The 105,636-nt window shown below is 49.3% G+C and overlaps 5 protein-coding genes across 7 annotated transcripts; 3 read left to right on the top strand and 2 right to left on the bottom strand.

The window, feature by feature from the left end:
* Positions 1–2,052: 2,052 nt before the first annotated feature.
* Slc44a2 (solute carrier family 44 member 2) lies at positions 2,053–37,207 on the bottom strand. 2 transcript variants are annotated; one of them, XM_032909619.1, is made up of 23 exons: positions 37,088–37,207; positions 19,099–19,147; positions 14,139–14,212; positions 13,960–14,044; positions 13,726–13,810; positions 13,485–13,595; positions 13,335–13,395; positions 13,127–13,250; positions 12,949–13,032; positions 12,748–12,860; positions 10,924–11,055; positions 10,511–10,610; positions 10,338–10,430; positions 9,844–9,928; positions 8,853–9,112; positions 8,675–8,769; positions 7,753–7,856; positions 7,591–7,664; positions 7,341–7,411; positions 7,120–7,208; positions 4,617–4,701; positions 3,997–4,168; positions 2,053–3,399 (listed from the first exon to the last, which is right to left on the bottom strand). In XM_032909619.1, the coding sequence occupies exons 1-22, from the start codon at positions 37,116–37,118 to the stop codon at positions 4,044–4,046; spliced, it is 2,130 nt and encodes a 709-aa protein (XP_032765510.1). In that variant the 5' UTR covers positions 37,119–37,207; the 3' UTR covers positions 2,053–3,399; positions 3,997–4,043. The 2 variants fall into 2 exon arrangements, with proteins under 2 accessions (XP_032765510.1, XP_032765511.1); XM_032909620.1 differs by lacking the exon at positions 3,997–4,168.
* Positions 37,208–51,288: 14,081 nt separating this feature from the next.
* Ap1m2 (adaptor related protein complex 1 subunit mu 2) lies at positions 51,289–68,469 on the top strand. Of its 2 annotated transcripts, none has more exons than XM_032910074.1 (12): positions 51,289–51,354; positions 53,854–54,010; positions 54,217–54,284; positions 57,925–58,055; positions 58,147–58,294; positions 58,380–58,506; positions 60,857–60,999; positions 61,093–61,164; positions 64,526–64,684; positions 65,878–66,003; positions 67,455–67,530; positions 68,047–68,469. In XM_032910074.1, exons 1-12 carry the CDS (start codon positions 51,313–51,315, stop codon positions 68,067–68,069), a joined length of 1,272 nt encoding a protein of 423 aa, XP_032765965.1. In that variant the 5' UTR covers positions 51,289–51,312; the 3' UTR covers positions 68,070–68,469. The 2 variants fall into 2 exon arrangements, with proteins under 2 accessions (XP_032765965.1, XP_032765964.1); XM_032910073.1 differs by having other exon boundaries at positions 51,290–51,354; positions 60,851–60,999.
* Positions 68,470–72,167: 3,698 nt separating this feature from the next.
* On the top strand, positions 72,168–74,852 carry Cdkn2d (cyclin dependent kinase inhibitor 2D). Its single transcript, XM_032910075.1, has 3 exons — positions 72,168–72,203; positions 72,465–72,621; positions 73,979–74,852. Exons 2-3 carry the CDS (start codon positions 72,481–72,483, stop codon positions 74,336–74,338), a joined length of 501 nt encoding a protein of 166 aa, XP_032765966.1. The 5' UTR covers positions 72,168–72,203; positions 72,465–72,480; the 3' UTR covers positions 74,339–74,852.
* Positions 74,853–75,320: 468 nt separating this feature from the next.
* Kri1 (KRI1 homolog) lies at positions 75,321–89,401 on the top strand. The gene is made up of 19 exons (XM_032909462.1): positions 75,321–75,444; positions 75,536–75,609; positions 76,580–76,685; positions 77,837–77,951; positions 80,798–80,852; positions 80,927–80,976; positions 81,091–81,187; positions 81,264–81,341; positions 81,850–81,971; positions 82,206–82,332; positions 82,436–82,531; positions 83,177–83,347; positions 86,216–86,291; positions 86,378–86,466; positions 86,668–86,794; positions 86,880–87,010; positions 87,350–87,414; positions 87,483–87,581; positions 88,598–89,401. Exons 1-19 carry the CDS (start codon positions 75,351–75,353, stop codon positions 88,923–88,925), a joined length of 2,100 nt encoding a protein of 699 aa, XP_032765353.1. The 5' UTR covers positions 75,321–75,350; the 3' UTR covers positions 88,926–89,401.
* Atg4d (autophagy related 4D cysteine peptidase) lies at positions 89,091–98,372 on the bottom strand. The gene is made up of 10 exons (XM_032909461.1): positions 97,940–98,372; positions 96,858–96,941; positions 96,600–96,773; positions 95,128–95,404; positions 94,987–95,051; positions 92,721–92,851; positions 90,261–90,339; positions 90,098–90,174; positions 89,900–90,019; positions 89,091–89,608 (listed from the first exon to the last, which is right to left on the bottom strand). The coding sequence occupies exons 1-10, from the start codon at positions 98,172–98,174 to the stop codon at positions 89,426–89,428; spliced, it is 1,425 nt and encodes a 474-aa protein (XP_032765352.1). The 5' UTR covers positions 98,175–98,372; the 3' UTR covers positions 89,091–89,425.
* Positions 98,373–105,636: the final 7,264 nt, after the last annotated feature.

Below are 105,636 nucleotides of genomic sequence, written 5' to 3'. Positions count from 1 at the left end.
ACTTCTTACTAAAAAGGAGAGGGACAAAGACAGATGGGGTTATGGGGAGTTTGATAGATTTGAGATTTTTTTCCAGGAACAATAGTTGGCAAGATGCAGTAACAAAAGTAGGCAACAGGTGGCAGCAGTAAGCCTTCAGTCTGACAACCAGACTGACCCAAAGAGCCACTCAGAAGCAAAGGGAGCTTAGCCGCTGAAGGCATTTGCCACAAACCTGAGAACCCGAGTTCCATTCCTGGGACAGACAGACAGACAGACAGACAGACAGACAGACACACACACACACACACACACACACTAAATATAAGTGGCTAGAAAGAGAGTTTATTGGTTAAGAGCACTGGCTGACTGGCTGTTCTTCCTGGGACAGACAGACAGACAGACAGACAGACAGACACACACACACACACACACACACACACTAAATTTAAGTGGCTAGAAAGAGAGTTTATTGGTTAAGAGCACTGGCTGACTGGCTGTTCTTCCAAAGGACCTTGGTTTAATTCCGAGCACCTACATGGTGACTCACAATCATCTATAAGTCCAGTGCCAGGAGTCTTCTGCCTCTGCAAGCAACAAGTATGTACTTGGTATACAAACATTATCACTCTATAGATTAGGCTGGCCTTGAACTCACAGAGATCTGCCTGCCTCTGCCTCTGGAGTGCTGGGATAAAAGGCCTTTGCCACCATATCCATCTTAGACTTTTTTTTTAATTAAAAATATTTTAGGGGTTGGGGATTTGGCTCAGTGGTAGAGCACCTGCCTAGCATGTGCAAGGCCCTGGGTTCGGTCCCCAGCTCCGGAAAAAAAAGAAAAAAAAAATACTTATTATTGAGCCAAGCAGTGGTGGTGCACTCCATTAATCCTAGAATTCAGGAGGTAGAGGTAGGCTAATCTCTGAGTTCAAGGTCAGCCTGGTCTACAGTGATATTTCCAGGACACCCAGGGCTACACACAGAAACCTGTCTTGAAAAAAAAACTAAAATAAAAGTATTTGTGTTTGTGTCTGTGTTTGCATGTGGGTATCCAAGAAGACCAGTATGTCAGGTCCCCTGGAGCTGAAGTTATAGGAGGTTGTATTTGGCTGACGAAGAAGCTGGGAACCAATCTTGTCCTCTGTAAGAGCAGAATACACACAAAACCCTTGAGCCTTCTCTCCAGCCCCTGTACTATTTCTTCTTCTTCTTCATCATCATCTGCTATTTTGAATGTGTAGGTGCCATTCAGGTGCTGGGCATAGAACCAGGTCCTCTGGAAGCAGCAGCCAGTCCTCTTAATAGCTGAACCATCTCACTTCAGTTTGCAGCTTTAAAAACGAGCAAAGGGGTTGGGGATTTAGCTCAGTGGTAGAGCACTTGCCTAGTAAGCGCAAGGCCCTGGGTTCAGTTCTCAGCTCCGAAAAAAAAAATAAAAATAGGCAAAAACAACAACAGAAAAAGAAACAACTTTTTGTGTGTGTTAGGGTGTGTGGAGCTCACAATTGTCTATAATTCCAGAGGACCCTAAGCCCCCCTTCTGGTCTCTGAGACCAAGGAGGCACAGGCATAGGGCACAGATATACATGCAGACAAAATGCCCAAAAACATAAAAACAATTTAAACAGTAAATGTATCCTGATCTTGCGAAGGAACCAGTCGATTTCCAGCCTTGACAAGGGGCCTCATGACCTCTAGTCCAACCCCAGGGGCTCCAATGCCTGCTCCTGTCTCTATGGAAAACTGCATCCACATGGCATACACTCACCCAGAAACAGAGGCTACAAGATAGACTAAAGGAATGTGCACTTCCCTCCACTGTGACGCTCGGTGCAGGTGCAGGGTCTGCCCGTGTCCAGGGCAGATACTGAGGGGAGGAGAGGAGAAGCAAGCGGCTGTTCCTGGACCCTAGGAATGAGTGGAAGCTTTTTTTCACTAGGGTCCTACAGGAGCCAACAGAAGCTGCAGGGCACGCTTTGGCAGTAAGCTCCAGGCTGCTTTCTATGCCTCCTTCCCTCTGAGATACCCTCCCTCCCACAGCATCCCACATCCCTATTAACCACACCAGGTCAGTATCTGTACAAGAGGCACTTTATTAACTGGCTGGAATGCAATTACATAAGCACAGGGCGGGGCATACAAGAGAAGGGTGGGGCGCGATGGCACACAGGCAGGCATAGGAAAGCCTGGGCCTCCAGGCTGGGAGCCTCTGGTTTCCAACATCCTGGTATCCCACGGATAGCCAAAGTGGGGTGAGGGGAGGGTCTTAGCATATGATAGGTAAAGTGAGGAACCAGTCTACTGGCCCCCAAGATTAAGAAGTTTGGCAAACAGAGTCTCTAGTTTCAAGTGAAAGAAACCAGATAGGCCTAGTTAACTTGGAATACACAACACACCCACACCTCATCCCCTGAAACCATCCCTTGGGTGAACTTAAGTTTCTTTCCTCTCACAAAGAGGGCAGTGTGCATTACTGGAAGAGAGAGGGGTGGGGAGGCAGGCCCTATTTTCACTCATTTTCCAACCTCAAGTTTTCCGTTTGGAAGCCATCAGTCAAAGGTACTCTGTAGGATCTAAGTACAGAGGCCTGTTTTCCAAAGCCACTCCCAACACCCACCACTGCTCTTGGTCCTTGCACAGGGCCCTCCTCCCGGATGGATGTTTATCTGGAAAACTCCTCCAGTTCTGGGTACACACTCCTTCCTGTGACCCCAGCTACCCCAGGCTGGAGGTGGGGTTACATGTGAAGGCACTCTTGGTGACTCCATTCAGCTATGGAGCCTGGTGGAAGAGAAGCAGGTGGACCTCTTACCGTCTGTCTAGGCTGCAAAGGACTAAGAGTGAGACGTGTATTTGTTGGCCCTTAGGCGACATCAGCCAGTCGTGGAGATCCAGTTTTATTCTGGCTAGGAAGCTTGGAGCTAGTGTTCATTGAGCTCGTTCTCATCCAGTCTTCCCCTCTTGGCCAGAAGGGTTACCGAAATACAAAGAAGTCGGCTGCACACATCCTCGGGCCATCTCCCATCCCCAACTTCAAGTCGCTTCGCCATATTGGCACTGTCTGAGCCAGCAAGGATTGGAGAGACCCATTCTGTTCCATTTCCCAGGGCTGCACCAAAAACTCCCAAGTGCCCTTTGGCATAGGACAGAGATGCCCCAATTCCTCTGGGTCCCTGGAAATGGGGACTCGGGGAGGGTGGCAGAGAGGCAGTGATGTGACGTTACACAAGTCTGATGAGCTGGGGACTGGGACCCAGCTGCACAGCAAGCACCGGATCACAGCGTCCTGAGAGGGCTGGGCTGGGCGGCATCTTTAGGATTCTGCTACTTTCTTGTTGGTTTTATTCAAGAGTTTCTTGAGAGTGGAAGACATGAAGTAAGGCCTCTCAGCTGAACCGTCGTTTCTCTCCAGATCCTCCACTGTGGACAGAGCCCCAAAGCAAGTGATGTGAGAGGGAGTTGACAGGAAGGCGTGGGGGTTGGGGACGGGAACAGGGGAACAGAGGGCCGTAGAGAAGCCTCAGGGTTAGAAAGCAACACACAGGAGCACAGGGCGTGGCAGCAAAGGTCTGTTACCCAAGGTATTAAAGAAGCCGAAACAGAACAAGGCCAACCTCAAGGCCTGCTTTCACTACCTTAAGGTCAAGGCCAGCCTGGGCAACCGAGTGAGACATTGTCTCAAACTACAAAGTTAACAAGGCCAGGGCTTAGTTTAGTGGCAGAACACTTGCCTAGCATCCCCCAGCGAGGGGCTGGGGACAGCTACGGCCTAACATTACCCAGAGAGGGGCTGAGGGCGTGGCTCAGTGGCTGAGCCCCTGCCTAGACCCCCCACCCTCCAAGAGACTGGGGGCGTGGCTCAGGGGCTGAGTCTCCGACCAAATGCCCCAGTGAGAGGATGGATGGGCTTTCAGCTCCGGGATAGGATGACTGCCTAGTTTTGGAAAAGAAAGGGATGAGGAAGGACTACAGGAGCCCCACGTTCCCAGTCAAAGAAGCACCATCACATGCACAAACCCGGTCTCCAGAGGCCCACTGGCCAGCTTGCCAGTCTCCCTCACTCTCTACTCCTCCTCAACTTCCTCCTGCTTGCCCGCCTGCGAACTCCCCTTCAATAGGATGTCTTTCAGCTCGGGCGACATGAAGTAGGGTCGCTCCTGAGAGCCGTCATTCCTCTCAAGGTCCTCACCTGGGCCCCCCAGGAACCAGCAGGGGTGGAAAATAGGGTGGTCAGGAAAGAAGGGGGTTGGAAAAGGGAGGCAGAGGAAAAAACGGAAAAGAAGCCAGCAGGCATGGGGGGAAGAAGGGGAGGGGGAAGAAAAAGACACGTGGAGACCAGAGTTAGTGGCAGCCATGAACCCTGCACTAGTCCCCAACAAAGCCAGAAATTTCAAAGCCACAGACCCAGGGGACAGAATATTCCAGCTACATCTCTGGGACAGGCGGGTGAGGAACAGTTAGCTTGAAGGGTGGTGAGGAAGCCAGGAAGGCATGCATGGGCCTAGAAGGAACACCTCTGGCCCCGGGGACTCTGGGGTGAGGGTGGCTTTGTGCTTTCATTAGAGGGAGGCATTTCCTGTCCTCTGGGGAGAAGGAAGTCAGGGCCCCTGGTGTGCTGAGATAAAGGGGTCACTCACAGAAACAGAGGAACAGCGTGTCCACGCACATGCCATAGACGCTGAAGAAGCCGTGCGCGATCAAGTAGGAGCCAATGATCACTGTCTATTCAAGAGAAAACATCGTTTTTCCAGCTGGCCCCATCACTGTCCTCCCTGGGCTGAGAAACCTCTTACTCTCATGAGCCAAGAGACAGACTGTATTTACAGAATTCATGGCAATCCTCCTGCCTCATCTTTGAAACATCTGTTTATCTTTTACAAAACATGTGTGCGAGTGTCTTGCTGGCATGTTTACATGTGTAGCCTGATCACCTAGAGCATCAGAGGTTGCCAGATCCCCTGGGGCTGGAGGTGAGGACTGAACCCAGGCCCTCTGCAAGAGTAACTAACTGTCCTCTTCACTGCTGAGCCGTCTTTCCAGCCCCTCAGCTTCAGGTGTGGGTCATGCCTTTCACCCCAGCACTTGGAAGACAGAGGCAGGGGGATCTCTATGAGCTCAGGACCAGCAGCGTGGTGTACACAGAGTTGCAAGCCAGCCAGGACTACATAATGAGACCCGGTCTCAAAATAAATCATTTATTTATTCGTCATGCCAATGTGGCTATGATGAGTAAATCACTTCCTGTTTTCCCTCATGTTTAGTTTTTTTTTTGTTTTGTTTTTTTTTCCGGAGCTGGGGACCGAACCCAAGCGCTCTACCACTGAGCTAAATCCCCAACCTCATGTTTAGTTTTGATTCTAGGTACGGGCACAGGCACCTAAGAGCAATTGCTCAGGGAGGCCAGAAGAGGACATCAGATCACCTGGAGCTGGAGTTACATAGTCTAGTGCAGTCGCTGGGAATTGAACATGAGTCCTTAGCGAGAGCAACACTGCCCTCCTGCTGCACGGCTGCTGCTCCTGCAAAGGCCCTGGGGTCAATTCTCAGACCCGCATGGCAGCTCACAGTCATCTGTAACCTCACATCCCAGGTCCAGGGAATATGATGCCTTCTTTTGGCCACCATGGGCATTGTGCATGCATGTGATAAACAGACACACATGCAGGCAAAATACCAAAACACATAAAAGTCAGTAAATCGTAAAAAGGGCTGGAGAGATGGCTCAGTGGTCAAGAGCACTGGCTGCTCTTTCAGAGGTCCTGAGTTCAATTCCCAGCAACCACATGGTGACTCACAACCATCTGTCATGGGTTCTGATGCTCTCTTTGGTGTGTCTGAAGACAGCAACAGTGTACTCACATATATAAAGTAAATAAATCTTTTAAAAAACTAAACAATAAAAAAAATCATAAAAAACACTAAAGGCTGGGTTGGGGATTTAGCTCAGTGGTAAAGCGCTTGCCTAGCAAGCGCAAAGCCCTGGGTTCAGTCCCCAGCTCCAAAAAAAACCCAAAAAAACACTAAAGGCGGACTGACCCTGGGCTCCAACCTCATAGGTAGCAATGAATATTCTAGTAAGAGCACTAGTGGAAGGGGAAGCCCTTGGTCCTGCCAAGACTGAATCCCCAGTGAACGTGATTGTTGGGGAGAGGGCAGTAATGGGGGGAGGATGGGGAGGGGAACACCAATACAGAAGGGGAGGGGGAAGGGTTAGGGGGATGTTGGCCCGGAAACCGGGAAAGGGAATAACAATCAAAATGTAAATAAGAAATACTAAAGTTAATAAAGATTAAAAAAAATTAAAAAAAAAAAACACAAAACACTAAAGACACACACCTTTAACTATAGCACTTAAGAGGCCGGAGCAGGCAGGTGTCTATGAGTCTGAGGCTAGCCTGGTCTACATATGGAGCTTTAAATCAGCCAAAGCTTTTGGCTTTAGACTTTTGTCTCAAAATAAAAAACAAAAACACAGAGTTTGAGGCCAGTCTGGTCTACATAGAGAGCTTCAGGTCAGCCAGAATTATGTAGACAGATCCTGCCTCAAAACACAAGAAGAGAGCAGGGCAGTGGTGGTACATAGTCCCAGCATGTGGGAGGCAAAAGGAGGTGGATCTCTGTGAACTGCAGGCCAGCCTGGTCTACAGAGCAAGTTCCAGATCAGGCAGGGCTACACAGGGAAACCCTGTCTCAAAAAAACGAACAAAATGGGGGAAAAATACCCTAAATAAATAACAAAATAACATTTTCCTATAATAATGGTAATAATAAGACCTATTATTAATTATTATTAGGGCTGGCAAGATGGCTTGGTGACTGAAACGCTTATCACCAAGCCAGATGACCTGTGTCCAATCCCTAAAACATGGCTGGAGAACCAATTCCTACAAGTGTCTGAGAGTCTTTGTTTTCCTTCCACAAGTGCATCCACCCCGCACAAAGCAAACAAATGTTAATGACAGTAACTCTAGTGCCTCTCAAGGAAAAGTCCCTCCATCCCCTGCCTTGTATGCAGCAGTAAAGATTTAGGGACCAAATAACCAATGACCGTTCCACCCCTAACCTTCACCAAAGGAATCTAAGCAAATCCCAACCCCTACCTACCACCCCTGACCCTCGTCTGTCCCCAAAGTTGCTCACCAGTATGGGGACCCAGTAATAATTGAGAGGTGGGGCCGTGTCTTGCACAATTCTGATCCGATGGGTGAAGAAGAAGAAGGCCAGGATGCCTGGGGTGGATGAAGAGACATGCTGAGTCCCCAAGGAAGGGCTCCGAGATTACCCGAGCCTGACACCACTTTACAGTCACTCCCAACTGACTCCCACATGCCAGTATAGACAGGCCCTTTGGCTCCACTCACCCACGCTACCCACAATCAGAAGTTTGCCCAACAGGAAGAGGAAGTCTGTAACTTTGTCCAGGACGGCCACCCTGTAGGGGAGAGTGAAGGGGCAGTGAGACTGTAGGTTCAGAGCCGGGGAGAGGGGAGAGGTGGGAGGGGAGGTGCAATAATTGGAAGACTGGTTGAGAAAGGGGGCTAGAGCAGGAAGGGGGCTGGGAAAGGTGAGATGGGACAGGCAGGCTGGGGGATGGAGGGGTGTCCCCCTGACCTGATGATATTTCTCATAAGCAGGAAGAAGGCGTTCCTGGCTGAGGTGCAGAAGTTGGTCCCATAGATAGCAATCTGGAGTGAACAGAAGGAGATTTGAGGCCCAGGGGATGGAGATGGGGAATCCTCCCACCCAGGGCAGCAACTCGGTCCTGTTGTTCACCATGATGTAGGCATTCCTATTCAGGAATTTGATAAACTTCTCTAGGCACCAGAAGCAGCACTTGAGACAGACCATGAGGAACTTGGCAAACTTGTTCTGTGCAGCTGAAAGAGAAGGGAAGGTATGAAGGTAAGAGACGGGTCTGGTTTGAATGAGACCCCCCAGACTCCAGCAAGACAGATAAGGACTTCAAAGTCTGAGGCGTGCCTGAACTACTAGGCCAACAACTTAGTGACACTGCCTCAGCGTAAGAAAATTAATCACACTGCCATCTCCAAGGATTAGGAAGTAAGATCATCCTTGGCTATTTAATGAGTTGGATGCCAGCCTTTTAAAACAAAGCAGGGGCTGGAGGTTGGGGATTTAGCTCAGTGGTAGAGCGCTTGCCTAGGAAGCGCAAGGCCCTGGGTTCGGTCCCCAGCTCCGAAAAAAAGAACCAGGGTGGGGGGGAAGCAGGGGTGGCAATGTATAACTTTAATCCAAGCCCTCAGAAACAGAGGTAGGTTGATCTCAATATCAGAGTTTGAGGCCTGCTAGGACTCTCCAGAAAAAAGCTGCCTCAAAATAATACAAAACAAAACAGCCTTGCTAGCCAGAGCTGCTCTCCCTGGACCCACCCCGCCTCCAGATACCCAGGACTCCAAGCAGTTCAGTTGACTTTTCAGGGGTTCACTTTGTTGCTCTGGCAGTCCTAGAATTGGCTCTGTAGACCAGGGCTGGCCTCGAACTCTCACAACAGCTCTGCCTGACTCTGGAGTACTGGGATTAAAGACCCATGCCACCATACCTGCCTTCAGTTGGCTCTTCTACCTACTCCTCTGCCACTTAGCCCCACCCCTTCCACAAGCGGCCCCACCCCTCAAGCATGACCCAATCAGGGGCTAAGTCCAGTCCCTCATTGAAGCTACAGGAAGGGCGGCACCTTTCAGGCGCTGATCCAGGTACTCCAGCATCACTCGGATGATCTGCACGATGGCTAGGATAAGAGAGCCAAAAGCCAAGGAGCCCGTGTGGTACCTGGAATCAGAATCGTGGATCAGTGGCCCAAACAGATGAGGTCCCTGCATCCCGTCCCTTCCCACCCCAACGCTCCTCTTTACCTGAGTGCGCGGCCAAAAGCAGAGAAGAGGGGGAAGGCAGGCATGTCATCGGGCTTCCGCATAGCCCAGTAATAGGAGGCAAAGGCTCCAGCCAGTGTCACCTGGCCCAGGGCTAGCACGAAGTTGGCTAGCCAGAAGAACATGAATGCATTGAAGATCTGCAGGCCCAGCAGGGCACGGTGGTAGGTCGACTCGCCGCCATAGAAGGCAAACTGACAGCGGCCATTAGGACACTGGCGGCTCTCATTCAATGGGAAGGTCTGGGGGAGGGGTAAGGAGCCAGTGTCAGTTCAGAGTACACTGAGGTTAGATCAAGGGCTGGTCCTAGATGTAAAACTACCCATTAAAGAAGTTCAGGGGGTTGGGGATTTAGCTCAGTGGTAAAGCGCTTGCCTAGCAAGCGCAAGGCCCTGGGTTCAGTCCCCAGCTCCGGAAAAAAAAAAAAAAAAAAAAAAAAGAAAAGTTCAGAAAAAAGGTGTTGGAGGCCTGAGAGATGGCTCAATAGATAAGGGGACTTAAAAATAAGGACTTGAGTTCAAGTCTCCATTCCACCCATGAATAGGTGGGTGTGGCCATGTCCTAGCCTGTAGCCCCAGTGCCATAGGGAGCTAAGATACCAGCTTAGCTCCATATTTAGTGAGAGATACTGTCTGAAAGGAATAAGTCTGAGAAAGGTAAAGCAGGACACCTCTACAGACACATATGTACACACACACACACACACACACACACACACACACACACACACACACACACACCAGAGTCAAGAAAAAGTTAGAGGGACAAAATGACATCAGACGAAAAAGTAAAACATGCAGGGCTGGGGACAGCCCACTGGATCAGCTCCTGACTTTGCCTGAAAAACTACCAGATCCAGTAAGGGCTTGAAAGCCCTACCCCACTCAGCCGAAAACACAGAGCGAGTACAAAACATCTTCAAGGGGAGGTTGCCAGGGCAGTCCTGTCTTCCCCACAGGGATGGGACGCCTACCTCTGGGTTGCAGGTTTTCCCCAAAAGTGGGCAGGGCGTGTCATCAACAATCTTGTACACGGCTACATTAGAGGTAGAAAGGAAGCTGAAAGGTTCATTGAGGAAACCGAAAGCTGGAACTGAGAACCCAAGGTGTGGGGGGAACTCAGGGGTGCTGGCTGACCCTTGGAATCCTGAGACTGTGGAGGCCGAGGGGGGAGGCCTGCTCAGTGACAAAGGTGCTTGCCACCAGGCCTAACGACCTGAGTTGGATCCCCAGGACCCGCCCGCAGGGGAGTGCACAGCCCCCACACCGTGTCTTTAGACCTTTAGTACTGCTTCCCCCTTAACCAACATAAATGTAAAGTTTGTAGCACAAGCACCACCGGAGGCAGGCAGGAGGTGCTCTTAGGAAAGGACCACACACCCATCACGACGGTACAGCTCCACCCTCACTGCAGGGCGTTTTAGGGACATCAGTCCCTGGGGACCCCAGACTAACAAGTGGTAGATACACAGAAGTGCTGGCCCAGTAGGCAATGCAGAGACACAAGAGGAAGAAAGTCACCAGTGGGTAGAGCATGGAGCACATGACATGTCCCACAGCCCTGGGGAGAAAGAGACAGATGTCAAGCTCCAATGCCCTGGGCTGGGCCCCCAGGCACACCCCTGGCTATCCAGGCTCCACCTGCTGGCTTCTTTGATGAGGGCTATGGCGATCAAGATCCTTTTGCGCAGAAAGATGAGTAACAGGATGATGACCACTTCTAGGATGCTTAAAATGATCACTGTGGAGAAGGTGGGTAGCCATCAGGATGGCTCATCAGGTAAAGACACTACACTCCCAAGAACCCATGGGAGAAGCAGAGAATTAGTGAGAGCTTCCTCTGTCTGATCTCCACACAGCAGGGTCTTGTTATAGACCACCCCTCTCAACAAGGGAATAATATACAATTTAACTTTTAAAAGTTAAAAGTAATAAGAAATGAGATTGATTTAAAAAAAAAAACACAAATGATTTCTTAAGAGCTGTGAGTAACCTGTTTTGGAGTCCCTCTTCCATCCCTCCATAAGCATGGGGGGAGGGGTGCCCCAACTCACTGAAAGCCATCCAAGTCTGCCTCAAGTGCAGGTACACTCGGAGGTCCGTCTGGAAGCCAAGGTCCACCAGGGAGACGTCGGAGCCTGCCTCTCCACGGAGTCTCGAGTACTCCATGTAGCAGTGGAATATGCCTGCATGGAGGCACAAGTGCAAACAGTAACTTTCTTGACTGTGTTTGAGACAGGGTAGTATGTAGAGACAGGTACTATGGAGCCCTGACTGGCCTAGAACTTAATAAATAGACCAGGCTTGTGCTTGAAGAGTGGATGAAAGAATGATTGGGTGTTAGGATGCCTCCAGTCTAATGACAACCTACGCCAGCCAGGGATGGAGGCACACCCCTTTAATGCCAGCACTTGGGAGGCAGAAAAAGGCAGACCTCTATGTAGCCACTTCCAGGCCAGCCAGGGCTATACCTGAGACCCTGTCTCAAAAAAACCAATAATATCAAGTCGCCTAAAATGCCAACAACAGCTCCAACCATGATTAACATGAACAACTTTCTCATTGGTTTTTGAGACTGTGTCTTACTATGTAGCAGGATCCATATTCAAATTATGATCCCCCGACTCTGCCTCCTTGGCAGAAGGCGGCACACATGCACCACCATGCTAGCACGTCTGTTTTGGTATGTGGAGCCTAAGGTGAAAGTTCCTTTCAGGAAGTTTAAAAGGAAGACAACCAGAATGAGGGCCAGGAACGGATCCGTGGGGAAAGATGTGTGCTGCCAACCCTGAATTCAATCCCTGGCACCCGCATAGAAAAAGGAGAGAAACCACTTTTGGAATTTGTCCTCTGACCTCTATATATGCACGCATGCAGTCATGCACATGTGCATGCACACAAACACACATAATAAGTGAACATAATATGAAAATACAGAAGAGCCAGGCAATGGTACCGAATGCACTCAGTCCTGGCACTCGGAAGGCAGCAGCGGGTGGAACTGAGTTCAAGGTCAGCCTGGTCTACAGGGTCAGTTCCAGGGCAGCCAGGGCTACATCGAGAAACTCTTTCAACCACTCCCTCACCCCCACACCCCGCTAAAAAAAAAAAAACAACCCACAGAAGAAGAAAACTTAATCAGAACGTGAGACAAGGTTTGTGAGCCAGGCCTCCACCCTGTGCAGGCTGTCCTCTTGATGTGATCGTCACAATACTACGTTACTACCTTCTCATTGAGTTTCCGACCCAGAATACCAACTATTCCCATTGAGTGGTGGAAGTAATTAAACATGGGAGGCTTAGCCAAGTGCCCCAGGACAGAGCTAGGAAGCAGCAAAGCTGGGATTTGAACTGGCACCTTGGGCACCACAGTGAGAAGCCTAGTCGCTGGGCTAAAGAGAGGTCTTCAGAATGCCTTTTGTTGTTGATGGAAATACCAAACTGGGCCCTGGGTCTCAAAGTTGAGAGGTAAGTTTTTACTCTTTTCTCTTTCTGTGGTAGAGGGGAAGGAACTGAAGGCCCTGCATGTGCTTGCATTGTGCCACTGAGTCACAAGCCCAGCCCCCCGCTGGGGGATTCTAAGAAGGGGATCTACCACTGAGCCACAGCCCTAGCACCTCGCTGGAGGGCTACAGGCACATGCCTATGTTACATGCTTGGCCCCAGCAAGCCGGGTTTCATCCGTCCCCTCTTGACGGGCTCTGGCTGCCCCCAGGTATCCACAGCAGTGGCACGAACCTCTCCATAAACACCTCAGGTAAACAGTGAAGGGCATCTGAAGGCTTAGGATGACTCGTTTGAAAGCTATCGCCAGGGCAGCAGACACTGGGTACTCTGCGGACCTCAGGCAGGGAGAGGAGGAGGAGGGGGAGACGCACCATAGCCAAGTACCAGAATCACCATGACGATCATCACCCAGACCATGACGCCCGCCAGGAATCGCAGCAGGACAATGAACAGGAGGCTCAGCAGCATGGCGATGACCAGACCTCTGGGGATGAGTTGGGGGGCATGAGTGACACTGTCCTTAGGCTCAGGGATGTGGTAGCTGGGGGACAGCCACCTTCCTTCCAACTCACATGACAATCCAGTACCAGGATACAGTGTAATCTTCAAAAATCTGCATGGCGAGCTGCCGGGCCTCTAGAACCTTGTTGGCCTTTCTAGGGTTGGAAGAGACTCAAGTCATACCCAGAGGTCAGCTCCAGTCCCACCCCAGGATGCCAGATGCCACACACTAGAGGGCTGTCCTCTCACTTGGCACCCTCCACTAGATCTGTAACGTTCTTCCTGGTGCCGTGTCCGTCCTCATAGGTCGTCTCATTGCCCACCATGAGGACCCCTTTGCTGGCATGGATGGCCGGGAAGCACCGCTGGGCCACTGAGGGACAGAAGGCGCCGTCAGAGGGAGTCCGTGCACATTCCCCCGTCTGCCCCTGATCTTTGTGGGACCCCTAATACTCACAGGGTTTGCTGGGGATGATAACCGCTGGGCACTCCCCATCTCGGAGCACCTCAGCTACCCCCTGCAAAGAGAATGGGAAGAAGGGAAATCCCTGAGGTGGGCCCCTTCCTGTGTCCACCACTCTAGCACCAAAGGGGTCTTTCTGCTCACTTTATTGTTCTTGAAGCCGGGCACACAGAACTGCTTGTAGTAGTCAAAGTCGCGAGAGTTGCGTGCACTCAGAAAGGTGAGATAGCGGTCTGGACACTGCTTCACGCAGATCTGGGGAAGCGCAAGGAAGGGATATGGAATCAGGACAGAGATCCCATCCGGGACCGGACACAGAGGCTCCACGTGATGCTTATGAGGGGAGCTATGGGAAACATCAGGCGGAAGAGGTGGAACGCGTTACCTGAGGGGTGGGACAGTGAAATTCCAGCAGGACCAGGGGGCTGGCACACTTCACGATGTTGAAGTAAAACAAGAATGGTTTGTCCCTGGGGTTGGAGGGTGAATAGAGTTGGTCAAGAGTTCTTAACTACTGGGCCCAGAGATGATTCAGGGGGTAAACGCGCCTGCCGTGGTCTGCCAAGACCTCCATGTGGGTGTTGCTCTAAAATGCGCATAGGCAAATAAATAAACTCACGCATTTTTTGTTCCCTTTTGCCCACAGAACTCGCCCCGGCTATCAGTGGGGTAGATCACCTTCCGAGGGTCTCCATGGGTCCAGGCTGTGGAGAGACCCAGAGATAGATAGGCTCTTCACTTCTCAGCCACAGCACCACCCTGGACGGCAGAGGCTGTGCCTGCCCTGCCAGCACTCACCTATGATGCCCACAGCCACGTAGCCTACGATGGCCAGGAAGAGCAACACACAGCAAATGACATCCGTGCATCCCCTGGGGAGCAGAGCAGCATTAGTACATGTGACATTAAACACCCCCTTTTTATGAATAATCTGAAATGTGGACCAAGAATCCTGTGCTTTCCTCCCTGGTTGTTTGAGACAGGGTTTCTCTGTATATAGCCTTGGCTAGCCTTACACTCACTCTGTAGACCAGGCTGGCCTCGAACTCGAAGCAATCTTGTCTGTCTCTGCCTCCCGAATGCTGGCATTAAAGGTGTGGGCTGCCATACCTGCACTTTTTTTTCCCATTTTTTGAAAACAGGACTCACCATGTAGCCTTGGCTGGCCCAAGACCTGCTATGTAGACCAGGCTGGCCTCAAACTCAAAAGACCCATCTACCTGTGCCTCCTGAATATTTTGTTTTTTTTTTTTTGTTTTTTTTTTTTTTTTTTTTTTTCGAGCTGGGGACCAACAGGGCCTTGCGCCGCTAGGCAAGCGCTCTACCACTGAGCTAAATCCCCAACCCCTCCTGAATATTTTGATTGAAGACGTGTGCCACCACACCTGGCCTATGTTCATTTTAAAAACTTTTTAATTTTTATACTTACGTGTAAGGGTGTTATGGACAGTGTGTGTGTGTGCCCTGTCTGCTGAGATCACAGGTGTGTGTGTGCCCTGTCTGCTGAGATCCAGGTGTGTGTCTGTCTGTGATCACAGGTGTGTGCCCTGTCTGCTGAGATCACAGGTGTGTGTGTGCCCTGTCTGCTGGATCACAGTGGTGTGCCCTGTCTGGGTGTGTGTGTGCCCTGTCTGCTGGATCACAGGTGTGTGTGTGCCCTGTCTGTGAGCCAGGGTGTGTGTGTGCCCTGGCTGAGATCACAGTGTGGTGTGCCCTGTCTGCTGAGATCACAGTGTGTGTGTGTGCCCTGTCTGCTGAGATCACAGGTGTGTGTGTGCCCTGTCTGCTGAGATCACAGGTGTGTGTGTGCCCTGTCTGCTGAGATCACAGGTGTGTGTGTGTGTGCCCTGTCTGCTGAGATCACAGGTGTGTGTGTGCCCTGTCTGCTGAGATCACAAGGTGTGTGTGTGCCCTGTCTGCTGGATCACAGGTGTGTGTGTGCCCTGTCTGCTGAGATCACAGGTGTGTGCCCTGTCTGCTGAGAGGGCAGGTGTGTGTGTGTGCCCTGTCTGCTGAGATCACAGGTGTGTGCCCTGTCTGCTGAGATCACAGGGTGTGTGTGTGCCCTGTCTGCTGGATCTGCAGGTGTGTGTGGGCCTGTCTGCTGGATGTGTGTGCCCTGTCTGTGATCACAGGTGTGTGCCCTGGACTGCAGGTGTGTGTGTGCCCTGTCTGCTGAGATCACAGGTGTGTGTGTGCCCTGTCTGCTGAGCTGAGATCACAGGTGTGTGTGTGCCCTGTCTGCTGAGATCACAGGTGTGTGTGTGCCCTGTCTGCTGAGATCACAGGTGTGTGTGTGTGTGCCCTGTCTGCTCTTTATGCTGAGATCACAGGTGTGTGTGTGTGTGCCATGGACTGCTGAGATCACAGGGTGTGTGTGTGCCCTGTCTGCTGAGATCACAGGTGTGTGTGTCCCCCCTGCTGCTGGGATCACAGGTGTGTGTGTGCCCTGTCTGCTGAGATCACAGGTGTGTGTGTGCCCTGTCTGCTGGATCCACTGGGTGTGTGTGTGTGCCCTGTCTGCTGAGCAGGGTGTGTGTGTGTGCCCTGTCTGCCCAGGTGTGGTGCCCTGTCTGCTGAGGGAGGGTGTGTGGTCTGCTGAGTGTGTGTGCCCCCTGTCCATGGTCTGCTGAGCAGGTGTGTGTGGTGCCCTGGGCATGAGACTGCACAGGTGTGTGTGTGCCCTGTGCCCATGGACTCCAGAGGAGGGCATGAGGTCCCCTGAACTGCAGTGCTGGGCACTGAACCCTCAGCCATCTCACCAGCCCCAGGTCATATGAATTGTACTGCTTCTAAATGTCCCTAATTGTGTGTGTGTGTGTGTGTGTGTGTGTGTGTGTGTGTGTGAGAGAGAGAGAGAGAGAGAGAGACTCCTTTTTAACCCACAAACATTTCTTCCGGCCTTAAGTTTTATTGTTTGGGGTTTTTTTTTTTTCAAATCTTTTTTCTTAGGGCTTATTTTTTATGTGTGGGAGTGTTTAATCGCATCACATGTGTGCCTCGAGCAAGGCCACAAACTCAAGTTGCAGGTGGTTGTAAGGCACTGTGTGGGTGCTGGGAACAAATCCTGGTCCTCTAGATTTGCAGCAAATATGCTTAACGGCGGAGCCATCTCTCTGGCCCTACACTTTTCTATGTGCCTGTGCACAGCCGGAAGCCAGAAGAGTGAGCTGCCTGCAGTTACAGGCATTTTGAAGGTACCTGGCTTGCTATGGAGGAGCTGAGATCCAAACTCCAGGCCGTAGGAGTGGACAAGCGCTCTTAACCACTGAGCCATCTCTCCAGTCGCCATACTTCTCAATCCACCACACTTCTCAATCCACCACACTTAAAAACAAATTCACCTGTCTCTCTCTCTCTCTTGTGGTGTGTGTGTGGGGGGTGTAGTGGGGGGTGTTTGGTGTGGGGATGTGGGTGGTGTGGGGGGGGTGTGTGTGTGTATGGTGTGGGGATGGGGGGTGTAGTGGGGGGGGTGTTGTGGTGTGGGGGGGTGTGTGGTGTGGAGGGGTGGGGGGTGTGGGGATGGGGGGGGTGTAGTGGGGAGGTGTTGTGGTGTGTGTGGTGTGGGGATGTGTGTGGGGGGGGTGGTATGGGGGTCAGGGGTGTGTGTACAAATGTATGCTCATAACTTTGAGGGGTTCATTTCCTCTCACCATTATGCAGGTCCCAAGGACTGAATGGCAGTTGTCAGGCTTCCTGGCAATGGCCTTTACTTGCCGACCCACCTTATGACCCTTTTCTGTTTATTTACTCATTTAACACAGGGTCCCACATACTCAGGGCTCTACTCAAAGTTGCTATGTAGCCAAGTTCACCCTGAGGGTTCTGCCTCCACTGTGTTTTTGGGTTGCCTCCTCATCCCTGTTGAGCTTACTCAGTGCGGGAGTGGAAGGCAGGGCTTCCTGCATACTGGGTAAACACTCTATCAGCTAACCATATCTCCAGTCCTGACTTTAAGAAAGCAAAAAACCTGGGGCTGGAGATGACTCAGTGGTTAAGAGCACCCTTGCTCTCCACAGGTCCTCAATTCAATTCCCAGCACCCACATGGCGACTCCTCTGATGCCTTCATCTGGCATGCAGGTGTGCTGGCAGACAGAGCACTCATACATTAAAAATAAATAAATAAATAAATAAATAAATAAATAAATAAATAAAATTTTTACAAAGTCCGAGGTGCTGCAAAATTCTCTCAGTGAAGAACCACTTGTTGCAGGTTGAGTGTGGTATGCACCTCTTCAATCCCAGCAAAGACAGGTGGATCTCTGAGTTCGAAGCCAGCCTAGTCTACATAAGGAGTTACAGGGCCATGTAGAGAAACCTTGTAACCTTGTCTCAAAAACAAAACAAAACAAAAAAACAAACAAACAACCCCACCGCCCCTCCCCCAAAAACCACCACCACAAACCTCACGCAGGACTGGAGATATGGTTAGCTGACAGTGTTTACCCAGTGATGCACATACATACATACATGCACACAAACACACACGTAAATAAATAAAACAAATCTCCCAGGAAGAAGGCCTTGAACTATTTCTTTTTTTTTAAATAACTAGCCAGGGAGTGGTGGCCAGCCTGGTTAAAGAAGAAGTTCCAGAATGGCCAAGGCTACACAGAGAAGCCCTGTCTCAAAAAAACAAATATATATATATATATAATAATTATAATACACACACACACACACACACACTAAAAGAGATAGTTCTCAGTTTAAAAGCACTAAGTTTGATTCCAATCGTCCACCTGGAGACCCACAACCTTCGGTAACTTCAGTCCAAGAGGATCTGACCCCCTCTTCTGGCCTCCTTGGATAGCAGCCGGGCACAGTGCAGACCACAGACATAAAGGTAGGAAAACATCTCTACAGTTCCAGGGGCTCTGAGACCCTCTCTCATCCTCCATATGGTGCGATGCCGACAAAATGCTCATGCACATAAAATTAAATCTAAGAAGGAATACTAAGCAGAAGCTGGGTGTAGCAGTACATACATTTAACCCAGTGCTCTTTTTAAATTAATGCTTTTATTGATAATTTGAGAATTCCATACAATAGATCATGAGTGTATCAATTCCTCTTCCTTCCCCCAGGCCTTGAACTTTTGATCCTCTTGCCTCTTACATAGCTGGACTCACAGGACTTGAAAGGCACTTATTCAGCTCAAAATAGTTTTGTCTATGTGTACAAGGCTCACGCAGAGGCAGGTGGGTCTGCGAGTTCAAGGCCAACCTGGACTACATAGAGAGTTTCAGGACGGCTAGGGCTACACAGAGAGACCCTGTTTCAAACACAAATTAACAATCGCCCCAAACTAAACAAACAAACAAAAAGATGGGGTGGGAATAGCACCCAGTGGTGGAGCCCTGGCTTAGTACTGAGGCAGGGGAGTGGGGGGTGAGGGAGGTGGCCATGGTGATGGCTCAGGAGATGGGAGTGGACCATTTTGGATCTTTGGGACACATAATGAAGAAAACCAACTCATACAAGATGTCCTCTGACCACCACACCCGTACATGCAGGCAGGAGCGCACATAAATAAATGTAAAAAAGAAAACGATCTGTGTATATGTGCACAATGCATGCCTAGTGTGTGCGAGGCTCAGTTCTATTCCAGGCTCCACTAGGAGTCGTCTAGGACCTTATGGGAACTACGTTTTGAATCACTGAACATTGCAATGGTTATCCTGCTTTGCTAGAGTACACACAATGGAACACATCTCCCCTTCCTTCCCTCGTGCCCAGGAGGGAAGTGTTTTTACCTGTTGTAAATGGGTCCTTTGAAGGTGGGGTCGTATTTCTGAGGCGTCCCTGAAAGTCAACAGGATGGAGTAGGGTGAGAAAATGATACAGACAGCAGACGATGCTGGCTCCTAAGCCATCAGGAGCTCTTAATTGTATCTGCATCCTTCCAACAGGGGACTACACCCAAGGTCCGAGGTCATCAGACCATTGTCCGTGGTCTGATTCGTCAGCCGGCTGTCACCCAAGAAAAGTGCCTGAAAGGGCTTACAATGACCAGAGTAAACAACACAAAGCTCTCTGTGGAGAGGCACTGGTGTTCTAGGGAAGCGTGCCGGCCAGGTCCTCCGTAGAGAAGAGTGGAAGGGTGTCTGTGGCAGCTGTGGGGACCACTGGGGTGATGGAATCTAGCATGGGGACCACGACTCAAGTGCAATCCCTTTCACTTCCCTTTTGCAGCCTTCCTTGCCAGTTCGCGGTCCCCGCTGCTGCCCCTGGGGTGCCTAAGGAAAGCTCGCGTACCGTGCTTCCCGTAGTAGTGCTGCGAATCCTTCCCCATTCCTGCGGTGCAGCCCGGACGGCGCCCGGACTGTCGGAGCTCTCCCGGACACAGCCGCCACCCGCTGCAGCTGCTCCAGGACAGCCCAAACCGGTCGGACAGGCCTCAGCCAAAGAACCAAGGGGAGGGAACCGTGCCAGGGGGCAGAGCCGGGTGGGGCCGCAGCTGCTACTGCCACTCATTGGCAGGCCAGATTTAGCCCTCCCTGCCCCCACCTTCACCCAGCCCCTACCCTGGAGCCTGAGGTGCCTCTGGTTTTGTCCTCCATCCAACCACCTTCCACCTACCCAAGAGGCAATGCATCCAGGGACACCTCTAAACCCTAAAACATCACCTAGACTATTCCTCCCTGCAGGACGGAAACTGAGGCACAGGGAGGAAGGAAAACAGCAGACACCAAAGAGAAGGCATTTGGTCTAAAACTCAAATAAATGGATGAATGGGGGGGGGTCGATTGGCCCTTTATCTCTTTATTGAGTGTCATAGCTTAGGCTCGTGTACAACTCACTGTTCCACCAAGCACAACCTTAACCTACTCATCCTTGTGTCTCCACCTTCCCAGTGCTGGGATTGAATTAGGCCGTTTATTAGGCGATGGGAATGGAACCTAGAGCTTCTCACCTACCAGGCAAACACTTAATGAATCAAGTTACAACTCTAACCCTTACTCTGGATTGGATGTTTGTAACAAAAGCTCACTGTGTAGTCCAGGCTGGCCTGGAACTCACTATCCTCCTGACAATTTGTAGCACTTAGCTGCTCAAGTCCAACCCCTTGAAAGTTTGGACTTCCTAATTTATTTTTAGATTTATTTAACTTATTTTATATGTATGGGTGTTTGCCTGTGTGCACACATGTTCTCTATGTGCATGCGTGGTGCCCGCTGACGTTAGTAGAGGGCGTCTGATTCTCTGGAACTGGAGTACAGACTCTTGTGAGCCACACCACCATGTGGGTACTGGAAACCCAACCCAGGTCTTTCACAAGAGCAGCAAGTGCTCTTAACCACTGAGTCACCTCTCCAGCCCCCTTATTTATTAACTGGTTTATTTTGATACAGAATCTCACTACGTAGCCTTGGCTAGCCTCTAACTCTCAAGGAGCCACCCACTTTGGCCTCCAGAGTGCTGGGATAAAAGGCACAGGCCAACTTGTCACACATATATAATTTTTAATTTGCTATTTATGTGTATGATGTATGTATATGGGTTAGTTAATTTGCATAAATCTAAGAGGTCAGCCTCTCCAATCTCTCAAAACAAGAAATATCTGGCTAGATCAAATGTGAAATCAAGTTCAAGAGTCTGGGATACAGAGTCCCACAACTACTGCTGTAGGAAACACCAATCCTGGCCTCAGAGATTGGGCACAGGAGGCCAGGGGGGAAGCAGCTAGCACTAGGGCTGCAAAAATGGAAACTTCTAGTTCTTTGGAAAGTCAGTTATGTCAAATGATGGTTTGCTGGGACACACAGGTGAAAGGAGGTCTTGCTAAAGCAAACACGTGAAAGAATGTTTTCCTGAGGCAGACACAGGTGAAAGGATGTTTTGCTATAGCAGACACAAGAAAGGATGCTTGATGGAGCATAAATATGACCCCACCAACAGCGGGAGACGAGCTTGAGCCTTGGTTTGGTTACTCTGCCTTGATACTCTTTGCTAACGACTCTCGCGTATTGGTTCTCCTTACATAGCATTGTTAAGCTCAACTTGTGTTAATGCCCCCAATGAGAGAAACTCACCAAAAATGGTGGTTCCTGCAACAGCTTGCTGCTTCTGAGGTTGCTAAAAGGACTGGACTGTAGCTGCTTGTTCGTGCCTGGTATCTGCCTGCCTAGAGGACTGGTCTGCTACTGCTGAGTCGTATTTGGTGTTTGCTACAGGACTGAACTGCTACCAAAGAAGATCACGCTTGCCCCAAAGAACTGTTGCTAAACAGGTCCACTTCTTCCACATCCTAGTAACTTTTCTCTTCAGTCTTCAGTCAACGTAGGGGTCAGCGCAGGTGCCAGTGTGGGGCATACAGCTGGAGTAATGCTATACAATTGGCATAGAGGTATCCACACAAATTTAAGTATACTGTACATTTCCATAAGGGTATTTAATCCACCAGGAAGTGCACTGAAGAAACAGGTATGCCATTGGTGTGATTGTGATGTGTACATCACCATAGGACATGTAATGTGTGCATGGTGAGAGTCACTGTACCTTCAACTCTACTACACACACTCAAACCAACCACCAAGCCACACTGGGGCATGGCTTAGAGGTGTACATCCTTACCTAGAATTCCCTAGTGAAGGACGGGGTGGGGGTGGTTCAGTGGTAGAATCCCCCAATGATGGGGGCATGGCTCAGTGGCCAGACTTACGACTGCCTAAGGATTTGAAAGCACTGAGCATTCTCACACAAAAACCATGAATACCTACAGCAGCCGCCTCCCAGTCCAGCACACCCAGCCAGGCTCTGCGCTCTCCTCAGTTGTCCTTAGAAAAAGGCCACCTCCCCTCCTCTGGCTCACTGTAAGGAAGCCTTAGGTGACCCCTAAGCCACAGGCTTCAACAAACAGGCGGGACCAAAAGCTTCAAGACTGAGGTTGACCAGAACTCCCAAAGAAGCTGTTTCCCAAAGCCCCAAGCAGCCTTCACACAGCAAGGCACACCTCGACTAGATTTAGCAGTGGACAGAGTAGATTCGGTCCCAGGCGACAAGCAGCTTCTGTTCCCAGGTAGACAGTGTGAGCGGTCGCCCCACAACCACATCCTCAATGACAGCCCTCTAGTGGCTCCCTCCCACGGATTCATCCTGAGCCCACAATTCTTCACAGAGGCCTCAGGTTCACCTTATCCTTGTCAAGGTCACATGCAAACCTCTCAGCTAGGACCAGCAGGGTGATGACTGCTCCTTCCACGCCGGCTGGGCTCAGGTCAGAACCCAATGAGTCTGTCTCCTATCCAGTTCCTTTGAGATAGAGAGCTTAGTAGCTTGATTTCTGTAAAGCCTTAGGTTCAATCCAGTCCTCAGCAAACTCTTTCCCCTAAATGCTGGGCTTGGTGGCCTACAATTGCCACCCATCACCTGAGAAGCTGAGGCAGGAGGAATGCCTTGAGTTGAGGCCACCCTGAGTTACATAGCTAAACCCTGAATTTAGAAAAATTTAAACCCTTGGGGCTGGAGAGGTGGCTCAGTGGTTAAGAGCACTTGCTGTCCTTGCAGAGGATGGGAATTTAGTTCCCAGCTCCCACATGGCAGCTTCACCTGTAGCTCGAGTCCAGGAGACGAGCCATCCTCTTCCTACCTCTAAGGGGACCATGCAGGAACATGATGAACAAGCATGCAGGCACTCATACATGCACATAAACCACAAAAAAGTAAATAAGTACTTTAAAAACTCTATGTGTGTATTTATTTATTGGGATGGGGTGGGGTGTTCAAGGCACAGTTTCTTTGCGTAGCCCTGGCTATCTTGGAACTCTGAGATCTGCTTGGCTCTGCCTCCAGATGCTGGAATTAAAGGCATGCACCATCACTACCTGGCTGTGTTTTAAACATTTTATAACCCTGAGCAGGTCACTGTGGCCCATAGCTGTAATCCCAGCACTCTGGAGGTAGAGGCAAGTGGAACTCCTGAGTTCTGGGCCAACCTAGTCTACATAGGGAGTTCTAACTCAGTGCTACACAGTGAGACAATTTTTTTTTTTTGTTTTTTTTTTGTTTTTTTTTTTTTTTTTGGTTCTTTTTTTTTTTTCGGAGCTGGGGACCGAACCCAGGGCCTTGCGCTTCCTAGGTAAGCGCTCTACCACTGAGCTAAATCCCCAGCCCCTGGTTTTGTTTTTTTGTTTGTTTGTTTTGTTTAAAAAAAAAAAAAACAGGGGTTGGGGATTTAGCTCAGTGGTAGAGCGCTTGCCTAGGGAAGCGCAAGGCCCTGGGTTCGGTCCCCAGCCTGGGAAAAAAAAAAAAAAAAAAAAAAAAAAAAAAAAAAAAAGCAAAACAGAAACTAAACCAAGAGTTTAAAGCTGGCCCCGTGTCCCACACCTGTGACCCAGCATTATGAAGGTGCCCTGGGGAAGATGCATAGCTGGCCTCAGCTACACAGTAAACTGAGGGCTACTATATAGTAACAGAAGGTAAGCCTCAGCTACAGATTTTCAGTCCACAGATAAAACAAGTCTTTAAGTCAGCAGGCCTGAGATGTAGGTGGAAGGCAATAAATTTAACCTTGCCCTGACTCAGAGGCAACAAATTCCACAAGAATTAATCATGCTAATATAAAAAACCCCAAACTATTAGAAGCATGAAGAAACTGCAGGAAACTGTGTCTTTGACAGGGAGGCTGGCAGAGGGAGTGGGGAGCAAGATAAGGGAGTGTTCGATGATTCTGCTGTCAACTGGGATCCCTGACCCAAGGGACAGCTACATGAAGACAGGTACTGTGTCACCCTCTTTACATGGGGAACCCATCCCTGCCAGGCCTCCTACACTGTCCACCCCCAGTTAGGTTTGATGGGCAGGGGGAAGCCACTGAGAGTGACTGAGCAGTAGCATAAACCTGTGAGGGAAGGAAACGTCTGTGTAGTCTAGCAGCTGACAGCTCTCTCTGTTACAGAAAGATAGAACTCAGATTAACCTTCAGATAGAATTGGGATTGCGGGGACTGGGGGCAGTGGAATGACTCAGAGGATACAGGTACTTGCTGCAGAGACCGATGACCTGAGTTCCATCTCCAGGCCTCGCATGCTGAAGACAAAGAACTGACTCCTGCAAGTTAGCCTCTGACCTCTGACCTCTGACCTCCGTGTGATGCCATGAAATAAACGAGCATGCCTGCCTGCAGGCCCACACACACAGAATAGATAGATGTAATTTCACGTAACTGTAGAGAAGGCACCGGGATGGGCTTGGCTCCAGCCTGGTACCGAGGCCTCTCAGGAAAAATTGAGAACATTCCTGGCACAGTCTAATGGGTTCCAGTAACCCTCATTAAGCTCAGCTGCTTGGGGAAGGGAAGCTGGATGAGAGAGGAGGGGAAGCTTGATCACCGAGGCTGGTTCACCCACTGCAGGATGGGAGAGGCCTGGGTCTTTGCAACCACAAAACCAGACAATGTGAACAGAAAGCTGAGTGTGAGAGTGGGGAGGGGAAGTGGCTAAGGCCCCTGTTTAGGAGGTATGAAGTCCTTCTCCACTCCTGGTGCTGAATACACACGTGCTCTGCACTTCATGTCAACCCTTGGGAAAAAGAGGTAGGAGAATGGGAAGTTTGAGGTCACTGACTGGGACTACAGCTAAATGGGTAAGAGCATTTGATCTATAAGCATGAGGGCCCAGGTGTGAATTCCAAGAATCCATTAAAGGAGTTACTCAACTGGGCATAGTGGCCATGCCTTTAGTCCCAGCACGTGAGAGGTAGGGGCAGGCAGATCTGTGTAAATTCAAAGCTAGCCTGGTCTTACAGCGTTCCAGGACAGCCAGGGCTACACAGAGAAACCCTGGGGTGGGGGATGAAGAAAAACAACAACAAACTGAGGTCTTACTATGTGTGTAGCAGCCTCCAAGACTAAAAACATTCTATCCTGCAAGGGGGGGCAAAGAACAACAAAGTGGCTTCAAGAACTCCCTAAAATTGAGTAGATTCACTAGACCCTCTTTGTCAGAGTAAAGAATAAAAGCTGAGAGTCCCTGTCAGAGGAGATGAAGCTAAGAGGCAAAATAGAGGAGGAAAAAACTGCAAAGACACCCACACAAAAAGAACTGCCTGGAAGAGGTTTAGACCTACTGAGGCACCCAGAAAGGTCACCCTCCAACCTATTGAGCTGCCTGCGAGCTGTGCAAATGTGCTCCAGATTCCCTGCTTTGGGAGCTGCCACCCATGCTGGAGTGGGCTTTGGTGATGTAGCAGTTTTTGAGTTACGTTTCCTGTAACTCCACATCCATTATTCCTGTAAGTAACCCCTGGTAAAATTCATGGTTCACCAAGCTGGTGTCTGCCCCACTTTGGTCTGCTGTGAGTTCCCTATCTGGGGTGAGTAGACAAGTGTGTTTCATTTCCTCAGGAAATGTTGTCAAACAATGGCATAAACCAGACATGGTGGCACACACATTTAATCTCAGTCAGTTCCAGGTCAGTCAGTACTGCATAGTAAGACCCTGAAGAACGAAAAAAAAAAAAAAAAAAAAAAGCTGGCGGCGCCTCACGCCCTAATCTCAGCAATCGACAGAGGCAGGCACATCTCTGAGTCTGAGGCCAGCCTGGTCTACAAAGTGAGTTCCAGGACAGCCAAAGTTACACAGAGAAACCCTGTCTCAAAACAAAACAAACAAAAAACCTCAAACAAACAAAAGGCAGAGAGTAGCCGAAGAAGACAAGGCTACCTCAGTTCTCTACTCTCAAGTGCTCATACCACACACAGAGAAGATGGCGAGTGTCGCTTTGGTCTAGTGAGGTGCAGGAGAAGCAGTCTCAGCAGGCTGTACTCGGCCTTCCATTTGAAGCTCAAGGCACGAACATGCACATACAACGAATAAATCTTCTTGTGCTGCTGTTTTGTTTGTTTGTTTTGAAAAAAAAAATCTCTCTCCATAGCCCTGGCTGTCCTGAAACTCACTCTGTAGATCAGGCTAACCTCGAACTCAACTCACAGAGATCCTCCTGTCTCTGCCTTGTGAGTGCTGGGATTAAAGGCCTGCCCCACCATGCCTGGCACAAACATTTTTTTTCAAAATCTGCTTGAGCTACATGAGACCTTGTCACAATACACACACACACACACACACACACACACACACACACACACACACAGAGACACACACAGACATACACACAGACACACAGAGACACAGACATATACACACACACAGAGACACACACACAGACACAGAGACACAGAGACACACAGACATACACACACAGAGACACACACACAGACACACATGTAGACACACACACACAGAGACATACACACACACACACACACACACACACACACACACACACACACACACACACACACACACAGACACACATACACACACAACACACACAGACACACACAGACACAGAGACACACACAGACACACACAGAGACACACACAGAGACACACACACACACACACACACAGAGACACACACACAGACACACAGACATACACACACACACACACACATACACGTACACACACAGAGACACAGACATATACACACACACACAGAGACACACACAGAGAGACACAGAGACACACACACAGACACAGAGACACAGACATACACACACAGAGACACAGAGACACACAGACATACACACACAGAGACATACACGTAGACACACACACAGAGACATACACACACAGAGACACAGACATACACACAGACAGACACACACACACACACACACACACACACAGAGGTGGAGAGGAAAGATGAAAATAGAAAAGCAAAAGCTAACTTAAGTGGGATCTTGCTTGACAGTTAAACTGAGGCCTCTGGCTAATCCACATAGCTGGTGACCAACACAGCACCACAGTTTAGATGACAACCACGCCCTCCAGCGTCTAATCTGGCTGTTTCTCTGGGAGCTCCTGCGTGTAGGATTGGAATGCAGTCTGTGCCCTCCCCAGCTACAATCCTCACTGGGAGGTATAAGACAAAGACTGGCTGTACACAGTGGGGCCTTTGGGAGATGATTAGGGATTTTTTTTTTTTTTTTGCCTCGTGGTTGAGCCCTGGTGGCTTCTAATAGAGCTGGGTCTGTGGCACCAGCCTGTCATCCTTGCCACTGAGGAGGCTGAGGCCAGAGTATAACCAATTCAAACACAGAAGGGGCGCAAAGCCACCCTAACGCGGTCATTCTCTTCCCACTGCCTTACGCTCCTGTCGTCTTACCCTCCCCACATGACTGTACCTCCAAGTGTGAGACAAATAAACCATTTCTCTTTATACTCCCGCCCCCCAAAAGGTCAGCTTTTGAACATGACTAGCCGTAGAACCATGTGGAGAGAATCCACTATTGAGGGCTAGGGGTGTGGCTGAGGGGTAGAGCACTTGCCTGGTGTCCCTGTCATAGCTGACTTTATGCCAACTTGGCACAAGCTGGGGTCATCTAAGAGTAAACCACAATTGAGAAAATGCCTCCAGGTTCGCTCTTCTTGGTTGTCAACTTGACTACATATGGAACTAAAACCCCAAAACTGGAGGGCATACCTGTGAAGAATTTCTGCATAATTTGAAGTAGGAAGATCCACTTCTACTCCAGATCTTTGATGTAGGAAGACACCTTTAATCCAGATCTTTTATTCAGAGCTAACCTGGGCCATGCCTTCTGCAGGAAGGCTATAAAAGGACATGGAAGAAGGAAGCTTTAAAATAAAAGATTTATTCATTAAATATACTGTATATCTTTAGACACACCAGAAGAGGGCACCAGATCTCATTACAGATGGTTGTGAACCACCATGTGGTTGCTGGGATTTGAACTCAGAACCTCTGGAAGAACAGTCAGTGCTTTTTTTTTTTTTTTTTCCCCAGAGCTGGGGATCGAACCCAGGGCCTTGCGCTTGCTAGGCAAGCGCTCTGAGCCATCTGTACTTGGCCTGCTGACCCTGCCCTTGCTGGCAAGTTGATTCCTTCACCAGCATTAAAGCCTATTTCTGGATTTCAGGATTCCAGCATATACAGAAGACCAGCTAAGACGTCCCGCCTGGAGGACTGAGCAACTACTAGACTCCCGGATTTCCATTCACAGCCAGCCATTGTTGGATTAGCTGGACTGCAGCCTGTAGATCATTCTAATAAACCTGTGGAGGCTTGACTGTGCTGGGCTCAGGGAGCGGCACTATTAGGAGGTGTGGCCTTGTTGGAGGAAGTGTGTCACTGTGGGCGTGGGCCTTGAGACCCTCTTCCTTCTGCCTGCTTTGGGATCAAAATGTTGAACTTTCATTTCCTCCTGCACCATGCCTGCCTGGATGCTGCCATGCTTCCACCTTGGTGATGGTGGACTGACCCTCTGACCTGTAAGCCAGCCCCAATTAAATGTTGTCCTTTATAAGAGTTGCCTTGGTCACGGTGTCTCTTCACAGCAATAGGAACCTTAATTAAGGCAATATTTAGATAGATAGATAGATAGATAGATAGATAGATAGATAGATAGATAGACAGACAGACAGATTATTTCTGTAAGGTCTGTTACTCTAGACTCTAGAAAATCCTGATTAATACAGCCTCCATAAAATCTGGCTGTAGCCTGTCCCCTGCCCCAAGACAGGGTGTCTATGTAGCCCTGGCTTGTCTCGAACTCACAGAAATTCACTACCTCTTAGTACTAGAAGGGTATTTTCTTAATTAGTGAGTGATGGGGAAGAGCCCAGTCCATTGTGGGTGATGCCACCTCTGAGCTTGTAGACCTGGGTTCTATAAGAAAACAGGCTGAGCAAGCCACAGGAGAGCAAACCAGTGAGCAGCACCCTTCCATGGCCTCTGCTTCAGCTCCTTTCTCTAGGTTCCTCCCTAGTTTAAGTTCCTGACTTGCCTTTCTTTGGTGGACTGTGATTCTGGATATATAAGCCAAATAAAACTCTTTCCTCCCCAAGTTGCTTTGGGTCATGGTGTTTCATTAAGGCAGTGGTAACCCTAACTAAGACGATCCCCAGTGAGGTATAGGGGTGTGGATCAGTGATAGAACTCCCTAGAATCCGCCAGTGAGGGGCCGAAGGCATGGCTCTAGGAAAGAGCATTTGCCCCCCATGTCAGTGGCCCTCAGTTCTATCCCTAGCATCATGGGGAAACTTTTTCTCTCTCTCTCTCTCTCTCTCTCTCTCTCTCTCTCTCACACACACACACACACACACACACACACACACACACACACACACACACACACAGGGGGGCTCACCTGCCTCAGATTTCTTCCAGCAAGAAAATCACCACCACATAAAACCCTGTGACCTTGGATCAAACTGGGAGCTAACTCTCGTTTTGTATAACTTACATGGTCTATGGTCTACAGCATGGAGTTAAGAGCAAAAGTAACCAACCAGACCCAGATCCAGGAAGAGGCAGTGGGGGCTGGGGAGAGGGCAGCAGCTAGACTGTGAAGTCAGTGGAGGGAGGTCCAGCCAAGCTGGGCATGAGGGCTCATCTACCCAAGCACACCCGGGGTGGGAGATAAGGGAACCGACATAGGCAGTTTGCCACGATGCTTTTGCCGGGACATCCAGTGGCACCCTGCCCCCACAACTTCCAAACACTGTCTAAGTCAAGGGCTCCAGTGTCCAAGGCTTCGCCTACACAGATACTGCCTTCCCAGAAGTCTGGGCCTGGCCCAGAGAGATTTTGGCTCCTCAGACAAGTTCTTCTGACAAGGCTTTGGGGGCAGTGCCCATGCAGTGAAGGGATAGAGTTGGGTCTGGTAGCTGATGCCTGAAATTCCAGCACTTGGGTAACCGAGTCAGGAGGATGGTAAAATGAGACCAGTTGAGAATGCTGAGTGAATTCTAGAGCAGCCTGAGTTTACCTCTAAAAATAAAATAATGAAGTAAACTAAACAATTTATAAATTAATTAGTTAAAAACTGGGCATAGAGGCACACGCCTTTAGTCCCAGCAAAGGCAGGCAGATCTCTATGAATTTGAGGCCAGCCTTGTTCTATATTGAGTACCGGGACACCCAGAGTTAAGTAGAGAGACCCTGGCTCAGAAAATGAATGAATGAATAAATAAATATAATAAAGGCTCACAGGTATCACTGGTGGAGCCCTGGCTTTGTGTTCATAAATTAGAGCACTGGCTTTGGTGAATCCTGAGGAAGCTGGGCTCTTTCCCACCATCGCATCAACTGAGCGGCGTGGTGCTTGTCTGTCACCCCAGCCTTCAGATGGTGAAGGGAGGCAAGTCAGGAGCTCAAAGCAAGTCCTGTGCTTTCAACTGAGTCTGAATCTGAGTGTGAGGGCAGCCTGGGCTACTAAAGACCCTGTCATAGCACATACAGACACTTCAATATAGGTCTTAAAAACACAACAGTCAAAAGACAGAGAGGAAGGAACCACTTTTACCCTCACTTCCTCCCCCAGGCAAGTTCTGAGTATTTCCCCCTTTCTCTCCAGATGCTGTCTGCAGGCCACAAACCGAACACATCTGTAACCCACTGTCTCCTAAGCTCCATGTGTTTGGTGCTAGGATGAACCACAGGAACGTTTACTGTCTTTGAGTCTCACCCACACCTGGAATCTCACTGCCCACACTATTCCCTCCTGTCCAATTCACAGGGTAACAGAACTACATATTATTTCTCTCCAGCAAGTCTAACCTCCTTCTTGGATAAGGCTACAAAGTAACCTATTTAAAGCTTGTTTAAATTAGACCTATTCTTTTTATTTTATCGGAGTGTCTTGCCAGCATGTTATCTCTGTGCAAAATGGACACGCCTGATGCCTGCAGAGGTTAGAAGAGAGAACCAGGTCCCCTGGGACTAAAGTTAATGATGGTTGTGAGCCACCACCTGGGTTCTGGGAACGAACAGCCAGTGCTCCTAACCACTGAGCCATCCCTCACTCCAGTATTTCACTGAGCACAGCTTTTACAGAGGACCCTTTCCCAGCACCACATGGTGGCTCACAACCACGTGTAACTCCAGTTCTAGGGGACCCAACACCTTCTGACCTCTGCACCTACGCAGACATGCAGGCAAAACACCCATACATATAAGACTAAAATCATAAGTCTAAAAAGACACAGATAAGGAGGAGTCCTGGGGAAATGGCTTAGTGGGCAAAAACCTTGGTTGTGCAGACCCCAGCACCCACATAAAAGTTGAGGGTAAAAACTGTAACATGCTTAGGCACAGACACTGTCTCTGAACATAAGTTAGAGACAACAAGCAAACTCAATGCCAGGCCAGATGCCCTCTGCATTTCTCTCTCTCTCTCTCTCTCTCTCTCTCTCTCTCTCTCTCTCTCTCTCACACACACACACACACACACACACACACACACACACACATCATCATCACACAAACACAGTAAATATATTCTTAAAAACTTAACGAAAGTGGCAGGGCAGTGGTGGCCATGCCCAGCACTAGGAAAGCAGAGGCAGGTAGAGTTCAAGGCCAGCCTGGTCTACAGAGCAAGTACCAAGACAGCCAGGGCTACACACAGAGAGAAACCCTGTCTCAGGAAAAAAACAAAAACAAAACAAACAAACAAACAAACAAAACCCCAACTTTATAAAAGTGAAAACCTTATAAAAGTGGAAACTTAGGCTGGAGAGATGGCTCAGCAGTTAAGAGCACTGACTGTTCTTCCAGAGGTCCTGAGTTCAAATCCCAGCAACCACATGGTGGCTCACAACCATCTGTAATGGGATCTGATGCCCTCTTCTGGTGTGTCTGAAGACAGTGACAGTGCACTTATATATAATAAATTTTAAAGAAGTGGAAACTTTACACCAGGTGTCAGCTTGTGGTCTCCACATATGTACACATGACCGCACATGTGGGGCACGTGGAACTGTGTCACCAGACAAAAACCCCAGCAATTCTCATCATTGAGAACGGTAGTTATTTGAATTTGTTCCCAACCCCGTTCCTGCCTTGGGGCATGTGACCATGACACTGTACATGAGGACCACGGCAGCATTCAAACACCTCAGTGGTGAGGCAGAACTCGGACCCTCCCTACACACACCCCAAAACTTGTACACACACACACACACACACACACACACACACACACACACACACCCATATATCCATATGGGAGGATATGGCTGCTGGGGAAGGAGAGACATTTCCTCAGTGCCGTGACCATTGGTGAGAAGCTAACAGCCCTGAGCCCCTCACACACACTGTGTAAGTACCCCACCACACACTGGATCACACATTAAAAGATAGGAAAGTAAAAGGGGGTTTGTGCATCTGTACTCAGGAGGCAGAGGCAGGCAGATCTCTGTGAGTTCAAGGCCAGCCTGGTTTACAGAGTAAGTTCCACTGTTACACCTGTCTTGAAAAAAAAAACAAAATCAAAGGGGGATGGGGAGGGTAGTGGGGGAAGATCTGTTAGAAAGATCGACCTGGGAGGGGTGAGAGGGGATGAGGGGTGACTATGATTCAAGTACATCCAGTGTGCTATAAAAATAATCATAACGGGGCTGAGCAGAAGGCTCAGTAGTTAAGAACACTTTCTGGGCCCTGACCCTCTAGAAATCACTAGGTAGACCAAGCTGGCCTAAAACTCTCAGAGATCTGCCTGCCTCTGTCTACCAGTGCTGGAACTAAAGATGCACACACCACACCCAGCGTGTATTTATCTTCACACCTGTGCACGTGTGAGGTATGTGTGCCTGCGTTTATGTGCACCATGCCCTTGGAGGAGGATGAGAGATCCTACAGAGTTGGAGTTACTAGCGGTTGTGTTCTGAGTTTGGGTGCTGGAAACCAGTCCTCTATTAGAACAGGAAACTCTCTCAAATACTGAGCTCCTAGCCTTACTTTACCCACCGATGAATTCTAACCTTCCTACCCCTGCCTCCTGAGAACTGGTGTGCATGATCACACCCCGTCCATGAGGTGCTGGGGGCGGAGCCTGGGGATCCATACATCCCTGGCAAGCTCTGTGCCAGTGGTACAATCCCCAGCAAAGATGTCTGCTTATTAGCCAGGCTTCACTGTGTGTTACTCTGCTTTGGATCCTAGAACCTTTGCCTGCTCATGCCAAGGCTGGGCTGGGAGGAAGGCCATTAAGGACGCCGGCCAGGCCCTGAGCCATTTCCCTTTCCCGTGGAGCTGCCATCTTCTTCCAGATTCATGTAATCTACCAGGAAAGGTGCTTCCTGCCCCGCCCTGCTGGGTCATGCCTCACTATTTACCGACATAGGTTTGCCCGTCCATTAGTTCATAGAAAAACTCCACCCCCCATGCCACCAGCCCCAGGGATATCTGAGCACACAAGGCCTTCCCACATATCACTGACAATGTGAGTCCAGCCAAGCATGCAGGCACATGCCTGTCACCCTTGCACATAGGAGGTGGAGCAGGATAATAAATTGAGGGTCATCCTGGGCTAGGTAGTGAGTTCAAGTCCAGCCTGCACTACATGTGATCCTGTGTCAAAAACCTAGCAACCGCTAGTCCTATGCATAATTGTGCAGTTTCAGAGAGGCCACCCGCTCACCCAGTCTCACAGCGTGTAAAGATCAGAACCTTAACCAGGCATGGTTGTGCCTTCATCCCAGAAGGGGCAGGGGCAGAGAGGGGCAGAGGGGCAGAGAGGCAGGGGCAGAGACAGGCAATCTCTGAGTTCAAGGCCAGTCTGGTCTACAAATCGAGTTCTAGGACAGACAGACAGACAGTAAAATCCTGAAACCATGTCTCAAAAACCAAAAAGATCAGAACCTTGATTCAAAGCTGGATCTGTCTAAAGCTATCCTGTAACAATCTCCTGAAGCCATTCCCATTGGTCACAGTGAAGAATGGAAAGTCACTTACCACAGGATTAGCCATTATGTCCATGAGAAAGCTGACATTGGGCTATAGAGTGCTTACACATATAGGAAACCTTGGATATTTTCCCCCCAGTGCTTCACCAACTAGGCCCGGTGGTGAACAACTATCACCCCAGAATTTAGAGGGCGGGGCGAGAGGAGCAGTCATGCAGCTACATAGTGAATTTAGAGAGGAAGCTTAAACTGTTTTGCAGAAATGTTCTGGGGATGCGTGTGCAGTCCAGGTTTTTTCATTTTGGTGAGATGGACTAAGTTTCAGGCAAAACGAGGTCCTTCCCATAGTAAGGCCTGGTAGCCTACAATCCCAGTCTTGTAAGGGCTTGAGGTACAAAGATGGGATGACCAAGGTCAAGGCTGTCTGAGTTTCCCTTCGAGAGAGAACCTACCTCACAAATTTGCATGCTCAAGGCCTAGGTTCAAGCCTCAGTATCCATAAAGAAAGGGAGGAAGGGAAGGGGGGAGGGAAGGAGAGAAGGAGAGAAAAAAGAAGAGAGGAAGGAAAAGAAAAGAAAAGAAAAAAGAGAACAAAAGGGGTTGGGGATTTAGCTCAGTGGTAGAGCACTTGCCTAGTAAGCGCAAGGCCCTGGGTTCGGTCCCCAGCTCCGAAAAAAAGAAAAAAAAAAAAAGAGAACAAAAAAATTCCATTTGCGGGGTTGGGGATTAGCTTAGCGGTAGAGCGCTTGCCTAGCAAGCACAAGGCCCTGGGTTCGGTCCCCAGCTCCAAAAAAAAACCAAAAAAAAAAAAAAAAAAAAATCCCATTTGCAAGCAGTCAGGCAGGGTGGTCCACCTGGATGTGGCTCTGGAAGCCAGGTAGAACCAACGTCCTTCACAGGAGTTGCCTGAAACACACTTGTTTCACGTCATCTCACCTGACCAGCACACGCCAACCTTCACTTCTTAAAATAGACCCTAGTGGCTCTTCCACACATAGCACCATGTCCATCGCTCTACAACCTTAACAACCTACAATTACATGTTCACTCCTCCTCTTGCGGTCTAAGACTTCCTCTGCTCGGTGGACTGCTGCGTTCCCAGTCAGATCTTTGCCTGTAAAAGATTCATTAAATTCTAGGGGGCCTGAAATTGGAGGGAGGGGGGGGTTTGCTGAGCAGCAGAGTGGGATCTAGGTTCAACCACTTGCTGAACATGGCTGAGGCCTTGGCTTCCAGTCACTGCCGCCTGCTGAGCAAGCGGTTTTTTTTTTTTTTTTTTTTTTTGCTTTAAGTTTCAGTCTTAGCGCTTGCAGAGCCCTGGGTTCCATCCCCACCCACACATAAGCACCAGTGCTTTCTGAGCATGAGTGAAACCATTTTAGAGTCAGTTCTTGTTAAACACGAGCCAGGGTCCTAGCTTTTCAACTCCACTGCTTACTGACCATGCCCAGCGAGTCCCCAGTTTCCTTCTCAGCACAACGTACAGCTCCCCTCAGCCTCTCCCCACAAAAAAAACAGTCCCACCCCTTGGCCAAATTGAAGCCTGGGAAATCATATCCTTGCTCAGTCTGCCCCACTCTTATTCCAAACAGACCTCAAGAAGACCAAAGATTCTCTTAGGTTTGCCACCCAAGCATACCCAGGCTCCCAGACTAAGCCTCCCACACCAGAGACAGCCAGCGGCACTCAAGAGTTGCACAGCAACTCCACTGCCTGAGGCTTCAGACTGGAAGACCTTCTGGAGGTCTGGGGCTGTCCCTTAAAGGCTAGGTCCTGCTACCTTCCTTTAGGCCAGGAAGGGAGTGTCTGGGATCTGTCTATTCTTTTTTTTTTTTTCTCCCCTGAGGGCACAGTCCCAGGAAAGAGAAGGAAAGCTCAGAGAGAGCCTACTTAGCTCTTCTAGTTATTTTTGAACCGTTTCCGGCCCCCTCCCCAAGACTCTAGAGTCTAGCAGTTTCCAGGAAGTTCCCATCACACAAAGTGGTATATCGGGGGAGGGATAGAGCCCCTCCGCCATAGTCTCAGCCATGCCTCTTAAGGCTTGTGGCAGATTTAGGCCCAGGGAACCCAAAATAGATAAGAGGAAGGAGGCTCAGAGTTCAACACCCGGTCCGTGGGAACCCGGAGTCGGGTGGGGTGAGAAAGCCGCATCTTGGCCCCACCCCCAGCTCCAGCTCCAAGTGACAGAGGCCACCCTCAGGCCTTACTGAGGTCCGAGTCTCCTGGACCTTAAAATTCCAGGCACCTGCGACAATCAGAATAGGCAGGTAAAGTTTCTACATTGCTCCCCGCCTGATCCCGGAGTCGGGTGGGGTGAGAAAGCCGCATCTTGGCCCCACCCCCAGCTCCAGCTCCAAGTGACAGAGGCCACCCTCAGGCCTTACTGAGGTCCGAGTCTCCTGGACCTTAAAATTCCAGGCACCTGCGACAATCAGAATAGGCAGGTAAAGTTTCTACATTGCTCCCCGCCTGATCCCTTATCAAAGGCACTGCTCCCTTATCAAAGGCATCCTCGCGTTGGGCACCTAATTCCAGTTATTCGGGACTATCAAGCCTTGCCTCAGTTTCCCCATCTAGTCTTAAAGCTTGGCGTCACTACTTCTGGATGTAAATTGCGAAGACGTGGGGGACGTTGGAGTCTTAAGGAGACGGGACAGGAAGCGAGCCCACACCCCAGGCTAAGATCTCCGTGCATCCCCTCCCCCGCCCATCATCTAATCCTCCTAGATAACGGGACCTCCAGGAGAGGAGCATGCGCCATAAGTCCCGGCCCATAGCTCAGGAAGGGGGTAAGCTTGAAGATCCCCGAAAAGAAACACGGGGGGAAGGGGGGACAACGTGGGCTAGGGCCAAGCGCTCCGGCTGAGCCAGCGCGGGATGCAGAGGCCTGAGGACGCGGACAGAAGGGCCTTCGTCCTGCCTGCAGCCACGAGCGTTTTGTTTTAAGGCTCTCAGATGTCGCCCTTCCTCAAAACCCCCTCCTTTCCAAGTCCGCACAGGCGACCTACAGGCCGGAGGCTACTCCTACCATAGACTGCGTCCTTCCGATCGTCCTCCATGGCCGCAACCGAGGGGAGCTGAGTCCGAAGCCAGAGGGACCCCAACCCAAGCGGGCGGGAGACACCGCGCCTCAGGCCCCGCCCTGCCCCGCCTGCCCCCGCCCCCAGCGCGCCGCCTATGGCAGTCCCCCGCCACAAGGGGCGTGGCCAGGGAGGGGCGTTGGGGGCAGCCACCTTCTTGTTTCCAGTCGTCTGTCTCTGTGGACTCCTCTCTGTGAACAATTAGTGTGTTGCATCTGCTTGCCAGTCATTTTTGTTGTTGTTGTTTTGTTTTGTTTTGTTTTCGTGTTTTTGTTTTTGTTTTTGTTTTTTTTTGAGACAGGGTTTCTCTGTGCAGCCCTGGGCCTCCAACTCAGAGATCCGTCTACCTCTGTCTCCCTAGTGCTGGAATTAAAGGTGAGCTCCACCATCACCGGCAAGTCAATCTTTGTCAGGGTTCTGAGCACTGACCGTGAACTAGCAGATGGAGAAAAAGTTGTCTTCTGTTCATTCATTCGATTGGCAAGGATTTGAGAGTTTGAACACAAACTGGGAGGGAATAAAATAGGAGGAGCGGAATGTTCCTTGGCAGCCAGGCACGGAGGTTTATGACTTTAATCTTTCAATGCCAGCACTGGGGAGGCAGAAGCTGGAGGATCTCCTTTAGTTCTCTGCCAACCAGGTAGGGCTACATAGTGAGACCTTGTCTCAAAAAAAGAAAGAGAGAGAGAGAAAGAAAGAAAGAAAGAAAGAAAGAAAGAAAGAAAGAAAGAAAGAAAGAAAGAAAGAAAGAAAGAAAGAAAGAAAGAAAGAGAAAGAGAAAGAAAGAAAGAAAAAGAAAGAAAGAAAAAGAAAGAAAGAAGAAAGAGAGAAAGAAAGAAAAGAAAGAAAGAGAGAAAGAAGAAAAGAAAGAGAAAAAAGAAAAGAAAAGGAGGAAGGCAGGGCTGGAGAGAGATGGTTTCTTGGCTAAAAGCACTGGCTGCTTTTCCTCAGGACTTGAGTTCGGTTCCCAGCAACCACATCAGGAACATACATACCTGTAACTCCAGCTCCAGGGAATCTGATGCCCTCTTCTTACCTCCACTCAACGTGTGCCTGGGTGCACACACATACACACAGATAGAGAAAAACAAAAGAAAGCAAGCAGTCAAGTGGCATAAAGACGAAATCCCAGCCATGTTCATCCCAGAATGTTCTCACCTGCCTTGATCCTGGAGAAGCCGTGGGAAGTAAAGTCTTAGATAATAATCATAAAAAAACACACAGGCAAGCACAGACATACAAACAAAAATAAATGAATTACTCTTCTCTTTTTAAAGATTTTTACTTATTTTATGTATGTGAGTGCACTGTAGCTGTCTTCAGACACACCAGAAGAAGGTTTTGGATCCCATTACAGATGGTTGTGAGCCACCATGTGGTTGCTGGGAATAGAACTCAGGACCTCTGGAAGAGCAGTCAGTGCTCTTAACCGCTGAGCCATCTCTCCAGCCCCCAATGAGTTACCCTTGAAGGTTGCCTTTTACATTGTATTGCTTTTATTTTATGGGTATGTGTGTTTGGCTACATGTATGTTTGCACTCCATGTTCATTCAGTGCCCTCAGAGGCCAGAAGAGCGATGGATCCCCTGGAATTAAAGTTATAAGCAATTGTGGACCATCGTGTGGATGCTGGGACTTGAACTCAGGGCCTCTACAAAAACAGCCAATGTGTTTAATTGGTGAGCTACCTCTCTGTCTTAGATAGGGTTACTCTTGTTATAACGAAACACCAAAGGCAACCAGAGGAGGAAAGAAAGGGTTTAGTTCACTCACGGTTCCATGTAACGGTTCACCAACGGCAGTGAGGGTGGGAACCTGGGGGCAGGAGCTGATGCAGAGGCCATGGAGAGGTGCTGGCTTGTGCCCCAAGGCTTGCTCAGCCCTTCCACATCAATCACTAAGAAGCTACCCTACAGGCTTGCCTCCAGCCCATCTTGTGGAGACATTTTCTAAGTTGAGATTCTCTCCTCTCTGATAACTCTAGCTTGTGTCCAGTCATAAAACCAGCCAGTACACTCACTCCCCAATACAAAATAAATCATTTTTAAAAGTTTTTTATTGTGGTGGTTGTTATTGGGTTAGATGTTTTTGTTTTGTTTTGTTTTTTTCAAGACAAGAGTTTCTCTATGTAGCTTTGGCTGTCCTGAAGCTCAAAGAGATATCCCTGCATGTGCCTCTGAGAGCTGGGATTAAAGGACTGCACCACCACCACCCATCATCATCATCATCATCATCATCATCATCATCATCTTTATATTAGAGACTGAGCCTCCCTGGGGTCCTAGCTGTCCTGAATGTTGCTATGTAGACCAGACTGGGAGAGATATCCCTTCCTCTACCGAGTGCTGGGTTTAAAGGTGTATGCCACCATGTCCACCCTGAAAAGGAAGTTTTGAAAATAGCTGTGAGGGCACAGGAGAGATGGCTGCTCTTCCACAGGTCCCGAGTTCAATTCTCAGCAACCACGAGGTGGCTCACAACCATCTGCAATGCGATTCGATGCCCCCTTCTTATGTGTCTGAACATAGCCACAGTGTACTTGTATATATAAAACAAATAAATAAATCTTTGGGGAAAAAAAGAAAGAGAAAAGCTGCAAGTGCAGAGAACACCTGTCCTGAGAGGGGTGGGTGAGAGGGGTAGGTGAGAGGGGCGGGTGAGGGGGGTGGGTGAGGGGGGTGGGTGATTGAAGAGTGTGGGTCTGAAGCCAGCATGGGCAACAGGCTGCCTCAGCCTGAAAAGCTAGTTGTGGTTGCACGCTTGGGAGGCAAAGGCAGGATGCTCTGTCTGAGTTCAAAGCTAGCCTGTTTTATATAGTGAGTTCCAGGACAGCCATAGCTATGTAGAGAGACTCTGCTTTAAAATATCAAAGAAAGGAAGGAAGGAAGGAAGGAAGGAAGGAAGGAAGGAAGGAAGGAAGAAAGAAAGAAAGAAAGAAAAATAAAGAAGAAAAAGAAAAGAAAGGGAGGAAAAAGAAGACAAAAAGGGCGTGGGGGGGTGGTCAGGCCCACTGTCCCACCATCCACCTGTAAATACAGGTCTGGGTCCCTGGAGCTTACCAGCCAGTCTATCTGACTGAAGAGCTCCAGGTTCACTGGGAAACCTTGTCTCGGAAGCTGAAGTGGAGGGGCTGGAAGTTGCTCAGCTGTCAAGAACACTGGCTGCTCTTGCAGAGGACCAAGATTCGGTTCACGACAGCTACATGGCTGCTCGCAACCACCCATATCTCCAGTTCCAGGGGATTCTGACGTGCTCTCTTTACCTTCCTGAGCACCAGACATACAATCACAAAGGTAAACAAAAAACCACTCACATATGTAAAAATAAACTTAAAAATCTAAAACCAGGGGCTGGAGAGAGGGCTCAGTGGTTAAGAGCACTGACTGCTCTTCCAGAGGTCCTGAGTTCAATTCCCAGCAACCACATGGTGGCTCACAACCATCTGTAATGGGATCTGGTGCCCTCTTCTGGTGTCTGAAGACAGCTATAGTGTACATATACATAATAAATAAATCTTGAAAAAAAAAAAACTAAAACCAAACCTTAAAAAGCTGGAAAGCGGGGTTGGGGATTTAGCTCAGTGGTAGAGTGCTTGGCCCCGGGTTCGGGTCCTCAGCTCGGGGGCTGGAAAGCAATACAAGAAACCTCTAGCTTCTCTCCACACACACACACACACACACACACACACACACACACACACACACGCATGGGAACAATTAGTGACAGAGAAGTCCCTTGGGAGATACGAAACAATTCACATATTCAAACTAAATAGAGTGCGATCTGAGACAAGAAGAGTAATTTCCAGGAAGCATGAGCTAGTGGGGCTTTTTGTTTTGTTTTGTTGTTTTGCTTTTTGAGATAGGGTTTCTCCATGTGGCTCTAGCTATCCTGAACCAGGCTAGCCTTGGACACGGAGATCTGCCTACCTCTGACTTGAGAAGGCTGTGATCAAGAGTGCTGGGATTAAAGGCATGTGCCACCACTGTCCAGCTGTGAGGCCCAATTAAAAAAGTGTAGCCAGGTTGTCTTAGGGTTTCCATGGCCATGAAGAGACACCATGACAAGGCAACTTTTTTTTTTTTTTTTTAAAGATTTATTTATTTACTGTATATGAGTACACTGTCGCTGTCTTCAGACACACCAGAAGAGGGCATCAGATCTCATTACAGATGGTTGTGAGCCACCATGTGGTTGCTGGGATTTGAACTCAGGACCTCTGGAAGAGCAGTCAATGCTCTTAACCACTGAGCCATCTCTCCAGCCCAAGGCAACTCTTATAAAGGACGACATTTAATTAAGGCTGGCTTACAGTTCAGACGTTCAGTCCATTATCATCATGGTGATAAGATGGCATGCGGTGTTGAAGGAGCCTAGAGTTCTACATCCTGACCAAAGGCAGCCAGGAGAGGACTATCTACCGCACTGGGCAAAGCCTGACCGTAGGAGGTCTTAAAGCCCTCTTACACAGTGACAACTTCCTCCAACAAGGCCACATCTATTCAGACAAGGCCAGGAGCCCTAATAGTGCCACTTCCCATGGGCCAAACACGCTCAAACCACCACACAGGTGTAGTAACACACACCTATCATCCTAGCACTTGGGCGATGAAGAAGGAGGAGCAGTAGTTCAAGGCTAGCCTCAGCTACCCAGGAGTTTGAGGCCAGCCTGGGGTACTTGAGACCCTGTCTCAATAAACAAAAGTTTTCTTTAGTCAGTGGAAGGTTTGAAATATTGACAGACATGATCTAAAATAAGTTCTAGAATGAGAAGTAATTAGTGCTGGAGAGATGGCTCAGCGGTTAAGAGCACCGACTGCTCTTCCAGAGGTCCTGAGTTCAATTCCCAGCAACCACAGCCATCTATGATGAGATATTTATGTAATAAATCTCGAGGAAATAAATAATGGTTAATGTTCAACGGAAGCGGGTTTCATGGGGCACCCAGGTGGCAGGAAACCGAACTGTGGTTCATTGTGTGGGTCGGGGTTCTGCTTCTTCTTAGTGCACATGTCATTTAAGAGTGCAGAGTGGGCACTAGCAAGATTTCTCAGCAGGCAAAGGCACTTACCACATTAAGTATGACAACTTGAATTCCATCTCCAGGACTCACAGGGTGAAAGAAAAGCTCAAACTCCTGCCAGCTGTCATCTGACCAACACACACACACACACACACACACACACACAGAGGTGCTGGCACACACAAATTTCTTTAAAAAATGGAAAGGAGCTGGGCAGTGGTGGTGCCTTTACCCCAGCACTCAGAAGGCAAAGACAAGTGGATCTCTGAGTTGGAGCCCAGTCTGGTCTACAGAGTGAGTTCCGGGACAGCCAGGGCTACACAGAGAGATCCTGTCTCCCCTCCCCCACAAAAGTAAAGGAAACAGTTAAAGTTGAAAATGCTTAAAATAGAGGAAGGGAAGAGGGCGAGGCTCTGTGGTACAGCGTTCGAGCTAGTATGTGTAAAGCTAGGTCCAGCCCCAGGTACCAGAAAGAAAGAAGACGAGAAAAGGAAGAGAGGGGATAAGAGGAGTGGAGTCACAAGGGTGTCTGGTAGTCTAGTCAGGGGCTGTATGGGCTGTGGAAGGAAGCGTAGAAGAGCACAGCATGGTGCACAGGACTTCTAGGCCATCCTTGGCTATAGCATGTATGTATGTATGTATGTATGTATGTATGTATGTGTATGTCTGTATATATGTATATGTGTATGTATGTATGTGTATGTGTGTATGTATGTTTGTATATATGTATATGTGTATGTATGTGTGTATGTATGTATGTGTGTATGTATGTATGTATATATGTATATGTATATGTATGTGTGCGTGAATGTATGTATATATGTGTGTATATACCTATATATATATGTATATATGAATATGAGAGCCTGGACCACATAGAACCGTCTCCAAAGTGTAAATAGATTCTAAGAGACGGCTCCACGTGGGAAAGCACTTGTTCTTGCAGAGGCTCCCACCTCAGATCCCTAAACCCATGTTGGATGACTCACAGCCACAGCTGTAACTCCAGCTCCCGTGAATCCAATGTCCTCCTCTTCTGGACTCTGAGGTCGCTAAAGTCAAAGGGATAAACACATATACACAAAAAATTATAATAAAACAAATAGTATTTTGAAGTTAAATAAATAAAGAGCCAGAGAGATGACTCAGAAACTGTGTGAGTATACACTACTGCTGTGGGTGTGTGTGTGTGTGTGTGTGTGTGTGAGAGAGAGAGAGAGAGAGAGAGAGAGAGAGAGAGAGAGAGAGAGAGAGAGACTACCATAGGCAGAAGAGTAACAATCCACAGGAGTCAAGAAAGATAGTTTAGTTTAGTTTAACGTGGGTCAGTAGCCAGTGTTGGTTCAAAAGGAGTCTGACCAGAGGAATTTATTTAGGCATATTTTAGGCACATCCCAAGTTGGTGAAAACCTTCCTGGTGATGATTAACTCAGTCCCATGAGCACAACAAAGCTTGAGACATGACTCCATTGCAACTCTGTGTAAAATACCTGTGACATCTTCTATTAAGATGGTTCCTACAGGGGGTTGGGGATTTAGCTCAGTGGTAGAGCGCTTGCCTAGGAAGCCCAAGGCCCTGGGTTCGGGTCCCCAGCTCTGAAAAAAAAAAAAAAAAAAAAAAAAAAAAAAAAAAAAAAAAAAAGATGGTTCCTACAGGGCTGGAGAGGTGGCTCAGTGGTTAAGAGCACTGCACTGCTCTTCCAGAGGTCCTGAGTTCAAATCCCAGCGACCACACGGTGGCTCACAACCATCTCTAAGGGGATCTGATGCCCTCTTCTGGTGTGTCTGAAGACAGCGACAGTGAACTTATATATAATTAAAAAAAAAAAAAAAAAAAAGATGGTTTCTACAGCCGGGCCTTTAATCTCAGCACCTGGGAGGCAAAGGCAGGCAGATTTCTGAGTTTGAGGCCAGTCAAGTCTAAAAGCAAGTTCCAGGACAGCCAGGGCTACACAGAGAAACTCTGCCTCACAAAACCCATAAACAAACAAACAAATAGGGAAATGGCTTCTATAGATGTGACATCTTTCATAACGATGGGTTTTATAAATCGACAAGATCAAGAGCTTGGTCTGGGGGAGGACCCAGTGTGGTTTTGGAGAGGTCACACAATAATGCAAAGGTCACATCTTCTCCAGGCCTTCTCTGCTGATAGCAAGCTATGCAGCCCTTGTATTCCTTTCTGTGAAGGAACACCCCCTGTGTTTAATGCTGCAGGCTGTGCATCTGTGAGCACAAGGATCTCCCTGTCTCCTGCATCTCAAAGTCTTTTTAAAAAGAGAAACTTACAGTTGTAATAGAGGCCAAGGTCAAATGGATCACTGCGTGGCTAGTCTGTTAGAAAGCATAGGATAGTTACAAGAATAGCTCACAGACAACCAGGGCACGGGGAAGCCATCTTAACCAAGATGGCCATCCACAGGTCACTTGAGGGACTTTGGCTTATCTCTTTAGTCAGACGGATCTCTTTAATTTGACCATCAATAGAATGAGAAAAACCTGACACATTAAAGTAACACACGCCAGGAAATTATTGACCGCCTAGGACTACACTTGAGCCACAAACAACCCAGAGTAGCTGTTGTCTGCCTATCTCCTGACTAATTTCTTCTCATACTTTTGCTGTCATATCAGCACTTGTACTAACCACAAAGGCCATTTCTGAAACCTCCCTTTGTATTCCAGTCTTCATTTCTGGGACCAAAAACAAACCCTTAGCAAAGCTCATCCGTCTTCTATAACAGGCAGTCTTTCTTTTCACTGTTTATTGCTTTGGAGACAGGGTCTCTCTGTGTAGCCCTGGCTGAACTCTCTCTGCAGATCAGGCTGGCCTTGAACTCATAGAGATCTGACTGCCTCCATCTCCCAAATGCTAGGATTACTAATGTGTGCTTTTGATCCTCCCTGACGGAAGGCATCTGTTTAGACTTTGCGTTGGCAGCTGGGAATGAGCGTGTAATGCAGTCTGCAAATGTAACAGCATCCTTTCTGGGTGAGTAGTACCAAGTCCCTGTCTCCATAAATCCTCAGCTTAGCTTATCTGTTGAGATGTCTCCTCTTGGTAGCTTCCTCCTTCATCTTCTGAATCTTCATTTGTGGTCTCCAGGAGGCTGCTCTGATTGGATGCATTGGAGCAAGGAGCCTTCTGGGACTTAGTTCATTTTTCTGGAAAGATATAATTCCCTTAATTACTTTCTAGATCTTTCCATTTAACACGTACTTTAGACTGTGCCTCTTTCAGGGCAAATGTTTTGGGGGATCCGAAGAAACCTTATCATTTAGAGTGAAAATATTTATTAGTCTGGGTTAGACCTCTGGGCCTCCCTCATTGCTCCCACAGAGAACCCAAGTTGGGTTCCCAGCACCCACGTAGGTTGGGTCACAAGTGCCTGTGACTCTAGCTTCTCTGAATCCAAGGTTCTTTCCTGGCCTCCCCACACACACTTGGCAATGCACACAAATAAACACATAGCGACTTTTTGGAGTTGGAAAGCCTGGAAGTGGTACTAGGATAATGATTTCTTAAATTATTATTATTATTCTTTAATCTTTTGTTTACAGTCCTGTTGTATCCCCTCCCAGTCTGCCCTCCCACTGGTCCTCATCCTATTCCTCCTCCCCTGTCTCCAAGAGGATGTCCCCACCCCCTAATATTATTTTTTAATCCTGTGTGTGTGAGCATTTCTCTGCACATGTGCACCTCGTGTATTCCTCCTGCCTGCGGAAGCCAGAGAGGGCATTGGTCCCTGGGAACTAGAATTATGGGTTGTTGTGCTGTGGGTGCTAGGAATTGAGCCTGGGTTCTCTGGAAGAGCCTTGACTTCCGAGCCATTGTCCAGTCATAAAAGCTGTGCATTTACAGAGCTGACTCAGAGTCAGGAGAAATTACAAGTTTTTATATGAACTCTTTATAACAACTTTCCAGTGTGGGGAAAGCCTCAGAGAGGTTAAGCAACTTCCGTGCTGTCACACAGTGAGCGTGGGGAGGAACAAAGACTTGAACTGCAGGAAGTGGGACTGAGAAGCCCACACCCTCTCCAAAGTTGTACTGCCAGACTCCGGGCGAATATTTTTTTTTGGGCAAAATGCATTTAGTAGTTTGATCCTATATGGCATTGGGGGTGCGGGTGGATGAAGAGGAAAGGAGCTTGGGAAGACATCACATGCGTGTGTACACTTGTGCATAAAAGACACAAACAAATAAATGGTTTTCTGAGAGACAGGAACCCAGGCAGTGTAGGTACAAAGGAGGCTTTGTAAAATGATTTATTTCACTTTTTGAGTGCAACTTTAATCCCAGCACTCAGCAGGGAGAGGTGAGCAGATCTCTGTAAGTTCAAGGCCACTCTAGTCTACAATGAGTTTCAGGACAGCCAGAGTTATAAAGAAAGACCATGCCTTAGAACGGTAAGAATACTTTGGGGGCGGGGTTGGGGATTTAGCTCAGTGGTAGAGCGCTTGCCTAGGATCATAAGGCCCTGGGTTCGGTCCCCAGCTCGAAAAAAAAAAAAAAAAAAAAAAAAAAAAAAGAATACTTTGGGGGCAGCATTTGGAACAGCATTTAGAACAGCTTCCTGCACTGACTTTTGAGACAGGGTCTCTACCTGAACCTTGACCTCCCCAGTTTAGCTATACTGGCTGTCTAGTGTCTAGACAGTTCTGGGAATCCACCAAGTCTCTACTGTCTGTCTTTTTCTGTGGGTGTTGGAGATCCAACCTCAGGATCCTAGGCTTGCAAAGCCAGCCAGCACTTTATCCACCAAGTGTTCTCCCCACCCCTCTGCCATAAAAGTCTTAAAATAGGGGTGAGGTGGGGCCCAATCAGTAATGAAAGGCACTTGCAGCCAAACCTGATGGTCAGTTCGGTTCCTGAGACCCACTTGTTGGAAGGAGAGAACCAAATCCCTCAAGTTGCTCTCTGACCTTCACAGGTGTGCCCTGGCACAGGTCCTCCCCCTAAACACTCCTCTTCCTCCACCCCCACTAAAGAAATGGGAAAAGGTAAACATGCTCTCTTTTTCTCTCCTCTTTCTCTCCTACCTCTCTTGTCTCTGTTGCCCCAATAAGTCTCTTCCACATGGAAAAAAGAAAAGATAATGCTTTAAAATAGATATTAGGGCTGGAGAGATGGCCCAGCAACCACATGGTGGCTCACAACCATCTGTAATGGGATCTGATGCCTTCTTCTGGTGTGCCTGAAGACAGCTACAGTGTACTCATATACAAATAAATAAATCTTTAAAAAACTAGATGTTGGAACGTGGCTCGAGGTTCTGCCTGCAGGTACATAGACTTGCCCCGTGGGACCCTCTCTGAAAACCAGGCTGTGGGGGCTGGAGACCCTGCCTCTGAGTTGAGAAACCAGGCCTCCACCTAGAAACAGTGCTAGTCTGGTCTTTTAAGTCATAGGTCTGGGCGCTGGGTGTTTTCTCTCTCAATAAAATGACATAAGGCCAAAGGAAAAAAAAAGGATATTAAAATACACTATACAAGCACAGTGTGGCAGGCAGGTGGTCTTCCCAACATTCAGGAAGTGGAAACAGGGGATCAGCAAGCAGTTCAAAGCCAGACCATCTAGAAACATCAACAAGCTGGGTGGTGGTGGTGCACACCTTTAACCCCAGCACGTGGTAGGCAGAAGCAGGTGGATCTCTGAGTTCAAGGCCAGCCTGGTCTACTGAATGAGTAGCCAAGGCAACACAGAAAATTCCTGCCTCAAACAACAAACAAACAAACACCAGGGTTACAAGCCAATTGTGGTAGGCGCCTGCTGGGCACAGGAACACCCAGGGAAGGGCTGTGTCCAGGACATAGAATGGGAAGTCAGAGGGACCTCTGCACAGAGAAAGACTGACACAAAGAGGGCAAATTTGGTGAGTGTTTTGCAATGAGGGGTCATGGCCAGGAAGAGGAGGGAAATCACTAAGTGTAGGGCCCTTGTGGTCAGCAAGAATCTGACTGATGGTTTGGAAGCCATAGGTGTGAGAGGGAGGGTGGGCCATGGGTGACCAGTGAATTAGACAGATTTAGAGGGAGGAGAAGGAGGCTGATAATTAGAAGCTGAGGTGGGGGGGTTGGGGATTTAGCTCAGTGGTAGAACGCTTGCCTAGGAAGCGCAAGGCCCTGGGTTCGGTCCCCAGCTCCGAAAAAAAAAAAAAAAAAAAAAAAAAAAAAAAAAAAGCTGAGGTGGGACATGGGGAGGGGAAGGACAAGGACAAGATATTTAGGACGAACTGGGACAAAGCCACCACTTCTGGGGGTTGGTGGCAGCTATGGAGCCAGAGTGGGTTGGGCTAGGCCAGACTGGGCTGGGCTGGCCGGGACAAGACAGTGCTAGTCTGTTCTCTGCCCCCGCTAAGGCTCTTGGTCTCATGAATTTTTTAGCTAAATAGGCCTTGAGTTTCAGATTCCAGGGCGCAGGGCCCAGGCTTCTGGGTTCCATTTACCATGTGAATGGATCTCAGGTCCCAAGAGAGTTTTGCTGGCTTTGTGCTGTGCACATTCAAGTCCAGAGGCCCGAGGACAACTCCAGACACACTCCCTCCACAGGAGCCAGCCACCTTTCTTTAAAATGATACTTAATTTATTTTTCGTGTGTGCGTGTAGAGGTCAGAGGATGACCTCCAGGAGTCGGTTCTCTCCCATTGGTCATGGAGCACCTGGAGACTAGACCCAGGTGCAGAAGGAAGCACCTTTGAGCCATTTCACCGACCACCCCCCATCCCCCACCTTATTTGGAGTTGTGTTTGGTTTTTAGTCAAGGCGACAGTCAGCCCTGGCCGACCTGGAACTGACTATAGAGATCTGCCTGCTTCTACCTGGAGAGTGCTGGGGTTAAAAGTCCCAGGGATCTGCCCACCCCACCCCCAACAGGGGTGAGCCCAGCCCAGGCTGCAGATAATCAGGAAGGATCCCTCTCCCATGAGCCTGTGAGTGGAGCCAAGCTAAAAGCTTGGGGCTGGAGCTCAGTTGGTAGATCATGGGCCTAGCACGCAAGAATGCTTGGGTTATAGCCCCAGCACCACATAAACTGAGCATAACCGTGGATTCCTGTGATTCCCCAGCACCGAGGCAGATAATGGTTTCCAGGCTGTCCGGAACTATATAATAACACTAATAACAAAAGCAGACAAACAAAACCGTTGGATGACTGTACCCTCTTGGAGCTAACCTTCGGGCTCCTCATCTTGCCAAGCGAAGCTATCAGCAGCTCTCTGGTTCCCTCAAACGATTATCCAGAAAATGATGGCTTAGTTTAGCGTGTAGAGTTTGCCTAGCATACCCAAAGTCCTGGGTTCCACGTTCAGGAGTTCAAGATGCTCCTGTGCTGTAGAAGGCTTGGGCTAGACGGGTTTGGTTTTTTTGTTTTTTTTTTTTTTTTTGTTTTTTTTTTTTTTTCTTTTTTCGGAGCTGGGGACCCGAACCCAGGGCCTTGTGCTTGCTAGGCAAGCGCTCTACCACTGAGCTAAATCCCCAACCCCTAGACGGGTCTTTAAAAAGGTTGTAGATGTGGTTATCTGTAGCGTTTCTTCTCGGAAGGTATTTATGACAAGTGTGAAGATTACACAACTACTAGTGAGGGTTAGGTGGAAGAGTTGGGAATTTAAGGTTAGTCTGTCCTATACATGGAGGCCCCGGTCAAAAACATTAAGGACTTGGGGTATAACCAGGGGCACAGTGCTAGCCTGGCATTGGCAATGGTGGACATTCCATCCCCCTAGGGCTGTAAAAACAACCAGAATAATGGAAGAGTGGCTTGTTAACCTGGCTGTGTGGTCCTGGGACTGACTGACTGTGCTCGGCTCGTAAGCTCTTCATACAGGCCCCACCTCTGCTTTAAGACAATTCCCGTGGGCGATTATCATAGCTGCTATCATAGCTCCATCTGGACTCTGGGCCTGATAAAGGTCGGCGGCAGCCACGATGCCCAAGCGGGCTTTGTCGCCCCCTGGCGGCCTCGCAGGAAACTTTTCTTCCACAGCGGAGCGCTATGCTTAGGCTTGAGTAAGGTTTGGAGTGGTTTTGTTTTGTTTTTTGTTCCCCCCAACACACACACTACCCTCCGCAAAACGGTATCCCAGCAACGGGAAAGTAGAGACAGAATGATCTTGAATTTAAGGGTAGCTTGGGCTTTAAAAAAAATGAATGAAATTAGAAAACAAAAAACAAAGTCAGGCCTGGTGGCTCATGACTGTAATCACAGAACTTGTAAGGTTGAGGCCGGTCTGGATCACATAATGAGCTCTTCTAGAATTAACAACACAACACAACACAAACGATAAACAAAAACAAACAAACAAAAAATTACACAGGCGCCTTTAATCCCAGCAGACACAGGCAGCCAGCCTGCCTGGTCTACGGAGTGAGTTCCAGGACAGCTACTGATACACAGGGAAACCCTGTTTTGAAAAACAAAACAAAACAAAACAAAACAAAAAACCAAACCAATCAATCAATAACAACAACGACAACAACAATAACAGAAAGTAGTAAAATGTATAGTGTGAGAAGGATTACATTACTGAACACTAGTGGTGGGCACCGGGTCAAACATAGAAAACAGGCAAAGTCCTGTTGATACTGTAGGTGTGGGTGATTGAAGAAGCTACACAGACACATGAACAGACGGATGCCCTAGTGGGTGGGTGGATGCGTGGGTGGGTGGGTGGATACGAGGGTGGCTTAATAGATGTTGATGTGAATGTGTATATGTATGTGGGAGGGGGTGAGGGATGGATAGCTGACTGGAGTGGGAGTGTGGATGGAGACTGGGTAGGCAGATAAGAGGATGAATGAATAGACATACGGTGGGCGAGGGGGGGCGGTGGGTGAGTTGAAGGATCAATGGATAAATGTCCTGGAGTTTCACCATCCACCCAGGCATTCCTGATCCCCAAAGAAACGTGGGTTAGGGCTGCAGTCGCACCTCTGTTCTGCCTTTCCTAGCTCTTAGAGCAGCCTTGGCATTTGCTGCCGACCGTGCCGCTCACCTGGCGGCCTCCCCTTTAAGACGCATTCACCTGGCGGCCTCCCCTTTAAGACGCGCTCACCTGGCGGCTCACCTGGGCGAAGGCGCTTCCGCAGGAAGAAGGAAGCAGTAGCGCTGCCGCCTCTGCAGCTCGCTCTCGCCTAGCTTCACCGGCTGCCACCATGTCGGCCTCGGCAGTCTTCATTCTGGACGTCAAGGGCAAGGTGAGGCAGAGGGCGAGGGATCGTGGTTCGTCGGGCGAGCACGAGGGCCCAGGGCACAGGACCCGGAGCTGGGGACCCGCCCTCTTCAGCCGGCATCTGTGGCAAGGGGTTTCACCTCTCTGGGCGTCATTTTTCGTGTTTGTAAAAATGAGAATAAGAAAGATAGTCACCATTTGAGCGCCCTGAACCAGTGAGCACAGCCCTTCTGCAACCCCGGAGTTCAATAAATGGGCCAAGTGTAACTCTGGAGTAGAAGGCCATCCCCCTATCCTTGCAAGTCGACTGTCGCTTCTCCTGTGGCAATGACAGCAGTAGAGATGAAAATGAAATCCCTGTAACATAATGACACAAGGTCGTGTGCCTCAGTTGTCAGCCTGCTGGCCTAGCACACAGACCTAGGTGTGATCCCAGTGCACTGCATAAACAGTCCCAATTCCAGCTCTTGGGAGGTGGAGGCCGAGGGATCAGGAAATGAAGGAAATGAATCGGGCCTGAGCTGCGTGACACTCACTGCCTCAAAACCAAAACAGGCTGAACAAGCCCAGACACTGGCTGTGTAAGCCTGGTGACCTGACCCAAACCCAAGTAAAGGGGGATGGAGACAACCTACAAAGTTGTCCTCTGACCACACCCACACAGAGACACACACAGACACAGACACACACGCACATGCACACACTCCATACACACAAAAAATAGTGCCTGTAAAAAGATCGAAGAAGGACAAGGGGGCCAGGTGTTTTACCATGCACCTGTCACTCTAGCTACTCTGGAAGCTGAGTCAGAGAGATGACCTGAGCTCAGGAGGGCAAGGCCAGCCTGGGCTACAATAGCAAGACAAAGAAATAAATAACCTTGAACAAGAACGGCCCAGGAGGGGAAGAGGTTCAGGTCCACCTCTCAGCTTTTTGTGGACATAGTTTTTAACCTCAGCTTCTTCAGTCTGGAAAATGGACCCAAAGACACCTACCTCAAGGCTGAGGCAGGCACTGAATTCCTCAGGAAAGGTTCCTCCTCCTCTTCCTCCTCAGTGGTGGAGGCGGAACCCAAGCTAAGCCAGATTTATTTATTATATATAAGTACACTGTAGCTGTCTTCAGATACACCAGAAGAGGGCATCAGATCTCCTTACAGATGGTTGTGAGCCACCATGTGGTTGCTGGGAATTGAACTCATGACCTCGGGAAGAGCAGTCGGGTGCTCTTAATCACTGAGCCATCTCTCCAGCCCACTAAATTACGTCTTAAAGATTTTATTTATTTATTTATTTATTTATTTATTTATTTATTTATTTAATGTATAATTAACTGTCTGTAGACACACCAGATCCCATTACAGATGCCTGTGAGCCACCATGTGGTTGCTGGGATTTGAACTCAGGACCTCTGTGAGAGCAGTTGGTGATCTTAACCACTGAGCCATCCCTCCAGCCCAACTAAATTACATCTTAATCCTCCTCATACTGTTTAAAAATTACACTTATTTGCTCTGCGTGTGTGAGAGTCTGTTCTGTCCTATCCCCACGTGTGTGTGGCTTGGACCTCAGGCCCCCAGGCTCGGCGGCGAGACCCTTCAACCACTGAGAAGCCCTGAGTTCTCTCGTGGTCCCTCCTGAGCGGTTTCATTTTGAAATGGTATCTGGTTGAATACCCCAGGCTGGCTTCAGATTCACTCTGTAGCTTTGCTAGGCTTTGGACCTGCTATCCTTTTGCCTCAAGCTTCCCTGCTAACTCTGACGACAGGCCCTTGGTAAGAAAGACAAGGCCCAGCATGTCCACTGATTGATGTCGGAAGGACCTCATGCGCGGTAGGATGGTCCCCTACTGCTGAGCCCATGTTCCTTATTTTTCATTTATTTATTTTTTTGTCAGAATCTCATGTAGTTTAGGTTGGCTTTGCACTTACTATGTAGCCAAGGATGGCCTGGCACTTCTGCCTCTACCTCCCAAGCCCATCCCCAGCATAACACGTACTGGCAGAATGTTGATGGGGTTCGGTATGCACCCAGGACACTTTTAGCTGTGGGTGTCAGGTACCTACATAACAGGCATGAAAACCGAGGCGTACAGAGCTAGAGTCCTAGCTAGGCCCCTCACTTAAGTCTGGGAATTACACACAGAGTGTGATATGGTGGCAAACACTGTGACCCCAGCACCCTAGAAACCGAGGCAGGAGGATTGAGAAGTTGAAGAAAGAAGTTCACAGAAAAAGTGCCTAAATTAATCAGAAAAGGAAAGACAGTCCAGGGAGGTAATTTACTCCTAGAGGGTTTGTAACGGTAGCTCTTGCCAGGATGGAAGCAGGAGGATCAAGAGTTCAAGGTCCTCCTCTGTGACATCTGTAGTCAAGGCCAGCCTATGCTACCTGAGGTATCATCCCCTCCATAAAACAAAAGAGGCCAGTGTGTGGGGCATAAAAGAAAGTTAGAAGAGAATTAGACATCCTAAGGCCCTAGGTCTGTGCGCTGGTGGTGACTTGGTCCTGTCTCTCCCCCCTTAGCCTCTGATTAGCCGAAACTACAAAGGCGATGTGCCCATGACAGAGATTGACCACTTCATGCCACTGCTTATGCAGCGGGAGGAGGAGGGTATGCTGGCCCCGCTGCTGAGCCACGGCCGAGTGCACTTCTTGTGGATCAAACACAGCAACCTCTACTGCATCCTCATTGTGGGAAGGAGCGCCAGGAACCTGATTCAGAGGGCGGTGACCTAAGAGCAGGATTTGCCCGGTTCATGTGCCTTAACTCAGGTTGTGCCTGGGGTAAGGGGTAGTAGAAATGAGGTGGGGGTGGGGGGTATAACAGGGGACATGTAACTCCACTCCCTCAAAAATGGCACATTTTCCTTAACCTTACTGCACCAGTGGTGGCCACCACACTGAAGAACGCCAACGCCTCTCTGGTGTACTCCTTTCTGTACAAGACTGTGGAGGTAGGTCCTGGCCTCTCATTGGCTAGCTGGTCTGGCCTCTCATTGGCTAGCTGGTCTGCTTGTCTGCTGGTTAAGCTCGCCCCTGTCAGACACCGGCGTCTGACTATGCCCATTAAAGCCTCCTCACCTCTCACCCACAGTTGAGCTACATACAGGGGCACAGGTCTAATCCCTTGCCTCTGTAACTGGAACGTGACAGGGTGCTATTGTAAGTAGGGGAGAAGGAAAAGAATGAAGTACCGTAGAGAAAGTGTCCCCAGTAGAACATAGTGGACAAAAAGGCTTTGAGGTGTGAACAGAGCTAAGCTGAGGGGTTCAGGCAGAGCGAGCTTCAGATGCTGAGGGAGGACGTCTTCCTCCCCAGGAGATGCAGGTGTGCATCCGTGTGCTTGGCACTGGAAGTGCTCCGGAAGTCGGAATCTTTGGGAATGTGTTGTGAAGTATTCTAGGGACAGCACCAAAGACTTGAAGAAATGTATTTGTGGTTTCAGGTATACACGAAACACTTTAATCAGTGTTTCTCAACCCAGGGGCTGCGACCCCTCTGGGGGTCGACTGGCCCTCCCACAGAGGTCACATAGCAGATGTTTGTGTTCAATTCATAACAGTAGCAAAATTACAGTTATGAAGTAGCGATGAAATAATTTTATGGTTGGGGTCACCACAACAGGAGAAACTTTATTAATGGGTTGTAGCATTAGGAAGGTTGAAAAATCACTGGGTATAGATAGATAGATAGATAGATAGATAGATAGATAGATAGATAGATATGAATGATATTTTTCTTTTCTTTTCTTTTTTTGGTGGGCAGTGTCTCACTTTGTAGTCCTGGCTGGCTTAGAACTTGGTGTAGAAACCAGGCTATCCCTGAACTCACTTCCAGGTGCTGAAATTAAGGCATGTACCACTGTGCCCAGCAGGAAGATAATTTTAAAATTTTTTTACAATTTATGTGTATGAATGTGCCTGAATGTATGTTTGTGTACCACATGCCCAAGGAGGTCAGAGGAAACCAAAAGTTTTATTTATTTTTTTCTTGTGTGTGTGTGTGTGTGTGTGTGTGTGTGTGTGTGTGTGTGTGTATAGTACCTGCAGAAGCCAGAGAAGGCATTGGATTCCTTGGGTCTGGAGTTTCTGCAGGAGATTCTGAACAGCTATGTGGATGCTGGGAACTGAACCAGGGTCCTCTGCAAGAACAGCAAGCATTTTTTTTTTTAATTCATTTATTTCATGTATATGAGTGCACTGTTGCTGTCTTCAGACACACCAGAAGAGGGCATCAGATCTCATTACAGATGGTTGTGAGCCACCATGTGGTTGCTGGGACTTGAACTCAGGACCTCTGGAAAAGCGATCAGTACTCTTAACCTCTGAGTCATCTCTCCAGCCCACAGCAAGCACTCTTAACTTTTGAGCCATCTCTCCAGACCTCAGAAAGGCTTTTAATTATTTTATATATTTTTAGAAACTTGAGACAGGATTTCAGCTCTATCTTGCCTAGAACTAATAGAGACCTGCTTGTTTCTGCCTCCCAAGTGCTGAAATTATTATTATTATTATTATTATTATTATTATTAATAATAATAAAAATGATTTATTAAAATAAAATCGGGAATAGTTTGTGGCGCTGCTTGTTGGTCATGCATGAAGACCCGAGTTCAGTCTTCAGCATCTACATAAACAGCTGCATCAGCTTGGGAAGCAGACACAGTGGATTCCCTGGAATTTGCTGGCCAGTGACCCTAGCCTAGCCAATGAGCTCCGGGAACAGTGAGAGGCCCTGTCTCAAGAAAACAAACAAGAAAGTGTTGAATGATAGAGGAAGATGGGAGTCGACCTTTGACCTCCACACACATGCACAGGACATGCGTGAGCCGGTACACACACATAAACATGTACACATGCTACACACACATACAGAGACATATATGTACACAACACGCACACACAAAGGCATACACTCACATTCACACACACGCTGTTGCTCTTCCTTGGGGACATGTAAACAATGTCTACTGCACCTGTGGTCCCAGTGACAATCTAAGTGCAATCCCAACATGGGTCACTCTGGGGACCCATGCGTTACTGATAGGTCAGAGGGTTCCAGGCAGGAAGACTGCAGGTGGTTTCATTTACTTTTATTTATTTATTTGTTTTTTAGAACCGGGTTTCTCTGTGTAGGCCTGGCTGTCCTGGGACTCAATCTGTAGACCAGGCTGGTCTCGAACTCAGGTCACCTGCCTCTGCCTCCTGAGCGCAGAGATTAAAGCTGTGGGTCACCATGGCCTGTGGTGTCTGTTTATTTTTGGCTGTCATGCAGCCCAGCTGATCTTGAACCTCCAGGATCACAGGTGTACCTGGTGTGTTTTATATTGAAGTATTTTTTGCACTTATTTAGTTACTTGAGTGAGTGTGTGTCTGTGTGTGAGGCACGGGTGTGGAGACCAGAGGACAGCTCGCCTTCCAGCACGTGAGTCCCGGGGGTCGTACTTAGATCATCAGGTTTGGCAAAAAGTTGCTTTACGTGCGGAGCCATCTGCCTGGTCTATTTCGTTTTGACTTTGCTTTTTCTATGCTGAAGAATTGCATCTGCGAACTCTGTTTTACTGTGTCCACTTGTGCCATACGCCATCTGACAGGCGGCTTGCTCTGTCCATTCTGCCACTTGCCCTGTCCACCTGTCTGATACACAAGGACTCATGATACAAGCACAGTACACACACCTTTAAAATTTACAAAATACACTTTATTAAATCTTTATTTACTTTTCTTTATATATATGGGTGTTTTGTCTGCGTGTATGTCTGTGCATGTCATGTGTGCAGTGCCCACAGAGGCCAGAACACAGAGGGCCTCCGGGACTACCATTGCAGACAGTTTTGAGCTGCCATTTTGATGCTGGGAACTGAGTATGGAATATGCATAGGCCGGGCGGCTCTTAACCACTGAGCCATCTCTCTAGCCCCACTCTTGTTCTGTTTGTTCATTTGTTTTGTTTGTTAACACAAGGTCTCTCTATTTAGTCCCGGCTATCTTGGAACTCTATGTAGACCAGGTTGACCTTGAACTCACCAAGACCCACAGGTATCTGCCTCCCCAGTACTTGAACTAAAGACATGAGCCACCATCTTTGGCCTCCATACATTTTTTTGAAGGGGGAACAAGATAGACCAGACGTCTCGTTCTAGATCTTCTCCTACAAGAAGAGGATGGAAAGTTTATGGCCAACTATGTTCCTCAGCCAGACCATCTCAAAAAACAGTCTGGAGTGTGGCTCCTCAGCAAAGCCCCTGTCTAGAATCCCGCAGTGAGGGGTTGGGGTGCGGCTCAGTGGTAGAGCCCTGATCTACTAAAGGAAGGTGATGGTTTCCTTCAGCCTCTCTACTGTACCCACACCCAGAGAAGCTGATGGACACTCTCTCTAGCTGTGTTCCAGGTGCTTCGCAGTGTAGGCTTCCACTGCCTTTTCCCTCCTCCACACTCAACATCCAGGACTTGTCCCCTTCCCTCATTAAATCGCTCTGTGAGAGAAAGGCCCAGTCTCTTTGCCATCCAGACACACAGTAGGCAGTCCATAATTGCTTATTTGTCTGGCTGAGTGTGTCCCCGGTTTACGTGGTGTCTGTCCTCCTGAGCCCAGGTCTTCTGCGAGTACTTTAAGGAACTGGAGGAGGAGAGCATCCGAGACAACTTTGTCATTGTGTACGAGCTGCTGGACGAGCTGATGGACTTCGGCTTTCCGCAGACCACGGACAGCAAGATCCTGCAGGAGTGAGTGCAGGGGAGGTGCCGGAACAGGAGGCTGGCAGTCCCTCTGAGGTGTCCCTGTGCTAGCTGCCGCCCTCTCCGCTCTTTCCAACAGGTACATCACACAGCAGGGCAACAAGCTGGAGACTGGCAAGTCTCGAGTGCCACCGACAGTCACCAATGCTGTGTCCTGGCGCTCCGAGGGCATCAAGTACAAAAAGAACGAGGTCTTCATTGACGTCATCGAGTCCGTTAACCTTCTGGTGAGTTCTGTGCCCCAGGTCCTGGGGGCAGGAGAGGGGGACTCTGTACCTGTTGACACCCCATGTTGGGAAACCCCCTTTGCAGGTGAATGCTAATGGGAGTGTCTTGCTCAGCGAGATTGTGGGCACCATCAAGCTGAAGGTGTTTCTGTCTGGGATGCCAGAGCTGCGGCTGGGCCTCAATGACCGAGTGCTCTTTGAGCTTACTGGCCGTAAGGACCGGGGGGGAGGGGAAACCTCTTCCTGGGAATAGGCTAGGTAGTAACCGGAGGCCTCCTAGACAGCAGCCAGCTCTGAGATAAGTGTCACATTCCCTAATGATTGCAGCCGAGTTCACCCAACAAATGCTTCTTTGTTAATGAGCACTGCAGACCAAGCCCACTTCTGGCCTTGACATTCTGGTCGGGGGAGACAGGTTAATAATAATATTTAAACATCTCACAGGGGCTGGCATGGTGGTCCCTGCCTGTCGCCTCAGCACTCTGGAGGCCGAGGCAGAAGGGTTAGGAGTTCAAGGTCATCTTCCCCTTAGGTTAGTAAGAGCTTTAAGAGGAGGCAAAGACAAGTGGGAATTCCCAGGGGGCCAGCCTGGCCTAATCAGCAAGTTCCAGGCCAAAGGAGAAATGCTATCTCAGGCCCAACTAAACTAACCAACCAACCAAAAACCAGGTGGGGGCAAACGCAGTGCTGCATATAGGTAATCCCATCACTTGGAAGGTAGGATTAGGAGTTCAAGGTCATCTTCAGCTGCTCAGTGAGTTGGAGGCCACTGTGGGCTATATCTGATCCTATCTGAAAAGATCACACCAAAACACAGGAAACAAAAGCAGGACATATAAGCAGAAATGAAAAGGAACAGAAGACATGACCCACTCAGTAAAGTGCGCTCACACCAACATGAAGCCCTGAGTTCAGATGTGTGTGGAACACATGAGAAGCAGACATGGGGTCCACTGTGGCTCTGCACCCCTTTAATCCCTTCACATAGGAGGCTGAGCAGGTGGATCTCTGTGAGATCGAGGCTAGCCTGGTCTGCAGAGCAAGTTCAAAGACAGCCAAAGTTACATAGTGAAACTCTGTCCCCCAAAACAAATGAAATACAAAAGCTAATCATGGCCGTGTTTATCTAACTGTTGCAGTGGGGGAGTAAGATGGGGGAGCCCCCCAGAATGTTCTGTCTAGCCAGCCTAGCCAGCTGAGCTCTGATTGAATGAGACACTGTGCATCAAAGCCAGAGGGCAAGAGAGAAGGATCATGGGGAAAATCACTTGGCTCGAAAACACAGAGTGAGGTCCCTAACCATGGCCGGTGTGGGCTGAGACCCCAGCACTTCCTTCATAATGCTGTCTGCTTGTTTATTTACTTACTATGTGCATGCATTTCCCCTATATGTGTGTACTTGCACCATGTATGCGTACTGCCCACAGAAGCCAGAAGAAGGTGTCCGATCCCGTGGGTCGGAGTCACAGATAGTTGCCAGCCCCCACATAGTTGCTGGGAACTGAACCTAGGTCCTCTAGAAGAGTAGCCAGTGCCCTTAACCACTGAGCCATCTTTTCATGAAGTCTCGGCAGTCCTATGCTTAGTGGAGGCAGAGACGGGAAACGTCCAGAAGCTCCTAGGTAAGCTAGATTGGAGGTCACAGCAGGTCAGAAAGCGAGATCTGGTGCCTTGGCACGGTGGGAGGGAAGAAGCAGATCAGACATACCACAGCAATGTGTTCAAAATAGAAGAGCATGTCTCAGCGGCTTAAAGCACTGGCCAGCAAGCCTGACCATCTAAGTTCAATCCCTAGGACTCATGGCAGAGAGAGCTGATGTCTACACTGTCCTCTGACCAAACACATTGTGGCAAGCATGCTCCACCTGCCACGTAAATAAATTAATGCATAATTTAGAGACGTTAGGCACTGATTAACCTGGAGTTTACACATGTACACATGAACGCATACATTGCACACATGCACACAGGTGTACTCACAGTGTACACGTGCACACAAAGGGGAAACTAGGGTCTGGAAAGGCAGCACTGTGGCTCAGGGCATTTCTTGGTTCTGCCAAGGACCTGAGTTCGGTTCCCAGCACCTACAGCAAGTGGCTCACCGCCATTTACAACCTCCAAGAGATCGGACAACACCTTCTGGCCTCTGTGGGCACCAGCACCAGCGTGCATATAAAATCACCCAAACATGCAAACCTTATCATTTAAGATACTAAAATTTGTGCTGAGTGTAGTGGCTCCCAGAGACAAATAGGCCTCTGAGCTGGAAACCAGCCTGGTCTACGCATAGAATTCTAGGACAGCCAAGGTTAGGTTAGAGACAGTTTCAGAAAACAGGCAAACAAAAACCCTACTAAGAGGGTTAGAAAAAGAAACTCCAAATGCAATGAACATAGAGAACAGAAGCTCAGGGTCGGGTGCAGACTCTGGGCTGTGTGTCATGTCCTGCTCAGCCCAGACCCTAGGCTGCTTTTTCTGAAAACCCAGAGAAGGTAGAGATGGTGGGGCAGGGTCCCCTCCTCAGCTCCAGGGTCACCCTTCTTGTTCCACACCGAGTTTCAGGCAGCAAGAACAAGTCTGTGGAGCTGGAAGATGTGAAATTCCACCAGTGCGTGAGGCTTTCACGCTTCGACAACGACCGCACCATCTCCTTCATACCCCCGGATGGGGACTTCGAACTCATGTCCTACCGTCTCAGCACCCAGGTGAGCCACGACCCAGCTCAGCACAGGAGAAGCTGGCAGTGGACCAAGGGTGGATGTCAGAATCTGTAAGAACTGCTTTCTCTGCTGTTGCAGGTCAAACCTCTGATCTGGATCGAGTCAGTCATTGAGAAATTCTCCCACAGCCGAGTGGAGATCATGGTGAAGGTAAGCCCGGGGGGAGGCTTTGTCAGTGCAGGCTCCATGGCATTTCTGACTGGGTATTTAGGATTTGTGTTTGTTTTTATCTGCTCTTTTCCTTAATTGTGTGTGTGTGTGTGTGTGTGTGTGTGTGTGTGTGTGTGTGTGTGTACACGCACGCAAGCGCACACATGCTCGAGGTTTGCTTACATATACGTTGATATGCAAGACTTGCCTGGATTAAAGGCCAGAAGATGGGATTGGATCCCCTGGGCCTGGGAGTGGAATTATGGGTGGTTCTGAGATGCCATTCAGGTGCTGAGAATCAAACTAGAATCCTCTGGAAAAGCAGCCGTCTTCCTCTTCCTCTTCCTCCTCTTCCTCTTCCTCCTCTTCCTCTTCCTCTTCCTTTTCTTCTTCTCCTTCTCCTTCTCCTCCTTCTCCTTCTCCTTCTCCTTCTTCTTCTTTTTTAAAAAAAATTATATATTTTATGTATGTGAGTACACTGTAGCTGTCTTCAGACACACCAGAAAAGGACATTGGATCCTATTACAGATGGTTGTGAGCCACCATGTGGTTGCTGGGAATTGAACTCAGGACCTCTGGAAGAGCAGTCAGTGCTCTTAACCACTGAGCCATCTCTCCAGTCAGTCTTTTGTTTTGTTTTGTTTTTTAAAAGCAAGATCTCACTATGTAATCCTGGCTGAACTCTGTAGACCAGGAAAACCTCAAATTCAGAGATCAGCCTGCCTCTGCCTCCTAAGAGATGGGTCTAAAAATGAATCTGTATTCTCAGCCCTTATTTATGTGTTTAAGGTTTTAAAATTGTATTTATTTTTTATTTCATGTGCACTTATGTTTTGCCTGCATGAATGTCTATGTGAGGGCATCGGATCCCTGGAACTGGAGTTATGAACAGTTGTGAGCTGCCATGTGGTGCTGGGAATTGAACCTGGATCCTCTGGAAGGGAAGCCAGTGTTCTTAGGTGCTGAGCCATTTCTCCAGCTCCTTAAGATGTATTTCTATTTTTTTTTTTTCTTTTTTTTTTGGAGCTGGGGACCGAACCCAGGGCCTTGCGCTTCCTAGGCAAGTGCTCTACCACTGAGCTAAATCCCCAACCCCTCTATTTTATGTACATAGATGTTTATCTGTGTTTATGTATGTGCATCCTGTGTGCCTTGGAGACCAGAAAAGAGAGTACTGTCCCATGGAACTGAGTTACAGATTATTGTGAACTGAGCTGAGGGTACGAGGCACCAACACTGAGTCCCCTGAAGTGGTAACAAGTTCTCTTAACCAATGAGCCATCTTTCCAGTTTTTTGCCTTTTTTTTCAAAAAAGGATTCCTTTGTGTGGTCCTGGCTGTCCTGTCCTGGAGCTCACTTTGTAGACCAGGCTGACTTTGAATTTACAGAGATCCTCCTGCCTCAGCCTTTCTAGTGCTGGGTGGGATTAAAGGCGTGGGCCACTAGTGCTTTTATCATGCCTGATTTTTTTTTTTTTGGTTCTTTTTTTTTGGAGCTGGGGACCGAACCCAGGGCCTTGTGCTTCCTAGGCAAGCGCTCTACCACTGAGCTAAATCCCCAACCCCCATGCCTGATCTTGTTATACAGCCCTGGCTGGCTCTGAACTTGGAGACATCCTCTGAACATGTTTGCACCACAATACCTGGCTTTGAAAAGGTTTTATTGGCCGATTGACATTTTCTTTTTTTTTTTTTTTTTTTTTTTTTCTATTTTTCAGAGCTGGGGACCGAGATTGACATTTTCTTAGTTTACATGTTTATTTACTATTAATTCATGTATATGCGTGTGGAGGTCAGGGTATAATTTGAGGGAGTCAGTTCTCTACTTCTACTATGTGGTGTCCAGGGGTCCAGGTCCTCAGGCTCGGTGGCAAGTGCCTCCCCCCACCCCAACCATCTCACCAATCCTTTATTTGCATATATTATCATATATTACAATGAGTTTCATTATGACATTTCATAATTTACATGCTGTAGCATATTCTCACCCTCTTGTTCCTTCTCAGTCTGCTGACCTCTCCCTTCCCAGCCAGCCCCTCTTTACTTTAATGTCTTTTTCTTCTTTGTGACCCAGTTAGTTTCTTGGGGTTAGGGGGCCCAGAATGACCTGGAACTCCTGATCTTCCTGCTTTCCCCATGTTGACATTACAGTGGGGCGTCACACCCGGATCCTTATGTGTCTGTTTATCTAGTTATTTGTAAAATTTTGCGGGATTGTTTGTTTTCTGTTGTTTTGTTTTATTTTTGTTTTTTCCATGTGGCTCTGGCCCTCCTGGAACTCTCTGTAGAGCAAGCTGGCCTCAAACTCACAGATTCACCTGCTTCTGCCTCCCAAGTGTTGGTATTAAAGACATACACCACCACCATCCAGCTATTTATTTATTTTAGACAGGGTCTCACTATGAAATCTGGCTATCCTGGAACTTAGTATTTAGACCAGGCTGGCCTTGAAAACTCATGGGATAGGCCTGCCTCTGCCTCTGCTGCCCAAGTGCTGGGGCTGAAGGCATGTGCCACTGTACCAGGCTCCTGCTTACTTATATTACGTTGTAATTTAAGTTAATGGGGGGCGGTGTGTCAAGGGTTTTTCTGTGTAGCCCTGGCTGTCCTGAAACTTACTATGTAGACCAGGCTGGCCTCAAACTTAGATCTTCCTGCCTGTACCCCCCCCCCCCATGCGCTGGAACTAAGGTGTGTGCGACCACACTGGCCCTGTTTTATTTTTGTTTATTTTGTGTATGTGTGTGGGGAGGCGCATGGCATGGAGGTAAGAGGACAACTTACAGGAGTTGCTTCTCTCTACAGTGTGGGTCCTCAAACTCAGCAGCACTTTGATCCACTGAGCCATCTCACCAGGCCCTTTTATTTTTTTTAATTTTTTATTTATTTGTTATACATAAATACACTGTAGTTGTCTTCAGATCCCATTACAGATGGTTATGAGGCACCACGTGGTTGCTGGGATTTGAACTCAGGACCTCTGGAAGAGCAGTCAGTGTTTTTTTTTTTTTTTTCTTTTTTCTTTTTCTTTTTTTCAGAACTGGGGACCGAACCCAGGGCATTGTGCTTGCTAGGCAAGCGCTCTACCACTGAGCTAAATCCCCAACCCCACTGAGCTAAATCCCCAACCCTCTGCCACCAGGCTTGATTCCCATCATTTTTTTTTTTTTTTTAATTTTTGTATTTTCAAAAAGGATCCCACTTAGTTGTCTAGGTGTCCTTGAACGCAGTCTCTCTAGTTCAGGTTGGCCTTGAACTTGAGATCCTCCTACTTCGACCTCCAGAGTAGCTGGGATCACAAACATTCACCTCTATGTCTTGCTCAGAGTGAATTCTTTTTGCCTCCTGCTCTCTCCTGGCAGGCCAAGGGTCAGTTTAAGAAGCAGTCGGTGGCCAACGGCGTGGAAATCTCTGTGCCTGTACCTAGCGATGCAGATTCTCCACGCTTCAAGACCAGTGTGGGCAGTGCCAAGTATGTGCCTGAGAAGAATGTCGTCATTTGGAGCATCAAGTCTTTCCCTGTGAGTACTGGGAGAGATGGGGCCCGGGGCAGGAGGGATTTCGGTGGTGCTGGTGGGGCTTGCCTAGGCCACATGACAGAAGGAGAAGAATGTCCCAAGTACCTCATCTTAGATGAGGATGCGTGAGGATTACACGGATGCACATGGCTGTCCTTGAGGGCCGAGGAAGGGGAAACCCAAGCTATCTGGCTCCAGATTGGTACACTGGATGTGGTGGCCCGTGTCTGTCTTTCTCCCATTTGGGAGGTGGAGGCAGGAGGATAAAGAATTCAGACTTACCCTTACCTTGATGACTACTTCTAATCTCACCTAGCTGCATAAGACCCTGCTTGAAAAATCCAAACCTGGGCTGGAGAGATGGCTCAGAGGTTAAGAGTACTGTCTGCTCTTCCAGAGGTCCTGAGTTCAATTCCCAGCAACCACATGGTGGCTCACAACCATCCCTATTGAGATCCGATGCCCTCTTCTGGCCTGCAGGCATACATGCAGGCAGAAAGCTGTATGTTGTACACATAATAAATAAATATTTAAAAAAAGAAAAATCCAAACCAAACCAGTCAAAGGTGGGGAAACTGAGGCCTTGTGAAACAGCACCTCCCCTCCCCCACAAGTCCTTCAGGGATATGTATGGCCTTGGTGCCTAGTTTCTCTTTCATAAACTCAGCTCATCTGTAAAATGGGTTGGATGACAGTTGACCATCCAACTGTTGGTTTTTAGATAGGGTGTCACTATGCAGTCATGGCTGGACTGGAACTTGCTATATAGACTGGGCTGGTCTTGAACTCATAGAAATCTACTTGCCTCAGCCTCCCAAGTACTGGGATTAAAGGTGTGTGTGTGTTTGTGCGTGTGTGTGTGTGCGTGTGTGTGTGTGTCACAAATATGACCCACATTCTTGGAACACTAGTGGCTTTATTTTATAGTTACTGTGTGTGTGTGTGTGTGTGTGTGTGTGTGTGTGTGTGTGTCTGTCTGTCTGTCTGTCTGTCTGTCTGTCTGTCTGTCTCCTCCAGACTGAGGAACAAGAGTTAGCACCCTTCCCTTGCTTGTACTAGCACAGACTTTTCCTATGGGTCTCAGCCAGCACTCTTGAGTTTGGAGTCTGTGCAATGGACAGGTACACTGCTGTGAGGATCGTCTGAGAGACAGAGGGGAATGACTCAGAGAGTCTGATGCCTCTGTGTGTCCACAGGGGGGCAAGGAGTACTTGATGCGTGCCCACTTTGGCCTCCCCAGTGTGGAAACTGAGGAGGTAGAGGGCCGGCCACCCATCGGCGTCAAGTTTGAGATTCCATACTTTACTGTTTCCGGCATCCAGGTGAGGAACAAGGGTGGGGAGGTGCCCTCCTTTCCTTCCTTCTGGCTTTAGTCACCTCCCAAGTCACGTCTCATTTATTCATTTCAGCTTTTATTTATTTTGTGTATCAGTGTTTTGCATACGTCTGTGTACCACGTGTTACCTGTAAAGGTCAGGAGATGGTGTCGGATCTCCTAGAACTGAAGTTCCAGGTTTCCATCTGCTGTATGGTTGCTGGCACTTTAATCCAGGTCCTCTGGAAGAGCAGCCAGAGCTCTTAACCGCTGAGCCATCTCTCCAGCCCTGTGTTAGGGTTTCTAAGGATTGCCGTGACAAAACACCATAACCAAAAAGCAAGTTGGGAGGAAAGGATTTATTTGGCTCATACATCATTGGAGGAAGTCAGGCCAGGAACCTGGAGGCAGGAGCTGATGCAGAGGCCATGGAGAGGTGCTGCTTACTGCTTGCGTTTCATGGCTTGCGCAGGCTGCTTTCTTATAGAACCCAGGACCAGCAGCCCGCAGATGGCACCACCCACCACGGGCTGGGCCCTCCTTCATTGATCACTAATTGAGAAGATGCCTTACAGCTGGATCTCATGGAGGCCTTTCCTCAACTGAGACTCCTCCCTCTCCCATGACTCTAGCTTGTGTCAAGTTGACACACAAAATCAACCAGTCCAATCCCCCTTTTTAGTTTTTGTTGTTTTTGAGACAGGATCTCACTGTAGCCAGGCTAACCAGGAACTTGCTGTGTAGACCAGACGGCATTGTGCCATAGAGACCTGTGCTGAGATCTGAGGTGTGCACCACTGCATCAGGCATTTTTTTTTTTTTTTTTAATCCAAGCTAGCCAAGGACTCACTCTGAAGTCCAGGCTGGACTCAACTCAATATCCAATCTTGAAGCTATGACATCCTTTTGTCTAGATTTCCAAGCAGTGGTATGAAGTCATGTGTCCCCATGCTCAGTTCTCTATTTCTTCTTTGTCATTGGCCTGGGAATGCTGCCTCTTCTGTTCTCAGGCTGGGGCTTTGCCCTCTCCCCCCTCACATCTACGTGTGCATCCCTCCCCTGCCACTGCCCCTGCTTTCCCTGCTCTCAGAGAGAATATCCTTTGTTTTCTTGACCTTCTCCCCAACCGTCTTCTGTATTCTCCAGTCTGCCCCTTCCCCTGCGGGCCTAGATCACTTCTTCACCCATATCGAGCCCAGACTCCCAGTTAGCATCATCCTAAAGCATGCCCTATATATTTTCTTGACATAAGCCACTACTTTTCCTTCTGATTCTATTCACCTCACCCTCCCAATACCTTCCCTCACAAATACTGGGGATTGAACCCAGGGACTGACACATGCTAGGCAGGGGCTCTACCTCTGAGTCTACCCCAAGTACTCACAGGGGACTCTAGAAGGGAACTTCCTGCTGAGACACATCCCTCTTCCTTGGCTGATCCTCTTTATAATCTTCCAGGTCCGTTACATGAAGATCATCGAGAAAAGCGGGTACCAGGCCCTGCCCTGGGTCCGCTACATCACCCAGAGTGGTGGTAAGGTGTTGGGGCTCTCTGGGACAGTGGGGGTGAGGAGGTAGGGGGCGTAGGGACTTTTATGCACTGTTGGGGCCGTTCTAAATTGTAGCATGGCTAGCACCAAACCTGTCCTTACCATGCTTCCCCATATTTAAAATGGGGTGGTCGGCCCACTGCAGCAAAATGTTATACTTAGCACCTTCAGATGCTGCCTGGGTGCGGGCATGCTTACCAGGTGGAGGAGTCCGTGTGGCACCCATCCTGATCTAAGCAAAACTTTGTGTATGTGAGAGTAAGGCTAGAAACCAGGGCTTTACGCATGGTTAAGTAGGAGCTCTAACATCCAGCCACATCTGGAATTCTAGGCAGTGGTTCTACTTTTGAGCCATGTCCCAAGCCTACAAGCCCTAGTAAGCATTGTGAAGTATTTCCAGGGGTGATTCTGTGTCGGGACCCAGGATAGATTTTTGTGGGTGTTGGAACTCTCTCCTCCTTTCTCCTCTCAGATGGTCCCTGCTCTTTTATTCCCTGCAGATTATCAACTTCGGACCAGCTAGAAGGGAGAAGCGAGGCTTCCATCGCCCCAGATACCAGCCGCAGACTTTAAAGAGCTGTGTGTGTGTGTGTGTGTGTGTGTGTGTGTGTGTGTGTGTGTCTGCACATTCAGGGTTAGGCACTGACTTAACACATCCTGGCTGCCTGCACCTAACCCCCTTCACCTCTCTCAACTGTCTGGGGTGGTTTCTCTGTGTCCCTCGCCCTTGGAGCTGTCCCACGCTGATTTTATATGAAGAAATATAAGAGGGTCTGAACCGCGCTACCCCCTCCCCCACGAGTGCCTTCTTGCAGTGAACTGCCGGGCAGATCGAGGGCCCACCTTTTATAGCTGCTGAGCCGAGGCCGCTGGCCCTCCACCTGGGTTTTAGGGTGTCATTAAAATGAGTCTAACAACTGTGACTGTGCTTCTTCACTAGGGACTGGGAATGACCGGAAGGGCTCGTGTGGGAGCGTCCGCTGGTTGCTTGTCAATCTTTTCTGTTCAGGTTCCTCCACAGCCCTCCCTTGTTCCCTGTCACTGTCTGATCCTCTCTGCAGCCGTGGCAGTTGCTGTAAAATCTATCCGTCCATCGTTGCCCTGCTTAATCCTGGTGGCCATAAAAAGTTACTGCAGTTCCAGGTCTGTCTACCCCACTGCACCAGCCCTGCCTACCTTCCTGCCCTCCCAGGCTCCCGTTCTGTTCTGTACTCCATACTTTCGAGCCTCAGGCCTTTGTACATGCAGCCACTGCCTATTTTATAGTGTCTTTCTTTCGTTCTGATTTTTATTTCTTAAGATAGGGCCTGGCTGTCCTTTAACTTTCAGCCTTCCTCTGGCCTCTGCCTTCCACACGTAGGTGGGTGGCAGGCATGAGGCCCATGACCAGCTGTGCTCTCCAGTTTTGCTTTTAGTTTTGAGACAAGGTCTCTTGTAACCCAGGCTGGTTTCAGGCTTCACCAGTAGCAATGAAGCCTCTGCTTCTAAGAGCTGGGATTACTGACATGCACAACATCTCCAACTTTGTCTGGCTTCAGGAAACTATTTTAAATATATTCCCCTGTGTGTGTGTGTGTGTGTGTGTGTGTGTGTGTGTGTGTGTGTACCTATATGTGGGTGTGCAGAGGTCTGTGTTGGCGTCCACAGAGGCCAGAGGCTTCAGATTCTCCTGGAGCTGCAGTCACAGGCAGCTGTATGCTGCCTGGTGTGGGTGCTAGGATCCAAGCTTGAGCCCTATGGAAGAGCAATACGTCTTTTAATGAATAAGACTTGTCTTCTGTAATGTTTTAGTTTTACTTTTTTTTAAAAAGACACAGATCCTTACTGTGTAGTCCTGGCTGTCCTGGAACTTACAATGTAGACCAGACTGGCCTTGAACTCAGAGATCCACCTGCCTCTGCCTCTGAATGCTGGGATTAAAGATGTCTACCACCACACTTGGGATTATGTTTGAGAGTTTTGAAAACTGGCCATTTAGCCCAGGCTGGCCTACAACTTCATCCTCCTGCCTCAGATTCCTGAGTGTCAAGATTACAGGGTTTAATGGCCCTCTTTGTCACCTCCACATCATTAACTACTCTGAAAAAATTCACTGACATCTCCTGGTCTGACTGTGGGTGTCTGATGGGCTCAGTGTAGAGCCACCTCGGGAGCTGCGTGTGTGGGCTGAAAGAACAAGGCCATTTCAGGACCTCAGTGAAACTCACCTCCCAGAACCACATGACACACCTGGTCAGGCCGACTCTGTTCAACAAGAACTGCTTAACCTGAGAAAGACCATGATTCTTTTCTCAGCAACTAAAATTACTAGCTTTAGTCTATTTTTGGAGGAAGGGATCATTTTTGTTTTCTGTTTGTTTTCTAGTCAGAAAGTCTCTGTGTTAGCAATGACTATCCTAGTAAGAGCACCAGTGGAAGGGGAAGCCCTGGGTCCTGCTAAGACTGAACCCCCAGTGAACTAGACTGTTGGGGAGAGGGAAGCAAGGGGGGGAGGGTGGGGAGGGGAACACCCATAAGGAAGGGGAGGGGGGAGGGGGATGTTTGCCCGGAAACCGGGAAAGGGAATAACACTCGAAATGTATATAAGAAATACACAAGTTAATAATAATAAAAAAAAAAAAAAAAAAGAAAGTCTCTGTGTAGCCCTGACCATGCTGGAACTCACTCTGTAGATCAGGCTTGCATTCAACTCAAAGATTTGTCTGCCTCTGCCTCCTTACTTCTGGGGTTAAAGCATGCACCAACCCCCTCCTCCCCACCCCAGGGAGCTTTAGCCTATGTTTGTGTGTGGTATTTACTGTCCAAGAAAGGTGGACCTGGTGGCACAGACCTGTAATCCCAGCACTCAGATAAAGGCAGCATGATCGGGAGTTTGAGATTAGTCTGGATTTAGTGAATTCGATACCAGCCTAGGCCATAAAAGACCTTGTCTCAATAAAAAAAAGTTATAGATCAGTTAGGAGAGTGATTTCATCAAGTCCATGATGCCCTGGGTTCCATGTCCAGCGCTACATGGACTGTGGCTATAGTAGCACTTGGGAGTGGCATTCAAGAGGCTCAGGTGTCACGCTTGGCTACATGCAGATTTGGAGGCCAGCCTGGGCTACATGAAACCTTAAAAAAAAAAAAAAAGACTTTAAAAGAAAATTACCAGGCTGGAGAGATGATGTGGTTCAACAGTTAAGAGCACTGGCTGCTTGCTCTTCCAAAGGACCTGGGTTTAATTCCCAGCACTAACATGGCAGCTCACAACTATCTGAGGTACTGGTTTTAGATATGACACCCTGACACAGACATGCATGCAGGCAAAATACCAATGCACATACAAGATAAAAAGGAAAAAAGAAAACTGCCGGTACACACCTTTGATCCCATGGCTTTGGGAGGCAAAGGCAGGCAGATGAACAGCCTGGCCAACATAGTGAGTTCCAGGACAGTCAGAGCTACATAGTAAGACCCTATCTTGAAAAAACTTAGATGGCTCGAGAGATGGCTCAGAGGTTAATAGCAGTGACTACTCTTCCAGAGATCCTGAGTTCAATTCCCTACAACCACATGGTGGCTCACAACCATCTGTAATGGGATCTGATGCCCCTTTTTGGTGTGTGTGAAGACACAGATAGTGTCTTATATATATATGAGTATATATAATAAATCTTTAAAAAAACTTAGAGAAAAAAATTAAAAGAGAATTATTAGAATATGTGGGTGTTTGTCTATATACGAACCATGTTGGTATAGGTCAGAAGAGGTTGTTGGATCCCTAGAGCTGGAGTTACTGATGGCTAAGGTGTCGCGTGATATGGGTGCTGAAACTGAATCCTTGGTCCTCTACAAGAGCAGCCACTGATCCGTCTTTCAGGTTGTTAAGATTCTTTCTCAAAAAAATAAAAATAAAATAAAATAAATAGAAGAGACCAGCTTGGTAGCCCATTCCTTTAATTCCAGCACGAATAGCAGAGACAGGTGAATAGTCCAGACAGATTTACACGGTGAGTTCCAATCAAGGCTACACAGAGAGAACCTGTCACAGAAACATAAAATAAACAAACAAAAATGTTAGAAGGCGCGCACTTTACCGCCCAGAAGCCATTCCTTCAACACAGCAGTCGAATGAATGAACTAAGCTCCGGGTCGCACAGTAAGAGCTTTTTAGGACTTCCGTGGTACATGAATGAATAGAATGTTCCAGTAGTAGTTTCCAGTCCTGCCTCCTTCCCTCCCTCCCTCCCGGAGGCGCTAAAGATCCAGGATCGGCCTGCGCCAGCCTGTCTCCAAACTCTCTGCTGGAGTCAGTTAAACCTCCCTCTCTTTCCCGCCTGCCCGCCTGTTGGTTTTGAAAAACCAAAAACCCAGCTGTGGCGGGCAGCTCCACCGGTTGCCGCTCACTGACCAATCAGGAGCCGCACCACCCCTACGGGTAAGACAAACCTCCCCGGCAACGCATGCTGATTGGCTGATATTCCCAGTAGGCGGAACTTCTGGAGGTCGGGCGCTGGGCAAAGCGGCTCGCGCTACTCTGTTGCGAGTTTGTAAGAAAACAAGGGCGCTCTGGGCGGGGCCTGGGGCGGGCTTGCCTCGCCCACTAGCGGCTGACTCTAGCAGCCTGTGTAGCGCCGGCTCAGAAGCAGACCCCGCCCGCGCGAGGAGAGGGAGGGTGAGTCTGGGGAGACCCGGCCCAAGGGGCGGGCGCCGAAGGGCTGGGCGGGGTTCCCTGAAGCCTCTCTGGGTGACAGGGGGAGGAGTTGCCTGCGAGAGCGAGGGTCGTACAGGCAGAAGGCGCCGGGTCTGCGGCCGGGGAATAACCATAGAGTTGGCCTTGGTGGCACCGCAACCCCTGGGAACCGAAATCTGATCCAGCCCTTGCTGGTCCCCAGCCCTGACCTGAACTGGGCTTGGGGCTGGGTGGGTTTCACAGACCACCGGTAGCCACTATGCTTCTGGAAGAAGTCAGCGTCGGCGACCGGTTGAGTGGCGCAGCGGCCCGTGGCGACGTGCAAGAGGTGCGCCGCCTTCTGCACCGGGAGCTGGTGCATCCTGACGCCCTGAACCGCTTTGGCAAGACGGCCTTGCAGGTGAGGCCTGGCTGGCACCCGGCTTCCACACCCCATCCCTGCAAGTCTCCTGGCCCGGGTTGGTGATCCCCTAAGGTCTAATCCTTGCTTGCACCAATGTTGGGTGGGTGGTGAGGGCGGGATGGGGGAGGGGATGGTGTTTCAGCTCTAAAGAATTCCTTGTCAATAGCCTAGAAGATTCCGTTTCTCTGCAGACCTTTATTCCGTGGGTGAGTTGGGGTTCAGCTTCTTTTCGTGCCCGTCCTTGAGGACAGCTCATATTTCTCGAGGCTTCTTAAAAGACATTCGATCTCTGGAAGGTGGCATGCATGTCTTCTTCAGGGGAGATAGCCATTTTTTGGTTTTTTTTTTTTGAGTTGTCCTCTTGAAGGGTCTTTGGTTATTTCGGGGAGACTTCATTTCAGCAGGTGATATGGTTTTGGTTTTTTCCTTTTTGTATTTTCTGCGTGCCTCGTGACAAAAAATGATTCCTTATTGCTTGAAGGTGCCATAATTCGGATGGCATTTATAGGGGAGTCCTACCTTTTCATGGGTACTCACATTCTGAGGATCATGCCTATGACTTAGGAAGTCATTCCACGACAACGGGGATTCAAATTGGCTAGAGCATCTATTTTCTCAAAAATTCTATGTAGTTCCCAGAATATGGGGTTGTAGTGGGAGGGGCTTATAGTCTTAATAATCACCCATATGGGAGTGCTGGGTCCCTGAAAGAGGCTTTGGACCTTTCCCGGTTCCCTCTCCCGTTCATTCTCTTTGCTTCTTCATTTTTCTTTTTCCTTTCCTTTCCTTTCCTTTTCTTTTCTTATCTTTCTTTTTTTTTTTTTTCCTGAGACAAAGTCTCACTCTGCATTTCAGACTGGCTTTGAACTTGTATCCTCCTGCCTGGTCCTCCAAGGTTCTGGGATTACGAGAATGTGTCACTACACCTGGCCCTTTAAAGATTTCATGAGAGTCACTTTTATAGTTAGGGATTTTTGTGTTCTTAAGAGCACTTTGAGCTGCACAGAGGTGGCACAGGCCTTCTTTAATCCCAGCACTCGGGAGGCAGATGCAGGTGGATCTCTGTGAGTTTGAGGCCAACCTGGTCTAGAGAGAGTTTCCAGGACAGCCAGAAGGAAACCCTGTTTCTGGTGGGAGTGGGGGTGGGGCTTTGGAGGTGGATGGGGGTCCTTATTTTCAAAGAACCTATTCTCTGGGGTCCCAGTCTGATCCCTTGGGGCTTGACTTTCCTGGAGTGTCCCTGTTCACCAAAGGATCCCTTCTCTGGCACTCTGGATTTCTGGTAGACCTCTTTATTCTACCTGACCCTTCTCCAGTGGGAACCACCTGACTTTCTGTCCCTCATTCCCCATAGGTCATGATGTTTGGAAGTCCAGCAGTTGCTCTGGAACTCCTGAAGCAAGGCGCCAGCCCGAACGTCCAAGATGCCTCTGGTACCAGTCCAGTGCATGATGCCGCGCGCACTGGGTTCCTGGACACCCTGAAGGTTCTGGTGGAGCATGGTGCTGATGTCAACACCCTGGACAGCACCGGGTCTCTCCCCATCCACCTGGCCATCCGAGAGGGCCATAGCTCTGTGGTCAGCTTCCTAGCTCCTGAATCTGATCTCCATCACAAGGACGCCTCAGGCCTCACTCCCCTGGAGTTGGCTCGGCAGAGAGGGGCTCAGAACCTCATGGACATTCTGCAGGGGCACATGATGATCCCAATGTGACCCGGGCCAGTCTCCCACCTTCTGGGTTACTTGTCAACAAAGGAGGAAAGAAACTTTCTCTTTTCACTCCTGTCCATTGAAGAAGGGAGTGGGAGGAGCAGTTTGTGGTTTGTTGGTGTTGATTTCTTGAGTGTGTGTGTTTGGGGGTTGTTTCTCATTTGTTTTTCTCACCCCTTTTTGGTGTGTTGGACAAAGAAGGGGCTCCTACAGGCACCAGCCACCTAAACGGTTCAGTTTCCTCTGTACTGGGGCTGCACAGAAGACCTCAGGGCAGGGGCTTAAAGCTCTAGCCTCAAGTATGGTCATCACCTCCTGGGCTCCTGGGAGCTGGTGACCTTGGTGCTCAGAGAGCCCTGAAGTGTGAGCCATCTACTTTGGTCATGGGAGGGGGAGGGGAAACATTTCAAATCAGTTAAAAGGATAACATGAGTTCTTTTTTTTTTTTTTTTTTTCATGGAAGGTTTCCAGTCTTGTTGTACAGTTTGAAATATATATATTTATTGCTTTATGGAAAGAAATTGTTTTGTGTGATCATTTTATGTTTTGGCTCATTAAACTAAGACGGCGAGGATGACTTCAGATTTAGGAGTCTGGGATGGGGTATTCGGAGGGTAGGATGAGACTAGGGATGGTGTGGGGTGATGGGGCAACACGGTCATTCCCAGGGCGTTAGGGTAACTGAGTTGGGTGGGGCAGCGGTCGGGTGCTGTCGGAACGGAAGAGAGACAGGAAACCGCGAGTGGAGAAAGGGGCCCCCAGATGTCAGCTGGGTGCCGGGAGCCGTCAGGGTGGAGAAGGGTGGGCGGTGGCTTGTGGCCTTTCCCCGCAGAGGCTTGTCCGCGTGGGTGTGGCTTGCTGAGCAAAAGGCCAACGGGATCCCGGAAGAGTAGAGGGTGGAGCAAAGTGCGTCTGTAATGGACGTGCTCCTTAAAAGCCCTCAGGGGGCGTGTCTAGGGGAGTCACACCCTGCAGGGGGCGGTTGTACGCGTGCGCACTAGGTCTCACAGCCGCCATGCCGGAACCGCGCGCTCCTGCGACTCTAAAGGTGAACGCAGCTTTTGCTGCACGCTACAGCCGTTACCGCGAGCGTGAGGAACTACAGCGGCGTGAGTGAGGGGCGCCTGCGCAGGCCAGGGTGTGGGAACTGGGGGGATGCGTCTGATGACGGCTGTGGGGAACCGCGTGTGTATTCCACAGTGAAAGATCGCTATGGAGATCGGGACGACGGCAGCGACTCCAGTTCCGAGTCTGACTCCAGCGATGAGCATGTGGTGAGCTTCCACGGCCAAACTTCGCGTCCTATCCAGATGTACAAGGGGCTTCCCTAACAGGGCTGTGCTGTCCCGATCCTGCAGGACCCGCCCCCAATGCTTTGAGTGACAGGCAGTACCCTCCTCAACCAGGGATCTGGAAGAGATTCCAAGCCTCCCAACCACTGAGCTCTCACCTTGATGCACAGAGGTGCCTTACTCTATGGAGATGTTCTGGATTTACCTCCTGACCCCTTAAGTGTCAGCCCCTTCCAAACGGTCACTAAAGTTACTTACTTTCTTGTCTTGGCCTCCAGTCTTCAACAGCACCCCAATTTCGATACGGCGGGAGTCTGACCCTAACCCTATGTCCTGCATCCAAATCCCTTGAGTGACAAGCACCATTTTTCTTGTATCTAGGGATTACTAAATCCTCCCTATTTTCCCAGAAGGACAGAACGTCTTATCTTAGTCACCTATAAAAACATCCATGTCCCCACCTTGATCCATTGGGTAACAATGTCTAGGAGACACCAAGTTCTCACTCCTATCCAGATGTGGCTCCAGACTTCCATCCATTCGTAGTAGAGCCCTAAGGAAGTTGTAAGACACTCCCCTATCCCTTGAGTGACAGGTGGTGCCCTCATCCCTAGGGATTGTCATGTCCTCTCTGTCTTCACTTCATCTCCACACTGGATACCTCACCATCCTGATTAGTGGTCACCTAGGAATCATCTCTCCATCCTTAAACCCCAGGAGTTTGACATGGAAGTACCTACTACCCACACGGGGCTCCACTGTTTTCCTGGCCACACCTGCCCAGACACAGTGCTCCGTATGCCTCTCCTCCTCTGGTCTCCTTGTTCTTCTTTCCTTCCCTCCACTCAGTCCTCAGGGCTGCTGGTCTCTGCTGCATCCTGTCCTCACTACCCTACTCACACGGTGTCCAACTTCCTTCTGAAGTTGACCCTACCTCTTTTTCCTGCTCTAGGAATTTGATCCCCAGCAGGAGAGAGACTTTTATAGAACTCTGTCCTTGTTGAAGAAGAAAGACCCTCGAATTTACCAGAAAGATGCTACCTTCTATCAGAGAACAGGTGGGGCGGGCATCTCCCTAAGTGCCTTAGTGTGGATGGAATTGAGTTGTTGAATGAATTGTTGAATTGTTTCCCTTCCCAGAGTGGCAGTGTATAACCCACAATCTTAGCACTCAGGAGGCTGATAGCTCAGGGCTCAGGGCCAGCCTGAGCTATACAATGAGATCCTGTGTCAAAAACCAAAAAGTGAGGCTGGGAATAGGGGTGAGTTGGTAAAGTGGTGGCCACGCAAAGCTGGAAGGCCTGAGCTTCGTTCTGAGAAATCACATGATGGAGTCAGACATGGACGCACATTGTCAATGCCAGTGCTGGGGAAGACAGGCAGCTCCTTGGAGGCTCACCGGGGTGGTGAGGCACACCTTTAATCCCAACACTCCAGAGGCAGAGGCAGGTGGGTCTCTGAGCTTGAGGCTAGCCTGGTCCACAGAGTGAGTTCCAGGCCAGAAAAGACCAGAGAGAGGGAGTCGGGTGCAGGGAGAATGAATGGATGCCGTTTGAGGGGTTGTGTGTACAAGCTGACCTCTGTCATCAACGTACACTAAAAGAAAAGCTTTCGGGGTTGGAGATTTGGCTCAGTGGCAGGCGCTTGCCTAGCAAGCGCAAGACCCTGGATTTGGTCCCCAGCTCCGAAAAAAAAAAAAACTAGAAAAAAAAAAAAAAAAAAAAAAAAAAAAAAGCTTTCCCTATGAATCCATGAGTCTGAAGTGCCAGGTCAGAAATGCTTTTATATTCTTTGTGGTAGCTTCTCGTGTAACCCAGCCTGGCCTCTAATTCACTTGTAGTCAAGGATGTGACTGAACTCGTGGTCCCCCTGCTGGGATTGCGTTCAGTTATGTGCCGCATAAGTGAAATTGAACGGAGCCTGTGCTTGCTAGACAGACACTATCAACTTAGCTATCTCTGCACCTAAAGATTTTGTTTGTTTAGTTGCTTTGTTTCTTTTGTACGAAGTTTTAGTATAGCCTGGGCTATATCATACTCTGTCCCTGGAAAAGTAACCAGGCAATAAGGGTGATTTACTATTTTACAATTGGAAATGGCTGGCAAGGATTCAGAACTTATGTCTGCTCCTAGCCCTGCCCCATGAGCCGCTCTGCTGGTGAAAGGGGGAAGTTGTGGGTAACAGCAGGTGTTCTCTCACTATCCCTCAGCAGAAGCCTCCTCTTCAGAGAGTGAGGAGGAGCCAGCAGCCTTGGGGAAGCAGAAGAAAGTACAGCCCATGTACCTGAAGGACTATGAGAGGAAGGTCATCTTGGAGAAAGAAGGGTAAGGAGGGGCCTCATCCCCCCGTCAGCTTCCAGTTCCCTAAGGACCATGAGGGTGTTCCAGGGTGTTTCCTATAGAGGCTTCTCTGTGTAGCTCTGGCTGTCCCGGAACTCGCTCTGTAGATCAGAATTCAGAAATCCATCTGCTTCTGCCTCCTGAATTCTGAGATTAAAGTTGTGCGCCACTATGCCTGGCCCTTTTAACATTCTTTTTTTCTTTTTTCTTTCTTTCTATTTTTTTTTTTTTTTTTTTAATTTACTATCAGGGATTTAGGGCCACAGCACATGTGGAAGTTGAGGATAAATTCTAGGACTCTCCTTCCACCTTTGAATTCAGTGATGAAACCTCAGCTCTCCCTGTGTGGCATTAAGAGCCTTTACCTGCTGGGCCACCGTCCAGCCTTCATTCATTGTTGTTGTTGGATGGGGAAAGAGTGGTTAGACAGTTGGCGGGCCCTGGGCCACACCACAGCATGTGTTTGGAAGTCAGAGGACAGCTTTGGTATCCATTGTCTCCTATCTCCACATGGCTCAGTTCTTGAACTCAGTCCTCTGGCTCGCATAGAACATGCCTCTCTAGGCAGAGCCATGCTGCTGGCCTAAATTTAGTGTTTTACAGGTAGAAAAGCACAAGGTAGCCAGGTAGGATGGTCTCCAGAACAGCCAGGGCTACATAGTGAGAACCTGACTCAAAAAAAAAAAAAGAAAAGAAAAGAAAAGAAAGGAAAGGAAGAACAGCCCAAACCTACCCAGAAAGGAATCCCTGAGCAGAGCCTCGGTGACCCTGCTTACATTCTTAGGCCCTTTCCACTAGGAGTTCAAAGCAAGGCTCCACCCCAAGGGCCTGGCGTGGGCAAGCAGACCCTCAGCCCTTGGGAGTATATGTGGAGCTATCCTGATACAAACCCATTGGAATAAGAAGTTATTGAAGATTGAGACCAAACGTGGAGGTGCTCAGCTCTAATCTAAGAACGCAGGAGGTAAAAGTAGGAAGATGGAGAGTCGGGCCAGCCTCTGCTATGTGGTGATACTTAAAACCCCAAAGGCCTGTGGGAGGGTTAGCAGAGCGTGGTGCTTACAGAGTCTGCCACAATGACTTTAGTCCCCGGGCCTCACTCCGGCAGCAGAAGGAGAGAACTGACTTCTGCATCACACCGCGGCACCCATATGTATGCACACGATAAATGTAATTTAACCTTTTCTTGCCTCAGGCTTTAGAGCTGGCTTAGAATTTGGTTCTTATACTCACGTCAAGCAGACCGCGGCTCTCTGACTCTAAGGGAGCTCTATGTCTTCCACAGGCACTGCACTTACCTACAAAAACCCACCCACACATACATACACATATAATATAAAATAAAACATTTTTTAAATGTTTTTAAGAGCTCTACAGGTAACACGGCTGTTAAGAATGCTTGGTGTGCTTCCAAAGGACATGAGTTCAATTCTCAGCACCCACATCAGGTGGCTACCATCTGCTTGGAATTCCAGCTCTCAGATCCCCTTGTAATATCATGAAGTACACTCTTCTGGCCACTACAGGCATCCACACACATGTGGCATGTAAACGCACGCACACATACACATGCACATAATGTTCTTAAAAACAGAAACAGGGGGTTGGGGATTTAGCTCAGCGGTAGAGCGCTTGCCTAGCGAGCAAGGCCCTGGGTTCGGGTCCCCAGCGAAAAAAAAAAAAAAAAAAAAAAACAGAAACAGAACAAATGAAAAACCAAGGGCCAGGGCCTCAATGGATGGCAGCCATGTGGAAGGCCACTGGTTTGCTCCCCAGCCCTGTTTAAAAATAAAGGACAAAAGGAAGGAGAAAATATTGTGAAATAAAAATACATTTAAGGGGTTGGGGATTTAGCTCAGTGGTAGAGCGCTTGCCTAGGAAGCACAAGGTCCTGGGTTCGGTCCCCAGCTCCGAAAAAAAAAAAAGAACCAAAAAAAGAAAACAAAAACAAAAATACATTTAAGACTACAGAGTTGTAGCCAGACTCAGGAGCGCATACCTATAACCCAGCTCTCCAGACTCAAGAGCAGGGCTGTGGTCATGAGTTGTAGGTCAGACTGCTTCAGGTGGCAAGTTACAAGCCAGGTAGAACTATACCCTACAACCCTTGTCTTCCAGGGTGGGGGGTGGGGCATACCAAATGCCTCAGTGGGTAAGAACACTTGCCATCAAAGCAAGAGAACTTGAGTTTGGGTCTCCAGCACCCTTGTTAAGTGCTGGGCGAGGCCAAGCACTTACCTGTGACCCCAGCCTTGAGGGGCAGAGAGTCAGATTGCAGGCGTCTGGGGAAACACGGCTAGGTGCAACTGTGACCAATGAGAGGAGAGCTGGGCATGGTGGCACAGTCGTCATCCTGTTCAGAGAGAGGCAAATCTCTGTTCCAGCCCGCCCTGGTCTACAGAGTGAGTTCAAGCCAGCCAAGGGTACCCATGCCTCCTACGGCACTCAGTGTTTTTCTATTCTCCTTGGCACCTGGCATCTGTGCCTGCATGTGACACACCTACATATTTCATACACACACACATATGTGCCTGGCATGTAACACCTGCACACATTTCATACACACACACACACACACACACATAATTTGCCTGGCATGTGACACACGCACACATTTCATATACACATATATGCCTGGCATGTAACACACACATATGTGCCTGGCATGTAACACCTGCACACATTTCATACACACACTTATAAAAGATTTCTTTGGGAAAAATAGTAAGTAGACATTAATGCTCAATAAACACATTTTAAACTCAAGGCATTGTGTGTTGAGTTACCGTGCGCAGCACCGCATTCTGAGTTTCCGCTGGTTTTCTGTACAGCAAATATGTGGACGAGGACAACTCTGATGGGGAGAACGTTGATCACAGGCTCCAGGTGGGTAGAACCACAGCTGACTGGGGGCGTGAGGGTTTGTAGCTGGCCTGGGCCCACATCCAATCCCTCCACAGGAAACAGCCACAAAGAGTTACGTAGAGGAGCAGAGACAGCTGAAGGAAAGGTGAGCCGGGGCTGGGGTGGGGGAGCAGGAGAGCTCCTGCAGTGTCCGGTCACTCGTGTCTCAGAGCTCAGGCTGGTCATGCACCAGTGCTGACCTCTGTTCTGTGGTGCGCAGCTTCCGTGCCTTTGTGGAGGACAGCAGCGATGAGGACAGTGCCGGGGAAGGTGGCTCTGGGCTGCTGCAGAAGCACACTAAGAGTGGGGAAGAAAAGGTGCGTGCCAGAGTCCTGCTGGGGCTGGGGCTCGGGCTGGAGAGAGTCCCAAGGCCTGAGCGCTTGCCTTCCACAGGCCCAGGAGGACGTGGACTACCTGGAGTGGCTAAAGGGGCAAAAGGAGATCGACAGCTCTGAGTCGCTGAAAGAACTGGTAATCCTCAGGGCCGGTCCCTACTTTATCCCACCTCACACTCCCAGATACCCACGGACTCTTGAGGGACAGGGATTTGGCTCAGTGGCAGAGCCCCTGCCTAAGGTCCTCCAGTGAGGGGTTGGGTTGCAGCTCAGTGGTAGAGGCCTGCCTAGATTCTCCCAGGGAGCAGCTGGCCATGGCTCAGGGATCATGCTTACCTAGAATGCACCAAAAAAATAAACAACGGCATATTCTTTGAGGATACACATGAGCAGTTCCTGGACTACAGTTTCTCAGAGAATAAAATGAACTAATACAGGCCAGGAGTGGTTGCTCAGATCTGTAATTTCAGTACTCGAGAGGCTGAGACAAGATGGTAGCTAGTGCCTAGTTAGCCTGGGCTACACAATCAGATGTCTTAAGAAGAAAAGGCACAGAGGTAGTAATTTACCTACTTGAATTTGGCTGTGAAGTTTCAGTTCCTTAGGTCCATCCAAGGCTACATCCGTGCCCCTCTCTTCCACAGACACACCTCAAGGAGTACTGGAACAACCCAGAACTGGACGAGGGGGAGCAGTTCCTGAGGGATTATATCCTCAACAAACGCTATGAAGAGGACGAGGACGAGGAGGAGACAGAGGAGGAAAGGTAATCTATTTTCTTCACTGCATTTATTTATTTCAGGCAGAGAGGCAGCATGCTTGTGGGAGCCAGTTCTCTCCGTCCACCATGTGGACCCCTAGGGTGGATACTGAGGCTTGTCAGCAAGCACCTGCTGAGCCATCTTACCAGCCTATTGTAGAGTTTTTGTGGGAATAAATCAGGTCATGTCTGGCCAGCTCATCAGTACTTCTGGGCCTTACTCCTCATGTTGTCCTTCAGGGTTCTGGGCCCCCCCGTGCAGCTGGTGGTGGACGACTCCTCAGATGAAGGGGAGCTATTCCTGAAGAAGCAGGAAGACTTTGAACACAAGTACAACTTCCGCTTTGAGGAGCCTGACTCAGCCTCAGTGCGTGCCCAGGCCTGGGTCAGGGAGGACGTGGCTGCCTGGGGTTCAGCCCTTCAACCCCATTCCATCTCTGAGGTCCACTGGGTTCCTCTCCTGCCCACAGGTCAAGACATACCCGCGGAGCATCGCGTCGTCTGTGCGCCGCAAGGACGACCGCAGGAAGGAGAAGAGGGAGGAGACCAGGGAGCGGAAGAAGAGGGTGAGTGTGGCTGGGTGTGGCGGTGTTTGCCAGTGATCCTTCCCCAGCCCTCCAGAGTCGAGGCATAGACACTGAAAATTTGGGCCTGCTGAGGTAGGTAGAGATTTCAAGGCCAAGCTAGGAAACTTACTTACACCATCTCCACAGAAAAAGTAAACTGAAGCTGGCGGCACATACCTTTACAGGAAGCAGAGGCAGGAGGATTCTAGGCCAGCCTGGGCTACAAAGACTATGTAAAAAATAATAAAGAGTAGAAGCAAGCTGGCATGGTGTTGTGCACCTGCATTGGCAGTATAGGTCACCATAATTTCAAAGTCAGCCTGGTCTCCATAAAGAGTTCTAGGCCACCTTGAGTCAGGTAGTGAGACTGTCTCAAAAGCACACAAAACCCAGGCTGCAGCTCAGTGGGTAAAGCACTTGCCCAGTGTACAGAGCGCTGGCTGCCATCCAAGCACTGAGGGAAACAGGCAGAGCCGACGAAGCCTACATTCCCAGAGTTCAGGAGGTGGAGGCCGGAGGATCTGGAGTTACAGTCAGCAGAGCTACCCAGGAGCCTGTCTACAAGGGAGACAGAAAACTGCTCATGTTGGGAGGCCCCAGTGCAAGGCTCTGCCTATTAGGAATGCTAAGCTGCTCTCACCACAGGAGAAAGTCAAGAAACAGGAGGAGCTGAAGCAGTTGAAGAACCTCAAGAGGAAGGAGATTCTAGCCAAGCTGGAGAAGCTGCGCCAGGTCACTGGCAACGAGACACTGGGCCTTGAGGAGCAGGACCTGGAGGATGACTTTGACCCTGCCCAGCACGACCAGCTCATGCAGGTATGATCGCACCGGAAGTTGTCTGCGAGGCCAAAGGTCCCCTAGCTGTTGCCCTTAGAGAATGACTTGACGTCTGTGGCACCTTTCCCTTTGCCTGCAGTGTGAGGGTCAGTGGAGCACTGCCTCTGGCTCAGGAAGGAAGGGTGGGAGGAGTTGACCCAAAAGAGGACTTGAGGGCCTGCCTGGGAGGCAGTGGGGTGGAGGTCAGCATTCAGCCCTGTAAGAAGATCCCCTGGGAGAGGGGCTAGGGTGTGGCTCAGTGGTAGCACCCCTGCCTACAATCCCCCAATGAGGGGATAGGGCCGTGGCTATGGTAGAATACCTTTCTATATCTGGGGTACAGCCTCTGCGACCCAAAAAGAAAACAAAAGGAAAAAAAATCCAAGCAAACCAACAACAGAGAAGAACCCACCCAAGCTAATGCATAGCTCAGACTAACACAGGGAGGGCCGGTTGGAGCCGGTTGTTGCCTTGATGTCTGCAGGGCTGAGGTTGAGACTTACTCTGCCTCAGCTTGGCATCAGGAGAGCGCTCCAGGCGGATGTCTCCACAGATGATCAGAGTTCTGTAAGCCTGGCCTTGGGATGCAAGGAGGATAAGGAGTTAGGGCTGTCCTCAGCCACACAGTACTGATGTGGCCTGGGTGACAGGGGCAGTGTGAAGAATAGTTTCTCTTGGTACATATTGTCTTTGTATGCCATAGAGTTGAAAAAACAAGTTGAGTTGCTGACTCAGGCATGTCTTAATTTCCTGCTGTTCTTTCTTTTTTTAAAATTTATTTATTTGTTATATGTGAGTACATTGTAGCTGACTTCAGACATACCAGAAGAGGGCATCAGGTCTCATTACAGATGGTTGTGAGTCATCATGTGGGTGCTGGGAATTGAACACAGGTCCTCTGGAAGAGCAGTCAGTGCTCTTTTTTTTTTTTTTTTTTTTTTTCTGGAGCTGGGGACCAGAACCAGGGCCTTGCGCTTGCTAGGCAAGCGCTCTACCACTGAGCTAAATCCCCAGCCCTGCAGTCAGTGCTCTTAACCGCTGAGCCATCTCTCCAGCCCTCATGCTCTTCTCAGAAGAAATCTCACCGTATATCTAGGTTGGCCTCCCCCTTACCACCCCCTGTCTGCTTCTCAGGGATTGCAGTTACAGATGTGCGACACCATGGCTTGGACCTTGACTTTATTTACTGTAAATGTGTTTTGACATTTATGTGTCACATGTCCCATGGCACGTATGTGGAGGATATCTTGGTGGGACTGGTTCTCTAGCTGCCCTATGCACTGCAGGGGAGCCCTCTCACTGGTCCCCAGGTTTGCGTTTGTTGTGTATTTGTGGTGGTGTTGAGATAGAATGTAGAAACCGGCCTTGCATGTGCAAGCACACACTGGCTAAGCACTGGTCCTGCAGCTCATCTCCCCATTCTCATTGGTTGAACTAGATGAACAGAGCACCATGTTTCAGAACCAGGTGTTGAGAAATCTGCAAGAAAAGGCTGGGCCCTGTGACAGCCCCAAGTGGGCCACTAGCCAAGTGGAGGAAGTCATGGGAAGAAGCTGATGGCACAGTGGCAGGCTTAGTGAGAAGACCTGGAGCGCTGTGGAGTCGTCTGCTTTCCTGTTATTTAAGGCATTTCTCAGGTCTTAGCTTTGGTTTCTCCTGGAGGAGCAAGGTGCTGTTGGGAATGGTAGCTGTAAGAATTCTGTCAGGAACCTGCTCCAGGTTGAGCATATGCAAAGTGTTTAATAAGTGCACAGATAGGCTAGGGAGATGGCTCAGCCTTTGAGAGTATTGGCTGTTCTTCCAGAAGACCAAGGTCCATCACCCCCATGTCAACTCATAGCTCTCTGTCAGTCCAAGGGGATCTGACTCCTTCTGGCCTCCAGGAGCACCAGACATGCACATGGCATAGACATACATGCAGGCAAAATTGCATCACATTGAGTAAAAATGAAGGTAGAAAAAAATGAAAATAAGTGCAGTGGACAGTGTTTCCCCTGGAAGGCCCCCAGCAGATCTCAGTGTTTCTCTGTCTTGGAGTTCAGAGGCCCTGCCCAATCTCCTTGTAATTGAGAGCCTACTACATATCTGACAGATCTCTGTATAGACCCAGGGATCATGGTAGCAATGGTGACATGTGGCCGCAGCGTCCGTGTAAAATGACAGCCGTGGATTGTTGTGTTAGGGGTAGTGCCAGGGCTTTATGTATACTGGGACAGCACCCTACCATCAGAGTTCCAGCCTCAATTTATAGCCCAGGTTAGCCTGCTACTCATGATCTCCTGGGCCCAGCCTCTACCTGCTGTGTACAGGTGTGTACCATGGCTAGTGTAGGTAGGATCTTGGAGGAAACTGCCTCTCAGCCTATCAGGAATGATGACAGCCCAGTCGAGTCCTGACTAGTGATTATGTCATAGGTACAAGTGACGTCAGGGTCTGAATCCTACAGAGCTGCAGCTGCTGTGAGAAACCAATGCAGCCTAGACAACGCGTGGTGCCGTGGAGGGTCTCAGCACAGAGACCATCTCTTGGAAGACTCAGGAGCCACACAGAGTTGGGTGTGTTAGCCTGGGTTTATAATCCTAGCTCTTGGGAATCTGAGGCAGGACTACCAGCTTGGGCCACACGATGTTCTATCAATTAAAGCAAAATCTGCCATTCCCACACCTGCAGTCACTACACTCAGGGCTGGAAGCAAATGGATCACAATGTCAAGGCTAGCCTCCGGTAGTTTGAGGCCAGCCTGGCCTACATCAAACCTTGTCTGGTACAACGGTAAGGCTGGTTAGTTGTGTTGGTATTGACGTGGGGCAGCTGAGCGCCTGTAGGTGTGTGGGTGCTGCCGCCCTTAGGCCTGCCCTTCCCTTGCAGAAATGCTTTGGAGATGCCTTCTACGGGACTGCGGAAGAAGAGAAGCCACAGTTTGAGGAAGAGGAGGGGCTGGAAGGTTCGTGTCTTTAGAAAGCTGGGGAACAGGGTGGGTGCAGCCCAGGTGCTGTCCTTACTTTCCCTGTCTGTCCTCTGTGGAACCAGATGACTGGAACTGGGACACGTGGGGTGGACCTGAGCAGAATGGGGCCTGGAGCCAACAGGAGCTGCACTGTGAGGACCCTGACTTTAACGTGAGTGCTGCTGGTCTGAGTCTGAAGTAGGGCAGTTGGCAGAGCTGGAGCCTTCCATGAACATGTTCTAAGGCTTGGCCGCACAGCTCGTGCAGGCCAGCAAGGGCTGTGTGAACATTTAGAACAATGGGTGTCCCTGGTGGGGTCTGGATGCTCCTGAAGCCTTTAGAATTGCCTGATCTGACCAGCTCTCTCTGGTAGATGGATGCAGACTATGATCCCAGCCAACCTCGGAAGAAGCTTCGTGAGGCCCCCACCTCAGGCAAGAGAAAGCGCAAGTCTCCGTTTGCAGCTGCAGTGGGGCAGGAGAAGCCCATGTTTGACCCTGGTGAGGCACAAGGCATGATGGGGCAGTGTGCCTGCCTCGTGGGGCCTTGAACACATACTACCCTGGCTGTGCATCTGTCGTGCAGGGGACAAGACCTTTGAGGAATACCTGGATGAATACTACAGGCTGGACTATGAGGACATTATTGACGACCTGCCTTGTCGCTTCAAGTACCGCACCGTCGTGCCCTGTGACTTTGGGCTCAGCACAGAGGAGGTTGGGACCGGGACAGGCAGGGAAAATTGAGGGAAGGGCAGGGGATTGGAGGAGGTGAACATTCTCTGAAGAGGTTTGACAGAAAGATCTGCAGTTCAATGCTGACTCTGTCACTAAGAGCTGAAGCAGTGTTAGTGGAGGCCAGCACTGGAGAGGCTGAGATAGCAGGAGACAGCTGGGGATTCCAGGACAGCCTGAGCTATAGTGACATTCAAACAAACCCCACCTCATTAGCAAAACCCTGAACTCAGTTGTCCCCAAACCTCTTGACACCCCTGCTGAGTGACGGAGGCTCAGAGGGAGACCCCAGGACCACACAGTATCTTTCTCCCCGTGCAGATCCTTTCAGCTGATGACAAGGAACTGAATCGCTGGTGTTCCCTGAAGAAGACCTGCATGTACAGGTGACAGCAGGGTGGTGGGGGAGGAGGGAGCCAGTTTGGACAGCTTCTAGAACACCTCTGATGCACAGGTCGGAGCAGGAAGAGATGCAGGAGCAGCGGGCGTACAGCCAGAAGGCCCAGAGCGTGTGGAAGAAGAGGCAGATCTTCAAGTCTCTGTGCCAGGAAGAGTGAGCACTGGACCCGGGGTGGGTGGGGGGGTGGGTGGGAGGAGTGGCAGCAACCTATGTAGCTAACACCCAGATGTGCAAACTGTTGGCCAGTCAGACCCTCTTGGTAAGGTGACTTCATGGTTCAGACTTCAGAGATTGAGGATGCCCAGAATACTCAGAAGGACTGGGCACCATGGTGCACATCTGCAATCCCAGCACTAGGGACAGGGTTCATGAGTTTGATGAGTTTGAGGCCAGCCTGGGGTCCACAGCAACAGCCTTCTCTTAGGGGACTTAGGGGATGTGAAGATTGTGTTTATTTAAGACTTGGGTCTCTTTAGTCCTCTTGGAGCTTCTTAATGTAGGCCAGGGTGGTCTCAATCTCTCAGAGATCTCCCTCTGCCTCAAGTGCTTAGATTAAGGGTGTGTGCCGCCATGCTTAGTGTGATTAAAGTACTGGGTTTTATCTCAAGCCTGAACAAAATAAATCCTTACAAGCACCTTGTTAGCTGTTAAAGGTCAGTTGTCACTGTCACACCGTAGAGTCTGGGACCCAGACTCGGTTGGGACAGACGTGGCAACTGCACTAAAGACACATGGAGTTGACTTGACATCCCTAGCTCCCTCTGGTACAGCCAATCTGTAGTTGTCATATTTATGAACGCATCTCAGGAAGCTGAGGCCACCTGGGTCCCGTAGTGAGACAACAAAAACAGGGTTTTGGCTGAGTGGGCACAGTGCTTCCCTGGTGTGTACCATGAATGCCCTGGGTTCTATCTCAGCATTTTATAAAAGCCCCTGAAGAGCTCTGAGTTCAAAGCCAGTGTGGTCTACAGTGAGTTCCAGGACAGCCAGGGCTACATAGTAAGACCATATCACCCCACCCTGCTTTAGAGAAAGAAAAAAAAAGTTAAAGGTCATCTTACACAGAATTTAAGGCTAGCCTGGGAACCCCTTCTCAGACAAAAGAGCAAGGGGGCGGGGTCACGTTCTGAACAACAGGCTGACCTAAGCCTTGACTTTTCTCCCTGTAGGGTGGAAATGCCCACAGAAGCCACAGAAAAGTCACCCAGCAAGGCCAGCTCACAAGTCCAGCTGCCCATGCCCAGTGCAGCTGGGGGGAAGAAGCCCCAGGCTGAGCTCTCAGGAGCCAAGGAAGAAGAGTTGGCCCACACACCCTGCCCAGAGAAGCCAGCATCCCAGAAGCAGAAGAGTAAGAAGGCCAGGCTGCTGGGTCCCACAGTGACACTTGGAGGTCACAAGTTCAGCCGACAGAGATTGCAGGCCTTTGGCCTCAACCCCAAAAGGCTGCACTTCCGCCAGTTGGGTCGCCAACGCAAGAAACAGCAGAGCCACGCCTGAGGGCCACAGGGAGCCAGCCTGCCTCTCGGGCTAAGCTGCTGACCATACTCCGCCTGTTGGCCTAGGGAAGCTGCCTGCAGCAGGGGGCACCGCTGCCTGCAGCTGGGGAACTGAGGCTGCCAGAGCCGTGTCTTCCCACAGACAACCTGAAGTCACAACCAGGGGCACATTCAAGTCTGCATCTTTATCAGCCTCCACCGGCAGTCAGTCAGTCCGTCCTCCCAGTCATCCAGCGCAGGCTACAGAACTTGAATCAGGCCCTGAGTGAGTGCCCTGGAGCCCACTCCATCCCCGGCTCCTGAGGAGTCAGGGGCAGCTGGGGGTGAGGACTCTAAAGGGCACAACCCCAAGCTGGGGGCCTAGATAGGTCTCAGCTGTGTTGGGGAGGATCGGGGACATGAGGACAGGGGTCCAGCACCACCTCTGGAGTTCCAGATCCCATACCTGACATGACATAAATAAAAAAATAAATAGTCTGGCATCTTCCCCATCCCTTCCCATTATAAAAACACAAAGTCCTCGGAGCTGGGCCTTTTGGCCTTGAGTAGGCGTCCTGTGCAAGGTAGCCGCAGTGTGGGCTGGGAGAGCTGGGTGCAGAGGGCATCCAGGCTGTGGTCCTGAGCATGGCCCTCAGCCACTGTGAACATGGGGTAACGTTCCGTGACTGAGGAGGAGCTGAGGATCTGCAGGAGGATGGAGGAGAATGGTCTCAGTTCAGGCAGCTGCGACATAACTGGCTCAGCCTTCGAATAGCTGCCCTAAAACCTGTGATGAGCTCCAGGCTGACCCCAGAATACCCCCAAACAGTGGCCCAAGCTCTTCAGGTCTATTCTGGGCTGAGCTGCCTAGTGGTGGACCTTGATGTACTCTGCTGTCAAGCATGAGTGGTCTGTCACTACCCCAGGACTTGGTGGAACCCAGTCATGGGAGACAGGGACAGAACCTCTAAGACAACCCCCATGATGGTAGCTCACCCTCATCAGCTCCGAGCAGAGGGTCTCAAACTCCTTCCTGTTCCCAGCATAGAACCCCACGGTACAGCTGGGGTCCATCTTGGCAAAGGCCATCTTGCGGGGTGAGGTGCAGTGAAAGGACTAGGCAGATAAGAGAGGTGTGAGGGACCCCAGTTTTGTGCCCATACCTGCTGCCCCAATTCAAAGCCACCAGCTCACCTCCAGTGGGAAGTTGGCCTGGCTGACATCCACTGTGGGCTGGCAGTAGTGGGGATCCAGGTAGAGCAGAAAGTCATCTGGTGGGGGTAGGGGGGCAAATGTAAACTGGGGTGGGCAAGAGGAAGGCAGAGGGCGTGACCGAAGAAAAGGGGTTGTGCCTTACCCTGATAGCCAATGAAGTACAGTGAATGTCGAGGTTTGCCCCCCATAATGCCCAGGCAGAGTTCTGAGCGCAGAAGCTCCTGTAAAAGAGAGGCTGGCATCAGACAGGAGCTCAGCACACAGAGCAGGTCCCTAGAGCCCATGAAGCCAGGGGATCCAGTGGAGCAGCCATCAGCCTGACCAACCCAGCCTGATGGCACTAAGAGTTCTAGAGCAGAAACAGCCTTAGCATTGGATGGGAAGACCTTAGAGAGAGGGCCATCTAACTTCTTACCAGATTTATTTTTTAATTTGTTCTTCTGTAGCCCTGGCTATCCTGGAACTCACTGTATGTAGACCAGTCTGGCCTGAAACTCAGAATCCACCTGCCTCTGCCTCCCAAGTGCTGGAATTAAAGGGTGAGCCCATAGTGTATGTTTCTGTGAGTGGGTATGTGCACCTGAATGCAGTACCAGGAGAGGGTATCAGCTCCCTGGAGTTAGAGGCAGTGTGAGCAGCTGGTGTGCTATGAAGAAAACTCTGGTCCTTTCCAAAAGTGTCCTCCTAACCACTAAACATCTCTCTAACCCAATGGTTCTCAACCTTCCTAATGCTGTAACCCTTTAATACAGTTCATATTGTGGTGACCCCAAACCATAGTTATATTTAATTGCTACTTCATAACTAATTTTGGAAATATGAATTATAATGGTCTTAGGTTAGTATTTTTTTTTTTTTTTTTTTTTTTTTGGAGCTGGGGACCGAACCCAGGGCCTTGCGCTTCCTAGGCAAGCGCTCTACCACTGAGCTAAATCCCCAACCCCTTAGGTTAGTATTCTAACCACTTTTTTTTTTTTTTTCTTTTTTTCGGAGCTGGGGACCGAACGCTTTTTTTAAAAAAAAAAGATTTATTATACATAAGTACACCGTAGCTGACTTCAGACACACCAGAAGAGGGCATCAGATCCCATTACAGATGGTTGTAAGCCACCATGTGGTTTCTGGGATTTGAACTCAGGACCTCTGGAAGAGCAGTCAGTGCTCTTAACCACTGAGCCATCTCTTCAGCCCTTGTTTTTGTTTTCAAAATAAGGTCCATGTAGACCAGCCTGGCTTTGAACTAACAGAGACCCACCTGCCTCTATCTCCCAAGTCCTGGGATTAAAGGCAAGTCCACTACACCTGGCACCTTTCTTTAGAAACCAGACTCTTATATAGCCAAGGCTTGCCCTAAACTTCTTCCTCCTTGTCTTTACCACCTCCCAAATATTAGATATGGTACCAGGACTGTACCAAGAGGACAGACAGATGCTTGAGTTAGAGTCCCTATGTAGCCCAAGCTACTCCAGATTCTCCTGCCGTAACCTCCAGGACTACAGGAGTGTGCCTTACTGATTTTATTTGGTGCTGGGGATGAAAGTCTGATCTTGCGTGTGTGCTCTGACAGCTCGCCACACCCACTCACAGCCAGAACTTCAGGTTTTAAATAAGTCAAGAAAGGCCTCACTGAAACACCTAGCAGGGATGGGTTTGAGTGTGGGGGCAGAGAAGTGAGGGCCCTGAGCAGGAATGTTCTGCAAACACCAAACTGGGCCTTGCTGCTGGGCTAAGGAGAAACGGGGGGTGGTTAGGAGGGAACACTGGGAAGGTGACAGATGGCATGTGTCTTTAGGCTTACAGGGAGAACTTGGTGTTTCACTGCAGTGCAGACTTGCCAGAGGGTCTCTGTTGAGCCTGTCATGCTGTCCTCTTTCCCTGGGACACTTGTCTAGCTCCTCATGTGCCTCAGCCTCCCAAGTGCTTGGATGGGATGACAGGTCTGCTTTTAATAAGAAAATCACATTTGTGTGCTGGTACTGACCTATGCTGCAGGGCACAGATCTCCCCTTAGTTTCTTCCCCAGCCTTCTAGAACATTCTGGTTTGTTTCAGAAGGTCCACTCTACCCAACATACACAGAACTCGGCTCATTTCACTGGGTTTGAATCCCAGCCCCCATGATAGCAAGTGCATGCGTTGCAGCTGTCACTAGTGGGTCCCCAGAGTGTGAGGACCTGCATTCGATCCCCAGAACCCATGGCAGAAGCATGCTAGTACATGTCTGTAATTATAAAACCAGGAGGGCTGGGGAGATTGGCTCCAAGGATGACAGCACTTGCGCACCAAGCACCTGTGTAAAACCCTGGACATGGTCACACATGGCTATAATACTATGGGGGCAGATGGGGTATCACTAGGGACTGCTGGCTGCCACCCCAGTTCCAGGGCTAGTGAGAGATCCTGTCACAAAAGAATAACACAGAGAGTGACAGAGCAGGTACCCAGTGTCTTCTCACTTCCGCATGTGCACATGTATACGTGTATGTGCCACATACATAACAGAAGAGCACACACACACAGCACAGGTGCTAAAGAATGACACCCATGACTGAGCTCTGGTAAGTGTGGAGGCACACAGAGGTGCCCCATCACAAGGTGCTTACCTTCACACAGGGCACATACACAGGGTTAAGAGTCTCCCCACCCAGTCGTACAGGCACCAGGATGACAACAGACTTCCACTCAGCTGTGGGATCTGGCCAGGACACCAGGCGTGCCACATCTGCCTTGTACACTGCAGGGACAGGGCAACAGGTCACCTTTCTACTCAGGTTTCTAGTCCCAGGAACACACCATCACCCAATGCTGTCCTCATCTGCAGAGACTTTCTAGTACATTGAGTCCGAGACAATCCTGGGCCTCCAGGCAAGCGCTGACTATCCCACTAGCAGGAAGAGTAAGTGAGGGCCCGAGGGGTTGATGGGCCCAGAATAGCCTAGAACTCTATGTACCAGGATGGATGTGAGGCCTGACTGTCCTGCTCCCTCTCTCACGGGCTGAGATTGCAGGCGTGTGCCACCACACTGGGTTTGCTCAGTGTTGAGCAGGAAACCCAAGGCTTTATGCCCGTCAGAGTTGTTCTCTCTACCAGATGAGCTGTAATCTCAGGGACACAGGGACTCTGAGCAGGCATCAGCAGCCCCACTTTAAGCTATTTATGTGGCGCTGGGGATAAATATTAGAGCCTGTATATCAATGTAACTCCTTCACAGTTTAACTACATTTCTCAGCCCCACCCAGCCCAGATAGTGCATATACACGTGTGTGTGTGTGTGTGTGTGTGTGTGTGTGTGTGTGTGTACACCTGTGAGTGGACTCCTGAGGTCAGAGGGCAACCTCCAGTATTGTCCCTCAGGAACACCCCATCTTATGTAACTAGGTTAGGCTGGCTGCCATAGAGCCCCACAGATCACCACGCCTGCGCTCTGGTGATGGAGACGCTGTCGCTACCTCCTCAGCCCACATAAAAACACAACCCCTTTTTTGAGGCAGGGTCTCACTATGCAGCTCTGGCTGTCCTGGAAGTCATCATATGGAACAGGCTGGACTAGAACAGACTGTGTCTGCCTCAAATGTGAGTCAAAGGTCTACAACACCATACCCGCCTCTTTAAACTACGACCCTCCACAGGCTCGGGCAGGAGGATCTCAAGTTCAAGATCGTACTTGTTTTTTTTTTTTTTTTTTTTTTTTTTTTTTTTTTTTTTTTTTTTGGTGTCTCTATGTAACCTTGGCTGTCCTGGAGCTCACTCTGTAGACCAGGCTGGCCTCAAACTCACAGAGATCCGCCTGCCTCCCAAATGCTGGAGTCAAAGGCGTGCACCACCACTGCCTGGCAGTCTTATATATCTTTTTTTTTTTTTTTTTTTTTTTTTTGGAGCTGAGGACCAACCCAGGGCCTTGCGCCTGGCAAGCGCTCTACCACTGAGCTAAATCCCCAACCCGGCAGTCTTATAAGTCTTACATAGTAGCTTTGAGGCCAGCCTGGGCTACAAGAGACCCTAACTTAATATAAACAAAGCTATATAAATATAATTTGCTGACCCGGAAGAAAGCAATGGCTAACATTTGGGCACCTATGAGCACTGTTTTATTAATTTCTTTGTATGTGTCATGTGTGAGTCAGTTTTCTCCTTCAACCCCGAGGGCTCAGGAGATCCAGTCCATGTTATTGGGCTTGGCTGCAAGAACCTTCACCAGCTGAGCCCTCAGCCATCTGGCCCTTTTGTAAAAAAATGTAATTATTTTCATTGTGTGTCTGGGGGTGTACATGCCAAAGCACAAAACCAGAGGTCAGAGGACAATTTTGTAGAAAGGGGCAGGGTTCACAGACCCGAGCTGACAGGCTTTTGCAGCAAGCCCCTTCAGTCGCTGAGCCATCTTGTGGACCCCACAGTTTTCTGGATCAATGAGTCATTGAACCCTCTGCCAGCTGGTGAGCCTGAGGACACCAGGCTGGCCAACAATAGTTTGGTGGAGTTAGAGTGAACGGGACGGATGGAATAACCAAGCGAGGGAAGGCACCTGCTGCCAAGCACGATGCCCCACGTTCCATCTCTGGAACCCACAGGAGAGAACCCACTCCCCCACTAGGTCATGTACACCTTGGTACAGGCCTCCCACCCCGACCCCGACAAACACACAAACACATGTAGTGTTTTGCTTTGTTTTGTTTTTTTAAAGTGAGACTGGAATGAAGAAGGGTGAAAGAGGTCTCCTGTCTTCAGTCTTTCATTCTGATTTTCTCTAGGTCTTGCAGAGAGGCAGGAAAGGGAACCTGCACAAGTCCCTCCACCCCAAAGCTTGCACAGCCCGAGAAGTCAGGGCTTTGGGTAGCCCTGGCTCCAGGCAGCGTTTACTCGCACCTTACCTGTGCAGTCCTGAGAGACGTACACCACCAGGCGGGTGACTTCTGAGCAGCTCTCCACTGCTTTCCTGGGGAAGGGAAGCAGACAGGCTTGAGCTCCTGCAGGTCATCAGTGGCTCCCACCTTCCCCGCAGTGGGTCTCACCTGAGGATGTGTGCCACCACAGACGGTCCATACCAGTCTCCTGCCTTCTTGCCAGAGCTCTGCCCAAGTTCCACTAGGCGATGTAGACCGAAGGGGGCCTGAGGATGATCAGCAAACCAGGAAACAATCCGCCGGTGCCAGCGATCCTGTTCCATCTCCAGTGCACCCTGGGTGCATCGCAGAGGACCACGGCGACCAGGCCCTCGGTATCGACTGGGAGAGGCTGGCCCTGGCATCTCAGAGGAGGCCAATCCTGTGCCCTCCACCCACCTCCAGTCTGAGGAAGAGATGAAACTTAGAACTAAACGTGTACACTTATATATAGCTACACTTCGGCGCGACATTCCTACTTCCCTCATATTTGACTCACTCTAATACCCGTGGGAATTCCCAATTGACTACTTTTTTGTTTTGTTTTGTTTTTGTGAGACCAGGTCTGTACGATAGCCCTGGCAGTCCTGCAACTCATTCTGTAGACCAGGACAGTCTCAAACTTATGGAGATCCGCCTACCTCTGCCTCCCAAGTGCTGGGATGAAAGGCCTGCCCCACCAAGCTCTGCCAAACTCATTTTTTAAAAAAATAAGGGTTTGGGGCTGGAGAGATGGCTCAGCGGTTAAGAGCACTGACTGCTCTTCCAGAGGTCCTGAGTTCAATTCCCAGCAACCACATGGTGGCTCACAACTATCTGTAATGGGATCTGATGCCCTCTTCTGGTGTGTCTGAAGATATCTACAGTGTACTTATATATAATAAATAAATAAATCTTTAAAAAAAAAATAAGGGTTTACCTTTAGCCTATGTGCAGAAGTGTTTTGCCTCCAAGCATTTAAGAGCTCTTTGAGAGCCTGGTGCTCAAGATTCCAGAAGAGGGTGTCAGATTCTCAGAAACGGCAATTACCTGTGGTTGTGAGTAGGTAACTCACATGTGAGAGCTGGAAATCAAACCTGGGTCCTCTGAGAAAGTAGCAAGTGACCTTAACAGCAGAGCCGTCTCTGCAGACCTTGTTTATTTACTTACCTATGTATTTATGGTTTGTCAAGGCAGGGCTTCTCTGTGGAACCCACTTTGTAGACAAGGCTGGCCTCAAACTCAGAGATCTGCCTGCTTCTGCCTACGTACTAGGATTAAAAGCATGATGGCAAATGCCTCACTAATTAATTTCTGAGACAGCTTCTTGTATAGCCTTCAGAAATAATCTTGAACTTCTGTCTCTCCTACCTTCCCCAAACACTTGCTAGGTTTGCAGGCAGGCACCACTTAAGATCTTGTTTTACTGATACGTCAAAAATACACACACCTCTGACAGGCCTAAAACTCACTATGTAAACCACACTGGATGCTGCATCTCGAAATGCTGCTTCAACCTCCCAAGTTCTGGGATTCCAATGCACTGTTCAACTCACAGGTCGCCGGCAGCTTTATGCTGACCCAGAAGCCTGGCACTTGCAGGCTGCTTATACATAACTCACCTCTAGGCAGAAAATGCAGGAGCAGGCCCTGGGCCAGCATCATCTGACCACTTCGTAACATACATCCCCAGCCACAGTCTGAGGTCAGGCTCCCTCCAGCTAGGGGTGGGAAGTCCCGGCGATATGTAAGCCATAGTCGAGATACAAAGTCCCTTTGAAACCGCTGGATGTCACCTATGAGAACCAACTAGTCAGCCTGGCAACCATGGAGAATGCTAGGAAACTTCCCTTCCCCTGGCCCCAGATTTGACACCTCACCCTCTCCCTCGAAATGGTAGCATCGGCCGCAGAGATGAACACTGGAGATCTTGCTGAAGCTGGTCCGGCTTTTAACTGCCCAACCTGGGGAGACATGGGGTAGCTCTCAGCAATTTAAAGCCCCCAAGTGTCAGCAATGGGCCTTCCATTCCCCAGTGGTGAAATGGGCCTGATCCTAGCAGAGATGTCAGGGGACGCGGGGGTCTGCAAAATCTATGCCACACCACATCTGTCGAGAACACAGGTGGGACTTAGTCACATCTTCATAAGGGTCCACTATCAACCCAGCAAGTCAGAGCCATCCTATTCTTACTGTGGGGTTTTGCTGTCAATGTATAAAGCACATTTTTACTTTGCGTATGTGAGCTTGTATGTGGACAAGCACCAAAGCTTGGGTCTCAAGTACAGAAAATTTGCAGGAGTTGGTTCTCTCCTTCCATCATCTGGGTCCAGGCTGGAGCTGAGGTCCCCAAGCTTGGTGGCAAATGCTTTAACTACTGAGGTATCTCACTAGCCTTTTCCCAAAGTTTTAAAAAATATCCTCTGGTGTTTTGCCTGCATTATGTCTGTGTGAGGGTGTTAGACCTCGTGAAACTGGAGTTACAGACAGTTGTGAATTGCCTTGTGAGTGCTGGGAATTGAACTTGGATCCTCTGGAGGAACAGCCAGGGTTGCCGAGCAGTCTCTCCAGCACCCCCTTTTCCGATTTTTTGAGACAGAGTCTCATGAGGAGCTCAAGCTAGCCTGGACCTCATTATGTAGCCCAGGCTATCCTAAAACTCCTGGTAAACTTCCTGAGTCAGCATCCCAAGAACCGAGATTATAGGTGTCAACCAACGTCTGCTAGCTCTGTTCCTACTATTGCACCACAGGAAAGAAGGAATTTGGCCAAGGTCAAACAGGTGCAATGGGCGGGGCTTGAAAACCATTCCCACCTAACTTGCCCCACGTCCAGGACCGGGAAGGGCGGAGGACCTGCGGGTGACTCCTCCTGGGTGGGATCATCCGCAGGACAGGGTAAAGGTTTGGTTTCCTTTGCTCTGACCCCTCTGACACCCTTGACCTGTGTACCCCCTCCTCACCATACTTGACGTTGTTCCAGGCTGTCAGGAACTTGGTTTTGAACTTGTCCACCTCGTCAGGCTCGGCGGGGTCAGTTCCAGTTGAGCCGAGAGCTGCCACGCCAGACCCCGAAGGTCCAAGGTTGCTGGGATCCGGGATCCGGGTTTGTCCCCTCGGCCGGCGACAATCGGGCCGGCGCGCGTCCTCCGGGCTCCCGCTGCGGTACTGCGCCGCAGCCGGCGACACGGAGTTCATGGACGCGCCGGGGAGGAAGGACGCAGGTGTCCCCGAGGTCCGGGGAACTGCGAACGCTCAGGGGCAGCCCCGTAGCCAGAAGAGCACTACTCTATACCCAGAGCTGGGCTCCCGGGTCCGGCTCTAGCCGCAGCGGGTACCCGGGTTACCACAGCCAGCGCCATCTTGGTGGCCCAAAGCACCCGGATACCGTGGGCTTGGTCAGAGAGCAAGCCACGCCCCCGTGCTGTCTGCCTCCCTTGGACTCGCCGCACCCTCCTAATCTCACCGCGCAGGCGCAAGCGAGGCCCTCTATCCCTTATCAGAGACCAATGTGTCATAGACGGAAAAGTCACGCCCATTGCCACTCCTTTCTAAAGCCTTGCAGACCCTCGTTCTGGATGACATGTCAAACTGCGGACGCTGAACCTTTTCTCGCTCCAGAGCAATGATTTCCCCGACGTGCCACTTAAATTCCACGGCGGTGGAAGTTCCATGTTCTGGGTGTGACTCCTGGGGTTTGTCATGCCGGTACAAAGCTCGAATCCGCGTAACTTGCTGAAGTCTCTTCTCATCTTCCATCCCAAAGGTTGGAAAGATCCAACTCAGGTTCCCAGATTGCAAGCACCTTTATCCGCTGAGCCATGTGAAGGACCTTTTCCAATGTTTTGAGACAAGCTCTGTGTGTCCCGAGGAAAGTACATTCCGAGTGCAAACCCTGCTTAGTCACGACTAGCCCCTGTCACGCCCAGAAAATATGACCCCAGCTGCAGGAAAATTTGAGAGCCCAGGCAGAGAACTCTCCATATATCTTAGGCTGGCCTCCAACCTTTTTTTTTTTTTAAGATTTATTTATTTATTTTATATATATGTACACTGTAGCTGTCTTCAGACACACCAGAAGAGGGCATCGGATCTCATTACAGATGGTTGTGAGCCACCATGTGGTTGATAGGATTTGAACTCAGGACCTCCGGAAGAGCAGTCAGTGCTCTTAATCACCGAGCCATCTCTCTAGCCCGGCCTCCAACTCTTGTCTGCCTTCTGCTTCAGCCTCCCAAGTGCTAGGAGACTCAAAGACTGAGCATACTGGGGATGGAGCTGAGTCGGTAGAGGGCCTATCGTGCATGAGGCCCTATGTCTATTCCCAGAAACCGGGTGCAGCAGTGCTCGCATTCCAAGTCCGGGGCAGAGGGAGGAGCAATGGCTCCTCCTCTGCGGTGCACAGCATTTGAAGCCAGCCTGGGCTTCGTGAGAATGAAAGAGACTGAACACAACAGGGTTTATCAACCTAGAACAGATGTCACCCTGGGGATGTGACTTCTATCGTTGGCCCCAGTGCCCCATAGGTCATGATTCTCTTTGCCTCAGTTTTCTTCTGTGCAAAATTTGAGGGAGTTATCTATAAAACTATAAAAGAAAAACAATTTTAGTATTTTTTTTCAGAGCTGAGGACTGAACCCAGGGCCTTGTGCTTGCTAGGCAAGCGTTCTACCACTGAACTAAATCCCCAACCCCAATTTTAGTATTTTTAATGATCTTTTTTTTTTTTTTTATTTACGTGAGTAGCACATGGTAGCTGTCTTCAGATACACCAGAAGAGGGCATCAGATCCCTTTACAGATGGTCGTGAGCCACCATGTGGTTGCTGGGAATTGAACTCAGGACCTCTGGAAGAGCAGTCGGGTGCTCTTAACCACTGAGCCATCTCTCCAGCCCTGGTTTTGGTATTTTGAGACCCTATCTCATGTAACCCAGGCTGACCTTGAACTTGCTGATTATTTATTGATTATTTATTCACTACATTCTCTCTCTCTCTCTCCCTCTCCCTCTCTCTCTCCCTCTCTCTCTTTCTCTCCCTCTCTCTCTTTCTCTGTGTGTGTGTGTGTGTCCTTCTTTCTCCACCTCCAGAGTGCTGGGATCATAGGTTCACATGGTCCTCCTGCCTGGCCCTGACTGAGTCTTCCTACAAATGATGGATATCGATATCCAAGGAAAGATACCAACCCAAAGGGGGAGAGCAGGGGGGAGGGGTGTCAGAAAGTAAGTGTCTTTTTATATAAAATGGGAGAGGATACAACCTCATTTGTAGTTGGATGGGGGAGGGGAATCACCAGGGAGGGGCATGGAGGTGTGGAAGATTGGTAAAGAGCTGTTTGCACACACTGGGCAAGTTCAGTCCCCAGCGCTGCGAAAGAGAAAAGAAAGGCCGCAGGCATCTTTGTTGAGGTAGTGGGTATGTCAGTGCCTTGACTGTGTAGACGTTTCCCTGACAACAAATCATAGCAGAATACCACATAGGTAAGATACTTGAAATAAGGCTCAGTTGGGGCTTAGTTGGTAGAGTACCTATCTGCGTGTGCAAAGTGCGGGCTCGCTCTCTCTCTCTCTCTCTCTCTCTCTCTCTGAACCATGTGTACCAGGCATTTGGGGAATGAAGGCAGTTCAAGGCCACCCTGAGCTACACACACAGTGCGTTTAAGGCCAGTGTGAGGCACATGAGACCCTATCTAAGGGAAAAAGACCAGGGGGAGGGGTGGGAATGCTGTGCAGGCACAGCTCACATCTTTAATCCCAGCACTAGGCAGGCAGAATCTGCAGGATCTCGGAGTTCAAGGCCAGCCTGATCTACAGAGTGACCAGCACAGCCAGGCTTACACAGAGAAACCCTGTCTTGAAAAAACAAAAATCAAAGAGGGAGAAAGAGACAAAACAGAGAGAGACAGAGACAGGACAGAGACAGACAGACAAAGAGCTCTCATACCGACACATGCATTTGATTCCAGCATTAAGGAGGCAGAGGCAGGGTGGGTCTCTGTGGGTTCAAGACCACCATGAGCTACATGGTGAGATCCTGTATCAAACACACACAACTACTAAATAACAAAACTCAACAACAACAACACAATCAAAATGGGGGAAGAGGGAGTGTGTAAATAACTCAGTATGTGCAGGCACTTGTTGCTAAGACTGGTGACATGAGTTTGACCCCTAGAACCCACAAGGGAGAAGGTGAAAACCAACTCCCAAAAGTTCTCCTCTAAACCTCCAAATGAATTCTTAATATGCTAGTCCACACACACAGACACACACAGACACACACACACAGAGAGAGAGAGAGAGAGAGAGAGAGAGAGAGAGAGAGAGAGAGAGAGAGATCGTTTTAAAGTTTCTGCAGCAGGCTACATTTCCAGCCCTCTTCCTCATTTTATGATGACATTCATTCATCTGAGTGTGGTGGCTCAAGCCTGTTATCCTAGCATTCAGGAGGCTGACTGACACCAGAGGACTGCTATGAGTTGAAAACTACCCTTGGCTACCCAGTGACTTTGAGGCTAGACTGGGCTTCAAAGGAGAGCCATACTCAAACAGCAACAAGGGTTCTTGCAATTCTTCATCATTTAGGGGCGTGCACCAACCATCCCCATTGGGATTTCCTGATTGAAACATGTCGTAAGGTTCGGCAGAAAGTGTGTCTCTAATCTTGAACTTTGACCTTTTCCTTGGCTGACAACATTTACCACAGTTCTCTTTTGTAATATCGAACAGGGGAAGCAAGCCTGGGCACTCAGCCACCCACGGGGTGGTGAAGGAAGATAGCCGAGATCTGCCACAGCACACCTGGTGAGGAGGGAATGGGATATGCCATGCAAGACTTTGGGAGAGCCTTGTATAGCCCAGGATATCCTCCAACTAATGATGTAGCCTTGAACTTTTTTTTATAGACAAGGGTTTTTTTTTAAAGATTTATTTATTTTATGTAAGTACACTATAGCTGTCTTCAAACACATCAAAAAAAAAAAAAAAAAGAAAAAAAAAAAAAAAAAAAAAAAGCATCAGATCCCATTACAGATGGTTGTGAGCCACCATGTGGTTGCTAGGATTTGAACTCAGGACCTCTGGAAGAGCAGTCAGTGCTCTTAACCACTGAGCCATCTCTCCAGCCCCAAAATAGTTTATCTTTATTTATAAGTGTGAATACCAGCAAGTGTGTATGTGTACCATGTGCATGCCTGTTGCTAGCAGAGGTTTTAGATTCTCTGGAGCTGGAGTTACAGTTTGTGAGCCAAAATGTCTGTAATAGGAATTAAACAAAAGTCCTCTGTAAGACCAGCTCGTTCTCTAAACCACTGCGCCATCTTTGATTCTCTGATCCTCCTACCTTTAACACCTAGCATGGCAAGTGCGCACTGTCACGCCAATGTACGTGCTTAGGGCAGTGGAGTCCAGGGCCTCACGGGATATGTAGGCTCTGCCACCTGAGCTGAGTCCCCTAACGGTAGTGTTTCTAGTGTTTCTGTTTGGTTACTTTGGTTTTTAAAAAGATTTCTTTAAATCAATCTCTCTCTCTCTCTCTCTCTCTCTCTCTCTCTCTCTCTCTCTCTCTGTGTGTGTGTGTGTATGTGTGTGTGTGTGTGTGTGTGTGAGAGAGAGAGAGAGAGAGAGAGAGAGAGAGAGAGAGAGAGAGAGAGAGCGCATGTAGGAGACACTTTCTGTGATGGAAGGAATCAAATTCCGGTCCTGTGCTTGTAGCCTCTTCTCCTAACTGCTAAGCTCCACCACAGCTCTGGGAAAGCTTCCCTGGTGGCAGCCCTTGGCTTCCGAGCCCTTCTGACCTGGTATGAGAACCTTCTGCCTCTCTCTGTCCCTACTCATGGTGAGATGGTGTGGTCACCACCACACACAGCTGGAGATCCTTAGCCTGACAAAGCTGAGACCCTGGCTCCCATTGAAAATATCAGGAAGAAAAAGAAGGAAGAAAGGAAAAAAGGAAGAAGGAAGAAGAGGGGAACAAGAAAAAATTCAATCTGGCAGCATTGGGCATCACATGACAGCCCCTTTGGAATGGCTTTTATCCAGGGAGGTTTCTCCCAGTGACATTGTGGTATTGGCTCCTCAAGTTAGCAGAGTCTCTCTGCCACTCCAAAACCGCTTCCGTGCACCTCTGCCCGGTTCCCACGCTCTGAGTGAAATACATCTCACCTTGAGCTCCCTCCCAGGTTGAGCAGTTGTTGGCAAAAATAACACAGGCTTAAAGAAAACATGACTAGCAGAGGGAGATGCCTCCTCACAGCCCATTAGTTTATATTACACTCCTTGTCAAACTCCTGCACTGTCTGGAGCCATACCCTCTTGCCTTTCATATTTGTATAGCATGGGTGCCTGGGGTGGGTCCCTTGTTGGAAGACAGAAGGAGAAGAAAAAGAAAAAAGAAAATTTTATAGAAGAAAAAAGGGTTGGGGGATTTAGCTCAGTGGTAAGAAGAAAAGCTCAAAAAAAAAAAAAAAAAAAAAAAGAAGGAGGAGGAGGAGGAGGAGGAGGAGGAGGAGGAGGAGGAGGAGGAGGAGGAAAGGAAGAAAGAAGGAAGAAGAGAAAAGGGAAAGAGAGGGGGGGAGGGGGGAGGGGGGAGGGAGGGGAGGAGAGGGAGGCGGAGGGGAGAGGGAGGAGAATCAGGGTCATCCTTGGCTACATAAGGAATTGAAGCTAGCCTGGGCTACATGAAACTACTGTCTCAAGCAAACAATACATTTTTCTTTGGTCTAATGTTACTTCCTATCCCACGCAGAGGGTCCAGGCAGAGGGGGAGACAAACCCTCCTCCTCCTAACTGCACTGGTTGCACCTCCCTCACGGGGCTGGGGAAATAGGGACCTGGAAGGTGGCTCAGTGGGAAAAGGAACTTGCCAAATCTGATGATCTGATCACACACACACACGCACGCACACACACACACACACACGCACATAGACACGCACGCACACACATTGCATTAATGCCACGCACACGCACTCACATCACACACGTGCACACACACACACACATTCACACACGCACACACACACACACACACACACCACATTCACACACGTGCACACACACATACCAGAAGCAGTCTGTGTGCAAGCTGAAAACATGAGTACATGAGTTCCCAGCACCCACACAAAAAAAGAGCTGGGAGTGGCCAGTGCCTGCAACTCCTGGTGCTGTGAGGACTCCCTGGGACTTGCTGGCCACCAGATTCAGGAATAAGGCAGAAAAAAAGAATAGAGCAGGACAGCGACAGCCTTCCCTGTGTCCCGAAAGCACATATGGGTGCACACTCACACACACAACACCGACTGAGTGTCAAGACCAATCAAGCAAAACATTTCACAACACGGAGTAGATCAGAACTGCTACTACTGCGCATGCTCCGTGAGTTACTTTAGGGTATGCGCCACCAAAGCAAAACGACAAATCAAGAAACACGAAAATACCAGCGTTGCCAGGTAAGACTTTAATCCCAGCACTCAAGAGGCAGAGGCAGGTATAATGTCTGTGAGTTTCAGGATGCCAGAACTACATAGCGAGAACTTGCCTTAACAAACAGACAAACAAACAAAACAAAACAAAACAAAACAAAACAAAACCAAGGCTGAGGAGATGGCTCAGCGGTTAAAATCTCTGACTGTTCTTCCAGAGGTCCTGAGTTCAATTCCCAGCAACTACATGGTGACTCACAACCATTTATAATGAGATCTGGTGCCCTCTTTTGTTGTGTCTGAAGACAGTGTCACAGTGACAGTGTACTCAACGTATATATGAACTAAATAAATCTTTACAGATAAGAAAATAAAAATAAAAGCCAGGCAGTGGTGGCACACAACTTTACTCCCAGCACTGGAGAGGGAGAGGCAGGCAGATCTCTAAATTCAAGGTCAGCCTGGTTTACAGAGTGAGTTTCAGAACAGCCAGCAAGAGCTACAAAGAGAAACCCTGTCTCAAAAAACGAAAAACAAACAAAGGAGGAGGAAGAGAGAAAGAACAACTTAAAAATCTGGGAAAAGAAAGAAAGAAAAAAATTAAAAAGCAGGAAAATGGTGTCACATGGCTTTAATCCTAGACCTCAGGAGGCAGAGGCAGGCAGATCTCTGTGAGTTTGAGACCAGCCTGGTCATGAATTCCAGGGCTTCACAAAGAAACCCTATGTAGTGGAGGGCGGGGGGGGGGAGAGGAAGGAGGGAGGGAGGGAGCAAAGGAGAGAAAGAAAAGAAGGGAAAGAAAAAACGGAAAAGCACAAAGAAGAAAACTGTACTGGCGAGCTGTACTGCTAGAAATGCAAAGACGGTCAAGTCGAAGCAGGAAAGGAAGGGAAGCCAGATAGCTCGCGGTGGGGAAATAATACCTCATATTAATTACAATTCTCAGTGGTATTTTTCAAAGCAATATGGAATTACGTTTTCATAAAAACAATAAAAGGATTATGAGCCACCAAGACATCAAGTGTGTTCTTGTTTCAGGTCAATGACTCAGCAGAACCACGTGATGTCTGGAAGGCATATCGTCCTAACCTGAACTTCTGAACTTCTACAGCCTGTGGGCTTTCTAGCCAGATGCAGAGGCAAGAACTCCTTAGGGTCCACAGAGGCGCTCACACCAACCTTGAGAAGAGCCCACCCCTATCCTGCTCAGCCAATCAGAGCAGCCCACTTTCCCCTAAGCCA

The sequence above is a fragment of the Rattus rattus genome, chromosome 8 (assembly GCF_011064425.1).
Source record: "Rattus rattus isolate New Zealand chromosome 8, Rrattus_CSIRO_v1, whole genome shotgun sequence".
Taxonomy (NCBI): Eukaryota; Metazoa; Chordata; class Mammalia; order Rodentia; family Muridae; genus Rattus; species Rattus rattus.
This window is presented reverse-complemented; position numbering and strand designations above follow the sequence as displayed.

Coding starts and splice junctions, on each gene's coding strand:
- Slc44a2 (XM_032909619.1), bottom strand. CDS start 37,118: ATGGAGGACGATCGGAAGGACGCAGTCTATG. Junction 13,596..13,725: donor TTCACTGTCCCACCCCTCAG/GTAACGCGTTCC, acceptor GCGCTTCCCCAG/ATCTGCGTGAAGCAGTGTCC. Junction 13,251..13,334: donor TATCATCCCCAGCAAACCCT/GTGAGTATTAGG, acceptor TCTGTCCCTCAG/TGGCCCAGCGGTGCTTCCCG.
- Ap1m2 (XM_032910073.1), top strand. CDS start 51,313: ATGTCGGCCTCGGCAGTCTTCATTCTGGACGTCAAGGGCAAG. Junction 54,011..54,216: donor CAAACACAGCAACCTCTACT/GCATCCTCATTG, acceptor TTACTGCACCAG/TGGTGGCCACCACACTGAAG. Junction 66,004..67,454: donor TTACTGTTTCCGGCATCCAG/GTGAGGAACAAG, acceptor ATAATCTTCCAG/GTCCGTTACATGAAGATCAT.
- Cdkn2d (XM_032910075.1), top strand. CDS start 72,481: ATGCTTCTGGAAGAAGTCAGCGTCGGCGACCGGTTGAGTGGCGCAGCG. Junction 72,622..73,978: donor TTGGCAAGACGGCCTTGCAG/GTGAGGCCTGGC, acceptor CATTCCCCATAG/GTCATGATGTTTGGAAGTCC.
- Kri1 (XM_032909462.1), top strand. CDS start 75,351: ATGCCGGAACCGCGCGCTCCTGCGACTCTAAAGGTGAACGCAGCTTTT. Junction 75,610..76,579: donor ACTCCAGCGATGAGCATGTG/GTGAGCTTCCAC, acceptor TTCCTGCTCTAG/GAATTTGATCCCCAGCAGGA. Junction 83,348..86,215: donor AGCACGACCAGCTCATGCAG/GTATGATCGCAC, acceptor CTTCCCTTGCAG/AAATGCTTTGGAGATGCCTT.
- Atg4d (XM_032909461.1), bottom strand. CDS start 98,174: ATGAACTCCGTGTCGCCGGCTGCGGCGCAGTACCGCAGCGGGAGCCCG. Junction 96,942..97,939: donor CTGGAACAACGTCAAGTATG/GTGAGGAGGGGG, acceptor ATGTCTCCCCAG/GTTGGGCAGTTAAAAGCCGG. Junction 95,052..95,127: donor GTGGTGGCACACATCCTCAG/GTGAGACCCACT, acceptor TCCCTTCCCCAG/GAAAGCAGTGGAGAGCTGCT.